The sequence below is a fragment of the Echeneis naucrates genome, chromosome 3 (assembly GCF_900963305.1).
Source record: "Echeneis naucrates chromosome 3, fEcheNa1.1, whole genome shotgun sequence".
NCBI classification, from domain to species: Eukaryota; Metazoa; Chordata; class Actinopteri; order Carangiformes; family Echeneidae; genus Echeneis; species Echeneis naucrates.
The window spans coordinates 25028130-25172308 of record NC_042513.1 but is presented as its reverse complement, the minus strand read 5'-3'; the positions used below and the strand labels follow the sequence as shown (position 1 = coordinate 25172308).

The 144179-nt window shown below is 42.5% G+C and overlaps 3 protein-coding genes across 9 annotated transcripts; all 3 read right to left on the bottom strand.

Moving 5' to 3' along the window:
• Nucleotides 1-48688: 48688 nt before the first annotated feature.
• On the bottom strand, nucleotides 48689-57198 carry LOC115041080 (retinoblastoma-like protein 2). 2 transcript variants are annotated; one of them, XM_029498373.1, is made up of 15 exons: nucleotides 57078-57198; nucleotides 56219-56407; nucleotides 54207-54300; nucleotides 53736-53833; nucleotides 53382-53485; nucleotides 53111-53248; nucleotides 52798-52962; nucleotides 52153-52219; nucleotides 51926-52035; nucleotides 51660-51836; nucleotides 51187-51258; nucleotides 50995-51055; nucleotides 50382-50542; nucleotides 50121-50282; nucleotides 48689-50040 (listed from the first exon to the last, which is right to left on the bottom strand). In XM_029498373.1, exons 3-15 carry the CDS (start codon nucleotides 54272-54274, stop codon nucleotides 49855-49857), a joined length of 1569 nt encoding a protein of 522 aa, XP_029354233.1. In that variant the 5' UTR covers nucleotides 54275-54300; nucleotides 56219-56407; nucleotides 57078-57198; the 3' UTR covers nucleotides 48689-49854. The 2 variants fall into 2 exon arrangements, with proteins under 2 accessions (XP_029354233.1, XP_029354234.1); XM_029498374.1 differs by having other exon boundaries at nucleotides 51926-52032.
• Nucleotides 57199-60975: 3777 nt separating this feature from the next.
• On the bottom strand, nucleotides 60976-121927 carry chd9 (chromodomain helicase DNA binding protein 9). 5 transcript variants are annotated; one of them, XM_029499155.1, is made up of 39 exons: nucleotides 121808-121927; nucleotides 115966-117644; nucleotides 99942-100351; nucleotides 87936-88044; nucleotides 86414-86560; nucleotides 86004-86072; nucleotides 85831-85886; nucleotides 85180-85297; nucleotides 84760-84846; nucleotides 84344-84481; nucleotides 83859-83980; nucleotides 82695-82938; nucleotides 79972-80148; nucleotides 79630-79773; nucleotides 78398-78653; nucleotides 78061-78271; nucleotides 75872-76067; nucleotides 75377-75559; nucleotides 74164-74349; nucleotides 73924-74034; nucleotides 73549-73748; nucleotides 73200-73399; nucleotides 72930-73089; nucleotides 69799-69888; nucleotides 68922-69025; nucleotides 68556-68673; nucleotides 68345-68402; nucleotides 68115-68163; nucleotides 67638-67884; nucleotides 67290-67495; nucleotides 65998-66876; nucleotides 65632-65801; nucleotides 65106-65336; nucleotides 64007-64184; nucleotides 63636-63784; nucleotides 63242-63472; nucleotides 62868-63017; nucleotides 62572-62676; nucleotides 60976-62161 (listed from the first exon to the last, which is right to left on the bottom strand). In XM_029499155.1, the coding sequence occupies exons 2-39, from the start codon at nucleotides 117535-117537 to the stop codon at nucleotides 61154-61156; spliced, it is 9069 nt and encodes a 3022-aa protein (XP_029355015.1). In that variant the 5' UTR covers nucleotides 117538-117644; nucleotides 121808-121927; the 3' UTR covers nucleotides 60976-61153. The 5 variants fall into 5 exon arrangements, with proteins under 5 accessions (XP_029355015.1, XP_029355016.1, XP_029355017.1 ...); XM_029499156.1 differs by having other exon boundaries at nucleotides 64007-64181; XM_029499157.1 differs by having other exon boundaries at nucleotides 65157-65336.
• Nucleotides 121928-122876: 949 nt separating this feature from the next.
• aktip (akt interacting protein) lies at nucleotides 122877-128829 on the bottom strand. 2 transcript variants are annotated; one of them, XM_029498244.1, is made up of 10 exons: nucleotides 128678-128829; nucleotides 127862-127983; nucleotides 126512-126723; nucleotides 126191-126255; nucleotides 125842-125942; nucleotides 125522-125610; nucleotides 125083-125181; nucleotides 124701-124808; nucleotides 124514-124574; nucleotides 122877-124326 (listed from the first exon to the last, which is right to left on the bottom strand). In XM_029498244.1, exons 2-10 carry the CDS (start codon nucleotides 127907-127909, stop codon nucleotides 124219-124221), a joined length of 891 nt encoding a protein of 296 aa, XP_029354104.1. In that variant the 5' UTR covers nucleotides 127910-127983; nucleotides 128678-128829; the 3' UTR covers nucleotides 122877-124218. The 2 variants fall into 2 exon arrangements, with proteins under 2 accessions (XP_029354104.1, XP_029354105.1); XM_029498245.1 differs by having other exon boundaries at nucleotides 126512-126720.
• Nucleotides 128830-144179: the final 15350 nt, after the last annotated feature.

Genomic DNA, 144179 nt, shown 5'->3' with positions numbered 1-144179 from the left:
ATGAATATCACATTTTTGCTCTTTTTTTTCCTTCACTATTTTGTCTTGCCGATATCTGGATAGTTTAGCGATCATGAGCTTGTTTTTTGTGAAACCAAACATATTGTCTGAAATTGACAAATCGTGCCGGCTGAGTTATTTCCGTTCAGGTTTTCACTTTGTTTCGCTTGCTGCAGAAAGACCTTTTGGCTGATTGGGCCACTTTGAATCAAGCCTAGTTTCATTTTCTTCATGTACAATATGTCTGATGGACTTCCTGCTCCTCTGAGACGAACGGGGGTCGAGGCAGGACTGAGTCAGGATTGATCGGTGATTAGTGAGAGCAGATGAAACGCCCTCCTGAACCTGCTTTATGCAGTCAGCCAGATCAAATCCTTCCATACATGCATGTGAATGAGGGGAGGAAACTGTTTATTGTGTACTCTGCTTTGTTTTGCTCTTTGCAGTTTTTAATGGACCTGACTGCAGTTGACGCGTTCCAAGCTGCTGGACAGTTTCAAAACTCTCTCTCTCTCTCTCTCGTTCACTTTCTCTACCCCCCCCTTTTTTTTGTGTGTGTGCTTGTTTTATTCGAGCAAAGTAGTAAATGATGTTAATAAATGCTGTTTAAACCTCAGTAACATCAAACTAAATTAAAGCAGGAGGGAGGGCTATTAAGCTGGTTTGGATGATTGATGTTGACCCATTAAAATCAAGCTAAGTTGTGGGTTTAATCTACATCACTGTGTGAGCCGGAAAGGGCTTAACATCTGCATGGAATGACTCGTAGTATTTCAGTGGAATGAAGCTAATTATGACTATTGGAAAAGAGGTTAAAATGTACAGTATCTTTAGACCGAACCGTATTTCACAGGCCATTAGGTGCAGAAAAACTTCCAATGTCATAATGGCTTCCTCCGAGTTTATCGTCAAACGCGCATCTCTTAGTAAATGTTTGATCATCTTTTCAGATGCTTACTATACAAAGCTTTTGTACTCCTAATCCATAATTTATACCTTACATACAGCTCTATATGTTCTGAGAGGTCTGTCCGCACTCATTAGAGAGAAGAAGCAACTCTCCTCTCAAATCACGAGGAGGCAACCGACGCTCACATCCCAAAACAGAGGAACAAGATACGATACATTATTTAAGAGTATTGATCAGTTTTATCAAATCAATGAGATGGCAGCTAAAAAATAGCTGCTCATATGAAAGTCATGCTCGGCTCAAGGCCCTTCTCTGTTTGAAGTGTTTCAGCCTTTCAAGAGAACATAAGCAGATCAAAGAGCAACCAGAGCTGCTCAGATAGAGGGGGAGGTATGTGTGGATGAATGGAGGACCTCCATCCACATCGCAGTGCCAAAGGGAGAGATGTGCGCAAACTGGCTGTGCGTACGTCTCATCGTTTTATAAATATATAAATACCCTCGCAATGACGATTTCTTCTAATTTGCACCAGCAAGTCCTGAGTCAGAAGTCCATTCCTGTGTGCACGCTGTCCTGTCCACTTCCAGGGGTCCAGCGCCGGAGGGGGTCCTCAGAAATTCCAGTAGGACTCAGGGCTGATTAAGAAAGGAGGCCCCTGAGCTATATTGTTCCAGGTGGCGGGCGGGGAGGGGGAGGTGGGGGTGGGGGAGGGGCTCAGTATTCGTAGGTACACACCTGAAGGCAAGAAATACACTCCTGGTTTTTGTTGCAGATTGTTGCAGAGTCCAGAGAAGGAATAACTAGAAGAGCTACAGCAGAATATCAACCACATACGAGAAAGTAAAACGAGACGTCTGGTACAGTGTGCCGTCCTCTGGGACACGCTGCATCTCTTCTACCAATCACTCACAGTGAATGCAAAATGCTTTGGTTAGTTCTTTACCCGTATTTGTCTCACTTCGTTTTAAAACACCGTCAAAGTCTCGTCAGTTAGTAAGACTTGTGAATGATTTGAGCTTCTTCATCTCCAAAGTGTGATGCTACAAAGCACAACAGGGAATACAGACACCTACCAAACACCGTCATAACGCGACATTTACTCGTAATGACTGAAGTGAAAGTGTGAAAGTCGGCAGCGTGGAGAGTCGCTTTTGCTTCACAGGGCAAAGTCAGACTCTGTCAAGGCTGAATTTCTGCCGGGCATCTGTCCTGCTAATTGAACATGCGCACAGGCTTCCTTTAACTTTGTTACAATAAGCACAGAATTGTGAAGGTGAACGAATCATCTTCAGTCACCACCAAGCGATATGAGATATAAAGAAGCAAAACAACATGTGATATATTCTGTTGTATCTTATCTCCTGCTGCATCTGAATGCTTCTTCGTCCCAACGCAGTATGTCTCCTTCCAAAGTGCAGCAGAGCCGCTTCATCTGAACTGATTTATTACATGCATGTGCACCAGAAACGTGCACATGCACTCATGGTGATGAACATTATAATGCTAATACAGATATGACTTCTCTGTGTAATATTATACGGCACCGGTGTCAACATTTGACATCATGCCTTTTTAATTTAGTTTGTTTCTCTATTTTTCCTGGAACAGAGGCCGACTCTGAGACTCAGTTACACAAGAATTATCACATTCTTTTATTTTTCTAATATAATCAAGCAGCCCCCCTCCTTTTATTTTTTTTTTTTTCAACAGACAGTATTAATTTATTTCTGGCTCTAATAGCCTATACATCACTGGCAGGGTGTATATTTCATTTTCCTGAAGCATGAAGGCGAATAGAAATCTTAATGATTTGCCCTTGCTAGCATAATTTTAATTATGGATTTTCCTCTACATGATCGATTTGGAGAAAGCCATAGTAATACAAGTTGTACATTCTACTGTATTAAATATTTGATATCCATTAAATTTTTATGATTAATGTTCTGGAAAGAATCAGTTTCTCTAAGCCCCTTGGTTTTATTGCAGACTAAATTAGGGGTTTTACTCCCTTAGCAAGAGATATGGCCATATATTCCACCAAAGCTTTACCTGTCATGAGAAATGGAGCAATTTGATATTGATTATGAAGGAATTCTAAATTGAGAGAAACAGTCCTCAAAAGGAAGATTTTAAAGATGTTCTATGTTTCATATTTTGGGGGAATTGGATTTCACCACCCCGTGTCGTCGTGTTCCTTCGGATTTGGTGCAGCTGCACTGTATTTCTCATTGTATCGATGTTTACGTTTAATTTATGTGTCGCACTCACACAAGACTGCAGAATCAGTGTGAACGCTTGGAAATTATATCAACAGAGCAGGTCTGCATTATTTCCTGCCTTTACAAATTTGAACTGCCTTTTCAGCACAAGAGTGGGATTTGAATTCTTCTCACTCTTTGAATCGGAAAGTATAAATTATATTAACACTTTTATTGTTGTCTGAAGTCTAAGCTGTTGGCTGACTGATACTGTGAGGCAGATCAGGATCCACAGTCCTTTTCTGAAGGCTCCATTAAATGCTCACCGGAACAGCTAATAGTACATTTGTTCATAAAGCAAAGGCCCCTGATTTGTGACAGAGTGTCTTGGAGATGTTCCATCATCTCTTGTACTGTGGCAGTGTGTGCTTCTTGCGTTGAACGTTTGAGGGGGACCAATCAATCTGTGCCGTAGAAAAAAAGATAAATATCTCCAACTTAGCTCAGCTTGCCAAGCTAAGTTGCTATCCTTGCTATCCTTTTTGTTGACTTTATTTGAAAATCTGCTGAGTCATTAATAACATCTCTGAATGCGGCGTGAGATGGGATGAAGGGCGTTTAGTTTTACTCCCCTCCGTCTCTTTCTGTCATTGTTTAAGATGCAGTAAAGGAAAAAATAAAACCTGACTGTCAAAGTCTTCATTTCCAGGAATTCACTTCTTAAGATATGCTGAATCTCAAACTTTATTTGTTACACATCTGGAGTGGTGGTATTAAATCAGTGTTTGCTCAGAAATTCCAGATACTGCACCTTGGAGGTCGACATAAAGGGTTGTTTTTTTTTTTTTTTTCAGGTAATTGTAGTAGCAGTATGACATGAATACAGCGATAACAGACAGGGTCCAGTGAAACTGTGTGATATAAATAGACTGGGTTTGGAGTTTATTTATTTTTTTTTTGTACCTGCACACACTGATCTTGTTGCAATCAAAATAATAAAAAAAATACTGCCAACAACACTGACAGCCAAACAAAATGAATGTAAAAAAAATAAATGAAAAATACACTGCTAACTCTCTGTCCTTTTGTCACGATTCATTTAATTTAATAATTCATAGTCATCATTGTAACTCTGCTGTTCAGTAATATAACAAAAGCTTTCATCAACAGCACAGGATGGTCTCAAAACTATGTTATCTTCTTTTTTTATATATGGCATAGGAATCACCAGAGAAATAATGATGTAATAAAACAAGTGAGAATCACCTCAGCCTGCAAAATCATATTTCATCCCCTGAGCAGGTACAGAGTCTCACGTAATGCAATCTTTAACCAAGTGTCCTGATTGTGTATCCGATCAGGGAGGACCGGGGCGCCTTCCTATCTCTGAACAACGAGGTGTTGGAGGGCAGCGCTGTGCATGAGGAGATATGGGAGGAGGCAACAACAGGAGAATAATGAGCCACCAAACCTCCGATGCCTGAGTTTTGTAAATCCTAATGATTCTGGTTCCAGCTCAAAGGAGGAAGGCCCGAAGGCAGAAATTTCATCTCGTGAAAGCATTACAGGTATGACACTCTTCGACTGACCACTTCACACAACAATGCAACACCCCCCCCTCCAAAAAAAAAAAAAAAATATATTGAGAGAAGGAAATGTGTGCAACAGGTTGTGCGCTGCAGATAGTTAGTCTGAAATGTTTTATTGAAGGATTTGCATTTTCAGCTTGTAAATGTAAGACGAGTTTCTCTGCTGCTCGACTCATCAAACCACATATGTGGCTAATGCAATAAAAGGGAGTAGCTCTTAAAGTCAGCTTTGAAGTGTTCACATCTTTGTACTTAGTCGCTGTCTCACTTATCTAAGATCTCCTACTCAGAATAGGTTTGGCATGTTGATCTCATTCTCTGGTTGACGTGGAGGTTTAATTTGGAATGCCGCTGAGAGATCCAAAAACACAGTTTTCCTCCCCCGTCCTTGTTGATCTCAGATCTTGCTGTAGACTCGACTCAGGATCAGGTTCACTCCTCTCAATCACAGCTCTCCGCCTGAATAGAATAACTAGAACGCTTTGCATAAAAGCCAAAAGTATATCACGCAGCGGCAGCCCTTTTTTTGTGTCTGCAAATCAGGTAGAAAGTGATCCAATGAAGCTTGTTTCTGCCACAATGGGCCACACCAGAAAAGAAGCTCTTCTTGAGGGGTTGTAATTGTCACTTCATCTATAGCCCTTGGCATCTCTGACAACATATTTATCTCACTGGGTTACAAACATTATTGTGGGCTGGGTATGGATATAAATTGCGTTTTTATGTTGTTCTGTTGAAAAGGGTGGGGAGACTCTAAAATGCTATTTCAGAAAATCTTACTCTGCTACATTTACTGCTTACTTGGGATTTCTCTCCAGCTCTTCCTTTTAATATTACTCCCACATGACACCCTCCATGCAACATTCTCCTAGCTGCAAGTTCATTATCATCAATAAGTCAAGTATATTCTATCTTTCATCATCATATCATGCATTCCAACCGCAGCACTTTTTTTTTTTTTTTTTTTTTTTTTTTTTGCAATGTAAACCAATTTATTTCTCCCGTCTATTGCAGATAGCATTAAACAATGCCCTAAGAGTAGAGGCTGTCTGAATGGGAATGATTTATTACAAAGAGAGAAGTCTGTGCGTCGGTTTGCAGAGCTCTGCAGTGTAAAATAACCTAATTTATATTCTATATTGCTCAGGCTGCCTCACTTAATATTCCTGTCACCACTCTCATGCCATGCCGTCTGTTGGCTTAGCCTGCAATAAAGCCACTGCCTTTGAAAAGTGAACAAACAATATTAAACACATTTCATCAGATTAGCGCAATGCAGGAGGAACACCTATAATACGAAACAGCGGGGTCAAGTGAGCCACAGAGCTCACTGTGTGACGTTAGGTTTTCATCATCGTGCTGCAGAAACCGGGATCATTAAAAAGTAAGTCACCGTCACACGGTCTGAGTAAACGGGCCGATCGCACCTCCTGTGGAGTCACAAATCATTCAGAGTTGATGACATATATTGTATATATGAGGCGTTTGTCTGATTGGGAGAGCATGTTTCCAATGCTAGCGACCAAGATGATTGATCAGAGACGTTTGGTGATAGTTTTCCACTTTTTAAGCGCAAAATATTGAGAATTTAGGAGCTTCAGCTTCTTAACTGCTATTTGAACTGCTGCTTGAACGAAACAAGCTATTTTTAAGACTTCTTTTTTTTGATCATTTTCAGATCTCGCTTTGCATTTTTCTAAAGCTATTGACAGACTGACTGGATCGAGAAAATATTCTGTATTCTGTATAATAGTTGTTAGCTAGGAGAAAATCAAGTGCCAGCCGTCAGAGCGATTTATTGAATTAGTCTGAAAGTTATTAACAATCAATTTCCCGGTTGTTTCCCTCACAAAAACAACAGTATTGCTGCTTTCCTGAACTCCCACACAGACATCAGAAAAACAAAACGAAACATAGTTTTCCCGAAACAGAGCAGGCAGGACTACCAACTAAGTTATAAGTGATGATAAAAAAAAACAAAAACATCATATCCCAACATGCATTTCATCATCTTTCACCACGATAATCACACACACTTTGTGTGCCAGGATTTTCCTCTTCTCTTCATGCCACCATATGGAATTTCCTTCCCTGTCATCATTCTTCTCCTTTAATTAGCAAAGTCAAACTGGGCTAATTGCTCTTTATGAACTACAACAGTGTCATTGAGCGCCCCCCCCCCCCCCCGCCCCCCCATCTCCAACAACATCCTCTCTCTCTTCCACACAAATGGACAATTATGACCAAAGCTAAATGGGATAAGAATTGATTCACAGCAGCCAAGAAGATGCAAAGAAGCATTTCCATGAAAAACATGCCATCCTGCAACATGCATAAAGTCGCCAAGCAAAATAATAAACATCAAATTATGCCGAGATAAAAATCACATCGCAGGTACAGTAAGGGAAAAGAGCGAATCCATTATAGATACTGAAAAGACTGCTCCACCAGAATCAAGGTCTCGGCTAAACAGAATTGACAGCTACATATTAAGTCTTGCTCGCATTTGAAAATAATTCAAAAGCTACTATGAGTGTTCAGCTCTTTTCATTTTAAAACCGTTTAGTAATTAACTTCAAGAACAGGCTGCTGCACCGCATGAGGAATCCTTTTAGCCTCTTTCAGCTGAGGCCTTGGGCACAGAATGCTAAAGTAGTCCAGAAATGATTGTATTCATAAACTCTGAAGTTAGAATATATTTTTGCCTTGATAGAGCAGAGCTTTTTTTTTTTCCAAAGCAAATTCCAGTAAGTTGTGTGAAAGCTCTGTAAAAGTACTAAACATGGAAAACACGTATGAAGAGCCTTTTTTAATTCACAAATGGTAGGCATTTGAGATTTTCCTCAATATTTATCTATGATAAATTTGCTATTGATAGTTGCTCAAGCACTTATTTAAATGTTTGATTTTGTCGAATGGACATAATGGCTGTAAATCCTCGGAGTGTTTTTTGGACTTTATCTGAGAGCTGTGTTGGTGTAGACAGTCTGAGCTTGACTGACATCTCTCTGACCTTGCTATGAGTTGTGGTGCACGTCGCAGGAATTAAGATGCACGCCGTATCTGGACGTCCTGTCAGGATAAAGAAAATCACGTCAATGAGAGTACGAAGTTGGGCAGAATGCAACGGAAAGCGATGGCGTCGGCTGATCTCCGGGCCAGATGGAAAGCGTTATCCATCCACCACAGCCACTCCTACAGCAAGCAGACCGGTCCCGTTGGTCCCCTTATCCTGGGAAGAGCCGTTGTTTTGTTTTGTTTTGTTTTTTTTTTTTACATCAGGCTCGTCTCACAAGTTTAAATTTGTAAATTGGATCTAAATATTTGTTCAATGGGCTGCAATTCAATTACGGTACCACGAGCTATGTGTGGGTTATGTCGTAACTACAAATCACGCTACAACCACCACCGCATCCTGCGTTGGATGTTCTTCGCTGCATGAACAATCCCAATTATCTTTTATTTTTTAAAATATGTAGGCAATATGAGGCAATTAAGACAATAAACTACTGGAAATGCTCCAGCAGCCCTGAAGCCTTACCCTGAAAAAACAGCTTCGGGTGAGGTTTTGTGCAGCTAGCAGGACAATTTCATAACATTAACACCCATTAATATGCTAGAATTACTGCCTGGCGATTGTGTATCTCACGTGGAATTACATCTACGAGAAAGCACTTGGATGAGTATGTGCGTGGATAAGGAAGCACGTGAAAACAATATACGTCCCATAAAAAATGTCTAAAAATGGAAAAACAATATATATATTTATATTCAGGCTGACTGTTAAAATGTCAACGTGCTGTTTGCTGTTCGTCAGATTCCAGACTTTACTGATTATTGCACATGAGATGTGAATGACAAGAAATATGTTTTATTTAAGAGCGTCCCGTATTGACCTGCTTGCCAGATGATGTTTCCTGTGCTTTAAGAGGCAGCTGTGCCATCAGCAGCACAATACCACACCTTAGGGCCGCGCAGACTTTTATTCATCCACACACTTCACACAAGCCACTCAAGACGAGACAAAAACAAAACAAAACAAAAACCTGGAAAAAAAAAAAAAGAAAAAAATGCAGCCATTTAAAAACAGGTCGATTCTCAGCCCCTGCCCTCTTCAGAATGTGTTCAAGATGGTCAAACCAAGCGCGTGATTTTTGTTCAGGCCTTTTGGTAGAGACCTCTTATGGGAGGAAACAAAGGTGCAATACAGTAACCAGTTTGCTCCTTTTTCTCCCCGCCCCACAACACTCCTCAGAGTGGTCTCACAGTTAGCATCATAATAAAGCCTTTTTAATTGACATAAATAAGTATATGAGGAGAAAACCAAGTGCCCAAGGGAAAGGTTTTGTGTTTGCCCGGACCTGAGGCGGTGAATGAGTTCTGTTAATCAGATGTGAACACATGGCTGATGAGTAGGGGCCCTCTGCTAATTGGCAGTGTTTGTCTGCTGGTGGTTGTCCTCCTTCAAGGACCCAGCAGCATCCCATTGGTATTCAGGTTGCTGCTTTGTGCTCCCCCAGTAGTGACGCCGCACCATTAGGGACCCAGGACCCTTCCACTTATTAACAAGGGAGACTTTCTCAGCGCTGAGAAGCACCCGACCCCTCCGTCACGTCCAAAACATCCAGGAGCTCACCTTTCTCAGAACGGATAGCTCTGGAAATATTTACAGCCGAACAAACGCTGCTCGCAGACGTAACCGGCGGAGCTGTAATTGACATCATTTTGTAATGCCACAGCAAAGGGTTTTCATCATTGTAAATTATTTAATCTGTCTTTTATCTATAATTGAAAACTCCGGGAAACATAGAACGCTTCAAATCTGTGACTTGATAGAAAAAGTAGACATATCACAAGATTTTGGTTAATTATTGATATTATTTGCTTTATCTTATTCTTTTATTTGAGTGAAATGTTGTTTCCTCTAAAACCGGCTCAAAAGTCGCTCTGATATGGTGCCACATAAAAGATTTAGAGATAGACTGCGTGAAGTGGCCAAACTGTGGGGAGAAGAACAGCAACACCATCACTGGGTTTTTTCTTTTTACACATGTGGATGGAAATGACTAATATCTCCATCTCTGGTCCGTAGATGATGAATGAGGAGAAAGAAAAATCCTACTGTAGAAGACGATGACAAATGGCAAATAAAAATACTTTATCAATGACTGGAGCAATCTCAGAAGTGCTTCTTTGTGGGTCTTGAGAGCTCACTGAGTTGTTTCGGTGAGTATGAAAACGACGTGAATGGTATGCTATGGCCTTCACAGTAACATTTACGGTAGATCCTGAAATGGTCCCCTGTACCGTTATCAAACACAAAATAAGCAAATGTGCTGTGAGAGAACGGTCCCTTCAGTAAAGCTCCAGACAGATGAAAAATTCATGCCGAGTATCATTGAAGCTTTTTCTATTCCTCAACTCAAAAAAATAAAGACAGAGAAAGTAAAACATGATGAAAGGTTAGAAATCCCATGAATAATAATAATCTGTAATGTCAGTATGAAAAATATTCAGATAAACATGTGCCCATATTCATTTCAAATCAACTTGTGTACTGTCACTGGTTCTTTATTGAATCCTCAGCGTCGTGCCGATATTAATTTGACAGCCTTGGCTCCTTTTGTTGTGGAAGCTTTGAGAGCAATTTCCCGTTCGTGTTCACAAATTAAGCTTGGACAACACAACAACATGCTAATTATGCGTGAGGAATCTAGTTTGCAGTAAGTTGCTCCTGAATCATTTCAGTCCGTCAGAAGCCATTATGCTGCTGTTAATTGTTCTAAGAATAATTTACAATAAAGAAATGTATGCTACTTCCTGTAGAGCAACAAGAAGCGAGATATGAAAGAGATACGTTAGGTTTCCCTTCGTGTGCCAATTAGCGTTGACTTGGCTTGTTTGTCTTATCACTTTCTTTCAGCTTCAGTGTATCACTTATGCTCAGATCATAAAATGTGCTTGGCTGGAAGAGCAGCCCGGTCTAATATTTGAAATTTGAATTCCAGAAAAGACAATTTTCTCTAACCTTAGACTTCCTTTAGCTGAAACCCCCCCCCGAAGAGATTGAATTTTACTTTTACTGCTGATTATCCATTTTTGACCTTATTAAAATGCATATTTTGAAAATGAAAGTGTTTCTGTAAAGGTCAAGTCTTCTGTGAAATTGAGAGGTTTGTGATGGAAAGAAGGAAAACACGTCTCTCTGAAGGAATCAGATAAGTGCTCGTCGATAGTTCGCTTTGTGCACTCGCACCGTCACTCAAGACACGGACGCGTCGTCTTCTTTGATCATTTATTCCTAAAGCTACATCAACTAGTGATCACGGCAGTTGTCAGAAAATTAAAATTTAGTATTTGTTTTAGTCATCAAAAATGCTAAACTTTCATTGTTTCAAGCTTCATTGTGAGGATTTGGTGATTTTCTGCATCACATGTGATTTAAAAAAAAAATAAACTTCTGGATTTGGACTGTTTGTTAAATTTAATCTAATCAAATCAGGAATATTAATAAAGCATTAGCATTGTTTAAAACTATATTATACTGGACTACTCAGTATTCAGGGTCTTAGGGATATTTGTGCAATAGAAAATTGTTCCCTCCATTTGAGATGAGATGTCCTAAATATCTCGTTAACCCAGAGAAAGACAGATTTGTCGTTTTGATCGTTTTTATACTGTTTGAGAAGAGGTGGGCTCCATTTTGGGCATGTAGCTGGAAAGAGAGAAAAGAGTATAACACGTTCTTCGTGATATCGTCCTCGAGGTCATGCAGCCACACAGCACCCACTCTGCTCAGCTTTTCACCTCTGAACCGCCGGCTCATCAGTCTGTCATGTCGTATGGGAGCTGTCAGCACTGACACCTTCAACAAGTTGGATGTCAAAGACGGATGGCGCAGCCTCTTCATTTAACCTGCAGTTTTGCTCTTCAGCCATGTTGACTTCATGGAACAAATCCAACTGAAGAGATGAGAACTGGATTAGCTTTGGTATTGAGGAAGAGCGTAAACTTTTCTTTCTCCCCAAAACATCTTGAACCTGAAAATGAACATTCACCGTTTGTTTGAATCTCTGCCATTGACGCGTGGATGTATAAAGCATGCTGGACTTTGCCTGGTTGCTCTCGGAACAAGTTTAAAGAGTACAGATGGAGGTTTTATTCAGATTCAGGGGCGTTTTGACAGCACAGGTGGGACAGCTGACATGAACCATCTGAGAGAAGGAGTCACTGCTTTGTAAGCACCATGTATCAGAGGAGGGAGGGAGATCTGCTTTGTTTTCTTACATTTCTCTGAGGAAGAATCGATATAAAAACCTAGAGCCACATCCATGGCATAATTGAACACTTTGAAAAGGACTCAGGGATTGTGGGTAATTGCCTCGATGTTGTTTGCAAAGTAGCTTTTGATTAAAGCTTTCCAATACTTGAACAGGACTCTGCTCCAAAGACTGTTGGGCCTCGGCCTTCGAGCTGTTTCACTTTAAAGGATTTTTAGTTACAACGTCGCTCCGGTATTTACTGTCATTCTTCCTAAAATTCAAGCATTTCCCTCTTCAACTCATTTGAGATCAGAGCGTTACCATTTTGCAGAGCTGAAGGACAAGCTGCTAAAAAATTAATTCCCTTTTTAAGGCTTGAGCATTCCTGTTAAACTAAAGCAGGGAGAGACAGTTACAGATATTATGGCTGTTTATTTCAGCCTCAGCACGTGGGGATATATATATATATACGCACATTAATAGAGATCGATAGTCATGCATGAGAAAAAAGGCACACACACATGGCTGTGAAATCACGTTCACACGCCTACAAACAGAAATGAATCAATGAACGAAGGCAGAAGGGAAAGCTGGATGAACTTTATACTTCCCTGCACTTTATGCAAACTCTTCAACTCAGCAGTTTAAATGTTAGATGTGTGATATCTGCCAAAATTAGACTTTTGTTTTTCATTTTTCTTTTTTTTTTTTTTCAGAAACACAATTCAGAAAAAGACGCTTGCCATCAAATTGCGTTACAGGTGATTTTGTCCAACGGTCTCAGCTCTGCCTGCTGATCGCAGCAGGGCAGAACTTTCTAGCTTGAGAAATACGTTGTCTGAGAGTTAATAAGCAAAATGACCCCATCGTTTCCTCTTGTCAACACGTGGAATATAACCCTGTCCCTGACAACCGTCCTGTCAATCTCACTTATCGCATCTCAGTTCGTTTTCTTAGCAATGGAGCTCGTCAGAGAGAGCGAGAGAAGCAATGCTGGAAAATACATCTTTCATTCTCCCATGACAACTGTCATGTCAGCCGGGTTTTTCAGTGGCCTGCTAGTTCACCGTCTACCTACTCGTGGAGACTGTCAGCTGAGTGGAAGTGACAATATCAGCATCTCAGCCTCAGTGGAACTAATCATTACATTACACGTGTTCGAAGCAAACTGTCTTCTTCTGTTGACCCGCCTGGGTCCTCGGCCCAAATCTGGCCCGTTTACTTCTGCAATTTGGTTCTATCGCAGCTGTCATCCACCAGAATTGGCTGACAGCCTGCAGGTTTTCTGCTTGTGTGTGGCAGAATTAGTCCAGATGTGCAAGTAGAATCTCATCATCGCGCTGTATATTTGCCAGCTTTGGGGAATAACGACAAGCATGCTGCCCAAAGATGGATTCAATTTATTATGCTGTGGTCAGAAAAAAAAAAAGAAATTCAAGTTAAATCCATTCAACAATTCATTGACATAATGGCACAAAACAGATGAGTTTCATAGCCAGTTTGATCAGGTGGTGAACACATGGTTTGGTAAAGAAGGACATATGTTTAAGGTTCTTGGTCAATATTTGCAGTGGACAAAATATACATTAGCTTTTATACGAATTAGCTGATATACAAATGTTTCCTCCATAAAACTGGTTTCAGCAGCAGCTCTAAAAATCAGGTATAAATCAGAATTTTCTCCTGATAGACCAAGAACATACAGACAAAAGTCTTGAGGGAACAGAGGAGATCTTATATTTAAAACATTATTATACATAATGCACATAGATCATACATTTTTAAACCTTCACTCCCAATCAGAGCTGCGGCAGAATCTGAATCTGATTCTGAATCTCTGTCGTCATTGTGACATTGCAACATTGCACAACGAAATTGAACTGCTGTTTCCCTCATACAACTGGCAGGTGATGCCATTAGCTTCTCACACATTGTGTTGGAATAATAGGTGTTGATACACGAAGGGGAGAAAGAGGAGGATGAAGGAAAGACAAACAGTTTGATCTCTCTGAAGTGCTACTGGGAACGTTCTCCTTGTTTTGATTTGGTTTGCATTGCCATTTCCACCATGGCAGCGTTCAACAGAAGATTTCGACTCAGGGTAGGAAAGAGAAAATGAGAGAAAGAACTCTCACATCCTCGGGGTAGGTGTTGATTTGAAAGGAGAAACAAAAGAATCGTACCCTTTGATGGGGAAAAAATAAAACCAACTGCTTCCCAGCTTTGATGGGAGAATGTCAGGAAACAACCATCTAATTGGTGTTTCTAATCTCTAAGGAAATGAGGACAAAGGGAAAGAAGAGGCTTCGTGCCGCGTGTGCTCTGATTGGACGGAAGATGGGGTTAAAGTACATATGAGCTTGATACCAAACATTTAGCGTCGCCTTTTCACTGCTGCACACCCATGGGCGAGAGTGGAGACGTGACAGGAGTCAAAAGGTTCAAAGTGATTCAAGCACTCAAGTCGAATAATGAACTAACAATAATTATCACCAGCATCGAGAAGCTAATACTAGCATTGTCAGATACTTATATGTATAATATCAACCTCCCATACATCTCAAGAGGATCTCATCATTTACTATTTCCTAGTAATCCTAGTAATGGTATCATGAGCACAGCTGGAAAATGTTTTTAGAGCAAACTGAAAGCGCCTGGTAATGGGATTCAACCATGATTCCACAAATGACGTATCTGCAAATTGCACTCCAAAACACACACCTTTAAAAATGGTTGCTAGTCTCTGAAAATATTTTGTGAATACCTGAGACCCTGATGTCAAAAAGAGAACAGCATTTTGGGTCAGTTGTTCATCCCGAGCGGCTTTTACATGGCGTGCACGATTATTTCACAATCTGAGTTCCTCCGGATTCGTTTATGTTGTTGAATGTTACTGAACACCAACAGTGAATGTGTAACAAATGAGAGGTGTGGTTTGTGTAGTGACCAGTAAAAAAGGACTATGAGCCTTTTCTTCCTTTTCAGTCTGTCGACGTCTTGATCTGTTTGCAATCAACTTTCTCTGAATTCGCAATACCAGCCTCCTAAAATGCTTTTCTTGTGTTCCTTTTGCACCAAATCTCATTTTTGAGAGGATTAAAGTCAGAGCAGAAGGGGGACAGGTCATTATCCCCTCATCTTTCAGGCCTTTTCTGACAAACCCAGCGGTGGAGCATGTGGATGCACGTGATGGAGAATCGTCCTGCATTAACATCACGGCCCTGTTGACTTACTTACCTTACTTGAAATGTCTTTGTGTCCATCAATAATCCAACCATGGACCCGAGCTTGTCCGTCAGGAGTCGCTCTCATTTTATCAGTCCAAATAACATGTCTGCCACAATTTCTGGGCCAAATGTTGATGCTTCAGCTTGTGAATCATGCTCAGCCTTTCTGTACCTCGGCCACGTCTCTGACAAAACCTGACAGCGCGGACTGGGGGGACGGTGGCTTCCTTGTGGCCTCACATTGGCAACAAAATGTCTGAAATGTTTGTCTGGAGAATATATACGGCTGTTTTGAGACTGCAGCACCCTTTTGAAAGGCATTTCACTTGCGAAATCGACTCGGTTCTTGTAATAATTCTTCACACCTTAATATAAGCTATTAAACCATTTAAGTCACAGCTTTCCTCACGGCACAAATACACATCATCTGGAAATGATTAAATCCAATAAACCCTCAAGTTTATATGATGTGAAGGTGGTGAATGTGCACACCCATAATGATGAAGGTCAAAATCTCACGTGCCAATTAAGTGCTCATGCAGTGTCATGGGTCCAGTCTAAGTCCTGGTGGGTATTTTGATTTTACATTGCCCTTAGTGTCTAACGCACAACCCACCTTTGTGATTTTTTTTTTTTTTTAACTATGCAGGCTGTCACATGTCATATTAAATATGCAAGTCATCCATGCAGACGTTGATGCCGAAATGATTTCCAGGATTATAAACAGCAGGGTAAACCAACAGCATCCCTCTGTACTTCTGCACTAAGTGCATGCAAACAGGATGAGCTTGCAGAACAGGCTGAGGAGGAAATACAGGCTTTTCAGATTTTTCTTACTCTGCAACAATAGAGATATCCATAGTAATTAAGTGAGCCCAATAAAAACATTGATAGTACAGTAATGAAATAAGCCATGCTACGATTGAGGCCTCAGACTTGGAGAAGGCTATTGTAATTGAGGAGCAGTTGTGTTATCCCAAGCTCCATTAAAATTTCATCACCCTTGCACATTTCCATGAATGGCATTATTCAAATTATGCTAAATCACTTCAGCTTGCCTGCTTGGCAACGCAACGTTGCCCATTCCAATGACCGAGGCAAGATTCCCAAAGTCTAGGAAAAAAAAGTGTGGGGGGGGGGGGGGGCTGCATGTGATTTAACAGCATGTTTCATTTTCTAAAAAGATGCTGAGAAGCCACTGAGTGTTGGCCTCTCGCCTCGAAGTATCTGGACGTCTAACAGTGAGAATACTGAGACCAGCACATTTGGGACAAACCTTTGCTTCATTTAAACAAGATTGCACATGTGGTTTAAATAAAGATGAGAAGCATCGACTCAATGGGCTCGGGTGGCTGCAAGGTCTCTATTATTTTCTGCATCTATACTCTCTGGAAATATTTATTGCATCTGTCATTGGGATATTTTGTACAATTGTAGAGTGTTGGGCTGTCAAAGTCTGACACGAATTCACTACTGCATTCATTACAAGGGGCTGAATATGTGGAAATGGATATATGTAAGAAATATATGTGCATTCCATTTTCTTTTTTCATACAAATATAAAACGCAAAAAAAATAAACTGCGCGACGGTGTTGTCCATACTGCACACAACTCATACCAAAAGAGCACAACGCAGCTTGACACTGATTTGTTATTGCATGCTACTCAGTTTGCAGTGATATATTCATCAGGTGGAGGGAGCGCCTACTCTCCCCGCCGATAATAAGTCATCTGCTAACACAGAGCGCTGCCTGTCTTAACCTAGGCCAAGGGAACATCATTATGATTATAGCAGTGATTTCATGATACCTGGCTTTTAATAATACATGATAAATAGCTGGATGAATGGAACAAAGCAGTGTGTAATATTAGGTGACCCCGTGTTATTAGCACTGAGAGGAACCATTAGCGGGTTGCCTTAACCTGCCTTAATGAGGTCTCCCTTCGCTGGGAGAGAAAGGGACGAACGGTGAGTTGGCATCGCTGTGTGGTCGCTGTGTTTTTCGGCCGCACGCCAGCATTTTAACCTCTGTATGTATGAGAAATAACCTACCCGTTGAATCAACTATTGTTGAGCAGAAAAGTGTGTGTGTGTGACACCTGCTGAAGAGTTTGTTGCTTGAGTGGACACGTGTTGTGTTTTTGCTACGCCTTGCTGCACCGTCCTACACATTTACCGCGGAGCATGAGGGCGCGTCAAGGTGCACACTAAAGATTTACCACGGCCTGAAAGTTAAAGAGCACAGCTGCTGCCAGAGACTAATTTAAGAGGATTTTCTCCTATTTACATGACATCAAACACCATTGTTTGAATTTCAGTAACAATGTTTCTAAAGCAAACCCATTTGCATTTCGAATTAAATGGAGAAAACACAATGAAATACATAATGCATTATATTAGCTTCTGATTTGGATTACTGGTGTTTACCTTTCCTCAGAAAGAGATCAAATGGACTAACTTTGGGACTAGTGTTCACTTATTACCACAAAAACAAACACTGAGACAGCAACTTACCCCCCTAACTGACGAACACCGGAGAAAACTGTGCCAAAAAAAAAAAAACAAGAACAAACTGGCTCTCCATTCCTTCTATCTCAACAAAAGGCAGAAACAGAAGCTGCTGGTTGGCGAATGAGGAAGATAGACGCCATCTTGGAGCGTTCTATACAGCAGGCAGGACCCTCCTCCCCCCCAACATGGCAGCCAATCCTGGATGGAGCCGGTCAACAGCACGCCCCTGTGTAGGCAATCAAAATTTAACAGCACCAGGAAAAAAAAAAAAAAAGCACACTTACAACCTCAATCATTGCGTCATCTCCTGTAGACCACATATCATCTGAAATAAACATCATTTTTCATGGGAACAAGGTCCTCTTACACCATTTTTGGCTCCCCTTTACAAGCTGCACCGTCCAACGTGGAGGTCTGTTTTTCACCAGGAGACAGATCGAATCAACAAAAGTTGGCTTCCTGCTAACTTCTGCTAAATGATGAGAATCATTTGATTTATTTTAAGCCTATAATGTCAAGAAGGAACAAAATAATTATTCTGGTTTATTCATGTATATATTAGAGGAATCAGGACGAATGCTAAATGTAAGCAGACCGCAGACTAAGGCGAGGCAGTTCAACACTTACTCTTATCAGTCAGTGGAAATCATTGTTGTCTTCTAACTGCCTTCCTGGAGGTTTGAGATTCAATACAACATTGGGTCAATACTGGTGCACAGCAGCCAGCGATTAACTCTGTGAAGTGTTAAATAAACTGTGCTGTAAGCAGGTTAATAATTGATGATCACAGGTCGTGCAAATATATCCAGCTTTTTCTTTTTCCTTTTTGTTGTTGTTGTTGTTATTGTTAAAGTAGATCCCTGCAAACCGATTTGGATCGAATACTCCCTGATTTTCCAAAATGTTGTTGCATTTCTGGCCGATCACAACCGAGCTCGTGTCTGACACAGTGGAACAAAATATTCCTCTTACATCGCTCAACACTTACAGCTCCATCAGCACGTCTCCATTTTCTGAGGCCGACCGAAACAATACCTGTACCTGTCAATCACACATTAAAGGCGAAGTCACTGCCAGCCTGGGTACAGAAATCATCAATGTAGAGAAACTCTTTCCAGAGCTGTCTGAGGAGAAGCTGTGGAAGAACCACTGAAGGTGAAGAAGGGGACGAGGTGGCGTGACGAGGGATTAATTAACTTTACACTTCACACCGATGTCGAAACCAGCAACACTAAGAAATAGTTATTTGCCACTTTAAGATTCGACATTTTACTTTCCTGTAGCTTCCAATCAGGATGCATACAGGCTTAACAAAGCATTTCATGCAGACTGCATGACGCAATGTTTTAAATACACGAGGCCTTAAAGCTAATTATGCGAGTCAAATTAATTACAAGTAGTGTGGCTGCTTGTTAAAGCGCTCTTTAAATGCAGGGGGGGGCCGTGGGAGGACCTTCAGCGCACAAAGAAGGGGGCTGAGGGATAAGCTCAACACTTTCAGCCAGGGGCTAAGTACTCGACCCATCCATGAATATAACAGATGGCAGGCAGAGTGTGCAGATAGATGAATTTTGTGGATGTGTGTGCATGAACATTTGTGTACATACAGTATGATTAGACGAACAGGATAGGCGTGAGCAGTTGTGCGACTGAACGAGGTGAACACTCTCACTTTTGACCACAGTGTTACACGCCTGAATGTCACCATCACCCATTCGGCGCTGTCTTCATCTGCTTTTCTCGTTCTCTGCAAACGTTCCCAATTCGTTTGTGAATGCTTGCCGCATTTGTTCAGTTATTGTAGGTTTAAAAAACAAACCTTGCTCTGCGAAAACTGGAAATTAGCTGCCGTCTCCACTGAAGAAAAGAAAAGTGAATAAGAAGACATCGGTGTGACAAGTGTGCAAGGTGACATGTTGAAGTATGATTATAGTTTGAGGTGTTATTTTCTGGCAGAGACTTCAATTTCTTCTCGTGGGTGTCAGGTGATTGACAGTAAGCACAGCATAAAATAATGTGCCTGCAGAGATGAAAAACACAAAACTGAGCCACAAAGAAAAGACAATAAAAACAGACACAAAACCGAACAAATGAAACAGACTGTTAACCAAATTAAGGCATCGTCTTTGTGATGATAAATTATCCGGGCAGCTTACGTTTGTTGTCACACTCCACGATGGCATCGGATAAAAAAAATAAAAATAAACAAACAGTGGAGGCTCAGTATGAATGAAACTGAAGGCCAGAGCTGTTCCAACACTCTACATAAACTTAGAAATCAAAACACTTTTATAATTCTCCAAGTAAATCTCAAAACCAACGGCCGCTTTGTGGACCATAAAATGGATGTGATTTCTTCAGGGATCATTTGAATCAGAGAAGAAGAAGAGAAGGGAACATTACTTGTCAGTCATGTGACAGAGCCTCATTATAGCCGCACATCACCAAAGCAGACATTCTCTCAAGTGTTTATTACACAGGGCTTCGGGGGGAGATCGATCTAAAATGACAGCTGTTAGGCCCGTTCCTGTGGAGAGTGAGGCTGACACGAACATAGAGCACGCTCCAAAGCCCGGTCCACCTTAACTTATTGTGTTCACCTGTCCACGGTGTGATTCTATCACAGGGTTTGTTATCTGGTAGCACTGAGGCTTCTGCCGATTTCTTTTTTTTTTTTTTCAGCGAGAGAAGGAGAAGATGATATTGAGTAGAAAGGCTCAAACCAAGTGAACGGTGGAAAATGTGTGCTGTTTTGGATATATAGAGATGTATTTCTGACTTGTGCTGAGTGCAGACCTGAGAGAGCTGAAAGGAATATAGATACAGATCTGAAAGGTAACGATGAGACCGACTCTTTTAGCTAATGGGAGCATCCGATAGGCATCCTTTACAGACAGGAAATGAGGAATCTGCGGGGTACGATGCAACAACCGGGGTAACACACCTCAGTGATTATTGTGACTACTCCATACACTGCAAGAATGGCAGAAATTTCACTTGACATGAGATAAAAACAGATTCAGCTCATGTTTGAAATGGAAATTGTCGCCCCTCCTCTTCATTCAGGACAGTGTATTCTGAAAGTCTTTGACTGCACTGCAGCTCCCAGTTGGATAAAGAAATGAACAACTGCACAAAGCAACACTTCCTAGTATGTTCTACTGTTGTGGGTCTGTGGGGAACCCGGAGCATAGCACAGCTGTTAAGTACTTTTAGCAGAGCTATTGTTCACTGAAACAAAACAGCCCATTCAGCTTGGCTGGTTTCCAGAGCGCTCCTATAGCGGCCAAATGTTTATCATTGTTTTGACACTGCATAGGATAGGTCAGCATGGGGTGCGCCTATACATAGCAGTGTCGAGCTCGTGTGCTGGTGCGAGTGTGTGAGAGAAAGAGAGGGACCGAGAGAGCGGTTGTAAAGTGCATTAATGCACCAGAAGCAAATTAGCACTACACTACAACAGGCTACTTACCATACTGCTGTCTGCATGCATCCTTTTTTTTAATTCTGGTGTAACTCAACGACCGTACAGTGAAATGAGGTCTTGGTTTAAAAAAATATATATATATCACAGGTGCTGTTAATGCAACAAAAACATGTTTTTGTAAATCTGTGCCACTGCAAAAATGATTGCTCTGCTGTCTCCAGTGACGACTATTTGCCCTGCCCTTGAAGCTTCTTTGGCCTATCGGTACCGGACAGAAATGAAAAGTGTTACATTATCTGTTTTGACTGCAGTCCGATAGCTGCTGCCTCACTAATTGTGCTTCCCCTCTCTCCTTACCCATTTAATCTCTTCATTCTGGCAGTGTGCACGGGCAGGACAGTTCTGCTTTATTCTAATTGCATACTTTCGATTAAAAAAGCTTGTTTTCCTTGATTACTTTGATGTTGAAATGGGAGCAGGGGAGCAATTCGCATTCATTCGGCAGTATGTTTTTCCCCTCCGCTCTTTTGTGCTAACAGCAGAATTCCTATTTATATATTGGCAGTGGAACTAAATTACTGCAAACATCTCTGTGGGCCAGCCAGGCATAACAGATTGGCGGGGTCCTGTATTATGTCAGTGCCCCCTACTGGCACCATGTGGAAGTGCACTATTGTTCATTCCAGGCACGTATGGTATCAGGAGCTGTAGAAACACAGTGGAATGGGCTCCCAGAGTTTTCGCTTGGAAGCTGGAATATTTACTAAATGAATCCCTCATGACTGAGATTCCTCTTCCGGTGTTCCTCAGCGTGGCGATGTGCGCGCACCAGGAATGAATCCAATTTGCCATCGCATTGTGGGCATTTGCCTTTCACAGTTTTCTAGGAAAGCTGACAAGAGTCCAGCAGGCTCCATGACCGAGATCACTGAGATTACATCTGTTTGCAAGCATCAAGTGCATTTTTGCAAAAGCCAAAGTGCTTTCATAGCAATGCAGTGACGGAGCTAAGATCGTACAGATGGTGAATCAAAGGAGGGAAACTTTAAAGAGACGAGTGTTTAAAGGAGAGTCAGTCTCCAGAGGGGTGTACTGTATATTCCAGGGGAATGGGGTTGAATAGAGATACGGCTGAGGGTTCCTTATCTGTGTTTGGATGCAACATGCTAAATGCTAAATATGACAATATTTACCTGAGCACGGCACAGCAGAGCTCGGGGCTCAGCTGTCCATACAGCAGAAAGCCCGATCAGCCGTGTATCATTCATGCTCTTCATAGATGTTCACTCACCAGAGTGCAGGGGCAGGTTTGCAACTGAAGGCGTGGGTTGACTCTCCTGCTGGGAAGTAAGCGACTCAGTCCCACCACACACCACCACAAAACCATCTCCATCCTCTGTACGTTTCGCTCCATACTCCAAGTGGTGTGCAGGGAGCAGCATAGACTATGTTGTTGGACTATTAGCTACTGAACCCCGGGTCAATTAAGAGTGTTCAACCACTGAGAGCTCAGCTGGAGCCAAAGCTTGGAGATTAAAGTAAAGAGTCGGGGAAAGAAAAGACATATCTCCCCAAAGACAAACAGATACTGACGGAGTGAAAGATCATGAAGGAGAGCCTCTGCAAGCGCTGAGCTGTAATTACTGGAAACACTGATAGGATAACCATAACAGTGCAGCAAACAGGTCATGCCATGTAATAAAATATCAACTCTGCATTGTATTATCACAAGCAGCTTCATTTTCAGCCCCGACACTAATGAATACATCCAAATGCCGTAAATGTCTTTTAAATAAATTGCATTGTTATGGGTAAAAGAACAAGATAATTTAAAGCCTCACTCTGGAAAGCAAATGTCAGCCACTGAAATGTCACAAGAAGTTCATGTTAGCCTGAGAACTAAATGTTTTCAAGTGCAGCCCTCACGTCGGACTCAGAAAACATGAGCTGCTTGTGATTAATATTATGTTTTTCTAATCAAAAACAAGGCATTCATTCATTCGTCCATCTTCTACGACCTATCTGTTTCTGGGTGGCGGGGGGTGCTGGAGCCAATGCCAGCTCACTCTGGATGAGGGCGGGGTCACCAATCCATCACAGGGCCGACAGACAGAGACCAACAACCACTCACACCCAGACCTACGGACAATTTAGAGTCACCATTGAACCCAAACATGATGTCTTTGGACGGGGAGAACAAGCAAACTCTGCACCCAAAGACCCCAGGCCCGGGAATCGAACCCACAACCTTCTTTCTGTGAGGAAACGGCGCTATACGCCCAACAAAACAAGGCATCCCACTTTAATTTAACAGGTCCATTGATGAGCACCTTCCTCCTCCCATCGCATCAAAGCCCGTGCCAGCTGCAACTTCGGATGAGGCTGTTTGTCTTCATTAGCAGCCAGCGTTTCGTCAGTGTTTTCATTAGCGAGGTCCCCTCCTGTATTTGTCAACCGCAGTGAAAGGCCGGAGACACAACAGAATTTGGGTCACGCTTTAATCGTTTTCATGCTATCTCTACCGCTCTCCGAGGTGTTTGTCTTCCATTAGTCGGGGAGACACTTTCCCACAATGGGATTTTTTCCTCTCTCTCTCTCTCTCTCTCTCTCTCTGGAGCAGCTGGTGCAGCCCCGAATGGATGCAGGAATGAAGCTGCAGGTTTTGCTTTCCCAAGCATTCCTCTGTTCCCACCTGCGCCCGGCAGTTTTTCTCAAAAACTGGCCGCAGCGAGGTCCAGATGAGGTGAGCCGCGGCCTGCTCGGCTTCACACAAACGTCAGGCGTCTTACTGCACATGTAGCAGTTCAGCGTAACAATCATTTGGACTTGCAGAGATGATCAATAACAAATTTCCAGGGAAAGTAGCGCGGATTGTGCATGAACTTCTACGATGGTTAATTCCATTACACGTATCCAGAAAGGGAATCAGTGCTCGTGTACCATCTTCAATCTGCTCAGTGCACTCGGCGCTGTTCAATACAACAGCGCCGATGCGTAATCATCACACGGTCTGACCTCTAATTAAACTATGAGGAGAAACTTTGTCGAGGAACTGTCTCCCTCACTTCATTTGCGTGTTTTCTGGCTGTAGAGGGAGAATTAAGGTACTGTCAGCAGTTTAATGAGCCTTTCACCTATTGTTTCTGGAGCCTTTCCGCACAACCACATCTACCCACTCCGCTCTCAACAAAAATGTAGATACTGCTCTCGGTGTGTAAGTTGCAGTGATTAGCAGCTGTGATTTAAGCTCTTTCTTAATTAACCTTGTTCTTTAATTCCCTCCCCCACTAATTTCCAGGAGAGACAATGAAGACGCTGCGCAGCCTGCTCATGGGACTGAGCCTATTGTGACGACAGGGTGATAGAGATATGGTGTATCTCGCTGCACGCACATTAACTAAGTCAATATGAGATAGATGGGGAAGATAATCCGAAATCATTAATCTCAGTGAATGTGAGCGTGTACCTGTTTTTGGTTTTGGTTTCGGTGGGTTTCCTATACGGGGTCTTGTTTCCTGTAGGGCCGTTACTGCTGATGCACACTGTGTTTGTGTGGCAACTACAGTAAATATGGAGAATGTTAGTACACTCCCATGGTGTCTAATAGATATTTGGATAAGGGTCTGTTTGTTTAAAGTCTGGCTCACCTCTCTCTCTCTCTCTCTCTCTCTTTGTTTTTCCAAGGTAAAGTCAATTGGGGCTATTGATTTTTTTTTTTTTACTGAAGTGGTATAGTAATCTCTGCTTGCTCAATATACACCAACTTGCAGTCTCTTGTTCTAAAAAGCATTTATCTCTTCTGAGGCAGTTGGTTGAACAGAAGAAAAATTGAGGGGAGGGGGAGTGGCCAGCTAGATACCAAGACCATATAGTTGTTGTTGGCTCACGAGAGGAGCTGTGCTCAACGATTCGGGCTTGAATAGCTGCAGGCAGGGCATCAGAATCAGGTCAGTCTGTTTACTGATCGGCCCTGCGTCCTCCAGAGAGCCGCTCTGCTAACGGGGCTGTGCAGCAGAGTGAGGAGAAGGTACCCAACGCCCTGGGCCAAACTCCAACTGCATCATTTCTAAATGTAACGACCATGAGTCAGAAAACTTCAGTAGGTAACCACGATGTGCATTACATCGTGACAGCGGTGCTCGCAACTTTATAACGCCAGCCTGTTCACTGCTTCTCCATTTGCAAACAAATTGCTGGTGTGTTATTAAAAAGTTATTTGCTGTAGCTGCACAGCCTGTTCAGCAGAATGATAGACTCTAAATATGGACTAAGTATAGTGGAGTAAGAATGTAATAATTAAAACAGTCTTTGTGAACCGCTGCACAAGTTAAAGCTCTGCAAAGAGAGTTGCCTTCAGTTTGTGCTTCCTGGGCTTCCTGATAGATGAAATCAAACGCTGGGAAGCTTCTCGCTCACACATATCATTCATGAAAACGATCATTGCAGAACTTTGGATTTTGGGGTGAAATAGTAACGTCTTGGTACATTTTTTTTTTTCGTCTACTCTGTGTTCTAAGCTTCCCTGTCTGTTTGTACATAATAAATTGTAGGTAAAGCAAAAAAGCATTTCCATATCACATTACCTCTTTTTCTTCTTCCCATCATGCAATCGAAGCAAACTCCTATCTTTCATTACGTTTTAAATATCTATAATCAAATTTCTCCTTCTCAAAACAGTATTCTCACCAGACGGAGGGGTAATTAGAGATATCCACTTTTTTTCTGCTATAAATAGTATTTCAAGCTTTATTTCTAATTGTCAAAATTCTATTTAAAATATCTAAAAATCCTTACAAAGCACAGGTGGCCCGCTTTAATATTTAATATCTACAATGGGTGACTTTTGCAGCTCTCCCATTCGGGTCTTTTTAGTCAGAATGAACATTTCAGATATGAACAACAACGCTTCTCCTCCAATGAACAAATTTTGCCACTTTTTAAAGACATATGACCTTTGGTCAACAAAAGGATTACATTCTGCCATATTTATGAATTTACTAATTTAAACATTCAGTAATTCCTAAAGTCAATCTATCACGTTATTAGTTTCTTCTCTGTGCAGCCTCTGTGCTACCAGATCAACTAAAACCATCAAGAAAATCGTTCCCATACCAATCTCTCTCTCTCTCTCTCTCTCTCTATATATATATATATATATATATATATATATATAACCTTTGCTTCCATTACTCACAACTTGAAAATAAAAAATGAGTCTCCATACAGCGGCCTCTTTTTACTTTCTGTTGTAGGAAGTCGTGGATGAGCTGATATTGATGTTGCCACAGAATACATTGAATTTCAAATTAAGGAAGGCCAAACAATTTAAAAAGAGAAACTGCTGAAATAGAGGGATGCTCTGAATCATTTCTGCCAGAGAGGTCAAAATTGATGGGTGCACTTATGAGACCTGGGCCGTCATCAATAGATTACGGGGAGCTGAACTGGTGTGAGGTGGCTTCAGGGCCAATATCCTTATTCTGGTAATGAGATAATTGGTGGTCTTTATCTGCAGTATCCTAATTCACTTTGTTCTGTCAGTGGCTTGGTCATTTTCAACTGTTGAAAAATCCTTTCCAGCTGATGAAAGCACATTTGTGATTGTCACACAGTTCACGATTGGTGTCCCTCTGCTGCTGCATGAAGACAGGCGGGTGTTTGTGGGACAATTATTGTACCACGCGCCTTATAAAGTTAATCACCGGACAAAAAAAAGCTGAACACATGTATTGCTGCCCGTAGCTGTTATCCAACTGCTCTGTTTGGTGTTTCGGGATCCATGTTGACGGTGATGGTCACTTCTGTTCATCTGATTATTGACGAGTGTCGAGTGCAGCTCAGACAATCCTGACAAAGTGCTGTCTCAGTTTCAGTCGGGCAGCCAAACCTCCATCGCCTCGCAATGTACAGAAGCTGCTTGCTCCACCACTTCAAGCTCTTACTGCCAACTCAACTCATTAATTGTAAGACTAAATAACTGACAAATGAAATTAAGTCTGTTCGTTTTAGTCTTACAGTGACCTAAAAGTCATAGAGTTAGAATCCAATAATCTGAATTTTAAGGCATTAAAATGTCCTACAATGTCTAAAATACAATTTTGACAGGTTATAAATGTGTCTTGGATGATATACGCTAGCATTATTTTTACTCACTCTAACTTCAGTCACACATTGAAAAGTGGTTTTGAGAAAAATTGCACTGAGCAGAAAAGTACAAAACAAAACCAGTGAAGAAAAAAACGGCAAAACAAAACAAACAAAAGCCAATAACAACTAATGAAAACAATGCAGCCCAGTCAGACTTTATCACAACCTGCCCAGCTGATGTGACCACTTTGATAAATTTTCTCTCTCCCACCAAGAAATTCGGTTAAAATTGTTTCTGTTAACACCACTTTTCAGCTCAATGTCTGACCGGAGAATGGAGCAATTAGGTGCTCAGACGAGGGCCTGTTGAAAATGACAGAATTGAAGCTGGCACCAGTTGTGCAAGAACTTGTGCTGTTAAATTGCGTTCATAATGGGCTTTAAATGGTCATAAAATTGAAATTGAAATTGTTACAAATCTGCAGAAAACGTCTTGGCCCATCTTGGTTCCATCAACTGATGGACATTCAACAATGCTAATGGATCCATGTGTGAAACTAAACTTAGCGTTTAGTTTAGTTTTTTTTTTTTTTTGTTTTCCCAAAAAATTCAAACGTAGGCCTGTCATGAAGTAACTTCCAATTTGATCACTGTATTTGTTCCTGTTTTCACTGGTCCTCATTTCAACCTGTAACGAAATCCAAAGTCCTCTTTCTGTGCAACGATGCAGCTTTATAATCTGAGTGTCATTAAACCAAATCAAGTGGGTACTTTTATAGTTACACAATGTTTAAGGATCGCAAACTCTGTGTTGCAATCTTGCAGCAACGCAACGGCATAGTGCTGTTGCCCCACAACTAGAAGGTTGCGGGTTCAGTTCCCGGGCCTTTGCGTGTTCTCCCTGTGCCTGTGCACTCCGGTTTCCTCCCACCGTCCAAAGACATCATGTGTAGGTTGATTGGTGCCTCTAAATTGTCCGTAGGTCTGAGTGTGAGTGTGAGTGGTTGTTGGCCCTGTGATGGACTGGCGCCCTGCCCAGGGCGACTCCGCCCTCACCCAACGTGAGCTGGGATTGGCTCCAGCACCCCCACAACCCAGAAATGGTCACCAGCCGAGGAAGCGGTGCCACAAAGTAAAAACAATTTGGGATTTAGACGACAGCACCACCTTATTTAGCTGACTCAGCAGCTTCAGCTAAGCGTCTGTCTTTTGTCTATTTGTTAAAGCCAAATGATTTGAGGAAGAGATCTTCTAAAAGCTATTACAGACAAGAGGATTTATGACAAACTGCAATAATTGTGTCATTGTATAAATGGGTATGTAAATATTATTTAAAGACAGACTTCTTTCATTCTATTCCATTTTTCTGTAATTCCAATTTGTTACTATAATATTTAATATGCTCACTTAAATTACTTGAGATGCTATGAAATTTGCTTTGACAGAAATTGTTGTATAAATGTAGAAAACTAGTTTGTTCATTCAAGTGTTGTGTCAAATCAAATCAAGTATCCATACTATTATCCGAACTATATATTTTTTTAGATTCATTCAAAACGGATTAATGTGTGTGCGTGTCTGCGCTCTGAAAAAAGGTACTGATTATTCCTATTAGAATCGTGTCGTGTTTCAGGCACTGTTACAGCAGTGTCATCTGCCAATGTTATTTCATGCTTGGTTGGGTGTGAATCAATTTCATCCCAGGGAACAATTACTGAAGATTGCAGATTTTTTTTTTTTTTTCATCCCTCCAATCATAACATTTGAATCAAATCATTGTGTGCTGCTCAACATTCAGTGCTAGAGTCAAAACAAAAATAAAATAAAATAAATAAATAAAGAAAACGGCTGCTCGGTGCTGCGATCGTGTGACGTCTCCAGCAGGCCGATTCCAAAAGAAAAGCAGCTGTTGGCTAACCACTACATTGGTTTTTGGTCTCCCTCAATTTATAAAACCCCGGCGAAAAATATTCCTCCTATTTCTTTCCCATCTTTTCTCTGGGTCAGTAAATACCACACGTGACCTCGGTGAACTCGCAGCGTTTACATTGTTGGGGCAAGGTTGTCAAACAATGCGCCGGATGGATGGGAGATAAAGCCTTGCACATTCTCCCATTACTCACATGAAGAATGTCGACCCCTCTGAAACGGACAGAGTCTGGACTCTCGGAGCAGAGCCCGGCCCACGCTGACAGTTATTCCAGGCCTCAGACTTGGACGGAGGCAGGCGGGATGAAGGCTGCACGAGGGTCCATGCTTCAACGGTTAAAGAGGTTGATCAGTTTGAGGCTGTGCAGCTTTCGCCGGCGTGGAGGTGTCATTCAAACCTGGATGCTTCCTAACTGGAAGAAAAGGTCCGGCCATGGATCACTAAACAACACGGACGAGCCCTTTCCAATTAGACCTGACTGCAGTGTATCCGATCCATCTTCCACTGACTTTATGTTAAACACGGCCGTACAGTATCTCCTGTTAAAGGCAGGCATGATTAAACTGGCAACGCTTTAATGGCACACGAGATTTTAAAGTTTGTGGTTTTGGTTTTGGTCGAAAAATAATAAGTACACGTGCCGGCAGGGTCAAATTAAAGTAACGGCGCTTAGATCGAGTGAAGAGCTTGGACGGTTATAAATCGGAGTTATTCGTATGTTAAATATTTCTCCGTAATAACATTCAAGTCAGATACTGTTACATTTTTACAGCTGAGAGATGAAATGTCTGCAATGAATTTTTTTTTTTTTTTTTTTTTTTTCTGAAATGGAGTGAGGAGCCAATAATTGTCACAGTCGCTGCCAGAGAGATTATCTGTTTTAGCATCATGTCTTTCCTTTGTCACAGAGAAACACCTGGGAGAGGGTGTGTGCACACAGCATACACAGATTTCCTTCTTTCAAGCCTCGTGAACTACTCATCCTTTTCCTGTCCATATCACACAGATACCCGAGTGCTTTCAACAAGGCTGCAATCATCAAACCCTGATTTTTCACTCAGGACTCCACAATATCAAATTGACAAAAGAAGCAGCAGCTATTTCTGAAAGATGCACAAGGGCATAAAAAGCACCCAAATAGCTGAAGAACAAGAATCGATAGAAATGTCTCTTGTTGCAGCATAGGGGATGTGCGATGTGGTGTATTGTACGGTACATCAACCTTCCACCCACACTTTGCAGATCTAAACAGACACTATGCTTGTTGTTCGATGCGTTGCCACAGCAATATTTCTATTTATCCTGTGAGACAGCTATACAAATAGATGAAGTGCAACAGCATGACATTTTCTGTACTTCAATTACTTCGCAGGGCTGGGCCACGTGGGTTAAAAGCCAACAAACCATAACTTTCCCTGACATTTCCTCCCCCCACAGTGACCGTTGATGGATTCTCCCTGACAAAGCATTCATTATCGTGGAGAACAGAGAGTGCACTAAAATCTCTTCTCTTTTCTTCTCCTCTCCATCCTCTGCCTCCCTGTCCAAATCAAGATGAACTCAGCTGCAGAAGCAGAATGGACTCAGCACACACCGTCAGGGAGAAAAGCGTTGAATCACGGCAGGATATTCACCAGCAATCAAAAAGTGTATCTTTATTGCGGCGCAGCCATTACGGTGCAGCGGGCAGAGGGGCATATCAAATGGAAACAACTGTTCTGTGCCAGCTCAGATTTGATCCCGCTGCAATGAGAGAGGCTCATATGGAAATGAGCTACGACGGCATGCCATTGAAGATTAGCTCCCTTTTATCATTTATCTCAGAGTTCAATGCACGGATCAAGGCTCAGTGGTCCAAGATGCATCAAGCCACCATACGTGGAAATGCCCCAACAAAAGCCCCCCTGGAAGACTGTAAAAATGTAATAATCAGCTCAGTCTGCTAAACAGTTTGAACAGATATATGTAAAGATGGAAAACCAGGTCTGGGTCAGAAGTTAGACTGTTTTGTGTGTGTGCCTGTTATGTGAATATTTAACAATCAGGGATGCATAAGGGAACAATTTCCATGCTACAGTTTAGTTTTAATCACGTCTATCTAACATGGATGCAAACAGACAAACACCCACACACACACACACACACGTGTGTCTTATCCACCCACAGGCAGGGGACTGATTGTCTGATAGCATTAGCATTCCTGTCCAACCCTGATAGAAGCAACACAGGAATCAGGCTCACTTCAAGAGGTTCACATCGCAGACAGAAACACATCCATTCACCGTGGACAGGCTAATAAATAAAAGAGTAACCCTGTGGCAGTAACAAGCCTGTAAAGTATAGCTATGTTTTACAAGTGAATGAGATGGACGGCAGAGAAAGATAGTTACCTTGCGAGAGCCGGGCACTCTGTACTTTACAAGGCTGAGAGGAGAGTGTGACTCTATCCAATACTACACTTGTGATTTGAAAATCTCAGTGTCACAGCGTGAGTAATCATGTTTACACTGCAGAGAGGATATACTGTGTGTGCTCGAGGGTGGTGTTCATTTTTCTGAGATTTGAATTGGAGTGAAAATGCACTGTGGTTTGGGGGTAAAAAAAAAAAAAAGAAAGCATTCCTGGATTGTAGTGAATATTTTGTTCCTTTGCATGTGACATACGACCGCACGCAAAAAAGAAAATAAATAAAAACGGAAATATATCCGTGGGGTCATAAAGTGCAATTAATAGACTGAACAATCAACAGTGTGGGACGACAAGTTGAGTTCCTGGCATGTCAGAATATTTGTTTTTCTGCCTCGTAGTCTGAAAAGTTCAGCTGACAGATTTCCCACATGGCTCATGTCAAAACATCTCTTCTAAACTGCAGCGAGCTTGTTTTAATGTTATCAGAGTTGTGTTTTACTGCTCTTCATGTGTTCTTGAGATGCCTGTGATATACAGCAGAATTTCACATCACTCCTGACAGGCCGCGTTATTGTTTGCATCTTCCATCTGCTCCTTTTCTCTGTATAAACTTCATTGGAATTGTCGTTGGACAAAGCAGACGGAGGGTTTTCTGTTTTTTGCCTTCAATGATCAGTGAGGGAAACGAGTTTTGAAACTAATAAATATATCTTCAATAAGTTTCAAGTAAAGGCAAATGGTGTCGCGATCATGTTCTGTTGTCTCGTTGCACATGATGAATGCAATGCAATATCTCGACTGTTTACTGGCAATCCAGCACACACATGTGTACTGAGAACATAACGAAACCAGATGTGGTTAAAGAATGGCTGTGAGGCCTCTGTCTGGCTGTCATGCCAAATCTGTGCCTGGTGGACACAGCAGCACTGAATAAAGTGACTACATGTCAGCTCCAGCATATGCATGTCAAACACCGGATCAAACAAACATCTGGCGGACGCAGCCTTTCATATTTACACACCGTCTGTTTTACGAGAAGAACCAAAAGCCAACCAATTAGAGCCGGCTAACTCAGCGGCCTCAATTACGGGGAATGTCTGAGCAGCCAAAGCAGTGGCCTCATCATGTCAGCGTTAGCCCTACCCCAGTCCACCGAGACTGCAATCAGCAGGCAACAACACAAATACAAACACATTTGCTTTAATTAGATTGCGGCCAGCGCTTTGACTCCATCAAATCTAATACATATTATGCTGGATGTAATTCAGCTGGTTGCTATGGTATTTTAGCCTCTGCAGACGGGGGGAGTGGGAGCTGGGAGAATTTGTGCTGCTGGGGAAACAGTGATTTGTTTAACAGGAGAGTGAGATGGGAGCATGCGAGTCCCTGGTCTGTGTGAGTGAGTGTGTGTGTGTGTGTGTGTGTGTGTGTGTGCGCATGAGTAGGTTGGTAGCAACGTTTGTCGTCGTGTCGGTGCTCTCGCATGAGAATATGTGTGTTAGTGGTTATTTCCAGGTGGTTCAGTGAGTATGTGGGTTTGCATGCATGTGTGTATGAAGAGAAGGGGGGGGGGGGGGGGGTTCTGTTTGCATAAATGCATGGTTACACACATGTGTGTCAGACCAACCATGTGTCACATCCACCATATGCTCCTCTGCAGCTCTCCCTTTGGAGGGAAGCTGAGCTGCAGCACGCAGCAGGACACTCCCTGAGATGATCCAGGGGGACAACGAGGAGTTCGGTCCCCGGGGCCGCGAGACTCTGCCTGGGGCCTCACGGCTGAAATGAGATGTTTGTGTCCTGCCTGTCTTGTCTGCTCACCGTCTTGTGTAAGCAGGGACATGGCCAAGGCCGAGCAGTTCTCTCGATCTGCACCGCATCAGGATTGGTTCACTACTATTCATCAAAATGAGCACGCAGCTGTCTGATGGACTGTTGAAGTTGTTTAAAAACGGACAGTTTGGGGTTAAATGTCAAATCTGTCCAGGTTTGCATTCCTATACATGAGCATTGATGCAGAGACCGTGACGAACTCACCATACGGTCATAAGGACGATCAGCAGTCGCAATAAATGACTATTTTAATTGATTCATTGATTACTATGCAGAATATTTTATCTATCAATTAGTTTGATGTTTAGAAATGTCCATGACTATTTTCCTTCTACCCAAAATTTTTGACATTCCTTATACATTACATGAAAAAGAAAACTGGAACATTCAATTTTTGTTAACTGAGAAACAAAAATTCTGCATGTGGCTTCACCTCAACTTGGTCAGGATTTAAACATCAGTGGTGGTGAATACAAAGCAGGTTAGAGCCATCAAACAGTGACACCTTCTCAGTGACAGCGCAGCTCATTGTTGAAGAGGCTCCATGCCTGAATCCTGCGTCTGGCACTGTTAACTTTACACGACGCTGAGCAGTCAAACCACCGCAGAGCTACCACTGCTGACACAGACCAGCAGTTCTCAAGCCCCTATTAGAAAAGAAGAGCCCTGCAGACGTCTCAGTCTTCTCTCTGCAATTTATTAAGACACCTCAGCTCGGCCCGTCCATAGCTGTGGTCTCGTCCTTATCCATTAGGGCTGGAGAGAAGAACTTGTGTCAGGTTTAAAACTCTCTGCCGACATGAGACTGCCCCCTGACTGCAACAGCTCAGACTGTGCTATTCGGTTATTTTCCAACTTTTACATTTCCTCTATTTTCACTTTCGCTGTGCCAAGCGAACATAAGTCTTCTACCTGAAAGTTGCTGCATGTTGCACCTTCTTAAAATAAACCCTTTGCCTGAGCTGTTATTCTCAGAGCAGGAAGGAGAGAATTAGTTGATGACAGCCGTTAATGATTAATCGTTTACTTGTTGCACATCATTTGATGGTTAATTTAAATAAATGTGATATAATCAGGCTTTAGCTTTTCCTTTCTGTCACTATTTAGTGCGTATGAAGTGGAAATTAAGCTTAAAAAAAGGGTCAGTCAGGTGAGAGATGCCGGCCGGATGTATTTACTGTGCCATTCAAGTGTGTTCCTAATTCCTCGAGAAACGCTGAAGCAATTGAAGTTACGGCCACAGAGGATGGCTAGTTTCTGATTGACTACGAGGAACATTAACCTTGTGAATTAGAAAAATCCAAACATTTGCTTTTTGCACCATTTTAATGGCATCAGGTCGTAAAAAGGAAAGTCAATTACTGATCGTCTTACCTGGACACCCGTTGGAACTCTCTTTATCGTCATTTACCGAAAATTCTTCAAAACAACCCAGCAGTTTGGAGGAAAAGAAGCAAAAGAAGGAGAGACTTCAAGGCTTAGGATGATCTTTATGTAGCTTGGAATGAACCCTGAAGGAGAGAACCCTCAAATGTCACAGCCGCAGCCTCAGCAGATCTCTGGCCAATGGATACAATGAGTGACGTCCAGCGTCTGTGCTGCTGTAATGTGCAAACATCACTGTTCGAGTTGTTCTGGCTTTAGCCCGCTCCAGACTCTGTGCCTCTCCAAACTTGGAGAGCAGCACCCAAAGCTGTGTGCAGTTACACATCTCTAATCCTGTAATTACTGGCCCATCAGCGCCTAGTAAAACCATAATTGGAACCAGCTGTCTATTTGTTTTGCCTGCTCCTCTCCCAATCTGCACCATGACCAATTTGACATTTGCGAACGCATCTCTGGACCCTCAGCTGAGCCCATTTTTTTTAACAAGTGGGGACAAGTTTGGTCCAAATCACATTTGTCCAGAGCTGTGAGCCAGAAAAGGGGATCTCAAGCATCCCACAATTCCATGGGGCAAGATGTTTCGCAATGTGTGAGTCAGGCAAAGGCTCCAGGTGCACAGTAAACTAAACTTACTGAAGGAAGGCCGATGAAATACATTGACCAGACAAACAGACAAACACCTGGACGTGCTTAAAGGGAGAGATAAAGTTACAACAAATTACACTGACAGAAAAAAAAAAGTGTGTCCTGCTGATACATGATGAGGTCTCTTTGCTTGTTATGTTTAGGGCACAGCTTGTGTAAATTCCTTGAGCTTTCCCCCACAAGATTAATATTTATCCGTTCCTATGTTTGTATACTTTGACCCTGCTGATATATTATTACAACTGCTTCTGGCAAAGTCTGCCGTGGCCGTTAAAACTGGCCACGCAGTCATGCACTGCCATTTGTATTCGGTGTGCGACACACAGCAGTGAGACAGACTATTTTAAAGGAAAGTAGAGCACAAAGTCTGGGCATCAATGTGAAAAATAAGTTGATGTATGACATCTATGATTGACTGCAGCTTTGTGACGCTGATTTTCCACTGCCAGAGGGATGCTGATCCAACTAAGTGTATCTTTGATGGAGTAGTTAGTAGTGGTGTAGTTTTAATATGGTCCTTTCCTGTATGGTGGTTTAACCAGGTTCTTTCAGCAGAGCTTAAGCCAAAAATCTCGGTTTAACACTTTAACACTTCACAAAGTCGATAACAATCTCTGGCATCCTTAAACGTTAGCTCATCGACGAAGGAAGCGATCCAAGTTTATTTCAGAGCAAGTAGTTTTACTAATGCTTCAGTAAGAACAGCAGCAACAAGCAGCCCACATCATATTTCAGTCATTCCCTGAGCACTGACGAGTGTTTGCTAATGCGAAAAAGATCTTCCACACCGTCATGCTAACCTTCATTTTCATTCTGTTTCGCTCGTGAAGGTCACTGTTTGTTTTCTCTCCCCGTATACATTACATTTCACAGTCTATTGCTTCATTCTCATCTAATGACTCATGGGCTCCTCCGTCTGATTTGCCAGAAATGAAAGCAGACATGACAGACTAAATGACTTCAATTCTTCTCCCAAGTAGAACTACATATCCTCAATGAAAAACACACACCGGATAAATAACAAACAGCGCAGCATGCAAAACAATCACAAAACACAGTCACAGTGCAATAAAGCTGCACAACAGCATAAAAGACATGATTAAAGTTGGAGTTGCATGGGGCCAGTTATTTTATTTTTAAATTGGATTTTGTTTTTAAATTGTATCCTCAAGTCAATTTTGTCAAGTGTGTTATATGATTATAGACACAAGTCCAACAAATGCAGCTGCTTCGCGTTCAAGGAACTTTGTCACTGACAAAACTGTGAAGGTTGTTTCTCGTACAGCAAAGACCTTTGACCTCTACAAGATGCAACAAGCTAAACTTAACTTTGGACATAAATAAAAACAAATGTTCACACTGTTTGTGTGTTTATCTTCTTAAACAATTGCAAACTTTGCATTTTTCACAGCGGAATCATCTGTTTTATTTCCCTACACAAGCCGGTCGGGGGCTCTGAAGATAAATTCTTTTTCCATTTCATTTTCTTGCCCATTTTAGTTATTGCGGTTCCTATTTATCTCGAGGAGGCTCCATTTGACAATGAAGTCTTTACCCTGTGATCGGATATTTAAACATTCTGAGCTCCCACAAAGATGAAGTGCTCCATTAAACATTCACGTGGGATAATAGCGATCCTTTATCTCTGATTCAATGGAGGCATCATGTGATAGTTTGCAGACTTTTCTTCCGAGTGTCTGATACTGTACCTTCAGCCAGCATGGCCCCGGGACTCATATTTGAAAGTCTACAAATGCTGTGGCAACACAAGATAATTTAATAGGTTTCTGACTGCCAATCCCCAGGAGCTAACACGAGACAGGGAAAAGACAGCTATTCTAATGTGCGTTTGGCTCTCTTCCTTGACTCGGCTGCAACTAGCACCGATAGGAATGATGGTTTTTTATATGCATCTCTTTCTGAGTGGCGGCAGATGTTCCGCATTCTCCAGCAGTGCTCTGTTCCGGGGGGAAATCAGGGAAAACTACGCGCTATAAAATTAAACCACTGACACTTCACCGACCCTGAAACCAAATAGCGCCCACAGCATCGGCAAGCTGGAGCGAATCCATCATTTCTCATTTTTAGAGGGTTCCATCTGTGCTAACTACCATTAACACTGGCTGTATCTGCACTGAACTGCTTTATAATAGATAAACACTGCACTACTTTTTCAGCAGGTCCCATTGTGCTTGATATCACATGAAAACGTAAAGAATAACAGGAAGAACAAAAACAAAGCTAATGTCTGATTCCATTATGTCCAAACAGAAATCATTAGTGACATTAGTATGTGCCACAGTTAGTTAGCTGCAGTCAAAATGTGTGTTCCAGTTTGAATCAGATATGTTCTGGCTCTGAATGGATAAAATTCTGCTGGATGTCAGTTTTATTATAAACCCACAGCCCAGAAATGACTTACTGCTCTTCATAAAAAGCTCCTATTTTAGGTTTTTGTTCTTGGAGGCTTGGTCTCTCTTCTTAGTTTTGTTGGTTCATTAAATTTTTAAGAAAAGTGTTGGAAAGTTTTTCTGCCTATTGTATGAACGAAACATTGTTTGCAAATAATTAGATGTAAAGTAAAGTAAATAATTCACATTTTATCGTTTGTGAGCGACATATTCTCTTCCATCATTTCACAGGAAAATAGTTCCAATACTGTTGAAAGTAAATGACTTATTGCATTTTTTTAAATTCTCATAAAAGCTGTAAAATCAATTCTACTGTATTAACTTTGTTCCCTTCAGACTTTTTTTGGGGAAAAAAATGCATTTCAGCTTTTGAGTGGATGCATTTTCTTTCTGTGTGTATTTGATCTCCTCTTTTTGAATCATGAATCCTCGACACCGTAATCTGTTAGCTTTCAGAGCCGGTGACACCCAGTTGAACCTGGATAAGGGGATTAGACCTCAGGCATTATGGAGATGTTAAAGATCAGAAGAGGGCCAGCAATGGTCAGACTGTTCACACAGGTAGACTGGTGGAACAAAGCCTTTTTAATTACCCTTTTAATTGCCCCTTTTAACAGTATGAATTAGCATTTTAATGATGGGTATGTAATTAGGATGGAAAAGGCTGCAAGAGCTGCAGGCTGCTAATAATGCCTCTCAGCTCAGAGATCACAGCAACAGGAGACCAGAACAGCTGCACCTGAGCGCCGGCACACACTGCACCACTCAGCCAACAATAAGCAGATGTTACACATAAACATGCACTGAGGCTTTCCACACACACACACACACAAACACACTGGTATGTGGGTGCATTCACACAAAGATTTAGCAGCCACTGAGGTGAACAACAAGAAAACAATTATCGTGAACAAATACAGACACAAATGCTGATTAGGTTATTAAAGTGATCACTAAAACCGTTAAAGTTGTTAGATCTTCTGTCACCGCTGTACGTCGGACCGCAAACCTGATGCGGCAGAAGCAGACGTGCTAACAAATGTGCAAACAGGCAGCTCATACACAAACACATGCGCTCGTGCTCCCTTCCAAATATCCAAGCTGTCAGAGTAGCTGCCTCGCAGACAATAGCTTTGAGGACTTTGGCCTTTACACCATTTACACCAGACTCCCCTAATAGCGCCCATGTAGAGATTGAAGGATGGTAAAGAGATGAGAGTAGTTTGGCTAAAGGCTTTCCAGCTAATTAAAAGACTAACGTAGCCTCCAAATGACCATTAGGATTCATTTGGCTTGTATGCAGAAAAAGGCAGAGATGTATATCTCATCATGGAGCCGGCATAAGTTGAAAGCAGGCAACATCAAATACGCCATTTCTGCGTGTCAGTCATGCGTCACAACAGAAACCTTTATCTACGTTTACACGCTCCTGAATTTGTTCGACACGTGTCGTTTTTTTCCAAATGAATATGTAGCAACTTAAATAATCCTAAAGGAACATCGTAGACTGTAGTTATGTGGCATAATGTTACTGCATGAAAAACAACAGCTAACACATATCTCATTATTATCCAGTAATGATATCTGCAGAGTAATAATGGAAATCGTTGTCCGCGCAGCCAGCTAGAAGCTCGTGTAATGCAAATTCAAAGCGTTCTTTTGTTGTGCTCGTGATCAAATATGAATGTTCTTCCTCTCTTTGACCCCAGTCAGTCATTCAGAAGCAGGTCACTAATAGCATGGCGCAACAATGAAACCGGCTTTTATGAGCTGCAAGGAGATCAAACCCGACATGCAGACTTTATTTCTGGGAAACCTGTAATCGACATTTGCATTCAATCTGAGAGCTGCCCCCTCTCCTGGTTAATCTTACTCTTAATTGCAGCTGCTCTTTTGCAGGTCGCGTACTTGGTTCCATTTAGCATCTGCAATAAGATTATTATCCCGAGCCTATACAGAAATATGAAGGTGGAGCTAATATGGAGAACAGAGGACTGTCTTTGTGCAGTGTTGTTTCTGGGAGAGAGACGGGGGGGGCTCAGTATGCCCTGGACGGCTGGCCTAATTATTTTTCCCAGGGATGAGGTCACATTCCTGATCGCCCGATCATGAATACAGAAGAGCCTGTTATTAACAATCAGCAGGCAAACAAACACACTGCCCTAAAGGCACCAATACCCGCTAAGTCCTTTTTTTGTTTTTGTTTTTGTTTTTTTTTTTTAACGGAATGATTATTTAAAACCAACAAAATGTAGACAGACGTAACAATACACAAATAGAAAATGACATTTTAGCCATGAGACTCTTTACTTGGAACAACAGAACAGATTTGTTTCTTTCCCCGGAGACATGCAGGAACGGTGGCATCATGACACAGCAGGCAATAATGCCATTAACAGGCTATTACTGCTATTTGATGTGTGTTAAGCAACCCTTCCGCAGATGGTTCAGTCATTTTGGAGGTATTAGGTCTGTTGTCATGGTGAACACCGCGGCTCAATAAAGCGGTCAGGTAAAATGATTTTGATAATTTCCCAGTTTCTTCTTATCCCATTGGATTAGTTTCAAGTGATGTAAACTGTTGAATAGGAAAGAAAATGATTCTTTATGTGTCCACAGGAGGAAATAATCTTTTCTCTTGCTTTCATTTCCAGGGAGGTTAAAAGTCAGTTGTAATAATCCAAACTGTGTGTCGGTTAAAGGAGCTATTTCTAAGTTTTCTCCACCACAGAATGTGATTCCTAACTGGTTGTGGCATTTTTGTTGCTGTCTTTGAGACAAATTGGAGGCTAACTGCATTCACAGTTATCTTTTTCACGCACTGAGTAAAAATAATTTTAAAAACGAGGTGAAGTGGAGAAAAGATTCAACGTTGGTTTTCCATCGCTGGAGCAATGAATGAGTAAAAAAACTGAGTTTGACGCAGAACTGGGAAGACTGCCGAGCAAACAGCTGTTCATGCTAACAGCGGCTACGTGGCACTAACAAAAGTCAGAAGTAACTCCCTTTAAAGAGATTTTGGCGAAATTAAAGGACGATCTCTGTGCTCCGAATCAAAGCATTTTTTTTTTTTTTTTGCAGAGACAGATGCCTGAACAACAGACATCAGTGTTGTGCTCTGTTGGATGTGAGGATGTTGACTAACTGAACACTGTGGGCAAGGTAACACTATCTGAGGGAACAAAGTTGGACAAGGTTGCTGGGATGTAAATGTATGAAGAACAAACGAGGACCAGAACAGAGTTGCTATAGTTACTCCCCGCTCTTTAACAGTGTGTATGTGGGCTCCCACACCGTGGACCAGATAGATAGATGGAAGAGAAATAGCTCTTATTGACATGAAGAGCTGGCATTCAATAAAAAATATGCTAAATCAAAAACAGCATCAGCCACAAATAACTCAGAAAAAAGCCCCAACATGAGCCAAACTGAAATCGGAGTGAATGCACGCCGGCAGGACACAGACTATAAACATTAATACACTAATTAAAAATACTGAGTGCAGTTTTAGTAAAAGCTGGAACTGATCACGAGCCGCCTCGGTGTGGAATACACACAGCAGGTACACGCACGGGCTGCGAAATGCTACAGTGAAGGGTTGGAATGATTTCCTGAAATGCTCTTTGTAACAGCAGAGCAGAATGATTCTGTTGAGTCGTGGAGGAGCCGGGATGGATCGTCCACGATGGAGATCAGTCTGCTCGCTGACCTCCTGCTCCTCTCTAACTCAAACGCCTCCGGACTCTGTCCGATGATGGCTGCTGGCTGGTGAATGAGTTTATTGATCCTGATGGCATCTCTGGCACAGATGCTGCCCCCGCCTTCCCCCCCACCGCCTGGAAGACGACGGTCCATATCGGGGGACTGGAAGGAGATACCCGGCATCTCCCTGCATACAATCTGAGCTGCTAGAGTTGTAGCAGCTCCCCCCCCACCACCCGCCCTCCGGGATGTCGTTAGTTTGAGAGCTGCCATTTCTTTATGCTGCTCCCCCCCTCCAGAGTTATCCACTTCTTTCTCCTACACCGCAACAGTTGAGCAGGTTGTGCTGTTAAATCTGAACAGAAATGGAGACAGGCCAATCCCAACCACGTTTCTAACCGCGACATCAAACGGTGAACTCCCCCAGCAGAACAAACCGGCGGGCCTGATAGTCAGAGATCACAAAACAGCAGATCCACTGATCCTCATATCGATGGAGGGCTGTGGAGAGAACCGGTCTCTCCTGTACCTTCAGGACTTGAGATGTTTCGGGGATAGATGGGGAAGATGCCTCCCACAGTCCCAGCATCCCTTCCTGCCTCAGACTCAGAATGAACACATCAGGTGATGCAAGACGCCCGAGAGTTGGATCTGTACGAGCTGACATTTCTAGATAAAAACACACAAACATGCAGTGTAACGTATCACTTAGTTTTCCCCTTTTGTTTTGGTTCAGATTATTAAGATTATATAAGAAAGAATCAAATAATCCGATCCTAATCCAGAAACGCTGATGTTAAGAGCCACCAAACCCTTAAAATGAAAGTATATCCATGCAGTGAGTTCATTATGGTTGTATTCTCAAAGGTTATCAAACCAACAACACCTGTAATAACCAATAGTGTCCTCCCATGTTGATAACAGCGTCACGTCTGAACCCACACTGGACAAAAAAGTGGCTAACATCACACGTTTGCTTTCACACCCTTTTTTTTTTTTTTTTCTTATCAAATTTGATATTTTACAGAGCCCAGTCATCCACCATCACAATAGGAAGAGCTGATTCTGCTGAAGGTCACCCCGACACCTGAGCTGAATGAATGACATTTAGAGTACAATTTCCTATTTTTCACCATTTTCTTTGAAAGGCATTACTCTACATGAACTCGCCATGCACACATTTGGGCCGCACGGCCATGTCGAGGAAAAGAAAAGAAAAAAAAAAAAAAAAAAAACTTGCTACAGCTTCGAAGTCTGTGCACTTGATCATGACGGAGAGTCCCAGAGTCCCCCTTTGATGAAGACATCAGACGGAGACGCATTACAAACCGGGATGATCCCTCAAATATTAACCTAGAATTTAAAGATGAATTTACTGAAAACTGAAGTACGTTACAATCGAAACGTTATCCACTTAATCTCATTCATACATTGTAATTTTTCAGTTGTGAATATCTGGAGCGGTGTAAATGTGTATGGTTTAAAAAAAAACTACATGTTTAGGAATTCATTTACTTCTATGATCTGAACATTCATAGCTGGCACTTTTGCTCCCGGTATTAGAAGATGGTATTTCTTCTAACCCTTTTGTAAAAGGACATATCTCTCTGTGCTCCCATCCAGGATAATCAAGTCATCCTTGTCCACATGCCTCCCTGTATCTCTCCTCCAGCGCCCTGACCTTTATCTTCAGCTAAATCTTATTTGCCTTCAGGACTTTATAGGGTTTTCCACTCATTCATAATCTATTTGCAGTGTCCTAAAGACTTTTCATTGCCATGACATTTGACAAAAAACTTAATGGTAAGATATTTCAGTCCCTGTATATTCATTTGCGGTCAAATTCGAGTGAATCCTTTTTGGAAGCAGTGGGCAGATAGATGGTGGGCAGCTTTGCTCCAGGGACCCCGCAATAGTTCAAGGAGATTACCTTTTTGAATGTGTGTTCCATTAAGCAGCTCCTCACATCACAGAAATCATCCGGAGCAAAAACAATAATGACGATGATTGTTGAATTGATGAGGATTCACAAATTTGACTTCTGCCTCCTCAGCCGGCTCATTTTGGGTTTCATCTCTTATTATAAGTCATTCTTATCATTCATACGATGCCTGAGCTGCAGCAGATCATGTGGCCTCAACAGCGTCCATGGAGTCAGTCTGGGTTCACACTAAGAGAGTGAAATGTTAACTGCTCACACCAAATGATCTGTGTGGTAGCTCTGGTGTTTTCGTTTTTTTCTTCTTTTTACTGCACTTTGTGTGACGTCGTTTGATAAATACAATCTGCTCATGCAGTTGCTTTGAATGTTTCATATACAGATTCAGAACCGCCATCAACACTTTTTAGACCTCAGTGGATGTTTGTCAGATGGCAGTCCCTGATTTAAACCGAGGTATAAACCTACATATGTCTATTCTCATTTGTGGTGGGAGTGGATTTTCTTTCATTTATCATTAATTACACTTATATTCTATCTATATTATAACCCTAAAATATGTGTAGCATGGGTACTATTTTTATATTTCAAGTAGAACTACTATCTCTGGTGTGGAGCAGCTGTAACAAACCGAGTTTCTGATCGATACTCTGAACTATCTAGAAACTCCAAAATCAGCATCGCTGATGACGATCACTCTCCTTTAATCGTATAAAGCCTGCACAGACATATGAAACTGATTTAACAAACTGACACTTCAGGTTCATGCGATTGTGTCTCATGTTGTTTTGGGTGTTTTTCCTATTTTTTGAAAACACGAAATAAAGAAGCCCTCTGAACAACAAAACAGATGTGATGCTGCGCCGCAGTGTGAATAATAGGACGCTGTCTGTAGCCTGCAGTTGTGGCAGTGGTGGTGGTGAAGGGTGGAGGGGGGTGGAGGAGAGAAGGAGGAGGAGGAGGAGGGGGGGGGAGGGAGGGCATGGTGGTTGGAATCAGTGACATTCTTCAAGGCCAGTGTAAGATTAAAGAGCGGGGCTGTCGTGCTTCTGATCATATATTCACAAAAGATACCCTGTGAAGAACACATCTTTAAAGAGAGGCTGGCTGAAAGTAAGACCACTACTTGTGAATATTTGTGGCAGCCCATTATACATGTCATATAAATGGTCCATTACTGAGTAAGGAGATTACACCCCAGAGAGTTTTTTTTAGTTGCCCTTCTCATTTTCTATTTGCCCTCTTTTTTTTGGCACAATCCTGTGAGCAGCTGCCTCCAGTGGCACAAAGTTTGTCCTCTATGATGTTTTGTGTGTGTGTGTGTGTGTGTGTGTGTGTGTGTGGAAAAGTCATGGATCCTGGGTTTGGATGAAGCTGGCAGGGAGCTATTTCTTTTCTTTTCTCCTTTCTTTATTTAGATTTTTATTTTTTTATTTTGATCGTATGGACTCATTCCAATGTTAGATCATTAGGACACTCTCAAAGATAAAAAAAAAAATAATAATAACTGAAGAAAGCAGCCCTGGGCATAATGTGCAACCAGGAGCATTTATGCACAGATGAAAAATGTCAATAGTACTTCCTTCCATAGCATTGCCCATTTCACTGGCACATAACAGTGGCCTGTGACTCATGAACATAAATTCAGCGCACACACAGTACAGTAAACCGAATAATGATTAATATAACTTTCATCTTGGGTTTGCTTCACTTGATGTGGCCTTGGGTCCTTTAATAGTCATGGCACAGTGGAAAAATTTAATAGCTTGCTATTCTGCATGTCCTTCAAATAAAATGTTTCCATAATGGATTCTCACTCGTAGATATATATGTATACATATACTGCACCATAAGCCTTGCCCCTTTTCGTATCTTGCACTGGAGAGTTAATCAAAAAAACTTCTCGATCACAGAATTAGAGCCCCTGCAAAGACACGGCGAATGGCTGAGCCGCTGAGGAGCATTAATACAATAATCAAGTGTTTCAGGTTGCTTTTAATTCAATTGTCTCTCTTAACATTTCCCGGCTACGTCAATCAACGTGTCTGCCTCGTCTTTAAAGCAACATTGGAGTTATCCATTCTGGTACCATTAAAACATCAATGTCTCATTTCGGCTAAATGGCAGAGGAAAGATAATTGGCATGTGTGGATGCATATTAATTAAATGATAATGAGACGATAAGGCCCCCTCTCTATCTTTAGGTGTGGAACCACTGATCAATTGGCAGTGAAATGGGCTAAAAATGTGCTTCTTTTATCCCACTACTGAAATTAAAAACCTATTTAGTACCACGTTTTCCAACAAAGTGCTTTTCATTTATCTTCTCCAGCACATTATTCAATCACACTTTCCATTTGTATAATGGTAATATTTTCATGTAATTTCCCGCTGCCTCTGAGATGGGTATTTTCGATATACTTTGTGAAATGGCTATTCCATTCCAGCTCCATTCACCGGCTGGTAATAAACTTACAACCTATATTTCAGATTAAATGTCTTCAGCAAATGGAGCCGGCCTCAGATGTCTCAGAGCAAACGTGGAAAGATCACTTCTGCTCCCTGGTGGCAGCAGAGAAAACTGCGTCAGCCTTTGCCGACGCTCCCTGGTGGCAAAGTTTGGAAAGTGCTGGAACATTTTTTTTTTTTTTTTTTTTTTTTTCCCATAACCCCTGGCAGCGTCTCACCATTTTACTTAATAAAAGCACTCACTGTCTCTGACTGTGCAAATGAACAGCAGTAACAGTCCTCTGATATGCAGAGCGTGCTATCTGGTTGGAGAGCTGCGAGGAGCTGCAACATAAGCTGACTATCTTTAAGGCTCGCTGCTTTAGCCTGCAGCACAATTGGAAGCGTTTGAAAGAGTGTGTTGTAACTATCAGCCCTGACCAGAGGTGTGTGAGCTCTTCGGAGGAGGAGGAGTGGAGAATTAGCATATACCGGCTGTGAAAGACAAATAAAGGTAATGCAAAGTGTGCCGCGGGAAGAGGAGGGGGGGAAGGGGGGGGGGGCTGCACAAAAATCTCAATGAGTGCTAAAAAAAAAAACATTAATGTGACTCAGGTACACAGGAGTGTTGAAATGTGTATATTTTTCTAGGATATCAACATGAGAGCGGGCTTTTGGTGTGTTTGTGTGTGTTTGTGGCCGCCCAGACGACACAGAGGTTGATGGACAGTAGTGCAGCGTCGCCTCCTCCGGCTGACAGGCCCTCCTTCACCCCAGACAGGCCAATCTGTACACACTGCGACACAGACACACACAGCCCATTTGTCATGTCAGATAGCCTCAGAGAGACGTAGCGGTCAAGTTATAGAGGTGATTGTATCAAAGTGACCCCGATGCGACGGTCATAAATTGCTTGCTTTATGGGGAGGTGCTACATCCTCATTTCATAGATGGATGTGAAAACAGAGCGAGAGGGCCGAATGACAAACAGGAAAACACTTTTCATGGAGATTGGGAGAAATAAGCGATTTTTTTTTTTGTTAAAAGGCAGAAAAAAAAGACAGTTTTTAGGTCATTTGCCACGTTTCTTACTTTGAGGAGAGTTGAGGTTGAAGTGTTGATGAGGCTCAGCTGGAGCTCTCCGTCGTCTCGTCCTTGTCTTTGTCCGTCGTTCCGTTGGTTTCGTCTACGGCGGCCTCTTCGGGGGATGCGGCTGTCTTCGGCCTTTCCTTTGGCTTTTCGGAGGGATCCATCACCGCGGTCCCCCGGCTCGTGTTGCAACCCATGACTCTGCAAAATCTTCAAGCGTGCAGCACGACGTCTAGCTGACGGGGGTCAGGAGGCGTGTGAAGTGTTAAAACGCTGCTCAAATCCTTAAAACTTGTGAGCGTTGTGTGCTCACTCACCTCTCTATGGCAACCTGAAGACCTCCCTGAGAGCCGGGACACCTGAGAGCATGTTGGTTTTCTGTTACAAGCCTTTGTCTTTTCGTTCGTTCTGCCTTTCTGTAATTATTCACTAAGCGACGCTGGTTTGGAATTAACTCGGTGCCAAAACACGGTAACTGATAAACACTGAAGGGGATTGTGTGTCAATATCATGGCCGTCATGGTTACCCACTCTCCAGAATGGATGTGCTGTTTTCCTTCACCTCCAGGAATTTATTCACTGCCAGTCAGCTTGAGTCAGCACATTTTTATTCACACACACACAGACAGGAACTGCAGAAACAAAAGCTCCATGTTTTTGGTTTGCCAGAAACACAACTGACAGAAAGACAGAAAAATGTAAAAGTCCCCTGACGACTAAAGTCAGTACTGCAGGCGTTTGAACAAATTCAGTATTTTTCATATTCGGTTCGCAGCCGACGAGAAAACAGAATAATGTCGACTACATTTTCATTTTCTCCAGATTGAATGTGAGCTTCTTCTCTTGAACATCTGTGAGATGTTTTCACTCGTGGTGAATTCAGCTCATTGTACATGATACACCTGCCTGTTCGAGGTCTGACAGCAGATATCAGAGCAAAAACCAACAGTCAGCAGAGCTGACACAGATTTTTGAAAGGATATTAAAAATATATCGAGCATGTGAGGTTCTAAAAAGTCTCAAAAGTTTATAGTTATTATTATCAACAGTGTTTGATAACAAATACAAGACAGTGGTCTGAATTTTTTTCCAGTACGACACTCAGACCGTCTTGCATTTCCCCAACTTACTGAACAGGAGAAACTTATTTTCATACTAGTGAAATAACAAAAAAGACAAAAGGCATCCTGAACACAATTTTTTTCCACCATTCCTTTTCCTTAAATTTGGGTTGCAGAACTTCTGAAAACAATCTTGCACCAGTTTCTGTCTTCCACTTTGTGTTCATGCTCTTTTAAGTTTGCTCTACAGGACTCTTTTTTCCAGTGGCAGCTTTCGGCTCCCTCCAAAGGCTTTCAGTCAGGTCTCATTAGTGGCCAGTTAAAACACTCCTTTCTCCTGCTGCAGCTTTGGGCCGTTGTGCTGCTCAGAGACCCGGGACCTTTTCTTTTAGACCTAGTTTTCTGACACTGGGTGACACATTTCGCTCTAAAATGTCTCGGCAATCTCCTGATTTCATCATCTGCCTCAGAGCCTGAGAGAACCCGTACTGTGCTTTACTATAAAGGAAGGATGTTCTTTTCCTTACGGGATTCATTTTGTCTCGCTCCCTCTTTTTTTTTTTGCCCCCTCTAATCCGCATCAACCTTCACAGACTTTCCTTCTCAGCACTAATATCCTTTTTTGTGCAGCCAAACTATCATTTATTGATAAATTCATACAATGTGTGATGTCACATTACATTTTTATTAAATTTAGAGAAATGTAGTAGAAATAAAAACAGTAATGCACAACTCTGCCTTAAAAAATCTTAATTAGAGCTGTCAAATGATTAGAGACATTTAATCACAGTTAATGGAATGAGTTTATATAGTTAATTGCAAATTTATTTATTTGTTTTCTGTTCAAATTTGACCAAAACCAACTAAAGGTTTTTAAATGAAAAACAATAACTGCAAATGAGCCATCTGAGAAAGTTTTAAAATGAAGCTTCCGGTTCAACAGGCCTCTTTTATCACTCACCAAATGAGCAGGTCTATACTTTGAATTTAAAGTAAAATATCAACCTGAATCATGGCTCCTGCACAGGGTCAAATAGAACCTGCGTTAACAGAGCTGTTTTTAAAAACACGGCATTAAAAAGCAGTTGCATTGTTACTGCGTTACCGTGGACAGCCTTGATTTTTACGCTTAAATGAAAAGTCGTATATCACTCATTCAGCTTATCCTTCATTACTTTTAAATACACAAATTCTTAAAATACATTTAAGAAAGCATCAGTTCAGAAGAAAAATTTGAGCTATTAAGAGCAGACAAGCTCAACCAAACTAATATCAGAGGTTTCTCTCAGTCGACTCGTTAAATTCACACCGTGCACGTCCAGCACGGAGCTGAGCTGCACGCCAACAACCTTCTTCTTCGTCTCAGTGAGGATTTCCCTGATCCCGCTGTGAGGGGGGATTCAGCCTGGATTCAACTTGGATGTGTAGACCTTTGTATCTTTGCATATGAGGTTGACACAGAGTGTTAAAAAAAAAAAACAAACAACAACAACAAAAGCATCAAAGCAGCAAATAAGGAGATTGGATTAAAAGTTTGCTTTGCTGTGGAGTTTCTTGAGTTGGCTTGGCCTCTCTGAGCTGTCTGAGAGAAGTCCACCTCGTCTCGTATCTTGTGTCAGCATTCCAGTCTTTCCTCTAGTGTTCCCTCATGGCTTTCAGCTCTGACTTTGCCTTCTGGATTTGACCTTTGACCTCCCTGTTGAATGACAAACTTGCTCCTCCACCTCCTGACTTTGCTGTTACAATGTCAGAAACAGGAGCGGAGGGAGCTTTCCTTCTCCTGTCGCTCTAGTGCAGCAGAGAAGGCCCGTCTCGGGTTCCTCTTGCGGCACGATCATGCATCACATTCCTCAGTAGCCTCTGTAAGACCGACTGGTCCGAGCAAAACCTTTTCGCCGACGGACCGTCGTCCAGCGGCACCACGTAGCCTCGCTGGGCGTGAGTTTGGATCATGTTGTTGATCTGACGCAGACGCTGCAAAAACAGGAAGGAAATATTAAGTCTGGAATGTACACAGTTTAAGGGACATTACTTCGAGCTGTCTTCACACAGACCTCTCGAGGAGTTGAGTTGAATACGTAGCTGAGGCCGGGTGAACCAGGCGGGGGGCTCTCAGGTTCGTACGTTGAAACGAAGACGGAGAGGTTGCTTAGCACCCGGTGCCTGCGGGGGGGTGCTTTCCTTTGCCGGGGGTATGGAGACAGAGGAGGAGTACCCTGCATAAAAGTTACACCGTGTGTTACGAAATCCAGTTTTTTATCACCTCCAATTTTGTGTCATCGGCAGAATTCAGACGCCGAAAACGGTTCACTTACTTCAAACGTCGGGGAAAACAACATGGCAAAAGACTCCATGTCTTTGGTGTAGACCTGGTTGTAAAAGAGGATAAGGTTGCCCTTCTGCTCCTGATGGGGTTCTGGATAATGTTCCGATGGCGTGTTCGGAGTTGGGAGGCCATTGGTGAGATTTCTGCTATCTGTAATCAGCCATATTTTCAATAAAACAGCAATATGTGTGTGCCTCATTTTTTATGCAATGAGGAATTGCTAATATTGTTAATGTAATGGGGGGGGGGGGGTCAATCATAAGGTCAACCATTTGTATTTCCTTCGAAAAATTAAACTTTAATTCATCAACTTGTTTTCACAGAGCTGCGAAAGATGTTTTAATTTGGACTAACGGGGCACATCTTCATCTACAAACCAATTTAATTAGCATCGTTTATGCTCTATTGACAATCAGTGACTGAGAACAAACAAACAAACAGATTGTATTTAGAAATGATTTCATTCATTGACTATTTTAGCGATATTGTGAGATGAGTTTTTCTTTGTAATTCACTTTGCACCGTAGCATGAAGTGTTTTATTGTTTAATGTCTCGGGGTAATCAGAGGATGAGCTTCTGTTCTCACTAAACAGCTTCTTACTGTCGTTTACAGTTGGAGGATTTTCGAGGCTTCGCTCTGAAATCAGCACAGTTTTACAAACCTGCAGGCAGAAACAGTCGGTCATAAATATTAAACCGATGTGACCACATGACCCACAGCACAGCTTCAAATAAACTTCAGAATCAGCTTTTAAAGTCTTCTTTAACGATGAGAGCAGAAAAAAGCACTTACACTTCTGCTGGTGTTTGGCTGAGACTTGTAGTTTTCCATTATTAGCTTAAAGGGAATCTCCATCCTGGTGATCTGCGAATTCCACAAGAACAAGTGAATCTGATTGGTGTTGCTACCTTTTCTGATGCTGCAGATATCTGCCGGCTTAACGTCATGTAGTCACAATTTAAACACCAAACCTGCACAGATTAATGAAATACTGACACGGGTGACATTTATCAAATCGGGAGAGCTAACTATGTTGCCACACAATAAGGTTGTGGGTTTGGTTCCCGGCCTGGGGCCTTTCTGTGTGGAGTCGCCATGTTTCCTCCCAACGTCCAAAGACATCATGTGTGGGTTAACTGCTGACTCTTAAATTGTCCGTATGTCTGAGTGTGAGTGTGAGGGCTTGTTGGTCTCTGTCTCTGTGATGGACTGGAGACCGGTCCAGGGTGACCCCGCCCCATGCAAGCCAATATACCAACGCTCACCTTAGCTATCATGTAGATGGCACACATGAGCAGCTGGTCCAGGTGACGGTCTATCATGAGGTGGGTGTGGTTGATCAGAGAGTGTTCGAAGCAGGTCCAGATCTTCAACCGCAGCTCGTCGGAGATCTCCAGCAGGGAGCACAGACTCCTCAGACGTCTCCCCATCAGGCCGTAGACCTGAGCCGAAAACAAATCACACGAGAGTAAATAAAAACGAGACCTCATGTGGAGCCGCTGAACGGAAAATCTCTCTACTCTGAACGGACTTTGCGAACAAACAGATGGAGGGAGTTTCTTCCCTGAGGCCTGTTTACAGCTGATGTAGAGCCGTGTTGGTCAACGCTGGCAGAAAGGTCAGCTTCCGAACTGGCATCTGCTGGCCCAAAACAAAACTGATCAGCCAAAAAAGTAAAAAAAATAAAATAAATAATCTAACCAGTTTGGAATGAATGAGTTTAAGAAATACAGAAATGGATCCAACTTGAGTTTATACCTGCTGGGAGGTTCGACTCAGGCTGAAAGTCATTCCTCGGCTGGTCCAGCCATGCAGGAGGCATCACCTGCAGGTGACACGAAATTAAAACCAGGATGCCACTGTGGTGTCCCTCTAACGCACCATGAACCCCAACACACGTCCCTCTGCACACTGGCCACATGTGTCAGCCGACTCGAATTCAATCACACGAGCTCATTTTCCTCCACAGAATGTAATCTGGCATTGAAACAGGCCAATCTCAGTCTGAGAACCACAAAGGAGAACAGTCTGGACTCCTTTGTGGTTCCACAAACGGTGGAGTGAGCTACCAAACACTCTCAGAGCAGTCTGTCTTGTCTCCGGAGACCACTTCCTCTCCAAACACTTCTAAAGCCACACAAGCTCTCAAACACTCTATCTGCTTTCACTACGGTCTCCTCCTGCACTGAAGCTTTGGTGTCCTTTGGTTCAGTGAAAATCTGCCAAGTGTGAATGTAAGGATATGTTGATGTGCAGATAATGATTCAAAGTAAAACCGCTCCAAGTAGAGAAAATAAAATTTGATTTCTAATTCAATATTACTCTGAATGTCATCTTTAGAGAACCTTCAGAATAAAAACTAAAATAAACCCCCAGAGCCGGTACAGAGTTGTTCTTGACAACCTGATGGCAGGAAGGCAGATGGCCCTCATTGGCTCTGATTTCCTCCCACAGCGGTGAGCTGTTGGTCCAGGCCAAGCTCTCCACAACTTTCTCTTCCACGAGGCGGAGGTGTTTGAAAGCAGCGTCAGGAAGTCTCGTTTCAGAAAGCAGCACCCGCTCGATCACCTGAAACAGAAAGAGGAGCAGCTAACAGGGATAGAGCTGTCATTATTTTTTCTTTTTTTAAATCATAGACCAGAAGCTTGCCCAAAAAAAAAAAACAGGGATACACCAACTGCATCGAAACAGTACACGTTAAAGCCCTTAAACGAACCCTCCAGAAGTGGTACGGCGCCGTCTCCAAGATCTGGAGGAGCAGAGGGAAGTCACACTGCAGGCTGCTCGAACATATGCTGATCTCCAGACAACAGGCCACCAGAGAGCGCTGCATCAGCTCCTCCTCCAAGATGCCCTGCAACGAAACACAAACGTAACGCAACATTCAGAGAGTCTTCATACAATGGGAGCAAAAAAAAAAAAAACAAAACAATTTCAGCACAATGTCAGCACTTTGAGGTGAGTCCACAGGAGGGCAGCACACTCACTGAGACGTGACCGAAGCCCGACCTCTTCCTCTCTTGGCTGACCAGATCCTCCAGGATCCAGTAATACCAGTCCTTGGCCTTGATGCAACACTGCGCTACCGTCGCTGCAAACAAAACCACGTGAACTAAAAGTGTCAGCAACAGCAGCTCCATTTCAGAGTTTGATACCTGCCGTCTGACCACGAGGGGACGTCAGGTCAGGTAGATGAGGACTCTAAAAAACTAATTGCTGACTGAATCTTTTGGTCTGTTCTCTGCCTAATGACTGTAATGTGCTGTCATTACACACCATGAAAATGAACGCCACATCTAAGTGGCCTTGGTGTCGTTAAACAGCCGGACGTGGCAGCGTACCTTTGGTGGTTTTATCTTCCCAGAAGTGTTGCACAAACATCTGAAGCATGCGTTTCAGCCTTCCCTTCACAGCTTCGGTTGGATCTTTGGAGCAGGTCCTGAATCAGATTAAAAATAACACACCGGAGTTGTTGGTTTTGAAAATTAGAGAGTAAACAAAAGGACTCACACTGCAACTCTAACCAAACACCAAAACATTTACTCAGAGTGAAACAAACCTTTGTCTCTGTAACTTTATCAATAACTGCTTCAAGTAAAACTTTTTATAGGATATGGTTAAATGAAAAAACCAAGTGTGCATGTAAGCGTTAGGTGGAGTGGTATTGCAATAAAACTATAATGCGGCGCTGATAAAAATACATCAGCGCTGATGCTGTTTATTGTGACAGTTATGGCGTGCTGAATTATAACGCAACCTGCACAGATAACAAACACAATACGGCCTCAGAGAGAGTGTGGCGGTACACTAACCTAAACATGGCCATCAGGCGGTCACTGGGGCCGACCTCTTGCAGGTTGCCCTGGGGGTCTGTTGCCATGGTGACCTTTGAATCAGGAACGGCACCTGCATAAGAAACGCCAAGAGGCAACACAAAAACGGGGCAGTCCAGTAAAATCAGCGGTCAACAGCCATTAAACTGCTGAATAAATCCATAAAACAGAGAAATAAATAGAGAGGTGGTAAAAAGGTGTCAGGCTTTCAGGACGGCTGTATTTTTTTTTTTTTTTAGTTGGTATTTGACATTGAAAATGAATGTGAAGCTACAGCAGAGAGAACTTCATAAACCCAGGTGGTGGTTTTATGACGTAGTTAATAGAAAGTAATAGGAACACGTTGTGCACGATTCCTGAGAGCCTCAACTTCTGTATCTGACTTCTTTTTTTAATGCATACTTTTAATAAACAGATGCAGCAAAATAAAACTATAAAAGCTTGAAGACAAATTAATAAAAGCCAATAAAAATAAACACCAAGGACAATACGTATGAAAACTAAAGGATGGAATTTAAAGACTAAGGCTGAAGAATAATCCAAATGAAAAGACAGATTGAGTTTGGCTTAATATCATTGTACACACTAAATAACTAAAAATTGTATCAAAGTAAAGTCACTGTTGGCTGCTATTAAATTCAGAAAACATGAACAGACAGCACAGAAATCTATTAGGTTCACTGTTTCTTGTTAGAAAATGGCAGCTGGTGGCTGAAGGTGTCATGCTGAGTGTGAAACTATTTTCAATGCCAGATAAAATTTTATTTCTGTTAAAAAAAAAAACAAAAAACTAAACACAACAAAACCAACAAGGATAATTGAACAAAGACTGAGCTGACAATTTTTAAAGGACACGATTGTTGATTGTGGTCCTTTTGAAATGTTTTAATCGGCTGTGTGATGTGAAGAAATCACATGCATGTGATCTGACCACATCAGGAGGTTATGTCTCATCTCAACGATGATGCAACCGCATTTCACCTTTTTTGGTTCTTTCCCTTCAGCAGCAGCTTTTAATGAACCTCGTGCTCGTCTCCACCAGAAAAGGAATCCTGTTCTACATCAAACGTTTCGATTTGTGCTCTCCGACCTGAATGGAAACTTTATTCGTCTAATGATTCCCAGATGTGCCGTTTATCATTCTGGGTTACAGACAGTCGAGTGCTGATGGGTCTGTGAGAGAGAGAGAGAAAACTAAAAACACAAACCGACAGAGGAAGTAGATGGAGGCCGCGTACAGCATGTGGAAAAGGCCTCACCACCTGGGCTTTCTTTTTTTTCCTTTGAACATATTTCATGAGATTTCACCTCATACTTGCAAGCTCATCACGGATTTTTAAAGTTAGTCAGTTATTTAAGTCCAAAACATTCTTGCTCTCTCTTGTAAGTGACTAATCTGACTTCCTTTCTGTAAAATGTGCCTGGTCCGCCCACACAGGACGGATTTCTAACCAACAGCTCACTTTGGGAATTTGCATTCTTGTGGCTTCAGAGCTGAAACTGTTTCACCGAGTCCACAGCTGCAACATCTCATGAAAAAATTATTATTTTTCTAATGATCCTGGATAATAGTTTGATCAATAAAATATCTATGTCTGATCTATAGAGACACCAAGCAGCTGGTGTTATTTTTAACTCAGACTATTAATCTATTTTTTTTTTTTCCTACGTTGATGGACTAATAATTGAATGAAATGTTTTAATGTTTTTGTGAGACCGAGGTTCAATCCTGCATTATTCATTTATCTGGAAGCATTTCCAAGATAAGGGCCTTTTAATCACGAGTATTTACTGGCATTATTTATTCATTATTATTTATTGATCAGAACTGCATCTCATTTATGAGTAGCATTTTATTGTTTGAATCATTTTGGATTCGGGTGAGGTCGAAGGTTCTTCCCCTGGTGGTTTATTTCCAGGTTTTAACAGAACAGGATTCCCCAACATGAGAGACCAACACCAGCACATGTAAAACATGCTGTTTCACTCACTTTCAACAGATTTATCTCACGGGGTGACCGGTGTACGATCTGTCTGCAGTCTGCTCCACGTAGAGGAGATCACTGTCCTTCTTTGCTCCTCATCTTCAAACAGCTGCAGGTTTACACATGTATTTATTCAATCCAGCACATTTCCACAGCCGGGGGTGTGACACCGGACATTCAACTGTGGCTAGAGACCTACAGCAGAGAGAGAGAAAGACAGAGAAAGAGGAACTTGGAAATATCAGTCTGAAGCAGCTCCTCAAACACGTTGCTCATACCGAAGCCTGTTTCACCGCCGGGTTCTGCCCGTGGACTGCTCGGTCAGATATTGTTCATCCTCCTCATTACAGAGGAGTGTCAGGAAGCATATGAGTGGTGTTGAAAAGTGATAAACTGGACAACAACAGGAAATCTCGCCTCCATCTTTATGATCCCAATCTGAGCCACTCCATCTCTCCCTCTTTTATTTTGTCAGCGCATCACTGTGTTTGTTTGGTGTCTTTGTTGAGCTGAAAACTTTGCAGCTAATCGCACATCAGTATGTCTGGTAAATAATACAGCCTCTGTGGCCAATTTATTTTGGTTACACCCATTTCCTGTTTCCCCTGAGATCGGCCTTCGCTGACAGACATTGCATCAAAACCAGATAGTGTTTCACTTTCATGTGCGTACTAAAGAAGTGGCAAAGTGACTAAGTTTTTCATAATCAATAGAACAGCATTATCCAGAGCGCCGAGGCCTGGCTGTGGTGAAGCAGCATGTCCTGCAGCTTATACAGAAGTGGATGACATCAGTGTCATGTTATGAGTCAAGCTGAGCTGACACCTCAAAGCAGTTTGTCGAAATTCATAAACAGGTCACTTACCAGGCTTTAGTGAGGATTCAGGAGCCTGACTGAGCGTCTGCTGGGCACCGACCCCTGAACCCTGTGTGATGTCTGGTTGGGAGCAGTGGAGAAGTGCAGCATGCATCAGCGCAGACAACCTGCAGAGGAAGTTCAGCCCATTGGCCACACTCAGCAGACAAGCCCCGACTTGTCATCAGTGATGGTTGATCTGCTCGGAGCAGCAGCGGCGGAAGATTGGACATCAGCGCCATCCAGAGGAGAAAGAAGAGACCTGCAATCAGAAAATTATTATTATTATTATTATTCTTAACCCTTCGTTTGAACTTTATCAAGTCACTTTAATTTTTAAGCACACATTTGCTAACCTGAGACAAAAAAACTCAGATTGTTTTACACTTTTGTTTTACTACACAACAGCACTGATTACTCTTAAAAAAAAGTGCAGAGACTGTTAGTGTTAACATTCACCACTGATGTGACTCTAGACACATTTAAGGCTGGAGGAAAATTAGGGGTTTTCAAAATGTTAAGGATGCTTTTATGCCACTGTGCTACTTGTGATTACTCCTGAAACAACTTCACTGTGCTTCTCGTTAGTATTTGCTCTAAATATTAGCAGATGGTGCTCTTCAGTTTGTAAGTCCTGCACTTTGATAAAAGCATCTTAACTTAGAGAAGTAGAGATGAAGAAGAAAAGAACGGCTATAGGTGAGGGCTAAAATGAAGCATATGCAGCTTTTGTTTGCGCCGCTGAAGAGTTTTGTTCTAAGAAATGTGTGAACAATGTGTGTCTGTGGGAGGAAAAATTAATGTTCAGACAGAAAGACGGTGTTGAGATGTGAGAAAAAGAGCCCCGTACTGATAATGTCTTGGATGCGGCCCCCAGACAAAGCAACAGGCGAAGGCACACTTAATGGATAGTCAGAAGAATATGTTTAATAAAAATAATTAAACCTCAATTTCCTCTATAGAACTTCATAGAAAGTAATCCAATAAATTACAAATGACTTTTAAGACGCGGTTTCCTGCACTACATAAAGAATTATTTTGACTACACAGACCACAACTTGCAAATATTACAACTTGTCCAATGAAAGAAAAAAAAAAAAGAAACAAAAAGAAACAAAAACAGAAAAGAAAAACGAGACAAAAACTGACCAGGGTGACATTTAAGATATTATCAAGCTTGAAAATAAAAACACAAAACCAACAATGCTAGTTTTGTCATCTCAGTGATTACATGTGTGAAAACTGAACAAAAACCTCCCTGTACAGCAGTAGTGTGTTTTGTCCTCTTGCATATTGGTCATTGTTTACATTTTTGTGTATGAGTGTGTTGTGTGTGTGTGTGTGTGTGTGTGTGTGTGTATTTAGCGCAGGTTCAACACTGCTCGTTTAGCACTGGCAGTGGTTTTGGGAGTCCTTGTACAGTACAACCTAGGCCAAAAAAAAAAAAAAATTGAAAGCAAAAAGTCCAATCCTAGATCTACCGTTTTTGACATTTGTGTCCTAAAGAGGCTCAGCACAGTCATCAATCAACCAACCCATCACTGTGGGGCAACAAAAAGTAACACAACTCGTCAGATCAGTCACCTACAGCAGAAGTAGCAATGGCTGGGTGTTTGCATAAGGGCACTACAAGTTTAAAGAGAGCAGAGGTGCAGATATACAAAATGACAGTGGCGTGTTTAAGTTCATTGCTCAGACATAGAAAAATACCGTACTGTTAGTAATAATATAATAATAAAAAAAAAAAAACAAGACAAAAATGCAATTGCATTGCAAGCATTGCATTGCAAGCAAACCCATGACGAGGTCTATATATATATATATATATATATATATATATATATAAAAAACAGGCATACAAGAAAAACACTTTAAAGCAACATCAGAACTCAGACGTGTCGTCAGTCTTTGTGTTCAGACTGCGGGGTTGTCTGTGGTTTCACCCACCTAAGAATAATGCTACAGCAATACAGAAGAACTAATCAGACTGAGTTATTTCAGTGGGTTTCTCCATCACAGGAGGAGTACTCTGTCGTCGCCAGTCCAAACAAAGACCTCAACTCAGAGATCATTTTTGAAATGTGTATTTAACAGTCCACTGTGTAACAGCAGTCCTTGAGTGAGCACGGTTATGCTCGAGAAAATTACAAAGGTACTTCGGCTTGGGTGAATTCCAGTGTTACAGCTTAAAATGAACACGCACGGCAAAAATGCACAAGCATGGAGCACAGATCTGAGCAGGTGGCTTTGTCAGACAGGAGCTGAATGAGAGAGTGAGGTACAGGATAAGGGCACTTCTACATCTAGCTGAAGCTCCATTCATCAGCAGAACGGAGTTGAGGACAAAGTGAAATACACAAAACGAGGCCGCAGACTTCCAGCGACACCAGCTGCTATTATTGAGCCCTTCCTGAAAGCTAGCCCATCTCACACCGTGGAAAATGTAATACTCAGAAAAGACGTCGACAGCTACTACAATCTTAGCCAGGACTTGGAACTGTTTTGTGCTTGTGCCGTGTGACTTGTGTAAGACTTTGGTAGACAGGTGGTCATGCAACACGGAAATTTGCCTCCAGATTTGCCATGAAGAAAAAAAAAAAAAAAAAAAAAAAAAAAAAAAAACAAACAAAACCCCAAAACACTTGTAATGTTCTTTCCACTGGTTATAACTCGCAAGGCCCAACACTGAGACTGGGAAGTTACGAAAAGCAGAGGATACCAGGTGAGAGGAGTCCAGCCAGACAAAAACAACACAGTGGAAGCTCTAAAAAGGAGAAAAGGCCTTTGACACAAACATTTTCCAGCAGAGACGAGGACACCGTGTACATGGACAGCACGAAAACTCACTCATGCGCGTGTATGTTTGCACAGTGAAGCCAATCCATTGAGCACACTTGAGGTAAGATGCAGTCAAATACGCCGGGGCTGTAGTAATAATATCCATGTCATCAAGAATCCTGAACTTTTCTATTAAACAGAGAACACAACTCTGTCAGGACCTCGTAGGGTCAACGGGCAGTTTTTGGCACACAGTAAAACGTTGTCTGATCCCACAGCTCAAGGAGTTTATTCAACTCTGACACAAAAAAAAACAAAAACAAACAAAACCCAAAAACAACCAATAAACAAAAAAAGAAATTAAATAAAATGAACAGTCATGCAAGTGATTATGTATGCCTACTGTGGGTAGCTAAAGTGCGCCTTGGACATGCTGGAACATGTTTCTAAGGTAATGGTGTAAATGAAAAGTTTTTAAAATTAAATATCCATGTGTAAGACGAAACCTTCAAACATACGGAATTAAATAATGATCCATTTTGAAGGACTGGAGCTTATGTTCTTGACTGAAATAATAATAATACTTCTACAGATTTTCCCCCAAAATTGAGGCGATATTAAAGAAGGGGCTTCAGATAATTCTGTCTCCAAAATGGATGAGGACAAATGCAGAGATGAACCAAGTGACAGGTAGGTGAGGCTGGGTGAGTTGTGCACTGGGGTGGAACATGGCAGACAGAGAATCTACAGCTTCAGTGACATTCATTAGCTGCCCAAGTTATTGCTGACATATCCAACGTATGATCTGCAAAGCATAAGTGTCAACGAACCTGTAAAAGTACTGAATATTTACAAGAGAAACCAAAGTGTTTGCCAAGTGTCATTCCCCCGGCCCCCGACAATCAAAATATATTAATAGTACATATGTCGATGTAGTTCCACTTTTTTAATAAAATTAAATCCTGACATAATTACAATAATGCCTTTTTTGTTGCAATTGTACATAATTGTGTGGTACAAGTTCACAGAGTTCAGAAATCTACTAAAATCTGACATGCAAAATGTCTCAAAACAAGACTGTACCTTGTGAACAAACACTGAAATTTTATTTCAGTTACTTTTAAGTCAGTTTTTTTTTTTTTTTTTTGACGTTTTTGTCTTTATTACACAACATTTTAGTTAGTTCTTGTATTTACACGTAAAGAAATTGATCGCAACATAAGTGCTGGAAAATCCATATATATGTGAATATATGTATACATTTCTAGGCAATACATAAATAAATTTATAATTATATATTCATAAGTTCAGTCTTCGTCACTGGAGTCGGAATCGTCTGAGGATGAGGAAGAGCTCCCAGACTCAGATGAAGACGACTCCGCTTTTCCCGAACCTTCAGGTCCGCTGTTCTCTTTTTGTTCTGCTGACTCCTCTTCCTCCTCCTCCTCCTCCTCCTCGTCTTCTTCCTCCAAAGCTTCTCCTAACGCCTCCTCCTCCTCCTCCTCTCCGTCCTTCTCTCCCGCCGTCTGCTCTTTCTCCTGCGGCGACGACTTGGAGGCTGCGGTCGGAGGAGGAAGAGGAGCGGTGTCACTGTTTGAGCTCTGTGGCTGTGTGGCAGACACGGGAAGGTTAAGGCCTGGAGTGAGGAGCATCCCTGGGTAAAGCATACTGGAGAGTAACAAGGGGTTAAGAGACAGTTGGTGACTGGAGGCTGCGGAGGCAGCTGAAGCACTTTGTGGGGCAGTGGCAGAGGAAGAGGAGCTGGAAGTTGAAGAAGGAGTCGTGTCTGAGCCCTCTGTCCTTTCTCCTTTGGTGTCTGAGGTGTGAGAAGGGGCTTTAGAGGCTGACGGCTCTCCTGTTGCACTGCTGGTGGTTCCCTTTGTCTTTTCCTCAGAGCTTCCCGTGCCCTCCTGAGCGGGCTTCCCGAGCAAGCTGCTCATGCCGAGCAGATTTGGTAATCCGGCCATACCAGACAGCATCATGGGAAACATGGCAGCTAAATTGCTCGCGGCCAAGTTGCTAGTGTCGGACGGCAGGCCCATCAGCCCCGCTGTGAGCTGCAAGGACTGTAAGCTCTGGAGATTTTGCTGGAAGGCCTGCAAGCTGGTGAGGTCCATTCCAGAGAGGAGGCCGTTGGCCAGCAGAGGGTTCAGCCCGAGGGCAGAGGCCGCTGTGTTCGGCGCTGCTGCTGCCGCCGCCGCCGCCGCCGCCGCCTTGGCCAGAGGATTCTTGGGCCGACGTCCACGCCTGCTCACCTCCTCAGGAACAATGGGTCCTGTCAGGATCCTGTCAAACATACTCTCTGGGAGGTAACCCTGGATGAAACACGACATGAACCAATGGTTAGTAGTTTTTAAAAAAAAAAGTCTTCTCTCTTTAAAACTAATGTAGTCCAAACACAAGAGGTCTGAAATGAATTCAACATTTATGGGAGGTTAAATGCTTCGGTTTCTGCTCAAGCTGTTTAGTCCACACTGTTTCTTATAAATGTGGTGAACAAAATATTCGAAACAATTCAGTTTACCACAGCAAAACCCATTTTAAACAGGCTATAACTGTCATTAAGTCGGAGTTATTGTTGCCGTTATATTCAATTACACGCGTTTCAGCTGGAAGTTATGCACTTATGCACCTCATGTTGTGTATTATAAGACTGTTGAGGATGGCCTGTTGATGTGACCCAGCTTCAGTTTTAATCTGATGGAAGTGGGACTTTCTGACTCACCGACTGTTTAACCACATCCGCCCACTCCGGCGGGACGCCGTACTCCGGGTTCTCCTGAAGGAACCGGCACAGATCTTTCAGAGGAGGAGCAAAAGCCCCACCGACCTGCAAAAAAGATGACAGGTTAATCACAGTTATCTCCAAATCCGCATATATTACACATCATCTTGAAATCTAATTCATGAAAAGCGTCATAAAAGCTACTTTAAAAAAAAAAAAAAAAAAAGATACTTCTGATTTTAAGTTCACAGTTTGTGATAATCTCTGTTCAGCTGCACACTGAAACACAATCGTACCTTGCGTGCGTTTCTCCTGTTGATGATTTGGACCCTCTCCTCTCCCGTCAGGCTGTTGACATCGATCTTGTTGGGATTCCTACAGCGGTGCCTCTTCTGCTTGGGCCGACCGTCCTGGAAGTGGAACTGCATTTGCATCTTATTTACCCCCTGGATATGGAATTGAAAAATATCTTTGTGAAAAGGAAATGTCAATCAGCAGGAATTTTTCTGGTTTCTTTACTTCTGTCAAAGTGCAGCTACATTTTCACCATGAGGCTTAGCATAAAAAAAAACAACAAAAAAACTTAACATATATTTATATCTTTTAATGATCTATAGAATTTCAACAGCAAAAGAAAGGTGATGTGGAGGACAGAAAAACGACGACTCACAGGAATGAAGGCTCCTGTGTCTGCTACAAAGCCTGGGTGCTCTTTTAGCCACTGCTCCAGATCTTTCCTCCTGGGAGCGTCGTCTCCAGCTAGCCGGGTGCCATCTTTGAGATTGATGACTGGGACCCTGCTCTCCGTGTCTGCAGGGGCCTGACCTGAGCTCTGGCTGAAGCCTGTTGGAGGGGCCACAGCCATGCCCACCTGACCAATACCACCCCACCCTGGAGGCACCTGGAGATACACAGAAGGGTGTCATTTGGAGAAAAACTAAAACAAAATAGATTTGGAAATATGAACATTTATATGTGCACATGTCTGCTTCTTTCTGTTATTCTCCCAGAAACATTAAACCTGCTTGGTGTGCCACTACCTTTGCTGAAAACAAGCTGCTTACCTGATCAGGAACTGCAGGGACTTTACTCCTGTTCATAAAGAGCAGGTCCATCCCCTCTACATTCTTCCTCCTTCCCCTTCGCTTCTTCATCACTGGCTGGCCATCGACTGCTCCGTTCAGTCTCATCTGACCAGTCAGACCTGGAGGCGCTGCAGAGGAACCAATGAGTTAGCTTAGTGAACTACAATGTCATCCAGAAAGTGTAATTTTAATTAAATGAAGCTGTAAAAAAAGGAAAGGTAGGAAGATTCTGCCACATGTTGTCTTTAAATCCTGCAATCTAAAAACTTTACCGCCACCTAGTGGAGGTAAAGGATACCAGACAGGTCTCTTCTGGGTCATGAAATATTATGCATTTTCAATAAACACACCAGTCTGGAAGCTGCACTGAGGCTTGGTGATATCAGTCAGGCCTGTGTCCGAGGCACTCTGCAGCTCATGAAGCCGGGCCAGGTACTGCTGCTGGGACTGGGGGCCCTCCTCTGAGTCCAGGGGCCTCTTTAGAGGAAGACCCTGTTTCTGGAAGGTCAGCTTCAGACCTCCCTCCTGCTATAGACAGAGACATGAAGTGTGTGAGAGAAGTTTAGAGAAATAGTCAAGAGACAAACACAGATTTATGAACAAGGAGATGTTACACTTATTGTTTTTTTTTTTTTTTTTAATCCTTCCAAAAATATTTAATACAAATGGAAGATTTCTCAGCTTGTTTGAGTAATTAAAGGAACACAGTTGGTTCAATTTAGATATTTAAGCACAATCTCTTTTGTAAGAAATTCTTATAACAACACCAAATATTGTTCAGGTATGTTCTGGTTAGTAGTATTGGGACAAATGGACACACAGTGGGTAGTGGCTAGCAGGACAGTGGGTAAAGTCTGCTCATAGTTTGGAGTTTACTGGGAAGCCATGCCAAAGAGATAGCTGCTTTCAGCATATAAAGTCCAGATATTAAAGGAAACAAGCAGCAGATATTTGAAGTATCTGTGATGGTTAAAAAAATAAAAAATGTAAATACGCTTTTGAAAAAGCAACATTGAAGCAGAGAATAAACTGAAGTAAGTCTCAAGCCTGCCAAGTTAATTGCCACATTGCGTAGAAGCACATTAGAGAACACCCACACTGAGGTCTACATTTCTGTTAGATTATAAGCAAGACCCCTTCAGTCTAGAGAGGCTTCAAACTGAAGCTTATTATGTTCTCATGACTGAGTGATTTGTCCTGATGTAATCACAGCCTCAGAGCCCAATTCAAATAGAGTGTGTGGGAAAAGAGAGAAAGGCTGCTATTAAATTAATCTCTTCTCCTGCCAGGCAGTCAAAACCACTAATCATACCCAAAGGAAAGACGGAAGAAAACCAGAAAAACATGCTGAACACGGCAGCTAACACCGGTCATGGCAGCAGAGGTGGTAGGATCCTACGATTAGGGCGAAGCAGGGGGATGAGGGAAGGAAGGGAGAATTCAACATACATCGTTGAGTTTTACTGAGAACTCCTTGTTTTCTGCAACATGCTTGGTCACCTTTGACCCCTGTGGCGAGGCAGAGGGGTCCTCACTCAGGCTGTTGGCATTGTCCAGAAGCTTGGTGGTGTAGAAGGAGGCCACCGCGCCTCCAGGCTCGTAGACCCGACGGGTTCCAGGCCACTTGCCCTTTAGCACCGCCTGGCAGATGCTGTCCAGGCGGTTGATAATCACACGATCCTAAATAAACAGCAGCACATTTGAACACATTCAAACTCTATTACATCCCGTTTGGTCACAACCATGTTCCGCATTTTCACATTCATAGGATATTTTAACTTAAAAATAATCACAATAGACAAAGATTTGCTATTTTTGACAATGAAATATTTCCTTTTAGCTGACTCATGGCTTATTTATGTGTAAAATCCTTTCTGATGTTCATTAAGTTACGCACTAAAAATCACACAAACGCACACACACACAAATTGTGTACAAGTTTGTGTCTGAATTGCACACGTCTATAGTAAATCACCTTTGGCCAGTAGGACGCAGCAAGCATGTATCCTCCTCCTTGTAAAGGATGTGAGGAGTTGTTGGTGATGCCATTTTCAGCCACATGGGTGTCTTGTGTTTCATCCTGTGTAGTGCTCAGAGATGCCACGCTGTCCTCATCAAAGCCCTTCACACTTGTTGATGCCGTCACTGCCATCATGAACCGACACAGACACAAGACACTGAAGACACCTCAGATACATTTTAACATCATCATATATATATATATATATACATAAAAAAACAAAAACAAATCCAAAGAGTCAGGGAACGGAAACACTGAATGTAGAGATGTAATGTCAAGGCCGTCCTGAACTTTTTATAACATGAAATATTTTGGCCTCACCTTTCTTCTTCCCTTCCTCTCCCTCACTTTCACTGTCATCAGATGATGATGAGGAAGACGACGAAGACGACGAAGAGCCAGACGAGCAGGACGAAGAAGAGGAGGAGGAGCTTGACCCGGAATGTGACGAGGAAGAAGAGGACGACGATGAAGAAGAGGAGGATCTGGATGAGGAGCTTGAGGAGGAGCCATCTGAGTTGGACTCTGAGCCCCGTCTGGCCTCCCTGCGGCCCCTCTTGCTGGCCTTCTTGGGTTTCCTCTCCGAGGAGTTGGGTGTGAGGGGTTTGGTTCGTGCTGCCACCATCTGCCTCTCGCTGTCTCTCGTCTCAGCATTGGGCTTCTGTTCCAGACCTGTAGGAGTAGCTGGTGCTCGAGGTGGGCTCCAGTTCTCACCCTGTTTCTCCCTGCTGTCCTCTCCTTCCGAGGCTGGTTCCACTTTGGGCACAACGCCAAAGGGCTCGGTGTCTCTCTGGGCCGCCGAAGGCAGCGGCGAGCCTGTCATCACTGAGCTGGCGGCCTGCTGCTGAGGGTGGAGAAGCGGTGTGGAGGTGCAGCGCGACTGCTGCTGTGCGGTTTTTGTTTGGCTGTAGTTGCGCTGGGCGTCCATGAAGCTGAGCTCGGGGTCTCTCAGAATGTGGTAATCTGTGCGGCTGACTCCATGCTTGGCAGCACCAATTAGCAGGTCGCGGTCGTGGGTACCGGCTTCCCACCAGACGGGCAAGTCAGAGCTCATCTGACACAGTGACAGGCGTTCATAGAGCAATGAGTGTCGAAGGACTTGTTCCCTCACTTGGCGAAGCAGCTCTACTCTGTACAGGGTGCGAGACGCTCGCTCCTCTGTGATGGGCTGGATCGTCAGAGACGGGTCGACCGCAGAGTCTGGAACAAAGATGAAGAAGCAATCGTGAGGGACTGTGTGTGAGAGGGAATAAAGACTGTTTGACAGATGCAATCCAAAGACCTGTTTGTGCCAAGAGTTCAAACATCACTCTGTTTGACTTTCCACAACTGATTAACCTTATCAATCCGTCAACTGCAGCCCTGCTGAGCAAACGTGTTTACCAGGGTTCTCCTAACCTCTCTCCCATGTAAAACTATTTACAGGGATTAAATAGTTGGTATATGAAATGAGGAAAAGCATAATTAACCACATTCTGACAACATTTTAATGCATTAAAACTTTTCTCTTGTTAGAATTTCATGTCTTGGGTTTCTGTCTCTTCACTTTCAGGTGTATTAAAATAAAGTCTGATGATTTCACTGCATGTGTGAATAATTAAAAACCTCCTGACCTCCTTCTTTGGGCGGCAGGCGACACACCCGTCGGCACATGGCGGTGAAAGCACACAGGTATTTCTGCAGGCTCTCATCAGTCTTCTTGTGCAGTCGAGCCATGGCCCTGAACTTGGTCCAGTCGAACCGGCCAAGGTTTGGATCAAAAACAACGCCAAAAGTGGAGACCACCCGGTAGAAGTCAGCTTCTTCTCGCCTGGTCCACCTGAGAAATACAAAGAATTTACAATGTAACGGCGATTATAAAGAATGAGTCATATATTCAGACTTAAATATCTTTTCACAATTGCTGGTCAAAGCTTCGGAGTTCAATTTTGTGGCTTCGTCGATCTGTTCTGCACACTGACCTTTGTTGGCGTTCAATCTTAGCAGCCATTTTGGGGTTTAGGGTGTCGTTGAGAGTGGGGGGCAGTGGACACAGCGGAGCAGACAGTATCATGGTCTGCTGGGACTGAGACTGGGCCTGGTGGATGTGGAGGATCTGTCGGCTCTTGGTGTAGCGCTGGGAGGCCGTGATCAGACGGCGCAGCCTGGCAGTCAACACCGAGGAGGAGGGCCAGTAAGCAGTTTCACCTTCTGTCGACTGGACTGCATCTGGATCAGAGAAATATACAGTGCACATTTAAATATGAAAAATAAATACAGAGTATTTACACATTTAAATACGGTTTCAAAATTTTGAAACCCCACTGATTAACAACCTCGCAATTAGCATTGATGTGACAACAGACCTTTGCCAGGTTATGCTAGCCCGGGGGAAGCTTGTATTTGTAATCGTCATTATAGTAATAATCCGCTGTGGATTACAACTTTCTAATACTCACCTCCAGCGCTGTCAGTGACAACCAAGTCTCCAGGAGAAGAAGCATCATCCTGCAGGAGAAGAATGTGTTTATGGAAGGATGTGGCCTGGATGTCATATTTAATCATGGAATACAATCTCAATAGGCCGTGACGGTTTTGATGTTAAATCCAGTATTAATTGAGTATTCATAAGTCTGAAATTGACCTTATTAAAATGAACACCACCGGGCTTTGGTTGCTGTGTCCTTACCTCCATATCGTCCTTCAGCAGAGCAGGAGCAGGCTTGTATTCTGGATCATCCACATCTCTACACAATCACACACATGTATGGATCACATAATTTTTCAGATAACTTCAAACAACAAAAATTAACCCAAGCATGTAAAAAAAAAAAAAAAAAAAAAAAAAAAAAAAAGCCAAACCACGTTTCTCAGACTCAGGACTAGTGTGATGTACCCACCCATCCATAAAGTCATTGCCTCTCTGTTCGGCAGCGATGGCCTTCTCATCCGGTCGACCCACGCGGTCTAGGAAGCACAGGGTAGGGTCTGCACGAATGGTGTTGTACTTCTCATAACCTGGAGGTGCACAGGAGGGTAATGCATGGAAACAGGACAACGTACTTGGTACTTGATAACAGTGCGAAGCAAACTGAGGTCACTCTACAGAGGAGGGAACGTTTTCTGTTAAAAAAAAAAGCTAAATATAATTCTGCTGCCACATTCTCAGACACATTAAAGTGTCAGTTCAGCGTTTCTTATTTGCATTAGAAAAATCATGTATCGTAGAAGTCACAGCAGCTGCAGCAGCAGCTGAAGGTTCTCACCGTGCTTATATACGCCCAGCAGTAGACACTTGTCGGAGATGGCGTCCCACCACAAGGCTGGCAGCTCTGAATGGTCAGGCTCTGGCACCCAAATCTTTAGCTCACTGGAGGGCAGAGGAGGGGATTTGGACAGATATTAATGTGGGGTAGCTTTTTGGATCTCCTCATTTACTGACAATCTAACAGTCTGCCCTCACAATGTCAGTAGGCAGAGTTCCTCTATTGCAACGCTGTGAGAGACAATGAGGTAAATTTATGCCAGTTCATTGTGGCAGATTTATTTCTCGCTCTGGTGAACTGGGGTTAATAAAAAAAAAATAAAAAATAAATAAATAAATAAATAAATAAATAAAGAAAGAAAGTTTCTGATCCCCTTCCATCAATCTTCTGTTTTATCAAATACAAGAAGGACTGTAAGACAATTACATACATAAAAAAAACCTTTAACAAGGAGACTTTCCCCATTTCATAGTTCTTTTTTTTTTTTAATCAATAACAAGATTAAAAATAAATCATTTATTTCACCAGCAGGTGGAGCCCTACAACCATCTTCTTCAAATTGCTGAGCAGCCGTTTCTTCTTTCAACAGGTTGATAACAATATGTTAACCACACAGGAAAAAATTACAACGCCACTATTCCACTTCAATGTGGAGCTACTTCTGCTGTCAATATACTGCTCTTAAGCTGCTAAATCCACCTGCGGTGTAAATCAGGAATCGGGTTATTCCATTTTCTGAGGAGGAACTGATTTGTCTAATAAAATCACTGCGTTTCATGAAATGAATGTTGGACAAAAGTAAAATGATCGAGCAAAAAAGGGAAGAAGCTGCGGGTGAAGTCAGGTAACGTCTGAAAAAGTCAAAAGCTGAGCTCACCTGGAGTCCACGCCGTCTAGCACTTTCTGGGCCTGGTCTCCTATCACCTCCTGTTTCAGGTAGTAGAGCATTCTGACCCTGAGCAGCACCCTGCAAAGAGAAAACCCAGCGATCACAACAAAGCCCTGACCACACACAAACGCTGAGCGAGCAGAACCAACACACACACACACACACACCGTGTTGAACGCACTCCAAATGTGTGACAATTCAGCTTTAGTCCAATAAACCTCCTATTTCACTACTGTACACCTCAGCAGCAGCAGCATACACACACACACAGTACAGACACACTGTGTAAACTAAGAACAGAGCATAGCTATAAATCATTTGCTGTACAGGCCAAAGACACAGAGCTGGACACACACTAACCAACTCACCCTTATGGGCTAGAATTTACACCTCGTCTGATCAATAAAACAGGCGAGTTACTGTAACATTATTGTACAGATCTCAGAGCCGATGACGAGCAGCTCCACAGCGAAGCTCTCAGGACTGAATGAAGAGACACAAGTCTCTCTACAGTCGTCACACGGGCGTGCTCTGGCAGTAGATGAAGGCTGGGAAGGTAAAGAGGGGCTGACTCACAGGGGAGATATTAGCTCTGTGATGCATGATCAGACAACACAGCCAGCAGGCTGCGAGCAGAGACGCAGTGAAGTGGTGGGAACTGTGGTGTGCGGGTGCCAGGCTGCAACGTCTGGTATGCCTTGAGATTTTGCTTAATGTAGAGAGCGCTCTGTGTAATCATTTTTGTATGAACACAAAATCATTTTAAATTGCACCATGTAATGTCTCCTGTTGGAAAAAATGTGGTGCGGAGGTTTTAAGGCTTTCTGGCATGAAAGCCAATTCTCTATGGAGCGCTGCTCTCGCTATAGAGTCATTAGCTGCCCCGCCATTATATTTACACAATGGTGACATCTCAGAGGAAATGTGGCATTGTCAGATGAGCAGAGGAATTTAGGGAACACTCAGATTGACATCCAACTGAATAAAGCCCAAATTTAAAACATTATCCTTTTCCAAACCAAATTAATGCAAATTAGAAATGAAAAATAATTAATTTGTCTGGTACTGGTACCTGTAAATTATCAAATTAACACATTTATTCTTACTATTAATAATCACAGAGCACAGTTGTTCATTAGCGATTGCCAGACGACTGACATCTGAACACCAGGGGGAATTTCATCCGTAAGAGTAAGAGCCAAGAGGCTGAAGAATTACCTCTCTGGGAAAATGGTGACAGTGTACTTCTTTGTATTTGCAGCCACTTATTGAGACCACTATATTCATCCATCACCAAACGTGGATCTGTGAACTTTCCTGTCAAGGCTTCTCTACAATCCAGCTCCTTCTTTGAAGAGCGCCGCACAAAAAAAAATAAAAATTATAGACTGCTACTCTTAAATACAGAGCACCAGGTATTCCATCTTTCTTCTGGCGTAACCTGGCTGAATATTGTTATAAATGAGTCCTGCTTCCTCTCCCTGATCCACTGACAGGGCCGGGAAAAACCGAAGGACTCACAGGCCTGTCTGTATCTCAGTCTGTCTGTCTGAGTGATGGATGTCTGCGTTGACCAGTCTGGACTTGTGGTGCTGCTAAATCAAAGTCCTGAACTTCCTCCCCCTTCTCTCCCTCCTCCAGCCTCCGTCCTCCTGTGGGCCTGGACCCACCCAGGAGCAGCTGCTGCTTCCTCTGCCTGTCAGCAGAGCCCTTCATCACTCTCCTTGCAAGCCTTTGTTAGTCAGTGTCTGCATGTGTGCGTGTGTGTGTTGTGGTTCACTTGGGGAGGCTGCAGAGGATCTCATACCAGTGATGCATATACAGTCTTCGAGACACAAATAAGCAGAGGGTGTGTAACCGGAGTGGCACGCAAAAAAAAAAAAAAAAAAAAAGAAAAAAATCCCCATACGTTCTGGTTGCAGAAAACAGCGTTCTCAGATGTAATTGGGATTCAACACACACAACCTCCATGCCATTTTTATATGCGTTCTAAAAACTGTATCCAGCTAAAGCACTTATAATAATTTCAGTCTCACATCTTTGCCACATTATGCAATAAACCACAGGCTGCTGTGCTGATACTGAGAACTTATGAACATGACGATCACACTTTCTGATCTGAACACTCTCTACTTCCCATGGTTCCCTTTTCCTGTAAAGCAACACCGGTCTACATTTACATACCTGTTAAGGAAGCTAGCAAATGCCCCTCGAGCTCATCCACCCCCGCCCCCATCCCAGCAGACACATTCCAGCTCCTCGGAGTGAAAACGCACAAGTCAGCAAACCCTGCTGACACTGTGTCCCCATTTGCCCGGCGTGTCACATATCAGACAATCCCCGGATTCAGCACTACTGGACCAGGAAACAATAGGGAACTTTCTATGGACGCTGCAGGCGCTGTGCGTCCAAAGCCCTATGGACACAAGCCTACCCTTTTAGAAAAAGAAGCAACCGTCTATTGGGCTTCATTTCTCTGCAAACCTTGTTTTGATAGCAGCAAACTTTTTCAATCTGTCCGAAAATAAGAAAGATCTACGATGGCCATTAGCTGGGCTGAAGTCTCATTAAGATTTGTATCAGTCAGCTGGTCTCAAAGTCATGCACGCCCAGTGATGAATCAGTAAACTATCATTTCCAACAGAGGTTTTTAGTACCTCCCAATTACTTTGGTTTGGAGGTCTCAGTTAAAACTTCAGTCATGTGCAAATTTCATTGTCACTCAACCAAGCTTCATTGTATTAAAAATAAAAAGACACAATATGTGCCAGCAGAGAATAATGACCACCTGCCAGCTGCAGCATAAAGGTTTAAACAGATAAAAGAACACACACAGACTCATGCACAACAAACACCCCGATCACCAACCGCCATTTACACTCCAACTAGTTAAACACTCAAAAGACATTCCTCTGCAGCTTTAATTTTAATAAAAACCATTGAAAATGGCCAAGAGTGTTTATCCTTTGTAGTGGAGTCTTTCTTTTTTAAACAGCTGTTTTTAATTCATTGGTGATGTTTTATGTAAAAGTGCTGTACTGTACATTGTGTCCATGAACTTGACGAGGTGTCGGCTGAATCCCTTACATGCGATGCGTGAGGCATAAGGAAACACTTACTTGTTGCAGTGGTGTTTGAGGTGTTTCTTGTAACCGTCGTCCTGGAGCATGTGCTCTGGGTTGTGTTTCCTGAGCCATTCAGCTTTGTGGATGTCAAAAGAGCTGGACTGCGTCTTCATCTTCTTTCCCTTCCTGCCCCGAGGGACGGGGGCAGACAAACCTTGCGGGAGAAAAAGAGGTCAAATTCATATCAATCCGACTCGGCGCAGCCTACCCATGTAGCATTATCTGTGGAGAATAAAGGCAGTTACAGGCAGCTCAGAGACTCACCGAGGTGATTTTGAAGCTCCTTGGTGCGTCCGTCCTCAGTCGGGGCAATCAGATCCCACATGAAGCTTTTTATTTTGTCATCTCCGCGGTAATGGACCAGGCAGTAGGCAAGCAGGGCCCTGCAGATTGACTCTACATCCCTCTCCGTGAGCTGCTTCTTAAAACGCCCATGGTTAAGAATATCCTTCCAACGACCCCACCTGGGAATTTAGGAATTTGGTCAGTCTGAAAGTCACATCTGTGTCTGTGCAGTGTACAGCACACGTCTATTGTGGGACTCAGCGCGCAATACATTTCTCTAAAAGGCACGTACATCTTGGTGTAAATCAAAACAATTAGACAATCTCACCCGTATACGAGCAGGTTCTTCTCCACCCTGAAGCACTCTGTGCGTCCATAGCTGTTGAGGCGGTCGTGGTTACGCCTGAGCTTTGGTTTGGTGTCATCACTCTCGCTCTCACCCTCTGAAAGCTCTGCCAGCTCATCCTTGGTGGCGCTGAATGGCCTCGTCTGTTTTCTGACACGAGGAGTGTCGATCACCAAACTGTTCTGTAGAGAGGGAATGGAGAGAAATTTTGGATTTCTGCAAAAGGGCTTTTAGATCCCAGAGGAGGTTTCTAAACCTTGAAGGCAAGGCATTATGTGTTAGTGAGGTGGAGCGTATCTTGGTGTCCTTTTTATCTTTTGTTCTGGGGATTGCAACATGTGTGGAGACAGAACTTACTCTGCCATTCACCATGTCCATATCAATGTCAGCCTTTTTGGCCCACTTGTCCCAGAAGTTGGGGTCATCCAGAGAAATATCTGTGCGGTTTCCGGACGCCACAAAACTGGCCTGAAAGCAGAAATCAAAATCATATTAAACCATGATGAGATAAATCAACAAGAGCCAGCTATTTGGTATATGTTGAATGTACACTAAGGTCTTAGTGAGCACATTTATTGTGTTATTCATTTTATTCACCTTAGCAAAGGTGGAGCCTCGTCCCTCAGACTCAATGGTGATGGTCTTTGTCCTGCGCTGGAGGATCTGATCTATGTCCTCCTCACAGAATTTGGCCCCTTCGTCTTCCTCGTCCATGATGGCCCCATAGGCACCACGTCGCAGCAAATCCTCAATCTCCTTCTTCGACAGCTGCTGCTGCACCGCCTGGGACGTGAGGCGAGACAAAGGCACACAGTTGAGGTGAAGACCTCATATCAAACTAATAATGTTTGAATATTTTATGATATTAAAACAGAACGGTTTTGAACATAATGCAACATGCTGTGTGACGCAAACAAACAAAGGCCTACAAAGCTTTAGTGGTAACACACAGGTACCTAATCATTAATCCATAAGATACACGCAGCCATGTATCTCAGCCCAGCAGCCGTTTATTATGCAAATATGACCAGATGTGGAAGCATGCTAATAGCTCATCCTCCATATAGTTTAGATAATTCTCAGAGGACAGCAACCACAGCTTAACATCCACCTACACACTTCATACACGGGTGACACACTCCCCCGAAAAGAGATTAGGCTCTAATAGGATTGGGTACTCTTCAAGTGGAAATTTAAAAAGTGACTCCCAAGTTTTTTTGGGTTTCACCAGCCTGGTCTCTCTGCTTGGCATCCTGTTTTTGTTGTGCCGTCTGCTAGTGTTCATCTGATGTCATTCAGGACTGAGGATATCAGAATTGTTGGCTTTTATTTGGTTGGAAAGACATTTTGAATGAATAATACATCATTTTTTTTCTTTTACGTTTCTAACTTCATATATTCACTTTGCAGGAAGCTTTGAGCTAGTGAGTGAAAGACACGGTCTACTTTTCACAGCAACTGTTCAATATTTAAACTGGAGCTTCCATAGTCCAGGTGCAACAAAAAGAAGAAAACATTGATCACAAAACGCACCTCATAATAAAAAAAAAAAAAAAAAAAAAAAAAAAATTGTAAATGATTATCCCAAAGCCACACCAGGCATTTCCTATTTCCTGCTTGTTTCTATAATAATCTGATGATAGGATAATTGTCATGTCCAGTGAGATCAGCTTGTGAAATTGACTATATTCATTGCAAGCACTGTCTGAAAATAAACATCTTTTTCAAAAGCCTCATTATTTTAAACTATCATTTGTGATTAAATCAATGATTTTTTTCCCCAAATGATTTGGACAATTCTCAAACTTACCCCTCCCCCGGTGCCTCCTCCCAGGCTGTTATCTCTACCACTCATGCTCTGCAGTACTGCTTTGTCCAGGCCCAGCTTGAGACTGGCGCGATCAAACATCTCCCTCTCATACGAGTTCCGGGTGATCAGACGATACACCTTCACTGCCTTGTTCTGACCGATCCGATGGCAGCGAGCCTGGGCCTGTGACGGACGGAGAGAATGTATTTAATTTACTGATAATACAGGCTGCAATCAAATAACACCTGCTGTTAAGTTATTACTAAAACGATAAAAAGTCAGCTGGAATTATATAAATTTTTCTTTTTATCCGTAATTGGGCGCAGACTGAAGCACTTTCTGTGGTGATGAGTCTTGTTGGCAGGTGTTGACATCAGCAGATGTCGGAAAAGAAGACTAACTATTATAGCGCACCAAAATCTCGTATGCACGTTGGCATAAAACCACAGCAGTGACGAGCATTTACCCTCAAGTGAGAGTGTGTGTTTGTTGTACCTGCAGGTCATTCTGCGGGTTCCAGTCAGAGTCGAAGATGATGCAGGTGTCTGCTGCTGTGAGGTTGATTCCCAGGCCGCCGGCTCTTGTACACAGAAGGAAAACGAAGCGATCTGAATCGGGCTTACTGAAGCGGTCGATGGCAGCCTGCCGCAGATTCCCACGAACACGACCGTCTATCCGCTCGTACAAGTACCTGCAAAAATGAAATTACTCATGTACATCCCAAGACACCAGCTGCTGTGTATTTAAAATGACACCTTTCTCAGTTTCTGTGAACTTCATCAGGCGGATTAAGCTTTCAATAATAATATTTTATGTTAGAATTCAAAAGCAGCCTTTAAATTCACCAGAAAACTCCTGTTACTTTCCTTGCCTTCTACACCTGGGGCACAGCATCTTCAATGATTAAAATTGTTCTTATAAGACCGTGTTATCCTCTTTCATCCCCGTGTCCATTCTCACCCCCTCCCACAGTCCGACCCCACGTCCTCCCCAGCGGAAATCCAGCTCCTCTCACAAGAAACCTCACAGAAACTCAGAGTTGTCTAATGTGGTGGAGCCCTGAGGGCTTCTGTAACCTGCTGCTGAACCCTGTCTGAGGTTTGTGCTGCACAGCGCCTCACATGTTTACAATAGTTAAGGGTTTTCTCTTGCCGCTGGTGGGAAGCCAGAAGGAAGCAAGATAGAGAGAAAAAGAAGCAGAAAAGAAGGCATGAGAGTATGGAAAGGACAATGAAGTGAAATGATGAAGTGACCTGAGAATAAACATAATGACAGATGAAAACAAGATACCAGAAGTCCTAATTCCCTAAAAAAATCCAAGCCCATTGAAAACACTTGGTTGTAAAACCGTCCCTGTGAACGACGCTGAATGTTCTCAAGACGCAAATGAATGAAATTACATAATTAAAATATTTTAATGGAACTTCTGGGCATTACCCAAGACACTGGTGACAGACATAACCAGACACAGAGAGAAAGGCGCGGTGACGGCATTAAATTACTAAATTGGGTTGTAGATGGTATCTTTATGGCCATGTGAAAGCCCAGCTGCCTTTTCGCTCACCCCAATTCGGATCTGAAAAATCAATCCTTTTGCTCAGAAGTAGGAGAGACACACATTCTGTCATTATTAGACTTTTTTTCATTTGTTTTGACGACCATTTGAACAGTTAAACTGAGACGACTTCACGGAACGGAGGTGTCAGCTGCACTAAAACAGCATGTTCATCAGATCTAAAAAGATTCGGCACTATGTTTTCATAGATTTGGCCAAATTGACTGATTCTGTTTGGACATATCGTGAAAATGGTTGTAAAAGATGAGAAAAGAAAATTTCCCCCCCGGCTTCCCGACAGCTCCTTATGAGACGATTTCCAGCAGGTCAGGTGACACTTAAAACCCCCTGCAGTGATGAGCGTGAATGTTAATTAAAAGCCTTCCTGTATTGTGTACATATACTGCATGTCTGCATGTTACAGTATTTATGGCCTTCTGAAAACCCTGAACAGGATAATGGATTTAGAAAATGGATTGATGGATCAATGACTGTATGTGCTGTTTCTGACTCATTTGTTGCGATAAATCACGGGGCTCCATTCCTCCTTGCTAATGCCTCTGCCGACAGCTCTCACCGACCACTGGCTGTCCAGTATCGCAAGCTTGAGGCGGACCATTATATAAACCGAGGTGCGTCGTTATGTGCCATTTGTAGCCGTTAAATTTTTCAGATGATCTTTCACAACGTGTACCAAATCCTGTCTGTGATTCGGTTTTCTTTGAACCACAAAGAATCCGCTAAAGCAGGAGAGGAAGAGTGAATTTCTATTTTTGAGCACCAGCACTTAGCTAACAATGAAAAGTGTCATAAGAAGAATAAGGAAAAAAAAAAAAAAAAAACTACAAAAAAACTACATCTGTTATAAAGCTTATGCACAAGCTGAGTTTCCCTCCTACATACATGTGACAGAAGGCAGCAGATATTCCTCACATTTAGTGAACAGTGTTACTCCTGACTTTTTAAAAGTCAGCCACTTAAGTCCTTCTTGTGTTTTATGTGATGCACGTTCATATCACCAGATTAATTTTTCTTTCTGACCTTTTCTTTCCTGCAAACCGTAACATTTAAAAAAGACTGGCATAATTTTCCGGACTTGTGTGACAACTGGCAAATCCTTCATCGTTACCTTCTCTGAATGAGGTAGTCTTCCAAGATGTCCAGGCAGCGCACCATTTGGGAGAAGATGAGCACTTTGTGCCCTCCGGCCTTCATCTTAGGCAGCAGTTTGTCAATAAGGACCAGCTTCCCGGCAGACTGCACCATGGCCTGCAGATGGAAGTCCATGGCAGTGGGGCTATATACTTCTTTGAAGTCCTCCAGGATTTTCTCTTCTGCCCCTGACATAGCAAAAACAAGCACACATCAGGGACTACTCATGAGTTCAAAAGAGCTGAAAGATTATCCCATTGCTGAATGTTAGTACATTTAACCATGTGAACTTGTATTTAACTTTAAAAAGGCACCTTTAATGAGGTAGGGGTGGTTGCAGCACTTTCTCAGCTCCATCATGGTGTTGACCAGATTGGGCATATTTGACTGGCCGGCTCCTTTAGCCAGGAAAGAGAAGTTTTTCTCGAGGATGGCACGGTAATATTTCTTCTGAATGTTGGTGAGCTCGACCTCGATGATGGTTTCCTCTTTAGGAGCCAACTTCTTCTCCACGTCTTCCTTTAACCGGCGCAGCATCATGGGCTTCAGGATGCCCTGAAGCTTCTGCACCTGTGGACCACAAAGGTGAGGAGTTTAGGTCCACATGCTGCTCTGGGATGCTGGCGTTGAGTGTTTAGTTTAGTTTAGTTTAGTGTCGAGCCGATTTCCAAGGTTCATTGGCGAATCGTCAATAAGATTTGTAATATTCCATATCAAGGGTTACATCTTATAATGTACACAATCAGCAGCTGGTGGTAGTATTACCATCTGGGTTTTGAAGCCAGGGTTCAAACGTTTTACTTCTTACTCCAAATCATGAGTTTATTATACAGTGCCACACCAAAGCCTAGTTACGACTAGATCTCCCCATGAGCCATCTGTCCCCAACCACTGTTCTCTTTTTTTTTATTACACTCACTGGTCCTCGTCAGCTTTCATGAGTTATGTTACGTGCTGATAAAGAATCTCTTAACAGCGCCAGCGACTTCGACTATTAAAAGGATTTCACATTCACACTGGCACTAAGAGCTTCCACTTTAGCATCCAATGTTGAACTGTAGCTGTTCCAAATATTTTAGCTTTCACCACAAGCACCGTACTTGAAATGCATTTCAGCGGCCTTTTCCAGAGCATCTCTCAAGTGCAACGGGCTACAAATGAAATGCCAAACTGCAATCTGCAGAAGGAAGGCTAAGAGTTTTTTGTTTTTGTTTTTTCCTTCTCTTGAGGGATACATGTCCAACAATAAAGAGCATAATACCCCATTATCTGTTATAATTACCCGCCATATGTTGGGTGTGTGTCTGTGTGTTGTACAAAATGTCACTGTGGCCTAGTTAGAAAAAGCCTCATATCGAGAGTTCCATCTGTAACATTAGGATCTTTATATGTGAACAATGTGTGTCGGGAAACCTCCAATCAACAATTACTGAAACAGTGTTTCCCCTTAAACAACGGTGAATGTTCAGGTAATAAACATGGTTCTGCTTATATAACCGGTCTACTCCTGTCACTAGGTACGCTGCAGTGGGATCGTTTATTCTACCTGCTCCTCAGTTTTGAGGTCTCCAAACTCCTGCATGAAGGTGTTTTCTGAGGGGAAGCGAGCAGGCTCCAGGAAGTGGAGCAGGCTGAAGAGCTCCTCCACTGTGTTCTGGAGAGGCGTGCCTGTCAGCAGGACCTTGTGCTCCTAAAAGAGGCAGAACAACAGAATACTTCACTATATAAAATCCATTCTAGGCATTCCTACGTGATTAAGCTGTGTATCAAACAGAACTACAGAAAAGACAACACAAAGCTTGAATTTTCTTTTAAACTATTAAGTGAAAAATTAACTCTGTGCCAAGCTGCTGTTGGAAACGTAATTCTTGCTTGATGATTTACGTACCAGGGTCATGAGCTTAAAGCCCTCCAACAGCTTGCAGTTCTTGTTTTTGAGGCGATGGGCCTCGTCAATAATGACACAGCGCCACTCTATGGCGTTCAGTTCGGGACAGCCTCCGAGGATCATCTCAAAGGTGGTGATCACAGCCTGGAACCTGTAGGCCCCTCGTATGGGTCGCCCCTGAAGAGAAGTGGGGAGGAGACGGGGGACAAACATTATTGAGTGGGTTTATGAAGAATTTGGAAACAATAATTCAACATTCTGAGAGATGATTCGGCTTCACTGTGTTCAACATCTGGAAAAAACACAACCATGTTTGCTTGTTTAGATGATGCAGGGAATTGTGTTTTCTACGAGGATACAAAAACTGTCACACAGGGGAATACGGGGGGAGGAATGTAAACACATTCATAATTCAGGTGGAGTTATCCATCGCACCCTGGGAGATGCCCCTCTTTCCTGCTGACATTAGAAACCTACTAATTTGCAGCTTTGTGCTGTTGACAGCAAACGCATGGCCTACTCTATTTTTAGATTTCACACACCTCCTGGGTGGGAGGCAATCTACAGTACAAGCAGGACTTGAGCGTGTACCCGCCAGTGAGTCTTTATGTTGTTTATTTGTTTGTTTTTCTGTCTGGGGAGCCTTTGCTTCACCACGCCTCATCATTTGTATCTATTGCCTTGACAACAGTCCTCCAGGGATGCTCAGTTATCCAGTAACCTCCTCCCACAGCCAGCCAGCCAACAGACTGCTGTGGAGGAGCGTCTCTCTCTGATATGCCTGAGCAGCACTGACAGAGAGCTCCCTTTGGGGGCTGCTATGACATCACAAGCTGCCTGGGAGACAGCCTGGTTGCGGCTCCACTCCTCCCCGCCCCCCACCCCCCCCCCCCCCCTCTTGCTCGCTCCCTCGCGTTAATTCCTCCTACAGTTCGTTTGAATACTAAGAGCTCCTAAGTGCCTGTTGTGACACATCACGTGGCCTGCCAACCACAGAAAGCCCCTGCTCAAGGCTCACTAGCTGCCTACTAGCCTACTTATCGTCAGGCATCTGCCCTTCTCTGAATCTTGTTATATGCTACATTAATATTATGAACTGCTTGAACCATGACGTTGCAGCCGGATTTCCACATTTGATCTGTTTTCTTTAACATTACGTGACTGATGATTTTGAAGCGTGACGGAATCAATCAATGCATTTTTCTTTTCTCCAAATCTGAGCAATGATTGTCAAAATTTTGCATCAACACAACTTGCATCGCAACTTTTGAGTCGTCCCACTGGTTTCACTGATTTTAACTGGTGCCTACTTTCCTCTTCCTTCAGGTGAGGTTTGGCTCCGAAAACACTGCGGTGAGTAAGTCTGTTACATTAGCCCCAGTGAGTCCCGGCGCATCTGGGCTTTGCCTTACACACGATAATCACATTCTTCCTGGCTTTTCGATATCCGACTGCCTTTTGTTGTATGCAGGCGTCCTGTTTTGAAACATATCATTAGATTACTCACAGGACTTCATGCTGCTGACACAGTACTGCTGTTTTTGCAAAAAGCACTGTGATTATTTTAATCGAAGTGAATCACAGCTATTCACTCACAAAAAAATGTAAGCACACCGATTTTGCTTTCTGCTCAACTGTATTTAGGAAAAAGGCAAAGATGAGGTAAGCTGGGATAAAAGAAGGTGCAGGTTCGGCCATGGAGACACAAACGCCAAAACAACCACTGAGGTGATCATACACAGAACGCATAACATGCAGCAGCACCACTGTCTCTACATCTGTCAGATGAAAATAATATCGTGCAGAGGAATTTCTAATAATCTGCTATACTTTTGCAGCAGTCTGGGTTCTCTTATTCAAATTGCCTACAACACAAGGTCAGTCACAGGTCACTAGAGTTCATCGTCCACCTCCGGCCTGGCGAGCGCACAGCTGCTCCACTCCCATTGGCAGTAACGATAGTAACCAAGGCGACAGCAGGGCCTCTTATTGATAGCAAGTGTAGGGGAGGTTGAGTAAACATTCGGGGAAAGATGGTATCCATCGTCCTTATTGAGACAAACGTCTGGGCAGACCCTCGGCATGACAACAGATTGTGTTTATATATTAAGTATCCAAAAGAATTTTTCCACATATATGTGAGCAATATGGAATAGCCTTATTTGGGGAGATAGTTGGCAACACATGGGCTTGAGCCATGCAAAAAAAAAAAAACAAATAAATAAATAAATAAAGCCTTTCAGAGGAAAGCTTTAGATATGGGAGGGCATTATATTACTTAACTGCCTGCCTCCTTGAGGGCCAATAAATATTTCTGATTAAGATATCTGACATTGCATGAAACCTCCCTCAACGGGCTTGCATGATTTAAATCACATTGTGGAAACAAACTTCACTCTTATTTAGATTTGTAAAACAAGCTCTAATTGTGGGATTGAAGCCATTAGACTGAGATTCACTTGATACAAAAAGACATCTTGAGGCAAAATCTTGCCAGTTTAACACAGGGCAGAAGCTTACTGTTGATATTGGACTGTAATTTATCCAAATTTTTCTGTCTGTGCTGGCCCCGTACTGATTCTTACGCCACCCAGGAGGCATAGATTTGTACTCATGAAATGGGAAAAGCCTCTTAGATAGTGATTTGGGTGATTACAAGCCAGAAACTGACCTTTTCTGCAATTGCATTCAAAATATCTCTGCCTCTGTTAAAGATTATTTACCTGTGCATCCCTGAAGTACATCTCATACTGATGGAGCATCTGCCTGCTGACCATGCTTCCATGGTAGACGATGACGTTAAGGTGGGTCCAAGTGCGGAACTCGCGCTCCCAGTTGGCGATGGTGGAAAGCGGAGCAATAATGAGGTATGGCCCTTTGATGCCCACACGATGGATCTCCTCTAGGAATGTGATGGACTGGATGGTCTTCCCCAGTCCCATCTCGTCTGCCAAGATGCAGTTCCGTCTGTCAGGGGAACGCGGCAAAATTTAGAGCAGAAGTAGCGGACATAGAACTGGGGTGGAATTGGGAAAAAAAAACAACAACAAAAAAAAAAAAAACAACAGGCAGCAGAGGAAGCCAATTACATTTGTCTGAACACTTAAAGATCACATCCCTGGTGTGCAGAGGTTGTTTATGTGGTGGGATAAAGAAAACACAGTGGTGAAGATGAGAAAATAGATGAAGAGGAAAGGGAGGAAAAATAGTGGGGAGGGGGGGAGTCCCGTGATACTAAAAGAATAAACAGAAAACAAAAGAGGAGAAAAAGGACATCATCAGCAGTAATAACAGAGAAAACCGATGAGATACAGCATAATGGCAAATGTAACTCTGCTGCGTGGTGCACTCCGGCAAACCATTTATTCAGCTGTCCAGTGGGTGGGGGTATTATGTCTTGATGCTAATTGCAACGTGCAGATATTCCCACCGGCCTCTTAAACAGCTCTCTACTTTTGATGAATCTTTCTGTGTGGGCATACACAAACTGCTGCATGCTCACACATAACAAAGCCAATTCCCAGGGTTAATGCAAGATGTGCTTCGCAGTGTTTCATGGGCAAAGAAAACCAACTGTTGCTGCAGCAGCGTGCAACCTAGCAGGAAATTTTACTCTTTGTGCAGGCCGAAGCAAATAACACGAAAGCAGCCAAATGACAGCTTCATTATCTGCGATCCCCACGCACAGAAAACATTAATCTTGAATTACAACATGCTTTTGTACACTCTCTGAATCAATACTTTCCCTGTAGTATTGTACCTTTGTGGGATTACTGAAACTTTGTGATTTATGATCTTTTGACAGAATGATTAAAAACAGCAACAAGCCCTGATCAAATTTACGGTGATTCACTCCAGACTATGTATATACAGAGACTATAACCAACCTGTTGTACCAGTTGAAGAGGAGCCAGTTGACTCCCTCAAGCTGGTAGTCCCTGAGGCTGTTGCCATTCCTGTATTCCCTCGACTGCTCCCTCTTCTTCCACAGATTGGCTGGGGGCCGCTCCTATGAGACAGATATATATACGGAAGGGTTAAAATGTGTATTCCATTTGAGGACATTTCCAAGGAATTAAATTATTATGCTCTCCATAATCAGATGCATGACTAAGGAAATACACAAGAGAGATAAATGGATACATACTGCTCTTGAAATGACAGACAGCAGGTGTTTAATGCATTAGTGTGGCCTATTTTAGGCAGGTGTGATTTTAATGTATTTTATTTATTTTATTTTATTTTTGCCCAAAAGAGGAAATCACTTATTAGCACTTCAAAGTTCCAACACCAAATATCCAAACAATGTGAGAGCAATGGAAAAAAATGGGAGGACAGTGAGAGTGGAGGAATGTGGGTGGGCATGGCTTACCACCCTGTGCGAGTCTGGCTTGGCTGCCTGCAGCTGCTCAAACTCTTCAATCTTGCTCTGATCTACGTCGTCCTTCAATTCCCAGGTGCTGTCCTCGTAAGGCAGAGAGCACCACTTCACCAGGTAGTACACCACCTCCTGCAGGAGGCAGAGAAGAATGAATGCTTGAAAGGACTAGAGTGAGGTCAAGCTCCACTTTTATAATATTAACAAAGGCTGTGAGCAAGCCCATTAGGATGGCCTTGGGCACTTCTGAGATACAAAGACATAGCTAGGATTGCTAGCGGAGAATACCTTGAAAGGAGCGAAACCACAAAAAACTGAAAAAGTAAAACATGTTCAAGCCTGCAGACACAAATAAGCACACGTACGCTGCTCACAGATACGATTACCAATTGAAAGAAGATTCACTTTACCTCTCCTGTATCTTTGTCCTCACAATATGACACCTCCAGCACTCTGTCTACCTCTACATAGTCAGGGTTAAAGGGATCCTCTTCCATCTGAGAGACAGAGAGAGAGAGGGAGAGAAAAAAGGGAGAATAAACCTGAGTGCCCACTCACCATCTGGAATCTGCGACAAACGTCACTACTGTAATCAACCGAGTCAATAAAACAGATTCAAATATATGCACACAGATGTGCCTCCCCAGCAAAATAAAATACTAGATATATCTTCATCCACATTTAATATTTACATACAAGCACACACACTTGTTAGGAGACACCATATTGTGAAAACAGGGTTCACACGCGCCTACTCATACCCAATACCGAAACACTGGAACAGACACAGGGAATATATAATACATCCGCAAGCAGTCACAAAGCCTTACATCTGCGAAGAAGAGTGCCCTCTGTGCTTGTTTCATCTTGAAGCGTTTGATCTTCTGCTGAATTCTCTTGTCCTTCTCCAGCTGTTGCTCTGTGGCCCACTCACAATGTAGGTAGGAGCTGAAGCGCACAAACAAAAGCAAAAACACACAGTGAGAGCTGGGCGAGAGAGCCCGAAAAACACTTTCTAAACAGCAATTTGGGCCGACCACTGAGATCAGCAGGTGTGATCGCACGTTTGCGGATGTGGTAGCATGTGCTGGCTTTCACTGACAAACTTTTATTTCAGAAATATGACTCCTCAGTCCTTGAGGTCTGGAAAATTTCAAACTGGGAACTCAGATTTCCATCTTTTACATCACTCGGCTGAAACTTTAATGGGTGCAATCTGGGTGAAGACTGATGATCTGTCGTGTGAAAAGAAATAATTTCTGTTTTAAGATGTGGTGCTAAAACCTGTGGTTCATGAATAGTAACTTGGACTGATAATTTGGCATGAAAAAGAGCTAGAATTTTTAGATTTTTGCTTTAAGGTTGTTTTTTTTCCCCCTTTGAGAGGTAGGTGGAATGGCATCACACCAGGAAAAGCCTGTATTAGCTGATCACAGCTGTTACGGTTTATGATGTAAGTCTACAATGCTAACTCCACTTACTAGTTTTTGTATTTTACGAAAAACTCTTCCACTTCTACCGCAACTCCCGGAGAAACCTATGGAGGGGATTAAAATAACAGACAAATTAGAGATAAACTTCAAACGTGCCAGAATCTCTTAGATTAATTAAAAACCAGGAAAATGAAAATAAGATTAAATCAAATAATTTTTACCTCCTTCTTAATGATACGAGAGGACATGATTTTATCAACAACAGCAGCATCCTCTTCACTGGGATTCTCCTAAATATTTAGTGGACATCAAATATTTAGGGTTAGGATGTGTTCATAGCCTGTTAAAGCCAATGGACAATGTGGTTTGAAAAAAAAAAAAGTGTAAATAATACAACAATGCTCTGTACACGGCTGCTTCTTAGGTGTCTTAGAGCTTTTTCATGTCTATATCGATGTATCATCTACGAGGATCTAGCATGAAAGGTTTGAAAATTGTAAGAGAAATTATTTTGCCTGCCTTCATGATAATCCCCTGCTAATTTCTCTGTCGTTGCATCTAAATTATTAAAAATGAGCTGCTTCTTCCTTCTTCTTCAGCATACGAGAAAGTTTCAGGCGGAAATGCTTACAACAAAGAGCTGAAGAGCGGGCTCCTTGGATGCTGCCGTGTTGGTTTTCTTGGTTTTCACAATAACCTTGACTTCCTCATCGGACAACCTGGCCTCCAGTTCCTCAGCGTACTTCTTTCTCTTCACCTGTCGATTGGATCTCCTCTTCTAGAGAAGGAAAAAAAAAAAAAAGAATGGGTAGATAAATTACGAAAAAAAAAAACAAAAACAAAACAAAAGCTGATCTGGATCGGTTCATGCATGAAAAATAAGTTTTAGTCAGTTAATGTTTAGGGTGAAAGGCTCATCATCCTGTCTAGGCGACAGCGTATGCTCACTTGGACCAATACCAAGAGGAACAGTAAGGAGGAAAAACAAGCGGTTTAAAATCCAGCTTCTGTTCCTTCCTGTCAAGTCTTTATAATTATCATATGCGTGGGCTGCTGTATCCTGCATCAATACACAAGCCCCTCCTAATGATAATATGTAGTTAATTAGGAATAAATGCCACTGAGCCAAAGTTAATTAGGTGTGGAGTATAATATCCCCATGGAGATATACACTCACATCCCCAAATTCAAGCTGACCAGAAGCTGGGAAGTCAAACCTGCCACACGCCACAAGAACAGGGCCGAATCCCCTGAGGAGGCTATGCTTCTTTTCTAGCCGTCGGCCACGCTACTTTGACTTCTTCCTCGGGATCATCCTAAATGAGTTATCAACAGACTGTTTTAATTAAGGCCAGGGGCACCATTTAACAAGGGTAATTATATCATGGGCGGTAGTCCGCATAGGACGCACAAAGGAGAGAGAGAGAGAGAGAGAGAGAAAGGTGGTGGGACGAAGGCAGATATTTTCTTAGAATAAATATAAATCAGAATTTTTTGTCAATGTAGAAAAGAACAAGAAATCTATGTCAGTTTCAGTTCCTTTCAAATTAAAACAATGAGTAATTAAAAACACCATCCAATTCAACATGTCAGAAGTGATATCTATATATTAGGTTGTGTGAACACGGCCGTATCAAGGTGTTGCTGTTGCCGCTTTGGCCCAGATAATGCCTTTCTGCTGTCAGGCGTCTCCGCAGACAGAGATAAGAATATGTATCTGCGAGAGCCACCTACTGCACAACCTGTACAAAGACCCCACCGAGTCAGGCCTCGCTGTCTCTTAGTAAAGCTGCGAATCATTCTTCAGAGCTCAGCAGCGGTGTGAACAGTCAGGTCGAGGACACTTTACGCACCGCCTTGTGTTAGAATTGTAACAGAAGCAGAGCTCGTTGTTGCCTTTATTTTCTTTCAGCAGCTGCCTGACACCACAAACAATAGCAGCACAGGTGAATAATGTGGTGAGTTAAAAGCCCCAGTGCTCATCTAAAAAAAATCCTGCACTATCTCACAGTTTAGCGTTTTAATAATGATTTGATAGAGCGAAATTAAATACGATGCTCCCAAGCACCACAACCCAGTTACAATTATAGCAACTCGCAAAATGTGTTTTTATGCGTGTGTGTGCGTGCATGCGTGCTTGTCCTCAATCTTACAGAGTCATCATCTTTGGGAGCATGTCGTGGGGGAGGATCGTCGTCAGACTCCTCCTCTGAAGACTCTGGCTTTCGCTTTTTCTTCTTGCCAATCTTGATGACGATTTTCCTGAAGAAGGCAGAAAAAAAAAAAACAAAAAAAAAAAAAACAAAACCCATGAAGCTCAGACTAATGAAAATGTCTTCCGGCACATAGATTGTTTATGGCTTTGTTGACTGCCTGAAACATACAACACAAAAGTACATGGTGAACACCTGCACAGACAGAGGTAGTCTGGAATTTCAGAAATGCAGATACCGCATGTCTATACGTTCTGTAAGAAAACCAGGATCGTTTAAAAAAAATATATATCTTGAATCCAGGCGAGATGTGATCATGCAGTTGCTGTACAGTAATATTTTTGCTTCAGTTGTTGTCAGTATCATGAGCACAAAAACAAATATCTTTTGAACAGATTTTTTGTGGGTGTCTTTAATGGATAATGGAGAGTGTCATCATAGAGACATTACAATAATGCACAGACAGATCATAGCAGACTTAGATTGACCAAAAAAAAAAAAAAAAGACATCCAAAACCATTTGTCCATTTGGTTGCACAGACTGTAACCCCCCTGCAGGATGGAGTGGAAAAAAAAACATTCATAGATAAACCTCTGCTGCACTGCAGTCCATAAACAACAGTTCATTTGTAGCAGTAACCTAAATTCTGTGAAAATGCCTTTCTGTATAGCTGTCAGCATGTGGTTTTTAACCCTTACATGCAACAACAGCAGTGGAAGGATTGTAAGAAATCCTTACATGTATTAACATGCTTACAATTGGGAACTGCCCGAGTTTATCTTATGAGGGAATTCAGCGTTCTGCTAAAGCTCCCAGCTACTCTGCAGATTCAGACCAACATCATTTAGTTGTAGTTTGGCAAATATTTCTCCTTTCACCACCAATGCTAGCCTGTGAGTGTTGAAATTCTCGGCAGAGCCTAATGGACTGTCGTACCAGGACAGACTGCTGAGATGTTATGATATTAGGAGCGCAGATGGAAGCGGATTTCACAATGAACAGACACAAGCTTCTAATTTTCACCAGTGCATCGTACTCCAGCTCCCTTTTCTCTCTTTCACACATAGTCGCATATTATTTCTGTGACCTTCTCCCGTATATTCTCTCACCACATATGCACACACTTCCTATCTTGCGCCTCTCCATGTGTATTATCTCTTGGAAGCCACAGGCGTCAAATCTCTGCCTCGGTGCGATGTTAATGGGAAAATATGAATGTGCTAAAAAACACTGCTATTAAGCAGACATACAACTGCATCTTCCCCTCTCTTTTTCTCTTCAGCATGCTTACATATACAAATCCACCCCCACCTTCCCACAAAGGCAAACATACCCTGTGCTCCGAACACATACAATCACAGGCTTCTTCAGACAGAGCGGCGTATGAGCTCGTACGTCTCCACTGAGGAGGACGTCTCTGTGGGCTTGTTCTTATGAGATTACATTAAAGACTCATAAAGCACGTGGGGGGAAAAAAAAATAGATTCCCTAGCTAGAAATACCTTGTCCTGTCAGCCTGACAGGGAGTCAGCTCTCTCAACACTGTGTGGGCCCACAAGGCAGGAGGTCAGGACAACATGCAGGTAAACAAATCAACCGTGGAAAACATTGCTCGTTTGATTTATTTATTTTTTTTCCCCAAACAACAGTTTCCACCTTCTGATTTCATCCTGGTTGATGTGCTTTATTAACTGGCACATTCAGACGTACACAGATAGTGACAGAGGGAGACGTGTGACTGAGATGTTCTTCCCGTTTTCATCTTATAACTCTTCTTACTTTGAGGAGATAAGAGAAGAATAACCACTGAACCCCTCACAATGTTCGGGGAAACTTCTTGCATTTTGTCTGATTCAGCACGATGATACAACAAAAATAAAATATTTTTAAATCCAGCTTTAGTCCAACTTGAGGACTTCTTTCAACTCAGTTAGTGTAGATTAAAGTGTCAATTTCTCCCACCTAAGCTGTTATAGATGACACCAGACACCCACACCCACACACCCCCACCCCCCCACACACACACACACACACACACACACACACACACACACACACACACACACACACCATGTATACATACGAAAAATCCATTACCATTTTCAGAATATAACTGGGGCTCAGGAGAAATGACATTAAGTGCTTCGGTAAACCAGGTACAAAAAGGCCTCTACATGTTTTATTGCTTTGTCACCAGTTCCCACTTTAGCAGCAGCACTTGGCCAACACAGCAATGTCAATTCTCGCTACAATGTAGTTTCCATTAGCAGAGGAGGAAAAAGTGGGGTGGGGGAAATATAGCAAGCCAGCAGCTGAGCGATAATCTGTATTAGACACATTCAGGACTCAAATGTTCGTACACACACCTATTGTGTTATCTGACAGCAGGTTCTCCGAGCAGCAGCACTGAGCCGGAGAGCTGTCCTCCTGGTGTCCCTGCCCCCTCTGGATGATATTACATTTCACAAATCCTCCTGACAATGACACTTAATGGTTGCCATGCAACGTGTCCGGGGCAGTGTGTTTGACGATGTAGGCGGCGATGTTCACGGTGACATCACTTCCTGTGAAAAACAACACCCGTCGCACATCCGTCGTCCCGGTAAATGGCAGAGGAATGCGCCAAAATCGGAGTGATACGATGAAGGAAAGCAATAATTAAGCAGCTGTGACACCCAGGGAAATGGAGAAAATTATTAGAGAGCAGCTGAGTCGGACCAAACACAATGTTCTCCCTCAACCAAACAGAAAGCTGGCTGGGATACAGGCCTTGCTGAACAACAGTGTCACATCACCAGGCAGCAGCTCAGCAGCTAACAGCAAGTAACAGGGCTAAAGCATCTCTCTTATCCCCATATGGGAAAACCTGAACTGTGAAACGAGATACTTGAGGGCTGTGAAATCATCAATTGAGCCAGCACAGACAGAGAATATTGATGGTGAGGTGGCTCTCTGGCTATTGCCAACGACTGCTACTGGAGTTTGCTAGAACAACGTGGCATAGTTAAAGCTTAATATGATTAAAAGGATATACCCCTCTCTCTCTCTCTCTCTCTCACTCTCTCTCTCTCACGCAAACACACACACACAAAAACATACAAAGCCTAAGCCACATCTTAGGGATGGTTACAGCCTGTTCCACCCTGCTGTCGCTGATACACAGGACCACCCAGGGGTTTAGTTACAGCAGTGAGAACACACACACACACTCACTTCCCCACAAGTTAAAATATATTAGCTCTAATAACAGGGAGGGAAACGCAGGCTTTCAAATCGAGTTCTTACTGAGTTTAGCTCTTCAGGGTCAGTCCCCCTGATGTGAAGAATTCAGGGCTTTAGCTCAAGCAGTATGCCAAATGCTGTAGAAATCATCCAGCAATTTGAGCACTTCAAAAAAGTGGCAAACAGTCTGGCAAAAGATGATTTGCACCAATTCTAATGTTTTGCAGTGAAAAAACTAAAATAAAAATGTGGGAGCTGCTTGGCATTACAGCATTTTCTGTAGTCCGGAAAAGGCTGCATACGTGCCGTGACACACTGAAAGAGTGACATTAAACAATCTGAAATCTTGTTTGTATAAGTTGAAGTAGTCAACTGTTTCAGTTTTACTCTCTGGGGAACACCACACCTGCACTATGTAGAGCATTTACAGAGAAAATCTGAAGAAAGTAACACATGAAACCAGAGCTGGTATAAAAAATTACTTGTAAAATAATAATAATAAAAACAACAACAACTTAAAATCTTAACTGTTTTTTAAGCACCTTGTACACAGAGTTGATCTTGGTCTAACTGCATCCAATTTCAGGGCCTCAAATGTCATCCAATATATTTCGACAAATAAACACACAATCTACATTTTGCTGTTTAATATTTTACCTCACACAGAGCCCACTCACTACATACCCCATGCTGCCTTCTTTCAGCTTCTTATCAGGCCAGCCATTTCATCCGTGCCTGCTTTAAAACTGGTTTGGGGTACATCAAAACACATTAGTAAAAGCCAAAGCAATTGGCAGGGAGCTTTGTAAACAAGTGCCATGTAATTTTTGCTAAACCAAAAAAATACAAGAAGAATACAACTATAATCAGTAAATCCTTTGTAATTAGAGAGCAAAGCAGAGATTAAAAACAACTGCATCTTCTTCATTTCAGGAATGTGGAAATATAAATTATACAGGTCTACATGAGGAAAGAGCGAACGGATTATCCAAAAACGAAGTGACTAAAAATCATCCGTGTGTCTGAGGTTGAATTATCAATCTATCACCTATATCCCAGTGGACACAGGAAACAGTGAGACACCAGGTTATCACTTACATGGGCGACATATCATATATCTCAAAAAAAAACAAAAAAAACACTAAAATGTAAAATTACTCACCAGATATTAAATTACCCAAACTTGCCATCTTTTTGACTGAGTGGTACTAAATATCTACGAAACCACAAAATGAATGCTTTTCTATAATTAAAAGAGTAAATGACACATGGAAATTGGAGTGTTGGCAGTAATGAAGCTGTGCTTGATTTATTCAATTTGATATGAGGGGAAAAAAAAAAAAACATGTAATTTTAAAGCCCATTTGTATGTTTAAAATAAATTTCAATTTTCAGCGAAATTCCTTACGTGTCATTACTTAAGATATTTCCTCTGTAAAACATCCTGGCGCGGCATAAAATTAGCATCTTGCCTGTTGCGTCAATAAAATTTCTGTTGTCACAGTTATTACAGTAAACAGTAAACACCAATCAGCCCTCGCTCCTCCTGATGATACCAGCTCACCTTTTTCATGACTGCAGTATCTTTAACTACAGACTGCCTCAAATTGAGATGCATTTTTATGTACAAATGATCGGGCTGCTCTTAATGTTGGAGGATGATGGAGGATGAAGTGATTTATTTGCCTCCTCAGTATGATCTAACAAGGCCATCCTACAGGCATAATCTTGCATCTCTAATTAGACTACAGCTGCCCCTGATCTGACATTACAGATCGATCCCTGATGGTCGGATACCACGAGCCGTCTCCTTAGAGTGATAGGCTTACTTGGTTTCCATCCTTCCATTGTGCCAAATAACCTCCATCCCTTGTCCCCCCAGTGTTGTCCTGCCCTACTTGGCATGCCACCACTGGGAGAGAATGTGTGAGCATTTCATTTTAATAGAATCAAGACATGACAGTGCTTCGCAGGTCTAAGCTGCGGTGCGGTGCTCCGGCCATCATCACCTTTAAGTTGCTCTACCTAAGGAATTCTGATTGTGTGCGACTGAGTCATCTGCAAAACCTGTGTTAAGCCTGCAGTGTGTGTGTGTGTGTGTGTGTTTCGCATCCTGAGGGGTTTATTGAGACAGTGGTGTTGGTCCTTGTCAGGAAATCCCCGTTCTTATGAATGGAAGGCTATAATCTCAGTGCTACACAGCACACAACTGGAAACGGTAGTAACAACACTATCAAGCTTCCTTTTCAAGACATGTGCAGCACCTTGCACATGGCCACACGGGATTTCTGCTTTATTCAGCAAAGCATTGTGAAAAGAAAAAGAAAAAAAAAAAAAAAAACGGACCGGATACATATCCCCTAAAAGACACAACAACATGTACATTTACACGAATTCCAGCGCAGACATACAACACAACCGGTATTATTTATCACACGCGAGCACAACACACGTGAACATGCACATGCACACACTCAGCAAGGGATTAACTTGGAAAACACTCAATTAAAAAACAGCCTTAGCTTTCCCTATAAAAAAAAAAAAAAAAAATGAAGGAAAAGAGATTAGACAGCTAGCAGGCAAGCACTGAAATATGAACGGCTATATGCTGCAGCATATACAGTAGACTTAAACCTCCATTTTCTATCATGTAATTGATCTCACAAGCACCATTTTGTTTGATATTTTCATGCCACCCTGCTGCTTTGTACCATCAGCATATTTGGAACATGCCTCCTCGCAGGAAACAGCTTTGAGCCTTCTAGAAGAACCAAATTTATATTAGGGGGGAAAATGTAAAGGGAAGAGGGGAAAGGAGAGGAGAGGAGGGAAAAAAATAAAAGAGAGGGACCGAGCTGCACGGCGCTTTCATCTAACGATTATATGAGGTTATTTTTCAGCAGGTAGGCTGCCTCGAAAAGCTAATTCCAGCCTGCAGAGAGCTGTGATCAGCCAAGCCTGCTCTGTGAAATAAGATGGCTTTTGTTCATAAATATTTTGAGACACAACAATTTTAAATATACCAGTGCCTTTGTTTCATTTAATGAAGAAAAGTAGAAATGCCTGTGCTTTTCCTTCGTAAAAACATCTACTATGAAAAAGGCTTCTGCCAATGCAAAAATGGCCAATATCTCATAGTTTTCAACTGCAGAAAAATAATACACTATATAAATCTCAATAATGTAATAAAAGAATGCAAATATCTCACATTACAAATTACATTGGCAGTTTAACAACGAATAATTTTATCATCCCGAATTCAAAGGTTTTTATAAAAGATTTTATGCAATAACTAACTTTAATGTAATATAGCAATGGCTATTTCTGTGTAGTAGCTTTTTTTTTTTTTGCACTTGATACTAAACCACTTTAATAGCAAGAACATAAATGCATTTATCTCTGATGTGTCACACTGCCTGTCCACCTGTCACAACGCCTGGTGTATCCATATTTTAATCAGATGCTTTCATGTATGGTTCTCATCAGTCTGACAGGTTTTCCACATGACCCTTAGCTTTTCTTGCCGAGTGGATACTGGGGTAAAAGTGGTGAAGCACTGCAGAAAGCACACACTAGTAATTACGTGAAACCTAGGTAGTGATGACAGCATAGTGGTCACAGAGAAACCTAGCCTTATGTATGCACACAATTAGTATAATAGTGTTATCTGAGGCTTAAAAACGGTCATATGCAATGGGAGTTGAGACGCACACTTAATACCAAATGCATACAAAACCTCAGGCTTTCTGAACAAAAGCTTTCACACACCCTCAACAGAGCAGAGGCTGAAGTAATGACTTTAGTGGAAGGTTAGTACCTCTGCAGCTGAGATGCATTAATAATTTATGGGGAGATCCTGGGTGGTGCATGCTTATGAACAGGACTCCTGTATGAATCTCTTGGTGGAGCTTCTTGTCATTATTTCCCCATCACCTTACATGACCAGCACAACAACTATGCCCCAAAGCGGCAGTGGGCAAACAGATTTAAGCTACATGCATGCAGCCTAGCAAACACTCTTATTGTGGTTGGCGGTTCGGCATAACAGAAGATGGACAGATATTTTTTTTTTTTTGGTCACCACTCCCAGGCATCAGTAATGATGCCACTGACACACAAGCTTTGACAGGACTCCTAATTATTACGAAAAAAAAAAATAAATAAAAAATAAATAAATAAATAAAAACGCAGCAGCTACTTTCTTTTGGAGAGCTGGTGAGCCACCATGGGACTTGTCACCATATTACACCTGTTGCAGCTAAGTCAGTGTTGTATTACAGCTAGCCTGTTTGTTCTGTTAGTCCTGCGTGCTTCCTCCTGCATGTCTTGTGCCCAAAAGTATTCAGGGCCAGATATAGATATGACACTGTCTGAAGTTATGGGTTTGTACTGTGCCTTTCTTTCAAAGTTGACAATTTATTATATACACAACGATATGCTTAATTTAAGTTATGTTTTATGATAGTAGCTGTTTAAATTAAATTTTTTGTTTTTTAAGAGCAGGAGTATAATCAGGTCATCTGGTGATCGGGCTGGTATGCAAGTGTTTATGTTTGTGGTTTTTCTGTTTACATTACAATGTCATGAGCCCGTGACTGATCATGGTCTGACTTATCATGAATCAGAGCCCAGACCTGCCCGGCTGCTTTATGCTAAGTTCTTTCTAGATAATTCTGGCCCTGAATTTACACAAACACACTGAAATTGCAGAGATCAGAGGCTAATCAGAGTTCACCCAGTGCTGACAAAACAGGCTCTTGATAGCTATTTGTGCAGACCTGATCTGAGAGACTGTCGGGGAGTCCAAATCCAGAAGTGTGAAAAAAGTGTTGTGACCCAGTTGTGACTGGCAATGAGCGCAGCGATGAGCTACAGCTAATGAGAGCACAAGACACAGGGAGAGGGGAAACCCGGGGGAGGAGTTGTACAACATCAATCCCCGCAGCCCATTTATCCCAGCCCATTCTCTCACCCATATTCTGTTCCTCAGTAAAAGAGCTTTAGTGAGAGCAACTTAAAAATTCGCAATAAAACCTGTCTTGTGTGCAGAACCACACCACGTTCTGCATCACCTCTGTGAGCAGCATGACTATGACGGTCATGTGGTGTGTTACAAATATCGTTCTTCTTTAAAGATCATTATAAATCTAAATTGTTATAACTGGTAACTTGCAGCATAACATATTAAAAGGGAAATGGACATTTTATTCCATTTTAGCGGAATGTGTTTTCCACATCATCAGGGTCAGCAAGAGTCAAAACAATGGCGCTTATTAAAACCTCAATCACCAACTACAGCTCATTAGAAAATATGCACCAATTGTTTGCTCTTTATTGTGTAGTTTCTTATTAGTAGAAAAGTAAAAGCTCCATTAGCATACGCCAGCTATGAATCTTCACACCTCAGAGGAAACGTTCACACACTCCCACAAGCTTCTTGTTGCATGCGGACAGAACTATAGGTCATTGCCACATCAGAGCAGAGGGGGCCTATATGTCTGAACTTCTTTTCCTCAATCAAAACAAAAATGATTTAGCATCTCAAATGTAGAAGCGATGAAAATTACAATCGCGCCATTCAGGCTCGACAAAACGGGATCTTTGGATAATTTTTGGACAAAATCTGCTGTATTCGGGGTAACAAACTAGTCTGATTGGACTTGTGCTCATTGGTGATAATGTGGACAGCGTGTATTTGATGACTTTGACTCCTTTTTGTTCAGCGCAGACTCCTAATGATGTTGAACTAATAGCCAAGGCGAAAATTGGGGCTACTAATTGAGCTCTAAAATTCTTGGCCTCTATAGACGAAGAGCATTCGACCGTGCTGACAAGCTTTAAGTAAACAAAAAGAAAATAATAAAACAACGCTTTCAAACGAACAGACCATTCCTTGGCTTGTGTACAAACTTCTGCACGATTGTTCAACTCCAGACGCTTTAAAATGGCTGCAACGAACAGTGCAATTAGTGTTATATAAGGATACCTGAAACAATATGAGGCATCTATACTGCATGGATCCTGCTCTGATGCTTTTTCTGCATGTAGGCCAAGTATGATTACACTGAAAAAAATGGGTTACACAGCTCATTACCTCATAACAACAAAGACCGTTATCAGTGACACATTTGAATGACGGACGGCAGACAACTTGTCAAGTGCCCTTCATGATTAACAAACCTTAGACCGCATTCGATTAAATGCTGATGGTTTCATCAAGTGTCTCCACGGATACGAGGCGGTTACGAAGAAAAAGGGATCTGGGTCTGCAACGACTAACCAAACCAGAGTTAAGTTTCCTGATTTCAAAAGTGTTATGTGATGAAATGGATCTTTAATTTTGTGATTCAAACCGAGCTTGTTCAGTGATGCCTCCACATCAACGATCCTTCAGTGGCGCAAACGGCTGAGAGGCCTGACTTATTGCGAACGTCACAGAGAAAATATATCCAGCTCGAGCCTGAAAGCTGCTGGGACTGTATCACCATGACGGATGCGTCCTAAATCTCTCCTAAACATCTGCTGTGCCACAACTTTCTCATTATCATTCACACACACAAACGCACCAACCAAAAGCCATTTTTTGACAGAGCTTTTCTCCCTCTGCCCAGCTCATCTAATTATTAATCAACACAGCTGCCAGCCAGATAGCATTGTTGACCATTATCAGTCACTCTCACACTAGGTCTCAAAAATACGGGTGTCCTCGGTGATAATTTAAAACTAAAACCGCACCGATACCAAGTTAGTTTGTTTCCTTCCTGTCTTTTCACTCAGTTACACAATCATTCATTCAATATCTTAACATTCCCCATTTTCCTTCAGGTCGCTTTGGCACACCGGTGCGGCACACCTCGCACATCTGCACCAGCTGATATTTCAATAGCCTGCGTTGGGGCGTGGCTTCTACAGCTGCACACTGCGTGAAGCCGTTAAAACAGGGGGATGGGAGGCAGATTACAGTATCTATACATCAGCACTACTTCACTGAATATACTAAGCAGTACTGTCTCACATGTAAATGCAGCCTTTGTTTGCTCCTCCCGTATCTATGCTGATGACAGAGCCCGGTTTATTGTTATGGCATGCAGTAAATTCGGCTGAACTTTGAGCTTCCATCTTGGCAACCAGAGGCACAAAATGTACGCTAGTAAAAATGGCACCAGGAAAGTCCAACAAAACGAGCAGGCTAAATCTGTGAAATATTTTACAGTTTGAAGGGAAGTCCAAGTCAAGTGCAGAGATCAGGCGGTTTGATTTAAATATGCCTGTTTAAGATGAGCATCCTCCTAACAATATTATCTTCATTATTAAGTGATCGACCTGAGTCTCATCTCAAACTCAATGGGCTCCAATTTAAAGTGTTAATATGATTACGTTTTCGGTTTTATTTTATTTGTACTTTTTTCCTCCCTCAATCAGAGCAGACCACTGTGTTAACACAGCACATCTGAAAATCTTGTTCTGCCAGCGCTTCGTGACATTTATTCGTTTGCCCCAGGTTATGCACATAAATCAGAAAAAGACTACGTCTGCCTACTTCTGAATTCAGATGTATTTGATAACTGTTGTGTAACTACTGTGAAACCAATACTTTTAAAAAAGGAGAGTAGCTGAAGCTTACACAAAAGGTCTCTGAATTTCGTTCATTTACATGTTCATGACATCATAGCGTCACATTTGCCTGCTGTCAGCTGTTTTCAATCCTTTATCTGCTGCTCTCAATCACATTTATAACATTTTAATGCAGTTCTCATTCACTTTTTTTTCCTGTTGCTGTTTTAGGACAACTGAACAAGTATGAAACAGTAAGCGAAGCACGGCTCATTAAGACTACATGATAACCCGCAGTCACTTCAAAGCCATTTCTAAACTAGCGCTAAAAATTCTGATTTCACAACTGCAATGGCTCCCCAAAGAGATAGTCAGAAGCAGCAGAATATCTTTCTTATATTTTGCTTCTCACACACAGCAGACTGCCAGACAACTAGCTGCTGCTCGGCCGCTCAGCCACTCACTGAGCAGAGCAGATCCAAAAGGAGGTTTGCCTCCAACTCACAAGGCAAAGCTGTCAACTCTCTTTTATGGAAAGCAGCTAAGAAGTTAACTGAAAATGAAAACAGCAAGCCATTTTATAATTCAGTAGTGAATAAACAGTGGTGAAAATACCAAAGTGATCAGCTGATTTCCACAAAGTAGTTCTAACTGTCGTGGGTTAGGTTGCCCCTTTCAGTGCTTGTGTGGGTTTCCCCCCCACCGTCCAAAGACATCATGTTTGGGTTAACTGGTGACTCTAAATTGTCTGAGTGTGAGTGGTTGTTGGGCTCTGTCTGTCTTTGTGTGTTGACCCTGTGATGGACTGGAGACCTGTCCAGGCTGACCCCGCCCTTACCCAGAGCGAGCTTGGATTGGCAACAGCAACCCGGAAACGGATAAGCGGTAGAAGATGAACGAATTAACTTTACTGGTTACAGCTTCTCAAATACAAGAAGTGGCACGAATTTTATGTTGAATTGAATACTTCAATATTTTTGGCCATTTAGGTAATGACGATAACACATTAGTCTTCAGGAACCTGCAATGCGCACATGTGCTGCAGTATTTCTGATGCGAACTGAACTAAAAGTATTCCGATCAAAGTCCTTTTACTGGATTATTTTTTAACAGCTGATAGTGCGTTTCAGAAATGCAGAGAGAAATAACAAAAGGTTGTGAATACATACCCAATCTTGGGCTTCTGCTTGGGCTTGGAGGTGGGTACAATGCAGGCTTTCCTACCAGCCTTCTCTTTGGACCGTGCTTTGGTTTTCCCTTTGTGCTCGCGGTCACGGTGGGTCTTGTACTGTGAGGAAGAGCTGGGGAAGCTTTCAGGGCTCATCACCCGGGGAATGTTCTTCTCCCCACGCTGCCGGGCCTTTGCAATAGCCTCTGATATTATCCTGTTGGCCTTCTCTTGCTTGTCCTGCGGAGTTGACTCCATCTGATGATGCGTCCTCCGCGGCGTCCTCTTCTCCGACGAGGAGCTGGATGAGGACGAAGAAGACGAGGAAGAGGAGGAGGACGATGAGCTGCTCTTCACTTGGGGACTGAGGACACGCACTTGGCTACCGGGACCATTAGCGTTCTTTCGAGGCTACGGAGCAAGAAATGAAAAATTTATTTAGAATTCATCCTGTTTTAGGTCATTACCTTTGACACCACAAACTCTAGGTAGCTGTGGCAGCAATGGAAAATATAAGATAAATTCGACCTTTACAGGACAATTTATGCTGATCGTAGTTAAACTTTGGCAAGGAAAAAGAGAAGCAAAACAAGATGATCACATTATAGTACATAATAAAATCAGGTGCAAGTCTTCAGGAATGTAACCAACATACATTTCTCCACCTGTAGGTGTGCTGCATGAACATCTGTTCATGTTGTGTTATGATGTTAGAATAAATAGCCATGGATGACATGCCTTTAATTCATAGCAGCTGTGACATATGAAGAAATTACAATGTTGTACAGTTCAGACAGCATGTGATGAAACAAGCAAATGTTAGAAAAATGTTAGAAATCAAATCTGAAAGGTGATCTTAAAAGAAGGACATTTTCAATCACTAATATACTGCGATGTGACCGCTGCAGCTATCACACACTCATTCAGAAAAACACAACCCCGTGGAGGCCGTGAGAACTACTCAGACAGCAGAGCTTGTTGATGTCCCCATCTCAGATGCCAGAAGTGGGGAGTGGACCTGTCTCACTCTGCACGGCGCTCGCTTCAACCCTCAGCCTTCCTTTCTAAAAAGACGCTCGCTGTGAGAAAGGTCAGGGTTTCCTCGCAGAATTCATTTCATTCGGGGGGGGGGGGGGGGGGGGGGAGAGGGACTGTGAAACCATGTGGCAGGAAAGCTCTCTGATCTGAGCCCGATACAACCAAATTCTCTGAGGTGGAGCGGGTTATTCAAAGGTAAGGTAAACACTGGCTCAGTGTGGCAGGTCACAGTGAGCCTTGCAGACATAAATAATCCAGCCTGGCTGATACATGATAATATGTGAATAATAGATGGCGTGACTGCGGTTAGGCCTACACAAGTGCCTTGTGGTGGGCCTTCAGCCCAGCGGAGAGGGAACCCATAAATGGATGACCTAATCTAAAAATGTGTTGCGTATACTTACATGGCCCAGGCGCGGCCGGTTGCGTTTTTTTTTTTTCCTCCACAGTACTAGCTAAATAAAGAGAATAAGCTTCAACCTCACCAACAAAGTGGGGGCAGGGAGTTGAATAATCAGCGATTCATTTGGAAGGAAGGAGAGAAAATACATACACACGCACACGCACACACACACACACAAACACACAAGAGCTGCATTATGATTTTCACGTGTGCAACGTTGCTGAGGCTATTAGGAAGAAATTTACTGGATCATGCTAGAATGTTCTCATTCACGTTGATGGTTAAAAAAAAAAAAAAAAAAAGAGGGGGAGGGGATGAAAGTAATGCCTAAGAGCGGAAGAACATGAGGGCACATGAAAGAGGTGGCAAAATGAAGGAAAAATTATTAAAAAAAAAAAAAGACGTCTATCAGAGAAACGGCATGAGGGAGCGAGACAGAGAGAGATAGAGGGACAGAAAAGATAAAATGCACCAAAAGTGAGAGCGCTGCAGCTGTGTAATACATCTATAAATAACTGAAATTACAGCCTGCCAGCACTGCAGTGATTTCAATCTCTCTAGCAGCACGTAGTCCCATGAAAACGGTGGGGACCATTAAAGCCCATGAAAAGGTAGAGTAAGCTCCATTTGGGCCAGCCAGCTCTCTCTCTGCTCTCAGCCCCTCATTTCCACATGTAGTGAGCTCTCTGGTGACTGACAGGCTGAACTCATGGAGGACACACACACACACACACACACACACACACACTACATAAACAGTGCAGGACAGCTTGGACAGAGTTTCAGAAGAGGAAGCGTTTTATGGAATAAATGAAGTGTACATCTAGTATGCTGCTTTAGTAAGGTCTAACACAGCGAAGCCAATGAGTACGGAAGAGAGGAGGAGGAAAAAAATAGAAAAGAAAAAAGAAAAAAAAAAAAAAAAAAAAAAACCAGCAATGAGTTCAAGATGGCGGCAGTGCAGCATGAGCCAGTAGCAGAAGAGGTTGTTCAGTTCCTGCCGGCCCCTCCTCCTCCTCCTCCCCCCTCGTCCCTCCCTCCCTCCCTCCCAGCTCTCAGAGCAGCTCACTTACCCTTCCTCTTGGCCTCTTCACTGTAGACATGGTGTTTTCTGTTTTTTTTTTTTGTTTTTTTTTTTCCTCTCCTTCCTCTTTCCTCCCCCCTCTTTCCAACCGGCTAACAAAAGCCTTGCCCTTCCTTTCGCCGGGGTTTTTCCTCCCCTCTCCGCCGCTCGCTCACGCTTTCTCTTACAAACACACTCACTCTTTTGCCCCCTTCTCCACAGTCGTTTTCTCTCTCTCTCTCACTCTTCCTTCAGCCGTGTGTCCCCCCCCTCCCCTCCCTCTCTCCTCGTTTGCCTCCCCTCCTCCTCCTCCTCCTCCTTCCCCGGTCAGCTCCTCTCCTCGGGCAGTGTGAGAGCGCCGGAGCTGTTCGTCTCCTCCTCCCCCAGCGGGCAGGGCTCAAGAGGAGCGCATGGGAGCTCTCTCTCTCTCTCACCCTCGTCCGTCTCTTCACAGGGTGATGAGGGAGCAGCGTTGTGGGCGGTAGAGGAGGTGCGTGGCAGTCCAGGAAGCTCTCATTCTGCTGCTGCGTGCTGCTTTAGTGTCGTCCGGCTTCACCCAAGTCTCCCACACTCGGTTGTGTGCGTGTGTGTGTGTGTCTGTCAGAGTTGCCTTCCCCTACCTCCTCTCTCCTCCCCTCTCATTGATTCCTCTTTCCGCCTGCCTTTCGTGTGCGCTCTCTATGACTTTCTGAGCGTTCTCCCTCTTATTTCTCGCTCTTCCTCGCTCTTTCTGCCCTTTCCTCTTCGTCCTCTTCACCAGCCGGGATAAAAAGGTAGGTTAATCCTTTTATTATACACAAAAACGCTTTTGTGTTAGGCTTGCTCGCTTGTTTGGCCGGTTGTTTATTCCTCCTTTTTTCCCCCCACTTGTCTTTTTTCCTCGTTCTCCCTCGCTGCCCTCCCCCTCTCCCTGGCTGGGGCGTGTATGGCGAGCTTGAGATTCTGGCAGGCAGAGCGGTGGAAAATGAAAGCACAAAGCAGCAAAATGCATCAGCATGAATATTAGAGATGTCGTTAAAACCCAGACTCGTTTTTCTCTCTCTCTCTCTCTCTCTCTCTCGCTTGCTCACTCACTCACTCACACACGCTCCCACTCTCTCTCTCTCTCTCTTTGTAAGGAAGTAGGCCAGCAGATGGTGCTAGCAGTTATTACATTAACTTTCACAACTTAACCCCCAAAGTACTGGATTTCTCCTGCACCAAAAAAGATTGTCAACATCGCAGCTTTGTTTGTCCTCATGTAGGTTACTGCCAGTGACGTGCTGATTTATTTATGGAAATGCATCATCCAAGAGAAGCAGAGGAACAAACAGGTAAACAAAATCCCAAAAGGCTAAAAATGCGTTCTTGACACAAAGAAGTTGAAGACATTAAGATATCAACACAGCACCGTAGAGCTGGCTCTCTAAACCCTAACCCAATTAGGCACATGCAGCCTTCTTCAATGCACTCCAAAGTCCAAAGTGCACTTGTGAGGTCAAGTCCTGGTCACGCAGTTATGCTTTTCGGAAAACAAATTCCGGAAGGGGAAACTGGGATGCGTCCAACACATGTAACCCTTCCCGTGTAGCAGAAGAGATCTTGGAGAACGAGTCGGCCTTTCAGGGGACTCCTCTGTCAGCAGGACACAGGGGCCATGTGCATCGGCTGGCACATGGTATTGGGAATTATGCAGCGATCCGCGGCTGGCCCACAGCCAGGTACAGTGCACAGCACTTCTGGAGCAGGCCTGAATTACTGATAGAGACCCCCTCCCAGTACCTTTTAGATCTTTATTTATTCTGTAAAATCAGCTGGACAGGCGCCTTTCCGAGCAGACCAACCTGTTCTTTTTCCATGCAGCTGCACACAAATGAGCATTTGTGAATTGCCTAGCTCATGCAGGACCTACATACCTTTAGCTGGGAATAGGGTGCTTTTAACAGCATGTCTCACCAAAGAGTTTTACTAACGGCAGGAACAAACAACACCTACCGGACTAGAACATTTAGTTTTGAATGATCACATTGAATTTAAAGATCAACACCTTTTTAGAACACAAGATGTCGATATGACTCCTGACAGGTAAAGCTGACTTCAGGCTGTTTACTTAAAAAGATCAGTAAATACAACGTGACACACAGCAAAATGTCACCTAGGATCCAACTCAATATCTACATGACAAAAATCTTAAAAACACAAATATCTCCAAGGCACCCTGTTCATGTCTACGCATTAAATTTTATCTCCCATTGGTTATTTTTGTATAGCTTATCATATTACAGGCCAAACCAAATTAAACAAATTGTTTTTTCATGTCTGTTGTCAAACTAAAGTGAATGTGTGTGGGGAATGACACAATATGTATGATATGCACGTAACCTAAATAAACTTCTGTGCAAGTGAGCATCTGAATTGTGTGGACAACCTTACTCAAAACGTGCTTATGTGTTTACATGGTGGAGGGGGCAGCGGTTGGAGATGGGTTATACGATGAGGCCAATGGTCACTGCCTACACACAGGAGTGATGCTTCTGGAAATCCTCACACTTTATCAAGGACTCACATCTCCTACAAAAATCACAGACGGCTGCCATGTGGGCATAACAATGACTGTGCTTTCCAAGTGTGCGCCGCCGCAGCAGCAGCCCCCCCCCCCTGCCAGGACAGGCCTTGGAGTTTGGACTTAAAAGCAGACCACATGCTTACTGGGAGATGAGCAACAGCATCCTCTCCAAGCTAAACAAATCCACTGTCAGATAATGCCCACCAGGGTACAGCGGCCTGGGGACTGCTCACACATCAACGGTGCGACGGATCTCGAAAGAGTCAAAATGAAAACAAAATGGTGTACTTCCTCTAAATCTGCTGTAGGTGTGCACGGTTATTTAACCCCTCTCATTTGCAGCGACACAGCTGAATATAAATGAATTGTATCTTAAAGAAACATCAGGTTAATGACTGTCACCTACAAACCACATAAATCACAACTGCAGAGAACAGATTGGTGAGTAACACAGGCGAGAGACACACAGCACCTCTTATTTGAAATACAGTAACTTAGTTAACATATAAAGGCTGTTAGCAGTAAAACAGAGACGTTCATTTGTTTGTGAGAAAACAAGCAGTATAAAAAAAAAAAACAAAAAACAAAAAACAAAACAATAAAATTTAAATAAATAAAAAAAGACAAGAGACTCTCAGTCAATAACATACACATGCTTCAACAGTCACATGGCATGAAGCCCACAGCTCCCTGGCAACTGAACGGTTAATATGCAAACAAGCCTGGCAGCTCTGTATGGTGTGTGTGTGTGTGTGTGTGTGTGTGTGTGTGTGTGTGTGTGTGTGTGTGTGTGTGAGGGGGGGGGGGGGGGGGGGGGGGGGGGCGGTCCTTCCTTTAAGGACAGATGAGGGAGGGGATAGGAAGAAGAGAGGAGGGGAGGGGAGAAGAGTAGGCGAAGGGGAGGGGAGCAGCAGAGCTGTTGAAAGGAAGCAAGCTAGAGGAAAAAAAAAGAAAAGAAAATGTGTGTGTGTGTGTGTGTGTGTGTGTGTGTGTGTGGGGGGGGGGGGGGGGGGGGGGGGTAGGGTGGTTGCAGAGGCACAGGTGTCTGTCTGTCTGTCTCTGAACACCCCATTACTTCCTCATCAAAGGGCTGTATTAGTGTGCCACTGCTCTCATTTCGTGCCTGTACCACCATGAGAGTCCCCACTAACTCACCATTAGGGAAATGAGAGCTGAGAACTAGCAATGCACTGACTGGAAATGAAAAGATGACTAGACACCCAACGGTGCTTCAAAGTCCACACAAAGCTATTTCACTCATACAGAGATGAAATTCATGGCGAGCTGGAATGTCCTCCACATTACAGACGAAGCACTGGAAGTCTGACGTGAAAGGTTTTTTTTTTTTTCCCCTCTCTCTCTAATCTGGTATTTTTTTTTTAAACGATGCACAGATCTGGCTATTGGTCCTTTGAGCCTTGAATATTTGAATACCAACCTAATAATGGGTAACGCCCTGTTTGTATAGATGGTTCTGCTTACGTTGGTGGTTAACCATAATTGTTAGGGAACAGCAGCACAATTTTCGCACATTAGTGCACACATCCGACTGCTGCAGCATCCTCACACAAACCAATAAAAAACACACAGTCATGGGTCAGATCCCTAGCTTGCTCAGTCATACTGTAAGCTGTTAATCTATATTTTTTTATTTATTTACAAATTGAATAAACTATTTTGTAGCTTTTCTTTTGCTGATTATATTTTTGTTTGAATTATTTTACAGACTCCTCACTTTTCTAAAAATGCCTTTAAATGTCAGCAATAATTTATACAAGCAGCTAAAAGTTGGTCTGTTCTCTGTTTTTAATGCTCATTTTATTTAATCAGTGAGCAATAATGAAAAACTTTTGTCAAGTCACAGGTCACCGAAATCGACAACAGTGACTCAATTTCTCTGAAAATATCAGCAGTATTTTTGGATTATCTCATTCAGTCAGATTGACTGGATGTCCATCAGAGGAAGACCTGTGTCTGCCCACAGGGGGAGAATTTGATTTGACATCCAGCACTGCTAACAGTCTAGTAATCACAAATAAACAGCTGATCAACAAAGTAATTTATTCTGAGAGCCATTTTGCCTACTCATTAACTTAAAATGGATGTAAATGCCTGACAGGCAGAAAAAGAAAATACAAACATAGAATACATGTCATGTATATTTTTTGGGATGTTGAATTTCAGCCACAAAAAAAATTGGAAAATAAAATTTTAGGGAAAACATTGTGGTTATTGCACTCACACAACTCCAACTGCACAGCTGACAGACAAACACAATGTTTATTTTTAAATTCAACCTTCACCTCCAACGTCAGTGTAACTTTTGCCACATTTTCTACACTTCCTTCTGTATCTGCAATTACTGAAAATAGCCTTGGCCTGAAATGTCCTACAAGTGGCCTAAAACACATCTGCAACCAAACCAAATCACATACCTGTTGCTTCATGAATGCAAATGATTGCATTCAGCTGCAATAAAAAAAAAAAAAAAAAAAAAAAAAAAAAAGCTGTGCTCACTTGGCATACAGCTTCAGTGCAGCTTGCAGCCAAACTGGAGTGTGAGGCAAAAGCAGAGTTGATAAATTAAAGGAAGCGCGATGCGCAACAATGCCTCTTCTGCTCATTAAATACAATGTTATGCATTTATGATATTTTAGCCAAGACCAAGCGTAACAGCAACTGGGCTGAGCATGGTGCCCTCTAGAGGAGCTGCTGGAAGTCCAAATGATGCCGGAGTCTGGCCTCCTCCCCTGTGACCAGACAGCCAAACTGAGCCAGGCAGATGAACTGTGCAGGGAGGAATGCGATGACACGAGATCACAGGACAAAAGGTGAACACCTCAGTTAACATTTCGTTGTTAGAAAACGTTTATTTATTACAGTCAGGCTCTTTAGATAGATGTGTGTTGTTTCTCTGCAACATCCAGATATAAATTCAAGTGCAATAAATCCTTTGCATCACAAACTGCCCTGCTCAAATGTGTCTTAATGCCAATTTGCTCAAAGTGCAAACGGAAGAAAAAGTCCAATAATACAAAAATTTGTACGCCAGATACAATTAACTCCCTGCTCCCAGCTGCTTTCCAACTTCCTTCAAACAAAGGCAGACTGTTAGTTCACTGCTATGCAGTCAGCTACTTGACTTGACCAGCCATTCCTGCAGTTTTCAGTTTCATGGGAAGTATTAGAGAAACAGAATATTGGACCCTGTCCTAATCTGGTTTGGGCCGAATTTAACACTAGGGGGTGACTATGAGGCCAGAGAGCAGGAATGCAAGGCTTGAAAAACCAAAACAAAACAAAACAACATTCTGCCATCTTTGAATGAGACACCTCTCATATATGAGAGAATTTATTTTCAAATGGAAGGTCACAGGAATATAAGACGCTCAGAATAATGTGACAGGCAGTGATCATTAAAATGTGTTTTCAAAACCGGCAAAGCTGCATCAAGTAAATATTTCAATCATCTCTCCTCAACTGGCTACACTGCAAACAAACAGTGTGTTGCATCAAATGACCATTTCAACTGCCAAATCTAAATGTGCTGCCATGAATTTGTGTGTTTCTAACTGTCATTTAGCTCAAATACAAGACTGTAAAACAGTTTTAAAGAATAGCAGATATTTGGGTGGTAACGTCTCAAAACTACCAAACTTTCCTTTCAAAGCTCATTTTGCTGAATGACTTGTACTGAAGAAAGGCCACACAAAAGCAGTTGGGACTTGGATTTGAGAGCTGTACAGAATCCAAAGTCAATCAGGTCCACTAACCAAGATGACTGTGCTGTTACCTCTATGTAGGGCATCTGCCTTTCTTACATCTTTTAGTGTCAGCTCAGGGGTGCAGTCACTAAGCAAGATTTAAGATGATATTTTAAGGGCTAACCCAGTGTGCATGCACTAGCGAGCACGAGCCAAAGAGAAAGCAAGAGGCCATCCATTCACGGAGGTTCACCCTTCACAATCGATAGATGACTCCCATATTTTACATACCAGCAATACCAATGTGGCTCCTTTCCTGTTCAAACACATTTTAAGCAGCTCTGCAGTGTAAAATCAAATACTGGCACACCTTGGTACCTTCAAATGCAAGAAATGTCAGTCATAGCTGAACCAGGATCAGGTAAATTGTGATGATACAATGAACTGCTCCGTGGTTCTCTGATCTCAGCTCCAATGAGTATCATAACCAATAGAAATGATATTGAAAAGAGCTCTATGGTGCAATAAACTAGAGGATTCTGTTAAAAACAAACATTGTTCAATATTCTGCGTTTAGATATGTCCACCTCTAGTGATGAGACCTTATATTTATTTGTTTCTGGAATGAGGCACCAAAGAAATGGCAGTTTTGCAGGTGTTGTATGATTCATCTTCCCCAGAGGAATGAAATATGCTTTGCAAATTGAACTTTGCAGGTTTTTCAGGTATTTTATTTATACGATGTGCTGCAAGCGAAATTGCGACGCTTCTTCTTTAAGGTCAGTCCTTAACAGTGGTAGCTCTGAGTTGTTCTCTGAATCAGAGCTTGCACCGCAAGTCAGGCACCAGGCAGCGAAGTGAAGCCAGACTGTGCAAAACAAGCTGGATGATGCCATTCATTAATGGGAACATCGGTGCAAACCCAAGAGTGGAGCTGAGAGGAGGTCCCTTAGGAGGTGAAAAAAAAAAAAAAAAAAAAGAGAGCTAGACAGAGACAGAGAGAGGGAGGGATGGATGGGGTAGAGGAGAATTCAGCAAGGGGGCTTACTGCCAGACCTTTACAACTCCTTCATTATTGAAGCAGTGCAAAGACAGAGCAGGGCCAATGCCTGTGTAAAGAGGAACACACACAGCGGTAGCTACGTAGGTCTGTGCACAAGCAAGCCAGACCGGGTGTATAGACGACCTGGAGCCTTCAGGAACTGATGAAGTGGAGTTTTTTTTTTCCCCCTTTACTTCCTCCTGCTTAGTTTGAGGCAGGTGTCTGCAGTCACCCTCCGCTGTAATGCCAGAGAGCAGGCACACAGGATGTTTTCCACCATTAAAAAGAAGACAACTAATAGACAACAATCAGGGCTTCCCTCCTCATGGGAAGAAAATGTTCTAAAAAGAAAAATAAAGAGCAAGCAATATAAATTAGAAGGCCGCTGTTAGGAAGGTTGGGTGTTTTCCTGTTTTGACAAAGTATCAGATATTACCTTGAAATGGAGAGGTAGGTTTATGTTCAAATGCACGCAGTAAATCAATGAAGGATTATTTATTTACTCAAAGCCAAACTGCAGACTGTTTTGTTGGCACAAACAAGAGGGAGACAGTCACTGCTGTCTGCCACAGTTTGATTTTAGAGAGCAGGCTGTCAGAGGCAGGCTGGATTGTTTCACTTTTCTTCTGTCACGGCATTGCATTCAATTGTGGTTGTAAATATGATACAATAAATGAAAAGAGAAGCCAATCATCGTGACAACCGGAGTGACTGCTGGGCTGCGAGACAGAGCAGACAAAGCAAGAAGCGAGTGATGACAAATACACATGTTGATGAAAAGCAAAGAAAAGTTAATGTAGCTTATAAAAGCAATAGAACTTAAAAGCATGACCAAAAAAAAAAAAAAAAAAAAAAAGCTAATTTGATTTAATAAAAGTCAATGGATGAAGACAAACAAGATTAAAGGCTGTACTAAAACCTAATTATACACAGCACTACAGAAACTACTTTTTTATATTGACTGGTTTTTATCATTGCTTTGTCTCATTTTTTCAGGAAATAACCATTCAGGTCATTAACGTATCATGTTGATGGCTGATTGCAGGAGGAGAGAAAAAGTATAAACTGTAGGTGTGAGGAGAGTAATATGTTCCTTTCTTTAAATCTATGACAAAGTGTCATTATTGATTTAAATTCATATTTTTGTCTATTTCCATGCCAGCTTCACTACTTAACCACTGCAACTAAAAGTACAATAACATGAAAACTTTTTTCAGCTTTGTTTCAATAAGACCAGATTTGGTTTTAAAGGGGCATGCTTTGGACTCAGTTGGTTTGCGTTTGTAAAAAGTTATTGTTCGGTCCAGTTTTACTCTTCCAGGCCCAGGAAACCTGCGCGTTAACAGAAATAACAAAATGATTATAAAACTGAATGAAATAACAATTTCATCTTTTAGTGAAAATTTATTAAAAAGAACTCCTTTTGAAGCACTGGAGTTGATGGTCTTTAGTGATATATTTCAGCTTACCAAAAGTAAGCTTTATTTATTATTTAATCAATGTTTCCTTTTTGGAAATCTAGACGGTGACACCAGTGTTTATTCTACTGCACAATAAAAAATTATAGATGTCTTCCTGAAAAATATGAATGGTGAATTAAACAGGTCAGTTGTCCTGTCAACAGAAACTGTCTGTTGTAAAATAAATAAAACAATACTCGACAAACAAAGTCTCATCTTACAACACTGGAGTCCATAGCAACTACCTGATGACTTCCTAGTGACACAAACCTGTTTGCTGAACTTACAAATCAGTAACCAGTCAGCCAACCGCTGTCACTGCAGACAGCATGACTGATATTATGTTCTGTCAAAGTCAAACTGCAGCCAAACTAAAACAGGGCAAGCCTGACAGAGGACAGACTTAAAGGAGCCCCATCGACTTTATTCGAGCTTCATTTGATAAACACATTTTATTATAAGATTCTCCCAGATAGCATTCCTCCTACTACTAGACAACAGCCACTTTGTCAGCTTTAAACACAAGGGCAAAAAGGTCATTACCCCTTCAAGCCTTTTCCAATTCCCTCTATTCCACCCTGCACTGGGGCTAATTTAAAAGTGGTTTTCATGCAGTCTTCTTCAAACTCAGGTCTTTGTCTGTTGAGACACTGTGGCTGTCAACCTTCCCAGCTTCCCTCTCAGCGCCAGTCAAAGGTTAACACAAGTTCAAAGAGGCTGCCTAACGTCACAACCGAAAAAGCCTCACATTCCAGCCACAAATACACACACAAACCTTCACATTGGGACCACTGAGCAAACACTCACCCATCCATCACCCCTGAAAAACACTCCAAAGCCATTTAATCCACAGAGAAAGAGGCAAGAGAGAGAAAGGAAGAGGAACAAACACAATAAAAGAGCATACTTTAAATTCAGACCTACTGTGCAGTTTGGGCTGGCAATGTTCCCACATGCTCCTGACACAGTCAATCCAAGTGTAACTCCCCCCGCCCCCTCTCAGCTCCTCCCCCGCCTCCCCCTCCTCCTCCACAGAGCCTTCCCCTTCCGCCTGCAGCATAGACCGCCTGACTTCCTGTTTACCTCTGACCCTTCGTTATCCTCCGTCCCGCCCTCATCTGGCAGGCCTCCAAAACAGACAGGCAAATGAGGCCGGATGCAAACACACAGAACACTTGACAGAGCAGGCGACAGAGGGTGGGGGGGGGTTGCAGGGGTCGGAAGGGGGGGTGTTGTGTATAGCTGGTGGGGGTGGTAATCAAGCAAAGTGCGTGAATGGGACAGGCTATCACCATGTGACCACAAAAACAGCAGGTTTCCCAGGGATGTGTGTGCGTGTGTGTGTGTGTGTGTGTGTGTGTGTGTGTGTGTGTGTGTGGCACATGTGGGTGGTGGGGTGATGCACGGCGTCAGGTTTCAGGGCTGATTATGGCTTTGCCTTCCCAGTCTGGTCGGCTGGGTGGCTAGGAGTTATATAAACTTTAGAGGTCGGGAAGCAACAAAGCTGACATGTCACACTCACGCAGGAAAGAGCACATATATACCCTTAAGTTGCTTACTGACGATACAGATCCTGGGCCGTGGCAGGGTAGAGCAGGGTGAGCAGCAAGTCTGGTAATAAATCTAAACCAGCGATGCAGGCAGCCCCAGAAGAGGGATCTGGTCAATGATACTGCCTGGGGGGGGGGGGGGGGGGGGGGCGTTAGGGTTAGTGTTAGTTGTAGCTGCTGCATCAGCCCAGACCATCAGCATTTCATGTGATGAAAATAACAAACAGCAGGGTCTACTAACAGCACAAAATTCTGCAAAGTCAATCGTTAGCCCTGGCCTGGCATTCAAATGTCATCACAATTAAATAAGGGGTATAGATCAACCAGCATAAATTAAAAAGCAGAGGCAGATGTGACGTCTCAAGGGAAAAACCCAATTCCACAAGACTAGGGAGGCTAAAGAGCAACTTTGAAAAACAAAAAAAAAAAACCAAACTGTTCAACCTTAAAAAACAAACAACAACAAAAAAAAAAAAAAAATTGGAAGGAGTAGGACAAAAATTTAGCTGTAATCCAACAGCTGCGTAACGCAGATTGTAGCATTTTCTGTGGTTTCTGGATTCCATTTTCTGACCTGGTTTTGTCTGTGCACAGGAAGGTGATGGACCACGGCAGTTTTGAATTGATGAGTGCTCCTTTGCGGCTAAAAACCGGGCCTGTAATCAGGGTAGCGATCACCCTCTTTCAGTACCACGGGTGTAAATTGTGTTATGTGCTCATGTTGCCCCATAAATCTTTGAAACCACTTTTCCTTTTTGCCTCGGAGACATAGTTTTAATTTGTAGCCATATGTAGGTCTAACAGATCCAAATTCAGACATTACGATCAAGAATGCAAAAGAAGGAAAATACAAACTTAAACCTAGATAAAGACAAATATGACACAAACCATTTTTAAAGAATACCATGTAAGATCATGCTACTGGCTTCACATCTATAGGTGGCAACATTTCACCTCTTTGTCCCCTCCTCCCCTGGTCAACCTTGCCTAATTTTGCAACCATAATGTGGTAGCAGTAGGAAGAACTGCTTGATATGACTCATTCCATCCATACATTACCATTCAGTCTTCCACTTAATCATGCAAACCTCAAACATGTCAGTCTCCAGTTCCTAAAATAAAGGCTGATTGCTGACTCACTGGAAGCACACGTAAGCGTTATAGTGGCATACAGCTCATGTGGGTCTCACTATTGTGATTGATGCCTGTGAGCTTGAACTACTTCCTCAGAGGAAACCCCAAACAGTGAAATGAAATGACGAAATGATTGATGGGACAGGCTAGAGGTCCATATCTGTTCATTTAAACTTAGATCCATTGCAACAGCACCCAAGACATTATTTTTACTCAATTTAACCCACTGAAGAGAGCCGGCTGGGACGACTATTCAATCTTCAAACCCAACTGCTCATCACTGCTGCGGCTGACCATTACAACCTTTGGAAATCCTAATTAGCCACATTCACTGTGGGGGAGTGAAGAGTGGGCAGCTATCCCCTGATGCCTTGCCTGTTCAGCAAACACACTATCAGCAGGCTCTTCACACATCAGTGCACATGAATAGCACAGTCAGCCTGTAAGCATCAACACAGGGCTAGATGTTGACACAGACAGGGAGAGGCTCATGCGTATGGCTGTGGTTCACAGCCCAATTCAATCAAGGACCTTTGCAGATGGGCAAATAGTGTGGATGAGCTCTGGTTAAGGGTGACCAGCATATTGCACACAGGTTGTGTTTTGGCTGGTGAGCATAGGTTCGGTTTCAAACTGCTACTGTAAAATTGTAAATCATGTATTTGGCACACTAGGGTAGGTGCAGATGCAAAGGGAAAAAAAAAAAAAAAAAAAAAAAACGTAGGTAGGGTTGGTGAGATAATGTCAAACAACGCCTCCGTTTTGTCAGTGCCAAAGAGAGAGGTTGGTTTGTGTTTTGTTTTTTTGTTTTTTTATAGTCGTGGGCCATGAAAAATGTGAGGTGCTCCTATGAGAAGAAATGTGAATCATTAATATATACATTTGTCCACACAGCCCTGAAACAGATTTATATGTTGGTAAAACATACCATATACTGTTTTCATAATGACATTGTTGACGCAAACGTTACCAAAAGGGAACACATGGATGTGAGTGTGCACACCACAATGAAACGTCTGCTGCTTTGGCTGCTGGTCATGTGTCACTCGTGGGGCCAAGAGGCTGTGTGGATGCTGCTAAGTTACCAGCCAACTGAGGTCCAGGAACCGCCCGAAGCCTGTTACAGCCAGCTAATGCTTTCTCCCATCCTCCCCCCTCGGTTCTTTTCTCACTCTCATGCTCTTCCTCTCTGTCTCTTTCCCTCCTTTTTCCATGAACTACTGCTTTCTCCATCTCCCAACCCCCCTCCCCCCACCTTACTTACCACTCTCCTTCACCACGCTCTTTTCCACCCGCCCACTCTTGCACGTGCACATGCACTCATCCACACACAAACACACACACACACACACACACACACACACAGAGAAAAAGTGGCAGCTACCACAACAGCGTGCAACCTCCCCCACACTCTATCGAGGCAGTGTGCAAGTGCCTCTGGCTTGCCCTGACCCACATCTTGATATAGCCCTAAGTATGCTTACAGCTAAGTCCCGAAGACACTCCTGCCACTCTTAGCCTAATCAGGTCTGACCTGCTGTCAGTGCAGCGAGCAGGCCAGGCTGGACAGACCATTATCATTTTCAGAGAGCTTTCAAATGGCTCTAGGTACCGCCTCTCCACCTTCCCCCACTCCACCACTGATTATAGGTCTCCTACTAGAAAAGCACATGTTCTATCTGGGATAGTTAGTTGGTTAAACATTACATGAGTAACTGAATTCTTGGCCATTATGTACTGGGGGAAAAAAAACCCACATAAATTCTCATAATGTCAGCAGAGAAACACTCTCCATTAGCACAGAAAACACTAAGCACTTATAATGATTTATTTCTTCAATTATAGTCAATTTCTCAACCTTCATGCCCTCACTTCTTAGATTTATAAACCAGGAAAAAACAGAGGGAAAGGACAGCCTGCTCCTTGTTTACACAGATTAGAGAGGGACAGAGGAAATATCAGATTCAGGGGGTTACTCTGATATAATATGCCAAAAATATTCAGGTGCCTGCACATTATTCAGGACCCCCCCACACACCCAAAAAAAACAAATTCAAGCAGATATTTTCTTGAAAAATTGTATTACCTTCTCCTCTTTGTACTCAACAGGTGGTGGTTTCCTGTGCTGAAGTCCTCCCTCCAGACTGGAATTGGCCCAGGAGCAGTTGGAGTCATCCTGCTGACTCAGAGCAGCCTCCAGCTGGGGCAGTAAATCAGGCAGGAGGTCCGGAGGTTCCAGCCCCTCCAAGTCGCCATGCTGACCCTCGGATGGCAGGAGGCTATCTCCCAGAGCATTGTATCCATTAGTGTTGATAGCCCCGCAGCTCTGAGGCTGCTCAGAGGGCATCTGGCTGGTCATGCTGGGGTAGCAGCTCATAGACTCGCCAAACATTTCAGACGACCTGCCGTTACCCTGGGTATCTCCAGAACAACGTAGGGCCTGGAAAGGACATTCTCCTGCACGGCTTACCGGGATCCTAGTGTGCTGCTGACTCATAACTCCCGTGGATGGAAACTGACATACTGTCCCTGAAAGCTCAGGCACTGTGGAAGTGAGAGGTGCAGTGGTGGTGGAGGGCCCGGATACTGAGGCTGAGGACAAAGACCGCTGATTGAGAGAGGGCATTTCTGGCTCCCCAGGGTAAGAAGGGTACTGAGCTGGTTGGTAAGCATTGGCAGAGCTGACTGAGCATGTGGGCAGGGAGTGAACCATGGATGATGAATGCATCGGGTAGGGCAGAGTAGGGTCTTCTGGGACTGAGCCAGAGAAGGCTTGGCCACCCCGACTCAACTGGTACCTACTGTGCTGCGGCTGATTTTGTTGTAAGCAGGTTCCACTCAGAGAAGCATTCTGACTATCTAAATAAGACTTATTTGGCAGAGGCCTCGACTGAAACCTTAGTCCTCCTACAGTCAGTTGGTGCTGAACCTGCTGCTGACTATGATGAACTTGCTGTTGGCTCTGAGTCTCCTGGTGAAAGGCGAAATTGTGATGCTGCTGTTGCTGCAGGGTCATCGTCTGTGTGTTCATTTGTTGGTGTTGGCGCTGGTGGAGCAGCTGCTGTTGCTGTTGTAGCTGTTGCAGCCGATGCTGCTGCTCCTGTTGTTGACGATGACAGGGGTGGGGTTGATGCTGCTGCACTTGTTGTCTGACATGAAGTTGCTGGTTGTGCAGTTGATGCTGCTGCTGCTGATGACATAGCTGTTGTTGTTGCTGCTGTTGGGATATGGGGTGGTACATATTCCCATTCTGATTCTGGTTGGCCCACATTGGACTGCTACTGTTACAGAACAGCCCATTGGATTGAGGTACTTGGCTCATGGCAGCGTTGTGGTACTGGCCATGTTGCTCTCGCATCATGCCGCCGCCTCCACCGCCTGTGCCCCCAGGACCAGAAAAGGCTTGCCCTGTAGGATTCTGTGCTTTCATGCCAATGTAGTGATCCATCTGCTGACTGTAAGCGGGCATTACTTGCTGGGTAGAAACTGGTGGCATTATGTCTTGGTGTTTCCCTGGGCCTAAAGGCTCCACTTGGAGAGGTTCAAAGTCAGAACTGAGGTTTAGCTCATCCACAAGAGATGGTGCCGAGGAAAACGCATCCTCATCCAGCCCGTCCAAACCTCCAACAAAGAGGTTGGGATCATCAAAGAAGTCCATGGCAGAGCCCAGAGAGTATCTAGAACCTTTGGAACAGCACTGGATCCAAGTGGGTCCAATGAACCTCTCTTTCTACAGAGCTACAGCATGTCCATTATATTGTGTCCCTGGCAATAAGAAGAACAAAAGAACAAATTAATTACAACATAATCAAATATTGAAATATATACAATTTACCATCTAAATTAATCTAATTTTAAAGTTTGCAAACATACTTGAATCTCATTAAATTTATATGAGCTGAGAATGATGAAGCCTTTTCAATTTGTGATGATAGAACAACTTATCAAATAAATGCTTTTATTCCCATCACATCTTTTTTTTTTTTTTTTTTTAAATATGCATCACCCATCCCTTCATCACTGATACACACTTATTGGTTAATAGAATTGACAACAAAATGTCTAGGGTTTGACGGGTCTGTCAGAAATGTGCTACTGTCAATTATCCATCAGCACTGCCTTTCATGTGTGTAGCAAAGCAGCTGCTGCAAACCAACCGCCAGCCACCAGCATGTGCCTCTTCCTGCACCCCCTCCCCTTTGACATAGACACACACACACACACACACACACACACACAATCACACCTCAATCCCCCGCCACCCCACCCCCACAACCAATGAAGCTGCCTGCCCTGCCGCTGCAGAATGTGTGGGAGGTGCAGACAGCTGATAGAATTTCAACAGCTCGGGACAGAGGCAGATGAGGGCCTTTGAGTGTTTTAGTGTTTGTGTGTGCGTGTACGTGTGTATGTGTTCTGCAACCACAGACCAGCGGAAGATGACAGAAGCTAACCCAGGTCAGTCATTATATGCTGACTTGCTATGCACACAGAGGCATACAAAGGCACAAGACATTTTTACAGTGTGTCAGTCTGGAGGAAATATTTGAATTACTTTCATTGATTAAAAGAGTTTTCAAACTATTGCTATTTTGGCCTGTTTAAAAAGATCTTTTATTATGGGAATACCAAAAATGCTCAGGACAAATAAATGAATGCTGAACACTGAAAGGAATTCATTAATACATGAAGTTACTCATGGGCAGACATTGCCTGCATCTTGTGGCTTCACAGACTCACAGCATCCATGTACAGTATATGTTCGGTCTGCGGGCAGATGTGACATTGAAGATATCGTCAGGATTGTCATATTTAAATACACCTCAGCAAACTTGAGTTCTTAGACTAAAATGTGATTTGCAAGTGAGAGCAGGTTATAGAGACTATAATATTCTAATCACCAAATTTTCAACATTTAGATGTTCTGTTACAGGCATCATATGAATAGCTTGAGAGTCGATCCCAGAACTGGCACATAACATATAACCATCAACCAATTACAGGTAATCCTAGTTGCTAGTTACTACGAAATGCACTTGGGCTCCAACTGCACAAACCACTCTATACAAAGACTGTTTAAAATGCATTCATGCAGAACTCAAATGCATTTTGGAGGGTAAGCGCCTCCTACTAACCACTGAGTCAGTGTGGTGTGCCGTTTTCATACCCGTCTTAGTGCGGTTGGTTCCCAGCTTGTGAGCAGGTTCATGATGTGTGTGTGAATTCATTTGTGATATTTAGCCTGCCCTTGAATTGTAACGCCTGTGGTACCTCACACGTTATCTCACACGTTACCTCACATGTGCTTTGTTTGTGGGCTGCTATTAGTTCTGTATAGAGTATAATTAGTTTATTTTAGTCGGTCATCTACATGAGCCCATTTACAGCGAGGACCACTTGCTTGACATTTTGTTCACACCTGACACTAATTAATCCAATTCTAAGCACAACATTTTGCGTCCACTGGGTCGTTTCTAATGTAGTTAAGTCCTTTCAGTCATGGAAAAAAAATACACAAAATCTCCACCAAACTTCAAATCACAAACTAAACAATGAAGTAGAAGAATGATGGGGACAAAAGTAACATCACTGCACAAAGTTCCTGGTGGCTCACTTGTCATGCAAAGTCACATATGTAGTATTTACATTATCACTCGCTACGTCAATTACCTTTGACACTCCCTGATAAAAATATGTCCAAACAGGTACGAAACCATTCTCAGTTACAATTGTACTTTCAGTTTCAGCTGCACTCAAAGCGCTTTATTTTCTGTCCTGTTTTATTGGAAAATCATGTGGCTGCCCTAGAATTTCTGTTTGACTATATTCACAGCCAACATGCTGATGATACCAATGCGTCTCACGCTGTCGCCAAGCAAAACAGGATCCATGTGAAACCAGTGCCTGAGAGAAGAAATCCTCAAATAATGCCAGGGGGGGAATAACGAAAGGAAAATGGGCATAGTGGTCACATGTGAGCAATTTAAGAATACAAATACAACTAACTTTAGCATTTAAGTGATAACTACATCTCTAACTCTGGTAAAGGACTTTTTAAATAGCTAATTCTTTCTCTGTACTCAGGTTCCTGAAGATAATTATAATAATGTATGCTAATCACTTTGGGTTGGCTGTTTGGGGCTAGAGACAAACAAGTGAGAATGTAGTGAGTGTTTGTCTTTCCATTTCATTAACACAAAAACTCAACCCATATTCCTCACGACACGATTTCCAACACTTGCTTAGTCGACATTCTCTGGTTGTTGAGTCTGAAGTCTTTAAAAAAACTGGATGAAATTTGTAAGCAATGTAGCATTTACTTCGTAAATGAAAAAAAATCCAACAATCTCTTATTCACCATGTGCCCTGAATCAATACTGCATATCACCCACTCACTCACTCTCTCACACACACACACACACACACACACACACACACACACACACACACACACACACACACACACCTCTCAACCTCTGCAGACTTCCAGCTGTTTCCTTCATTATCGTGACGCTGTGGGCACCATCCAGGCACGTGCAACCCGGGCCTGATATCAACACGAGCTGAGTGCACGAGAGTCCGCAGGTCGCCATTAAAGCCAGCTGGAGCTGATGTCACACAAATGGCTACTTCACACACACACACACACACACACACACACACACACACACACACACACACACACACACACACACACACACACACACACACCACCACCACCACCACCAAAACAACGACGACAACAACTTCAACACAACCATTTGTCAATTGTAAATTTCCCGAAACGCTTCGATGCCAAAAAGTTAGCCAGGTTGGGACGAATAAGTAAAGTGCTACTTGCATTATTTTATTTCAGTGAATTTTATATTACGCAACGATTGTTTTTTGAAAATAAGTCTTACTTTTCACCGAAGTCGGCAGCATCCCCTTTTTTTTTTTTTTTTTTTAATCCATCTTCGCAGAGAAAACGGTTTCAACTCCAAAAGAGCCGACGACGCGTCTGTGTTGCGCCACTTTGAAGCGCAAAGTGCTCGCCAACAAAATGAATGCACGTGGGACATTTCAAATGTTTGCCCCCCCCCCCCCGACACCACCTCACTTACCCCCCCCCCTCCTCCTCCTCCTCCTCCTCCACCTCCACTCCTCCTCCTCCTCGAGGGGGCAGTTGAGATAAGTCACACGCGCTCCGAAGCTCGAGCTCCACTTTGGAAGTCACAGGATTCAAAAAGGTGTCGTCACTGTCGCGACGCTTCCTCAGTGAGGAAGAGGAGGAGGAGGAGGAGGAGGAGGAGGAGGCGGGGGGTTGGGGGGGTGAAGAGGCCGGAGATGGATGGAGAGGTCGGCAGTGATGGTGTCCTTCATGAACGCGACCACTTTGTTCTCTTCGACGGGAGTTTCGTTTTCATTTCACAAGTGGACCCGGTTTGTTTTTTTGTTTGTTTTTTTTTTCGGGGGGGGGCACCAAGTCCACCTTTACAAGTGCGGTCCTGACTTGAGTCCGGGCCGGTCGCTGTCAATTCAGGACCACCATGGCCGAGAAACCCCCGACTCCTCCAGAGTCACAGCCAGTTAAAACTGGAAAGGAAAGTACTGTGGCGTTTGTTTTTGTCTGCCTGTTTCAATATTAGTTTTACATGCCAAATTATTGACACAAAATATAAAAAAATAAAAATAAACACGCATACACACAAGTCTTATTTCTCAAGATACACACTGAGCCGAGGCGGTGTGTCATCAGACAGCTGAGGCGAGCCCCGCTGACTTGACTGTCAGAAATTTGACAGCTTCCTACCCGGAATGAGACAAGACAGAGCCCAGAGCGAGTCCAAATCATCTTTGAGATATAAATCAACGCAAAAATACAAAAATAAAATGAAACAATCACACTAAATTACAAACAAAAAACAAAAACGCGCTGGATTTCTTACCTGAAACGAACCAGGAAAGCGCCACTCCGGGCGTCAATGTAGGCAGAGTGTTATGGGCGAAGTTGTGCCTGTGTTGTTAGTTGTACTCCTGCTGGCGACCACGACGGCGCAGCGGCGGCTCGACCGCTGCTGCTGCTGCCGCTGCTGACGTGACTCTGATAACACACGCAATTTGCATATTAGTGCCCCGGCCTGTGATTGGCCCGCCGACGACTTGCCCAAACGTCGCGTTTCGTCGCGGGGTTAAAATCCGCGTCGCGCCGTTTTTGCGCTCTCGGCAAAGCGCCTCGTCCGGTCGGCGGCGCTGAGCGGCCCGTCAAAGCCCGGATTTGTTCGCAGAGTCCCCGTGTTGACAGAGTGCATAAGATGGCCGCGTTCGGGCCAGAGCCAATCAGGGGAGGTTTTACTTGAGCACATGGAGTTGAGTCTCTTCTCAATGCAAACGTGACAGGAGTGGGAGTGCTGCCTGCCCCACTGTGGGGGCATACCGACCTCTGCTGGCCGACTCTGCCCTAACCGCCCCACTCCGCCCCCCCCCCAAAAAAAACAAACAAACAAAATCACTTTATTATGTTCATGACTGCTGCCTTCAGCACACCTTCAGACTATAAAATTCTATAATCTCATAGGGCATGGACGTATAACACATTTTGCTCATTTGGCAAATGCTTTAATTGAAAAGTTTACAACATTAAAAGGGACCTGTGTCTAAATCCAGAGCTCTACATCTAGTCAGTGAGGCTGTTAAGAAACTCTTATGTCCCTCAATCAATTTTCTGCCTATAACAGAAGATAATTGATTGTTCTTTTTAGAACACTGATCTTCTAAGAGGGACACCTACAGATCTGATATCATCCGAAGCCAAAAAGAGGAGAGACTGGCACATGAAAAATTATAATTTATGTACAAAGACAAAAACTTTTCATTAAATCTAGTTTCTGGGTCTCTTCAGAGTCTACAGTCTGCTTCAGGGATAAATGGTGTAAATTAATCCTTTTTGGCAAATCTGCGTTCAAAAGCAAGACAACAAAAAGAATGATATGATTTATCTTTTTTTTTTTTTATTGATTTCAGAGAAAAGCATTTATATCTCATCCTCTATGCAGCAACATCTTTCACAAAACAGCACAGGAATGGTTCCATATAGAACACATTAAAACTCACTGAAGATGCCAAAGCCCATTGCCTTACAAACAGGCTATAAATAGATCCAAAAGGTTTCAGCACCATATCAGATATTATGATGTAGACGAATTCGATGCCCACACAACCCCCAACACATTTTAAGAATTTCATACTTATTCCATATCCATAATTTAATATTATTGAAATTCACCGGGCATGACGACTATAAACTAATCAAGGGCCCTTTACAGGTAAAGATGCTTGACTTCGGCCTGGCACCAACAGTAAGGGGCTAATTCTTGTCATTGATTTGAATTTCCACATGTTTTGTGCTGCTCAGAAACTAAATCTTACCAAAATAGATGATTTATTTCAGACTAACTAGGAACCCTGCAATCATTTCTTTGAATAGTGAAGTAAAGATCTGTGAGGGTACTTCAATAACGTTTGGAAAGAAAGGAAACCAAACATTCACTTAGAAAACCCAAGCAGTGGTGTAGACACGTCTTCTAAAGTCAAACCTTAGCACAGCATCCATTATTTACACATCAAACCTTTAATAACCCAAAAAGGTACATATAACACTCAAAATTATATATATATAAAAAAAAAAATAAGACAATAAAATAAGTGAACTTATTTAGCATTTCTTTAAACCATACTTGCCTGCTCTGCTTATATATAGATATATATATTAGGGACTATGTAAGACAATAAAAGACATACAGAATTAAAAGAAAAAAAAAAAATCATTTTCCCAATAAGAGACAAAAATAAAAATTTCATGTCAGCCTAACTGGGTGCTGGGAGTGGCTGGCAATTAAGATATTTCCCAAGTCTGACAAATAAACAGTCCTGAGCCAGTTTCAGCAAGTGGTTCAGATCTCATAGCTCCACTACAGTCACCGTATGAAGGCAAATTGCTCTGCTCATACTTTTCAGCTCCTTTTGGGACAGCATGTTATCACCTAGCCCAACATGTGCGTGGATCCGAAAATATAAATGAGAAAGCTCTTTGATTGCGTCACGGCCTAAATGACGTTGCTGAGACATCCATTTGTCATCGTTGATTTACATATGATACATACTTTGTTTCCTTATTCTAAAGCTGTTTGAGAAGATGCCTACAAAAGCTTTTAAAGCCGAGCAATAACGTGGAGATTTAATATTAAGTTCTCCCAACTGTTTCAAGGATCCAGTTCACATAAAGAGCGGAGGCTTGCCAGTGGTGTGGCAGCTAATGCTTGTGCCTCCCTCTAGTGGCCACTGCAGCTGCACTGCAGGCTCAGCTCTGGGAAGGACCGTCATCTTTGCTGAAGGGCTGCGTCGTTCCAGGCTTCACCCAAGATAGCCCTGACACCTGCGCTCCCTTGTGGTGATCATCAGGCCGTCTCTAAGACAACAAGGCAAATTAACAGTTACGCAACAGGAATGGCTCGACCAATCAAGGCGCTCAACACTATCTAAAGCAAAGCCTTTGGGGTTTTTTTTTTTTTTTTCTTATCTGGAAGGAGAGCTGCAGGATGGTGGGATCTTTCCAGTCTGAGGCAGTAAACATTTGTACTTTTGGTAAAACTTACTTTGTATGTGAACATCCGCTCTTTCGCTTCTTCATGAACAGCTGGGTTCCAAGGAGAAAAACTGTAGCCAACAAATAAGAGTGGCAGAGTGAGCGTCTTACCATTCAACGTGTCATCAGTCACACACTAACAATTACAAGTTGATTTTTTTGTAGTGAAAAGTTAAAAATGGAGACGCTTCACCAACCTTATTGCGTAGGGATCGTCTATTTTGGGCTGGTCAAACAGATGACTGTTGCATAGTTTTACACTGTCCACTACTTTGCTTTTGAACAAGTGCACATCCTTTTCATATCTGAAAGAGAAAAATAGTTTTCTTTGACAAATGAATTGCTTTTCTCTGTTAGTCTAGTCATTTTCAATGACAACAAATTAAGAATAGCCTTTTTAAGTAATTGCCTGTTTAAGTAAGCTGTACTTCGTGAAAACACTATGACTTGTTCAATATTACACAAATTGTTGGCCATTTCTAGCAATACTTCACAATGCCATACAGCAGTTTAGTCAGAAACTGATTTCATACAATTCTGCTCTGCTCTTAATAATATCAGTTGTGTCATTTCACTTACAGCACAGCAGCTTCAGGATTGAGTGGTTCCGTGGTGTTGATCTTGTAGAAAATTGTTCGTGCATACATCAGAACTTGCCAGATGTGGTTGTGATTCCGTCTACATGAACAAGACACACGGTTTTGCATTTCCACTATACGTTTTTGCTGGGAAGATAAACCTTTTCTTGACTTTTCTAACTACTAAACAAACAGAACCACAGAACTGTTCTCAAGATTGGTCTCATTTTCCAAGATACTCCAATTTAAACATCATACTGAAAATGTTTTCATTGTCCTCAAAATTACTCTGACAAATGCTACTTGGTCCACAATAAACTCTTCACAGACTTTCCATTAAAGTAAACACACCATGGGAAAAAAATTATAATTTTGTTTTTTGCAACAGCCAACAAGACATTAAAGACAATGAGTTCCACAAGTGTAGAGACAGAACAGACCTCCATTTGGTGAAAGCTCTTCTGACATCAAGCTCTCCAGACACAGGGTCAACAAGAGGATGGAAGACAGGGATGTCAAACACTAATTTCTGAAATTAAGCACATGATGTAATAACTCAATCAGTTTGAATTCGGATGGCAAAATGGTTCTATTCTGACTCGTTAAAAGGGTTTGGGTTTCTGAACATAGTCAGAAATGCTGCAATAATTATGTGAAGAAGAGCTTTTTTTCTTCCACTAAAAATCACTCGACAAGCTTGTATTTTGTCTTGACAGTCTCAAACAAATGTAAAAAAAAAAAAAAAAATTACACTACTCACAGGACACTCTCCATCCGGATAGTTATCTGGGATATACACGGTGAATTTGAAGACTCCATCCTGGTACAAGCCGTGTCTGATGAATATGACTCCAAACCACACTGGACAGACACATGCCATTTCAGAATCTTGACTTTTATGAACAGGAATAATGGTCATGATAAAAACCAAGAAATATTTAAAGAAATGTTACAAGTGAAAGCAGAATTTGCTAGCAACATTAGATTTAATGTAGAGTATAGGAGCACTGCAGACAATGTTTGATTGATTACATTATTTCAGAAGGAATGGGAATTTAATTTATCCAAGGATAAAATATTGAACAGGAAAGGTATGGGAGTGTCCTTACTTAGTGCCGACTTGTAGGATGGTTGGACATAAATTCCTGGGAGTTTCTGCTTAATCACTAGTGTGCTGCAGGTCACATGTTAAAGATAAAAGGGAGTAAAAATGTATACATTCCATTTTGTTTTTAGGGAAATGAAAATACATGCGATACTGCAGGGCTCATCGGATACCAATGATGTCTGTTGGTTTTAGAGGGAATAATAATAATAATAATAATAATAATAATAATAATAATAAGCATAACATAGAGCACAGCATGACAAACCAGATAATAAAAGCAAATCAACCCAAGTTTTCCCTCTGATGCTGGATCAGTACTTACAACTCAGCAAGCAAAGAGTACTCCAGGTAAAAAGGGCCATATGAGGCATGTGTGCCATTGGCTGACTGGACTGGAGTGCCCAATGATGCAGGTTTAGTAATGGGTGTGGCATTCTTAGGAATAGGGGGAAGCTGCTTTTTGCCAAAGGACAGTCGGGCTGGGCTGGCTCTCTGCTCCCCGTGCCCACTTTGGTCCTCGTTGTCAGGTCTCTGCTGTTTAGTGTGAAAAACATAAACAGGAATTTCAACACATGAGCTGTAAACATTTTAGATATGCCAAAAAAAAGCACACTGTTAACCAAGGTAGTTATCACATGCTGAGCCCAACCTCTCAGATTACAATGCCCATCTTGTTTGCAGCTATCCTGCAATCAGGAAGCAGTGTCCAGACAATAGCATGCTCTCAAGTACAGCTATCATTACATCTTAGTGATATTGGTGAGAGGAGCCTTCATGCAGTGTCACTGTATACAATGAGCACATGACTGTGTGATGCCAGGAATGTGTCAGAATGGGTTAGGGTTACTGCTGACGATTCTTACAGAGATGCCTGGAATTCGGCAGTGAATTGTGCGTTAATACAACAGACCGAGACATTATATTCTAAGTCAGACTGACAACAAAGTTTTTGTAATGCTCTCCTGGGTATGCAGGGAGGACCTGAAATTTGACCCACGCTCAAAGTACAATGTTAGCCTCTATCCTATGTCACAAAAATCGCACCACCATGCCAAAATGTTAGGCAAAAAACTTAAATGTATTACCAGCCAATTGTGATCAAATGACAAGTATATTTTAATAATACTTCACAAGCTTTGAGTATATACACCTAAATCTATAGTGTTATTTTATAGTGTCCTATATTAAGTGATTTTTCTCCTCCCAGCATAATTAATAAAGCATTGTGTGTAGCATTGTTCTTGTTAACAATCCCAATTAAGCAAGATTTTTAGGTAAATTCATACAAGGTCCAATTTTTTAGGAGAGAAATTTAAACCACCGTGGCATAAGACCTTTGACTAACCGGCCCTTCTTTTAATAAAGTCAGCTCATGTGTGATCTTCCTTAAGCCTGACCATACATATTATTTTAAATTAAGTGGACAGTTAAAACATGATTGGAACAGCACTTTTTAATAATGGAGTAAAGTCCCCATGAAATGTTTTGTCATATAAATACTAAGCACCATCACTGGGCAGTAAAAACTTAACACCAATCTCATGCCGAGTGTTGTAAAGCATATGTCATGAGCATCAGATTTCAGGCGAGGTCTTCTGCAGACCTACATGTGCTTAGACACAATAAAGCTTGACGTGGACTGTTTCCTCACACTGCCATTCAAAGTGCTTACCTTACGGCTTGTGTTGGCAGACATGCTCCAGAAGGGGTTTAAGTTCATTACTTATTCATAGGTTCAGATGGGTGTTTCCTCTTTTATGAAGGTCCCACAACAACTGCTGCCCAAGCCATCCGCTGCCATGACAGAAAGAACACACGTGAAACCAATGACCATCTATGAAACAACTTGTAAACACACACAATCGAGCAACCAATGTTGGGAGACTGTCATCTAGCTCAAACTAGACCATCGTTCGTTGCAACTAGACTGTCGTTATCAAAACACAGTGACGAAACGAGGAAAGTTAACGATTCCCGAAGCTAGTTAGCTTCAAAAATCGTTTTAGTCGAAGGAGTGTTAACAGTTTAGCTTCATGCTAAGTGAGCGTTTCTATGCAGTATGCTAACTACGACAGTCGTGTTACTGTTGTCGACGTTTAAAGTTTACAGTATTTAGTTAATAAGATGAGAGGGGGGAGGTCTCATGGTGATAACAGAAAAGGCATTTGTGCTTTCTCTTCAGTAAAAATAGCTTCCAGGCTATCGAGTTATCGTGTTGTTATTCGCCGCAGCTTATGATTACAGCGCTAACTCGGCAAAACGCTGGGTGGTGAAAACCTGTGTAAATTTTGCTGGCAGCTGAAAATGTGACGGGCTGATCAGTCGACTCACAAAGAGCAGTCACCGTTAATGTTCACACACTGACGCTGTCTCACCGTTTACTCACTTTTCTGACATCTGCAGCATTAGCTTAGGGAAGCTAGCCGTGCTACAGCTAACAACTTCGTTTAGCATTCGCACGTAAAACAACCTTAGTGGTGTGACTCACCGTATTTGGTTTAAGTTCTTATAAATGCCCCCTTCAACAGAGATATGAACGTGAGATGCGGTATAAATGTGTTTTGTTTGGGGTATTTTTTTTTTTTTTTCAGGGTGACTGATCTCTCCAGCTTGTCATTCCTCTGGGTGTCATCCCGGCTAACCGGCTAATGTTGGCTAGCTAAATAATTTGACAGACACAGAAACTGCAGTTCAATCTAACTTAACATGAGGGCGGCTCCCTGCTCGAAAAATACGTATTTTGATTGGTCCCGCGGATGTGACGTTTTCGCAGCTGATTTGCTGATCTTTCCGTCACTGAAAAAGAGAAGGTGCACTGAGAAAATAAAAGCACCTGACGGAACACGGCGACGAAATTAAAATGACCCTGCGTTTGTTTGTTTGTTTGTTCTTATTTGGAACAAGAAAAAAAAGCAAACCATAATGTCTGGTAATATTCTTTGGGCTCAATTGACAAGAAGTCGATAATTTCCTCTGAAAAATCGCCTCCCTGGGAATAAGTGAACGACCCAGCCTGGAAAAATTGAAATTTCCTGGAAGTGGCCTTTTAATCACACCTGTGCGCTTCCTACTGTGACACACAAGGATGGATAACTTACTTTTTATTTATTATCAAACACATCCGTCCAAATAAGCAGCGTTTTCCTGGATCAGCCTATAAAATATGAAGTAGTGTGAAATTGCAGATGATGTGTGTTTTGTAAAATGCATTAACCAGTTTTATATCGGCTTCTGAATTTATTGTTCAAAACATCAACTGAACCCCGGTTTAAAAAACCTAGTAATTATTAATCACTTTTAGTCTAAATGATAACGATGATGATTTTGTTCTACTGTGTAGGCTGACTCGAAGTCAAATGATCTGATTGTGTGTTTTATTCACTTAAGTTTTGACATCTGTTGACAAAAAGTTCCCGTCAGAAGTGTTTGGGGGCACTTTGGTGAACATGATCCACTTTCCAGTTGCCTTTCGTTTTTAATGTTTCGGTGTACTGCACAGCAGAAGTCCCTTGAGGTTAAGGCTCATCCAAGCCATCTGTGTCACACATTTCTTTAGTTTTGACCACGCTTCATTGGCAATTCATTCTCTTTGATTGATTGATTTCCAAACAATTACACCTAATTATTTTTCTGGGTTAGGAAAAAAAAAACTCATTTAATGCATGGCTGATTGCATTAATTGGGAGAAATTACTTTGTCCAAGTTTCAGAGTAAATACAAATTATTGACTCCATTATTGTTATCTGATTGTATATTGTCCCAAGTACACTTCACTGACAAAGGTAATTAGTGTCCTGCTTCTTTATTGGGGCAGCCAACTACCAAGGTCATCATCATTCTTTTGACTCGTACAAATCAAAGACCACCGCAAAACAAATAAGTTTATGCCTGCTTTACCTTCATCGACATTGAGCTGAAGTGTGTGACACAAACAAGGGTGCAAATATCCACACCGTTGCTTTTGTAATGAGTTTTTTGTCTTTGCCATTGATTCTTGATCTAGTCAACTATTGTGACCTTGTTTGGTCAAACAAATGTAATAATGAATGTAATTAAAGTGGTGAGATTGGATTAGCTAATTCAATATGTGACCGTTGGATCTGGATTTTTATTTATACTCCAAAAAAATTAAAAGTGAAATTTTCTATCAAGTGAACATGAATATATAATTTGATGTTTTGCAGGGAGTTAAATATTATCATGTATCTAAACTCAATATGTATGCATATATTTGGAATTGAAAGGCATAATTAGTCAAGACTGTGTTAAGACAAATTTTTGAGTGACTGTAGTGTAGCTGAGAGACAATCTGCTGCAACTCCAATATAAACAAAAGAACAGAGAGCTTCATATCGGCATCTGGTCCATTTTTTTATTATTATTATTATTTGCCATGTAGATTAATGATGCGATGGTATATTTTATTGTCTGGTTGTTTCTCTCGCAGAGATTTATATCTTGCAGTTTCAGCAGCATTTTACTGTTATACTCATTCAGCTGGCGCCAGAATTCAAATTTAAGATGAAATATGTTCCCTTCTGTCACTCGATTCCTTCAGAGAGTTTTAGGCACACAGATTCAGATCTACAATTTGGTTTAAATGACAGTTAAACATTACAATTGGCAGCCCCTGGTGAAACCTGTCTTGACAGCGCAGACGCAAAAAAGTGAAAACAGATGACTCTGTGTCCAGATAATATGTAATAACAATGTTAGTTTGAATAAAGAAAGCCAAATCTAGATTTAAATGTAATATTCATTTTAGAAATATGAACAACTGGGGACCAAAGGTTAAAAAAAACATCAGCAAAATCTTTCATATGGCAATAGTCTTTCCTTATCCCTGAGGCGATGGCCTGGCCAAAACCTCAATGCAGCAATTATTTGCTGTAATGACTGAAGTTCAAATAAGCCTGGAGATTTTATTAAACCAAATGAGAGAATCATCTGTGTATTATCACCTTGTGATTGACAGTGACAAGTGTTAGGCAGACTGGGATGTGAGCATGATGAAGAAGCTCTCGGCGAAGGTCTCGATAATGTTACCCCCGATAAAGTTGCCTGGAAAACCTCAGCCAACAAATGGAGAGGGGAAAGCTCCGCGCATATTAATTCCTATTGTCAGATCCCTCCGCTGGGGGAGCTGGGTGGTAAATGGGAAGGGGGTGTCTGGCATGCAGCCCCGGCTGCCCCTCCATTCACTGACTGGCATTTTAGACAGCTAATGAAAAAGAAATCCATTGTGCTGATCATATGCACGGATTTCACTCTATAATAATGATGAAATAGAAATATTCATAATAAAAGTAAAGGTCACTCACTGCTGCAGCTAAGCTTCCTAAGCTGCAACCTTTGCAAGAGCAGTTATCAGGTTCCAGTGGCAAAATAGCGAAAAGGGAGAGATGTCAAGTTTCAACCCTGCAGAGGCCAAGAGGTGAGACGCTGTACCCAAGCTACTGCTATGCACTGTCACAACTTGGTCATTTGTTCTCCTGCAACAAAGTCAGTTCAGTGATGGAAGGAGGAGAACAGTCTCCTCCACTGTCCGACAGATGGGTTAAAGGTCAGTCACATAGTGATGATTTGCACAGTCTACTCTGTGACGTACAGCATCGAGGCTGTGTTTACATTCTTCAGGGATTTGTCAAGTCTAGTTAATAAAATGCAGGGAAATATGAACAGCCGCCTCTCTTCTCCGCAGTATTTCCATCCTGCCTCTGTATGTAGGTCACCTGGGTTCTTCAGGCATATAAACAGTGGAGCTCAAGGGTGGAGAGAGGCATGTCTCACCTCTGAAGGACATTCACAGCATTATTATTGCCCACCGTGACATCTTCGCTGAGCCACATCTTCATATGCATCATGCATTGGCATTTATTAGTGCCATGCACTAAGTACAGGCCATGTTATTGAATTTGAATATCAGCTCCTAGACACATTTGCAGGCCCTGGAAATATATTAAGATGAAGCAATCTCATTTAATAACACCCAAACTAATAAAAGGAGAGCAGATTGGAAATTAAATTTATGAATATTGCTTGGCAGCAGGAGTGATCCAAAAAAGCTCAGCTTGGTCTGTCATATGCAGATATTTTTCTTGCTGGAAGCTCAGGTGTTGGAGAATTTCTGGCTGTCTTCCCACAAGTATCGTTGCGAGAAGGCAGCAGGTAGGGTTCAGTCCTTTAGTGCTTGTCTTTCTTCACAAGTAGGAAGCCATGCTGTCGGTTCATTGGATCTAACCAGACATATGTATTTTGATTACATATAAAATGAACTATGATTATACATATGTGAAAATATCACAACCATAGTGGGCCCAATGTGGAATGTGGCTGTTATGATTAACCATGCAGTTTTTAGATGCACTAATTGTTCATGCGACTTCAGCGTTTATTTTGTATAAAGCATTATACCACTCAATTTGGGATATGATCTTTTTTTATCCCCTCTTGTTAAACTGAAAGTGTTGGTACAGTTAAAAAAAAAAAAATGTTGGAGACAAATTGTAAAAAATGTTCAGGGTCAGTCACATTTGAAAAGCCTCCCCCCGCCCCACTCCTTGTTTTTTTTTTTCTAAAATCTTGAAACACTGGCTTTCTGAAGTGGCATTCATCCAACAGAAGTCATATCAGTTGCCGCCAGAGCTTAGCAGCTCAAATTATGGAATGCCACTTCTTCACTTTATTGACTCCGCTTCACACAAGCCCGTAATTTTCCCTCTTGTGTCGTTGATGGACAACATTCTGTCGGTCAGTGTTTCACTGCTGAGTGTGTGTGTCTGTGTCTGTGTGCACACAGCAGCCTTTTGCCAAGACATCCGACGGGCCCGGTCCATCTGTGTGTAAATGTTGACTCCCGGTGGAGCTGTGACTGTCACTCACTGCCCAGCCAGCCCAGTGCCAGGCATTGATCGCTACATATATCTTGCTCTGTACTTCCCAAACCTTCATCAACAGATGTGGCTGCAGAATTGATTAGCAGCAAGTCAATGACCAAATCTCTTTGGAAACATTTTTATTTATGTGTGTGTTTATGTGGATAGCTTAGAGGGCCATTAGCGGGATTACCTTTGAGGCTTGGCTGAACAACAGATGTTCAAGGACGACTCAATCAATTTGACTTACAAGAGGCTGCAGTTGCAGGAAACAAGTGATAAGTCTGTGGAGGAAGTGGTGGTGGTGGTGGTGGGGGGGGGGGGGTTAAATAAAACAGCTCAGTCTGGTGATACACAGGTATAGCAGAATTAGACTTACAGTAGGCTCATTATTTAAAGTGAGATCATTGACTAGAACACAGTTAATGAATTGAAGTCCTTCAGCCATTTGCAAAATGATCATAAGCTTGAATGGTGCTGTTTTAAGTATTTGGCAGCTTTAGGACAATTAATACTCAAATTCACTTTGTATTTGTGTCAGAATATGGGGCAATAACAGACAAAAAATAGACTTTTTATTTTAAAAAATAAAAATAAAAAATCCTGGAGAAGTATTGATCATATGAATGTGTTTGGGTATTTAGCTAAGTCGCACAAACTCCAAACAAACAAACAACAAAACAAACACAAACAAATGTATTCATGTTCAATTTAACATAGGCATACAAATACATATATATTTTCATGTATACATATATACATATAAATATATACAGTGCAAGTGTTTTTATTGAATCGGTTTCAGACATATAGAATTGCATGGGTGCAAGTAAAACAGTTTGAATTTAAGCAGCGCCAGCTTCCAGAAAGGCCCATTTTAATTTGTGCAGAGTAGTGCATTCAATTATACAAGCAGTTCTATTGAATTCAAATTAATGTTTGATATGGATATTTTTTTATTATATTTAAATAATCTCAATTCAGCACAAAATGCATTATTTCTCTGAGCAGATCATGTCCTTTCATTCTTTTCAATTTCCTCTCATGAACCAAATAGTGCATAAATGTGATGCCGAAACTCACAATCTGCCTTTGAAGTCCATGCTTATGCTTCCTTATCTGCAAACTTATTAAAATTAAGTCCGAACACAAAATGGTATTTAAAAAGTTTAAGTGAAACAATTTGCATTGGGAGTGTGTGAAAATGCTAATGCATTCTTTCACTAAGCCTCACAATCACTGTCATCCATTTTGTGCGCTGATTGTTTTCCACATGGATGCCTTCATTCATTATTGCAAAATTATAAACATAAAGAATATCTCTGTATTAATATTTCTGCTTTTTGTAAAAGCTCAATCAACCATAATGTCCTAATTTTTTCTCTGTGAACCTCATTTTATATTATCTCCCTACTCAAGGAATGGATGTCCCAAAAGGGATTTATTTCATTTACCGGGATTATTGAATTAAATTAAGCTAGACACTTACCACAAAACGAACAGAGGTACCTTCTCCACTTAAAAGGTAGGCCTGCTCTTCAGTGCTATTTAGGCAAACACTTTAGGCAGCAAATGCCTTTTGTTGGCTGAGCCTAGGTTACTGCATAATTCATTTGTTCATTAAGGAAAAGCATTGAAAGTGCTTGAGGTAAGTGGAAAAGGTCATGTATTGAATGGATCTTTAATTAAGCTACTTTACAACCACAGTTACATGGCTGATGACATAAGCATATGTTTACATGGAACATTATTATGTGAGGAGAGAACTTGTAAGGACGAAATTGTGGAAAATAGATGAAGTTGATTTGACCTAAATTTTGAAATGAAATACATTTTCTATAAAATGTATTGCTGTGTGGACATAATTGGCGTTTGGGTTTAGGATATTATTAGGTGGTAGTTTTTAGGAATTTTTTTAACATCTGCATTTTATATATCTGTCATAAAAAAAGATGTCTATCTCAACAGATGAAAAGCTCAGAAAGGCACAACACTATCTGCTTTTCTTTTGTTCGGCAGCAGATGGCAGGCTGTTTCCACTGATGAAACGTCTCCAGACACAAGCACATGCTGAACTTCTGTACCCCGTCGCTGTGATGTTGGCTTTCCAGATCTCTCTCTCTGCTCTTGCCTGTGAAATGCATTCCCATTAAAAAGGCATTTTTAAAGCCAACACCAGTGCTATAACAATCATCTCCCTGAAGCCAAGCCTCCACACCCGGGAGCTCAGCACTGCCACACAGGCAGACATGTGGCGGCTGCCACAAACAAAGGCCCCGTACTCTCCACCCCATTCCTCTTCCCTAAGTCTCCACATGGTTACAGGCCAGCCTGCCAGGGGCTATTACACCCACAACCCAGTGTGTGAGGTCCCACAGAGACCCCAATCACCCCTAACAAGATCAAGGCTAACTCCCCATCACATACACAGTATAGAAACACGCATACACCTGCAGATGTCTGTGCAAACAGTCTGTCCCCAATCTCTTCATCCAACCCCCCCCCCCAACTCACTCGCTCTCTCCCACACACACTCTGGCATTCTCAGAAATTATCACACATTTTGAGTGGCTGTGGAAAGTATACAGCCTCTTTTAAGAGCAACAAAAATAACAGGGTGACAGTCACACTGTCAGACATGGTTGTCTCATTTCACTGTATGTCACCAAGTGCAAGCGTTTGTCTTGGTGACACTGCAGCATAAACAGCATGTCCCACTGTTGCAGATTACAGATATATGACGAGGTGAAACCAAGTGCTGCAACTGTGCTCTGCCGAAAGAGATCAGGGCTGAGTATTAGCCACACTCATTCGTGAAAAAGTGCCAAAGATGTTACGTATTTCCCGTCACTTGAATATAGAGGACCAGTAAAAGTGTCGAGGACTCGTATGAACATTTAAGTCCAGTGTAATCAGGTGTTTTTGAGTGAGTGGTGAGTTGATGTCATTTTCAAATGAGGCAGGTATCTGATTCACGTTTCATTTTACCCTCCTTGTGACACCTGGCCTACGCAGACAGGCTATATGGGTGACCAGTGAGAGAAACCGTACTCCTGTACCCTGATACAGCCATCAATACCCATGAGGCCGTGTGTCAGGCAGCAAGAAGCTTGAGTGGAGGTTCATATCCTTCCTATGATACCTCAGTGAGAGCCCGTACTTCACGTCCTCACACCAAGAACTGATGTGGCAGCTTACTAAATAATTTGTGCTTCTTTAACGGGGTCATTGGATAGAAAATCTGGTCCTTGAATAATTAATTGAGACGCAGTCTAAGCAGCCGACTTCTGTTTCTTCCTCCTTTGAGCCAGATTGTCTGCCGCTGTCCCCCACATTCGTACTGACTCGCCTTCTAATTCATTTGGATTGGAACCTCCATCATAATAACGCTGCAGGCAGACTGGTGTGAGGAGGAGTATGTCCTGAGCCTGACCCTCAGAATTTCAACAAAAAAAGAAAACCACACAGCCACAGAATCTATTTTCATTTTGTGGATAAAAATAAAACAAAAGCCCATTAGTGCCTTGGCTTTGTTTAGCTACATAATTGCTTTTCATTATTCAGCGCACAATTGATACCCACAGTGTTGGTTGAAAGAGGCACAGTTGTTCGAGTGAGACTGGAAATGAGATCTTTATTGATACTGCTGTATCTCAAATCTGATTCTTACAAATGCTGAGTGATAAAATTGGAGCCTCATTTTCTGTCGCTCTTCAGGCTGTTGGTAGTCTGGAGACGGGAGCTGTTACTGAGAATATTCCCAATCACAGAACCAAAAATCAGAGGAAGGTATGTTGAATAAACCATGCAAATTATAAATATCACATTGAGGAATACGTTTTGGAAAGAAGTTTATGGCAGAAAGATGGAAAAGGAGTTTAATATTCTTCTTGTAACGTTAAATGAAATCAGCTACCACAAACAGCCAGTTATCTGAGGTTAGCAGATAAAGGGTGGAAATGTCTTTATGTAATCAAATGCAGCTGCTCTAAGGCTCAATAATAAACACATTATACAGTATTTTGTGTCTTCATTCAGTACAAAAACTGTAAAAACTACAACTCACTGTTGTACAGGATATGACATTATTTCTTCACTGAAGAGCAATAGCTTGCTTGGCTTGGCCTTTAACATTTATATGTCTTAATGTAGCCATTAATAACTTTTCTCTGCCTACAAACATGATGGTGAGCTGTGCTGGTGATTGCTGCATTTAAAAAAAATAAGTGGTTATAATTTGGTTGATCAGGTTTTCTCAGTAAACAGGAAGTTACTCCCTATCAGAGAGTGATGAGGTGGGTCAAGGCCAGCTGGTTAACAGGCCGACTTCAGCAGAAGACCTGATAGATACAAATGTTAAAGACGTTTGATGCTGAAATTGGATTGTTTTTAAACACACACAAATGCTAAGTTTTATCCTTAATCTTACACATGCACACGCTAAAAGATTCGAGAAGTGGCACATCACACATTACAGGACCAATCAGGTAGCAGTGCATCACCTCAGTCCTTTCACGGGGAAGTGGGCGTCACCAAAACGAAAACGGTGATGCGGCAGATACAATAAACTTTGCCGTGAGAAAAAGCAAAAAACAAAGAGTCTGGATCTGAAGACGAAAGTTTTTAACTCATTTTAAGGATCCTTCAACTGTTGTACGGTAGCTAACTTTAGCCTCCGAAGCTCGGCACCGTCAGCTGTTTGTGGACTGATTTAATCTGTCACAATTTTAAATCCAATAGGAGAAGTTATGACGCATCTTTGTGTCTGCTACTGCCAGATGATCTGGGCCAAACATTTGTACCAGCTCAGGTCCAAGGCCAACATTTCTCCTCTGACTGTTGGGAGGGGTGAAACGAGCTGCTGTAGTTTGATCCAAATACAGAATTTATTGTATTTTCTTACAGACTTGAGCCAGACTAAATGATTTTTCCTGTTTGGATTTTTACACAAAGCTGAGGTGTCCACCTGCTTTTTGGGTATTTACCAGGCAGAGAGGTAACTACTTAAACTATTGCTGAGGGTTCCTCAAGGAAGGCTCTGCTTTTGCATTACTGCATTCATCTGGTAGTGGGAATCCTCCAAGTGTGATTAGTAAAACTGGGTGTATCCAGATTACAACCCTTTCTTGAATAAACACACAATGTGTCTGAAAAAAAAAAAAAAAACCGACATTATTTATTTGAAAGGCCACTGAGATCCCACCTCTAAATCTTGCCATTTAAGTGGCATGCAAGTGGTGCAGTGGCTGGGAAATCAGACACCAACAACCAGATATGTCAACGAGGTTGAGTTACATTATTTTGGCCCACAGTATCAGTACTCCAATTCTTGCGTGTGCATTCCAGAAATAGTTTCCCATCGCTGCGAATGCTGCTCACACTTAGCTGTCCTTGTGCTCATCGCCGATATCCCTCCACACATTTTAATCCTCACACTGATTCGATCTCGTATTTTGTCCCTCCTCAGTTGTTTGGAAAGAGAACTGATGTGTGACTGAGGCCAATACTTCAGGATAGTATCCCAGCATGGTTGTCAGGATCCGTGTCCCTTCAGAGCAAGCATGAGGGATAGTATTATAAGTCTGAGGCGCACAGTAAAAAGGACAGTAAGAGATGGAGCTCTTTAAAAAAAAATAAAATAAAAATACGCCAAGACAGGAAGAATGACACTTAGCCCTTAATCATCTCTGTGTCTGCAGGGATCCCCTGTACTTTTGTGTCTATTGCAGATAATGGTCTTTCCTTACTTGACAGCGTGTCTTTTCCGAGCCGGAGCTCTGTAACCAATGCTTAAGTGTATCAGGGTGACAAAGCGTTGCTAGATTCGGCGGTGTCACGGCTCATCATGTAGTGACATTGCTGACAGCTGTGGTGTTAAGACAGGGAAGCTGTTGAATGGAGTTAGAATAGATTCTAGTGCAGCAGACCGAACTTCCATAACAATGCCTTCCCCGAGGATCATGCTGCGATATGCAATCCAACAACACCAGCTGGAACCACTGGAAGACTGGGAGGGGAAGTAATGGAAATTTTGGAGTGCAAACCAAAACGCTGCTTCAGTTATTGGAACGCATGGGTGCTTGTGTTTCAGGAGAAAAACCAGAGGCAAAAAGAGTACAAGAATGGCAAGGTTTTTTTTTGTGGGAGAGATCTCTCACGCGCTATAAAGACTCACAGGCTGTCCAAGTGTACTGGCTCATTGCTCAGAAAAACTGGGAGGGAAAAGTCCCAGCCGTCACATATAACCGCACCATCTTGAATCTGTCCAATCCCATCAGGCCTCCTCCACGAGCATGTCGAAGGAAACGCATCCCTGCCAGGCCCTGTGCTAGTTTTAAGGGACTTCCTGTTTGTTGAAAACAGCGCAGACAAATTGTATAATGACAAATGGTGGCCCAAACATCGTGGGAGCATGCTGTCTTGGGACCTCAAACTCAGTTGCAACTAATTTCTCCTCAACCCCAAAACAAGCAGAACAACATGACAATGACCAGGCTTTGTCTGTTTCCACGCAAAAATGGTCTCTGAGGTTTGGCTGGATGTGAACAGATATTTATACTCATAGTTATCCATTCTCTGCTGGGCTGTGAACAGTTTTTGAGGCTAATTGCATTCAACATGACTGAAAAATGCAGATTTTAGTGTACATTCATACTATTTAAATCTTTTAAGCTGTCTGTATGAAATTGCACAGTCGTGTGTTGCTGATAGCTTGAAAGAATTTTCCATAGTCCATTCCCACGATAACTGTGTCAACTACTACTGCAAAATTCATGCAATCACAAATTTTTGTGCTGCCAAGTCACTGAATGTTGTAAATTGAGACCAAGTTGGCCATCTTTCTCAATTGTATCAAACTCATGAGTGGCATTAAAGGGATAGTTTGACATTTGAGGAAAAACAACATTAGTAGCAGTAGGAAGGTTGACCCAGCAGGTAATTAGCCTAGTTTAGCATAAATACTCTGACTGATGGGAAATTTCATTGGAATAATGCATTACTTTTCATTTATGGTGGTCTAGTGATGACTTTTTATTAGTTTTTTCTTCTCATGGTAAATTCAGGGGCACGCAACATAGTTTTGGAAATGTTTCAATAAGCTTTGATGGAGCTGTGCTGGGTGAAGTAATGTAACATTTGCAAGTAATCATTTTTTTGCCTAAGGGACTTTTTTTTTTTTTTTAAATATAAACATAACAGGAGACCTGCATGATATGATGCTTAGCTTGCAGAAATAAGAGCTGGTATATCTCTAACGGAACATCAGGTCAATAACTTTGTTGCTTAATGTAATTAACAAGTTTCTCCGGATGACTAAATTGCACGAGCTCTTAATATGCATATCTTTAAATCCCAATTTAAATGCAGTGTATGTAAATTGTAAACGTAATAACCCTGGTGTCTAACGACAACAAAGCCGTGTAAATTTCTGCTGTCTACCCGACGCATCAGGACGTCTGTTCCACAAATTGTTTAAAGAGGCTTCCGTAGTGATGGTGCTGACCGTGTGCTTACATTTGGCTGCTCAACTTTGTCGTTGAACTGTAATGAATGTTGTGGTAATCTATTTCATCCCCCCGGACCATTAGCAGGCTGTGAATGCTTTCTAATACCAGTCCGGCCCTCATTTTCCAGACCTATGCTCGCACAGAGCGGTGGGCATCTAATTCGCTCAATGAAATGGGGCTCACGATTACTGAGGCAAAGATTTAATATATCACGGAAAATTAGGTCGATTTTAATAAATTACCCATCCTGTTAAATAGTCCACATATGCTTACAGTGGAGGAGGGGTTGTTGTTGTTTTACCGGTGGGGTAGCTAGCTGTTTTAATACATGTATTAGACGATGAGGATGAGTGGCACAGGAAGAGGTGGGCGGGGTTGGCAGCGAGGGTGCCCCCCAACTAAATAAGGTATGTCAGCACTTCCTGGATGCTTAGTGACATTGGAGTCCTTGTAAACAGGAGCGATTAAGGCTCTGGCTTCATCTTCAGTCACCTTAATGGACTTTACAGGCTGGTACCTCCACATCAAAATAATCTATATTCATAGCTTCCTGGACCTCCCAAAGCCACCGGCCCTTCCATTGGCACACTGCGACTTGTCACACAATGCCTGAGTAAATAAAATATGAGTTAGTACATTTTCACCATGTAGCGCAGGGTGTATTTTACTTTTACGGCAGCATATTTTGCTCATGATGGAGGGTGAGAGCGAGAGAAGTCGAAATGCCTCCATAAATCATTCCTCGGGTTCCACCTCAAAAATAGTGCTCACATGATAAATGCGAGTTTACTGGAAGCATTTTAACTCCGAACAATGACTCTGTGTGTATGTGTGTGTGTCTGTGTGTGACAAATCTGGAAGCATTTTATGGTCAGCCGCAGAGGCCTCTGTGATTGGACAAGCTATGTCACTCCTGGTCTTAAAAGGCTTTGCACAACAGCAAGGGCATCCACGAGTCATTCTGCAATTTGTGGGATGAGAAATTCCACAAGATTCACCACATGGCTCGTTTCTATCCAAACTGCTTATTCTATCTGCAGGCTTTTGCAGACACATGATTCAGCTGGGTAATTTGTGATTGTGGTCCATAATCAATACCCATGGCTTTCTGGATCTTTGCACCGACTAATGTGTAAATGGATTTGTCAGTGTTATAGGAAGAGAGCTCTGAATCACATCACTGCTGCACTGGTGTGTGTACATTATTGTGAGTCAGGCGCTCGGGGAAGTGCTCCATTCATGCGAATTGTGAACTTCATCATTTTGCTGTATGAGTGACTTGGACTGGACTTGGTAGACTCCTGTGGTGGCAGAGGCAGCACCTCCACCAGCTCTACATCAATAACATAGCTCAGCCTCATTATCTGCCGTCTCCAGGTCAGATCTTGATCTCATCCGCTGGCCACAACGTTTGGCTCTTCCCCTCCTCTCCTCTTTCATTCACTCCTCCATTCTTGAAATTAACTCGGCTGCTTCTATTTTGTGGTCCATCTTTCCCCGCAGAGTGAAAGCTCAGCTGTTGAAGAAAAACTTAACGTAACTATAACATACAAAAAAATCTCTATGTAGTCTCACTTGTAGCTCCCGTTTGGTTTCCACCGGAGGGAAATAAATAGCTCTTTTACTACTTAGCCTCCATTGTTAGCCTGCTCCTTAAGTGCAGGAAGGCAGCTGCTGGATTCGTCAAAAACTTCCTGCTGCAGCCAGAAAACCTGGCTGGCGGATGTAAGGCAGCACCAAAACAAAGCTGCATGCTACTGCAAGATGCTGCAAACCCCCACATCGTTTATTTCTGTCAACTTTATTAGGACGCTGTTGTTGGTTTGTAATACTTACTTGTTAATATGAAAGTGTACTGGAATAACAGGAAAGAGCATTATGGAAAGTTACCTGACATGTCACGCAGCTGTAAGTAAAAGCTCTTCAGTTATTTTGTGCAAATCAAATCATGCAAACATTCGTGGCATTATATTTAGTGATGGGGCTGCAGACGCTTCAGTGAAATGGCAATCATGACGACTTGGAAACAAATGGTGGTACTGCAGCTTAGATAGTAATAATAACCACTTACCAAACAAGATATTACAGTGGAATGCAGGGTAAATATGTAATTACGTAAAATTGGGTGATCGAAAACAGCAGATGAAGAAAGAAATGACAAGCAGTAAATAAAAAGTAAATGTGAAGCAATTTTTAATAGTCTATATTTAAAAAAACAACAACAACAAAAAAAAAACAGAAACGCTTTAGTAGTATGTTTACATGTTTCCTTTTGCCAGTGGATGTTTGAGTGTTTGTTAAAAGCTCAGCGAAAGGCACGAAGGGCTTCCAGAATTCCTCATATCCCCACATTGCTCCTTCTGTATTCCACAAGCCCACTCCAAACACCCTCCCCCTCCCCATTCAAGATAAATATGAAACCAAAAGGAGAAATTCACGCTTGAAGCAAGGGAACTAATCTCCCTCCTGCCTGTTTCACTCCTCTGTGTTTAATTGATAGAAATTGCACGCATCAAAGAAAACGCACACTGAGATTTAATGGGCATAAAATGGACATTAGCATTTTAAAGAGGTGGATTAACACATTAATCCGGGCAATTTTCATCCAGCACTTCCAATGAGATCGTCACAGCGCGCAGGCTCCTAATGGGGCTTAACTGGCTTTCTGCTTTAGTGCTGCTCTCAGGGATAACACCAAAACTTTTAGTTTTTGGAGAGGGGCTTAATTTGTATGACGGCTCTTTCAGAAGTGCACATTTACTTCCAAGCGAACAGACGTTCACATGACACATTACACAAGTTGTAACAGTGCCATGGGTGTACTCTGCGTCTGTGAGGAGGGGAGACACCGAGGAGACGTAGCTCTTAGATGGTGAAATTGCCCGTGCTTGAAAGGCAGTAATCAAAGGGGCTGTTGTTGAGCGAACATCGTGGAGTTGACTTTTCATCCATGCTGAACATGTGCGGTTTTGCAAAAAGAGGCACACTTGTTTGTCGAGCACAATCACTGTACATACAACAGAGGTTCCAACGCATGATTTTACCATGATGTGAGACGCTGGAGGGGCCTGCGCACTGCTGGGCCTTTCTTTACAATCAAAGCACGCCCAATATGCTCAGCATCCAGCCAGATGCAACTCATTTGGGCTGATTTTCTGAGAAGAGATCTGAAGATACACATTGGTTTGCGCCTCCCACACTCTGAAAACCCAGAGAGTAGAAGACGACTTGCTGTGGATCATTTTTTTTACATACAACTTGTCAAATCAGAGGAAGGAAGTGGCTGCCACTTGGTCCCAGAGGAACGTTGTGTCGTGTTTCAAGTGTGAGGGACGAGCTCTTGATATGCATTCACACACATGCACATAAAACATGTTTGCCCACACGTCTTACCAGCGCAAAGCCGTCATCAATGACACAAACCCTCGGTGGCGGTGTTTAGACTACACTGAGTCCTCTTGATGCGATGTGTCCCCTACAATGGTACACACTTTCATTTCCATCCCCGCATGGCTGCTCCTCCCTTTTGTTCGAGTCGTTTACACTGCAGTTTATGCACACACAACATGTAAGCCCGCTGTACCTCCATGCAAAGAGAATGCAATGT

Excerpts from the sequence above, each read along its gene's own strand:
- aktip (XM_029498244.1), bottom strand. The coding sequence starts at position 127,909 with ATGAACTTAAACCCCTTCTGGAGCATGTCTGCCAACACAAGCCGTAAG. Across the intron at positions 125,943-126,190 it reads ATCCTACAAGTCGGCACTAA|TGTGGTTTGGAGTCATATTC; the intron begins GTAAGGACACTC and ends GTGTCTGTCCAG. Across the intron at positions 124,327-124,513 it reads AGCGGATGTTCACATACAAA|AGACGGCCTGATGATCACCA; the intron begins GTAAGTTTTACC and ends TTGTTGTCTTAG.
- chd9 (XM_029499155.1), bottom strand. The coding sequence starts at position 117,537 with ATGGACTTCTTTGATGATCCCAACCTCTTTGTTGGAGGTTTGGACGGG. Across the intron at positions 79,774-79,971 it reads GCTTTAAGCTCATGACCCTG|GAGCACAAGGTCCTGCTGAC; the intron begins GTACGTAAATCA and ends TGCCTCTTTTAG. Across the intron at positions 75,560-75,871 it reads ACCCGCAGAATGACCTGCAG|GCCCAGGCTCGCTGCCATCG; the intron begins GTACAACAAACA and ends CGTCCGTCACAG.
- LOC115041080 (XM_029498373.1), bottom strand. The coding sequence starts at position 54,274 with ATGGCAACAGACCCCCAGGGCAACCTGCAAGAGGTCGGCCCCAGTGAC. Across the intron at positions 51,837-51,925 it reads TCCATCTGTTTGTTCGCAAA|GTCTACGGCCTGATGGGGAG; the intron begins GTCCGTTCAGAG and ends TTTTCGGCTCAG. Across the intron at positions 51,056-51,186 it reads AGCCAAACACCAGCAGAAGT|GTTTGTAAAACTGTGCTGAT; the intron begins GTAAGTGCTTTT and ends TTCTGCCTGCAG.